This window comes from Larus michahellis, chromosome 1, assembly GCF_964199755.1.
Source record: "Larus michahellis chromosome 1, bLarMic1.1, whole genome shotgun sequence".
Classification (NCBI taxonomy): Eukaryota; Metazoa; Chordata; class Aves; order Charadriiformes; family Laridae; genus Larus; species Larus michahellis.
The window spans coordinates 214,227,488-214,369,868 of record NC_133896.1 but is presented as its reverse complement, the minus strand read 5'-3'; the positions used below and the strand labels follow the sequence as shown (position 1 = coordinate 214,369,868).

The 142,381-nt window shown below is 49.8% G+C and overlaps 2 protein-coding genes across 3 annotated transcripts; one reads left to right on the top strand and one right to left on the bottom strand.

Moving 5' to 3' along the window:
* Window positions 1-35,263: 35,263 nt before the first annotated feature.
* SLCO2B1 (solute carrier organic anion transporter family member 2B1) lies at window positions 35,264-98,010 on the bottom strand. Of its 2 annotated transcripts, none has more exons than XM_074572224.1 (15): window positions 97,680-98,010; window positions 82,976-83,079; window positions 72,801-72,938; window positions 71,886-72,048; window positions 70,251-70,478; window positions 69,037-69,135; window positions 66,076-66,206; window positions 55,015-55,123; window positions 48,123-48,287; window positions 46,346-46,538; window positions 45,404-45,560; window positions 40,303-40,472; window positions 37,676-37,740; window positions 36,840-36,960; window positions 35,264-35,839 (listed from the first exon to the last, which is right to left on the bottom strand). In XM_074572224.1, the coding sequence occupies exons 2-15, from the start codon at window positions 83,054-83,056 to the stop codon at window positions 35,665-35,667; spliced, it is 1,995 nt and encodes a 664-aa protein (XP_074428325.1). In that variant the 5' UTR covers window positions 83,057-83,079; window positions 97,680-98,010; the 3' UTR covers window positions 35,264-35,664. The 2 variants fall into 2 exon arrangements, with proteins under 2 accessions (XP_074428325.1, XP_074428324.1); XM_074572223.1 differs by having other exon boundaries at window positions 70,251-70,526; window positions 97,680-97,802.
* An 18,949-nt stretch (window positions 98,011-116,959) lies between these two features.
* Window positions 116,960-128,087, top strand: OR2AT4 (olfactory receptor family 2 subfamily AT member 4). The gene is made up of 8 exons (XM_074572587.1): window positions 116,960-117,927; window positions 120,032-120,329; window positions 122,529-122,588; window positions 123,524-123,716; window positions 123,943-123,950; window positions 124,775-124,846; window positions 127,743-127,807; window positions 128,060-128,087. Exons 1-8 carry the CDS (start codon window positions 116,960-116,962, stop codon window positions 128,085-128,087), a joined length of 1,692 nt encoding a protein of 563 aa, XP_074428688.1.
* The last annotated feature ends 14,294 nt before the right edge of the window (window positions 128,088-142,381 follow it).

The window sequence follows — 142,381 nt, the reverse complement described above, 5'->3', positions numbered from 1 at the left end:
GGGACCTTGAAAATCATCCAGTGCCACCCCCTGCCCTGGGCAGGGACACCTCCCACCAGCCCAGCTTGCTCCAAGTCCCGGCCAACCTGGCCTTGAACCCCTCCAGGGATGGGGCAGCCACAGCTTCTCTGGGCAACCTGGGCCAGGGGCTCACCACCCTCACAGCCAAGAATTTCTGCCCGAGATCTCAGCTCAATCTCCCCTCTTGCAGTGGAAACCCCTTCCCCCTCGTCCCATGGCTCCCCTCCCTCATCCAGAGTCCCTCCCCAGCTTTCCTGGAGCCCCTTGAGGGACTGGAAGGGGCTCCAAGGTCTCCGTGGAGCCTTCTCTTCTCCAGGCTGAACCCCCCCAACTCTCTCAGCCCGTCCTCCCAGCAGAGGGGCTCCAGCCCTCCCAGCATCTCCGGGGCCTCCTCTGGCCCCACTCCACCAGGCTTCTTTAGAATTGCAGGCACTGCGGGTATCTGGGATTTCTGCACAAAGCTCAGAGCTCAGGGCCGCTACAGGTTGCTCAGAGAGCTGCAGGGTGGCTGGATCGATACTGCAGTGTGGGATCAGCCCCCCCACCCCACTCCCATTTCGGGGCGGGGGAGGAGCATCACGGACACAGGCTATTCTCTGCCTGCCAGGCTCCCAGTGCTGCACCCATGCCTTCAGGTGACCTTTAAAAAAGCCCAGCTGCCAGGGATAAGGACCAGCTTGCTAACGAGGCAGACAGCTGGTTTATCAGCCCGGCCACCTCCATGGGCAAGGAGAAGTGAGAAGGACCTGAAAGCAGTGGCAGGGCTCGTACCGTCCTGCAAGCACAAATGGTCCTTGTGCTCACCACTACACGGGCTGCAAGGGACCACAGTCCTCCAGCAACTGCCAAATCACACCACAAACCCCATACAGAAGCTGAGCAAAGTCAGGACATCATTTGGGGGGGCGGGGGGAAAGTATCTACATTCAGTGATTTTTTCATGTGTCATGAGTTCCTCCCAGCTGTACCAAAATATTTATAGGAAAAAAAAATTAAAGTGTGTTTAAAGTGGGAAATTATTTTATCACTTTTTTATAACTGAAACCTTAAAACTGCTTGAATTTGAAACACCAGCATTTTAAAGAAATACTTTTTTCCACCAATCTTTTGTGTGTAAATTCTCCATCGATTTTTAATGCACTTTCTGAGATGCCCTGTTCTATTCCTCCTCATCTCCAGCCACTGATCTAGAGGGACGCAGGAGTCTTGCAGGTCCTGTGCCACGTCTACCAGCCCCATGTGGATGTCTCAGATGCCCAAGGGCATCTCCGGTGGTGCTGGGCTCCTCCGCGTGAGAAAGGAACCGTGCCAAGATCTCCACTGGCTTCAGCAGGAGGCTGGATGCACAACTTCACGGCTAGATCCTTACATTTTGGGGTCTACCCCCCACACCTATCTCACTCCAGCAGCAGCCTTGGACAATCAGCCCAGCACAGGTCACACAGGCTCTGCACACATCATCGGCCTCTCATGACTGCAGGGGCAGCCATTGTCACCTGAGTCTTCGAGCGTGACCCCAAGCAGAGGCATTTCAGAGCAGCACGATCCTGAAGCATCAGGGGCAGTTTTAACCACTGTGGAAGTTTGCAAAGTCTTGACTTTCTGTGCAACCTGCTCTAGGTGACCCTGCTCTGGCAGGGGGGTTGGACTGGATGATCTCCAGAGGTCCCTTCCAACACTACGATTCTGTGATTCTGTGGCTTGGTGCAGCTAACGCATTCCTCAAGCCACAGCTGCTGCATAGAGACCCTAATGAACCTGTCATCACCACCCCTGGGATAAACTACATCCCTGTGGCCAAGAGGAGAGGGCAGGGCTGAAGCTTTGTCCATCAGTAGACAGAGGACTTGACCAAGCTGTTGGCTGTGATGCTTTCTTAGAGGAGCACCCTGTTGGGTGTTTCACGGGTGTTTCCCTGTTGACTCTGACTACCTCAGGAGCCGCTGGCTCGTCTCCGTAAGACCTTGACTGCGACGTAGCATCCCCAGCATGCCTCGGGGCAACAGGTCGAAGGCCCTTCCTAGCACCCCGTCCCTCTAACCCTGATGTGTTATCCCACAGCTTGTCACAGGCAAGCCTAATATTATTATCCCCCTCCCCCTTCACATTGAGTTTAAAGCCCTGTCGATCAGCCCCACAATCTCTCGGGCAAAGACCGTCTTCCCCCTTTGAGAAAGGTGTTTCCTATTTGATGTCAATAAGCCTGGTGCCATGTAGGCCATCACATTGTCAAAAAACCCAAAACTGTGGCGGCGACACCAGCCACGGAGCCATGTATTCATGGACTGGATTCGTCTGTTCCTTCCAATGTCACTGCCTGCAACTGGAAGGAATGAGGAGAAAATAACCTGTGCCTCAGACTCCCTCACCAACCTTCCTGAGGCCCTGAAGTCCCCTTTGATTGCTCTTGGTCTACGAGTCGCAGCTTCGTCTCCACCTACGTGGAACATCAGTAATGGGTAATAGTCTGAGGACTGTATCAAACTAGGGAGTCTCCTGGTGATGCCCTTAACCTGGGCTCGGGGAAGACAGCAGAATTCCCTGTCCTCCTGCATCCCACCTGGCCTCCCACAGTCTAGCATGGCACATGTCTCCGTAGGTCCTGTGCCCTCTCTGTCACCCCTGTGAGGATGGTTGGCTGAGATACCCCATGGATCTCACATGGTTTCAGGTGCTCATGTACAGGCAGATGGACTGAGCCAAGGGATTTGATAGCATATATGGGTGTCTAGAGCTGCGTTGGAGATGCCCCAGGCGTGGAAGAGACCTGGAGGCAAAGCAGGATGCTAAGGGAGCTGAAGTGAGTCCAGTGGAGGACAGGGTTATTGGTAGGTAGGTGCTTACTTTAGGGTGAGCAGAATTGCTCTCCAGAGTTCACCAACAGCAATGACTATATCTGCATTCAGTATAACAGGAGGTTAGACACCAAGCACTCACCCAGGCACTTCTTTCTAGACACCTCCATTAATGTGTTTACATGCTGGACCCAAACTGTACCCATATTTTCCACCAAAATGAGATCCCCCAGACTGTTCCATGCCATAAAAACCTTTGTGTGGGGTTACAGTTGCTGCAGATCTCTCTCCCACCTCTGCACCACAGGTCTGACCTGCAATGTATGGGGCTGCCCCAGTTCCAGAGAGCCCATACCCAGATGTGTACCAGCACAAGTTTGCATGGGTAAGTAGCAATAGGACGAGGGACAATGGCTTTAAACTAGAGCAGGGCAAGATTAGATTAGACATTAGGAAGAAGTTCTTTACACTGAGGGTGGTGAGGCGCTGGCCCAAGAGAGGTGGTGGAGGCCCCATCCCTGGAGACATTCAAGGCCAGGCTTGATGAGGCTCTGAGCAACCTGGTCTAGTTGAAGATGTCCCTGCTCACTGCAGGGGGGTGGGACTACATGAGCTTCAGAGGTCCCTTCCAACCCAACACATTCTATGATTCTATGACCCTACAGCCCCTTTGGTCATGCCACTTCCAAGGTGAATGCGGTTCTCCTCTCTTCCACTTGCTCCTGAGTTTTTCCTCTCAAGACAGTTGTGGGTGCCACATCCAACACTTAAACCCAATCTTCTCTTTCCTTTGCTCTTTTCAGATTGTTTTCCAGAAGTGCAGCTCGGCACTGGAAGAGATCTGCCATCTATTAATTAACACAAGTACCTGACGGGTGTCATCACACTGAAGGGATTTTTGAGGACAGCGTTGAAAACGATTAAGGGTTAGAAGGGAGTGATTTATTGGCGGAAGATTAAAAGAGTTAAATATGCAAAGCTCAAATGAATGATGGCAAAGGAGAGTCTGATGCCTGTGCAGAGTAGTTTGAAGGGTATAAACACCCAAAAAGAAGTGGTGGTGCTGCTAAGATGAGGCATTTCAGCAAAAGCCGGGAAAAAAAAAAGGGAAGGCTCGGGGCAAGAAAAGGCAATTACTCTCTGCAAGCCTGGAGTCATCAGGGGCCACATTTCCAGATCAGCTCCTTTGATTTAAATGCAGTGACGGATCATTGGCTCAAATGCAGCAGGGACATTGTTAGAAGGCCAGAAACTCAGTTTCTCCTGCCCTTTTCCAACATGGGCTCCTCAGTGCCTCAAATTGTTCAGTGCTCAGCACTTCTGCATCTTCACAGAATCACAGAATCATAGAATCATGGAATGGTTTGGGTTGGAAGGGACCTTAAAGACCACCCATTTCCACTCCCCTGCCCTGGGCAGGGACACCTCCCTATAGACCAGGCTGCTCCAAGCCCCATTCAACCTGACCTTGAACCCCTCCAGGGATGGGGCATCCACAACTTCCCTGGGCAACCTGTTCCAGTGCCTCGCCACCCTTACAGTAACGAATTTCTGCCTGATATCCAACCTAAATCTCCCCTCTTTCAGTTTGAGGCCGTTACCCCGTCTCCTATCATTACACTCCCTGATCCACAGTCCCTCCCAATCCTTCCTGTAGGCCCCCTTTAGGCACTGGAAGGGTGCTATAAGGTCTCCTCAGAGCCTTCTCTTCTCCAGGCTGAGCACTGGGAAAGCAGGGACCCGCTCAGGACCTTACAGACTTGTCCTGAACAAGTATTGCAGATGCGGGTCGAGGCAGGGGCACAGAGAGCAATATCTGCTCTCATCTGAAGCACTAGATTTTGCTATCATAGGGTTGCTCCATCAGAAACGTCAATCCGTGTGTGTTGGTCAGGCGCTGTGTCTGCAGAGCAAGGTAAATGCGGCGCCGGGAAGCTATAAGTTATCCAGGGTGGAAAAAACCTCTCGTGCAGGGTTGTGAAAAGCAAGGTCCATCCAAAGGAGCTGTGGGTGGGCTGTGTTTCCTCCCTATTCGCCATGAGAAATCCTGGATTCCTGTCTTGCAGAATTACCTGTTTCCAGCAATACCGCTTTTCCCACCTTCCTGCTGGCCGCGTTCGCCTCTGCGTCTTGGAGGGCTGCAAAACCTTTATGCGCTGTTCAGATCACGGTTAAATGATAACCCAGCTAATGAGTTCCTTGGTGTCAACCAACGTAGCTGAGAGAGGTCACTGCCAAACTATTCCAGTGTCTGTGCAATTAGGCATCATGCTTTTCTCCCCTGTTTATCCAACCTCACTCTTGCATAGACCTGCTACAATTACCCACAGCTTCTAGAAGGTAAAAAAAAAAAAAAAATAAGCGTTGCAGTTTGCCTAGCTCTTAATCATTTTTTCTTTAAAAAGTCTGTACCTCTTAAACCAACGCTAATTATACATTTCTTATGGGCAGCATTTTATCAATATGGCCAACTGGGACTGGAACACCAATTAAAGTTGGGAAAGGAGAACTACAGAGCACCTGATTTTTTCAAAATTATGACATCAACTTAATTGCAACTTTCCAATCCATTTTCCCCCCAATTAATCTAAAGTGCTCTATTCTTAGGAGAATTTTGGAGCCGTGATAAAGCAAGTCAATGACCTGTTTTCTGACCCTCTGCTAAACTGCTAATGACTTTTTTGGCGGGTTTCATTTCTGTTTTAATTGATGATGGACACAGTCAAAACCTGGTTAGGAAGTTGTAAGCAAAGTTGTGCTCTGCCTTTTGCAGCAGGGTCGTCCAGTTTGGCTCTGGACGCGGAGGAAAAGAGTGGCTGGAATGACTCAAAACTGAGATGTCAGCTGTAAAAAAGGTAAGCAAATGGTGCAATTAATGCTGGCAAAAGAGCCCAGCTGGACAGATGGCCCCTCTCTGTCTAACTCGCATCAGGACTCTGCTGTGTGGCTCTTTAATCCACTCTGTTGGAGCAAGGCTGCTGTGTTTCCAACAGAAAGAAGAGAAAAAGCTCATGTTGGGAGCACAGGAGAGGGGAAAGCAGGAACCCTGCACATGTCCATCACCAGCTGATGCTCTCTGCTGGGTGGGAGCCCATCTGCTAATACTCTGCACCTCTCCTACCTGAACCCCCACCAAGGCTGTAGCCCACAGCTCTTACCTGTCCTGTCCCAGAGCTCAAATGCCCCACGGTTTCCCCCTTCTCTTACTTCCCACTGCTCTGCCCTGCAGCCCTGGTTCTCAGCCCGAGCTCCTTCTTCATCCCAGGACATCTCCATCTCCACCAGGTCATTCTCTCTCACCCTGCCCCATAGGCATAACTGCATGGTTGAGACCAAAGGTCTCCCCAGCCCAATGCCCCATGCTTAAAGAGATGCCAAGCGAGGCAAGCACCCAGCAGTACTGCCCCTAAACAGACGTGCTATTATCTGTCCCGTTCCTTGCCCCTTTGCCTCTTGGTTCTCCCCTGGTTTTCCCTGAAGAGGTAAATCCCACCTCCTCCTCCTCCTCCATTGGGGATTTCCATCACTTGCAGCTTCCAATGTCTGTACTTACCAAAAAACACGCTTGAGAAGGATCCTCAGGGCAGCAGGGAGGACACATGTCTGTAACTGAAACGTTGCTGAAATATCCAGTTCCTTCAGGGTTAGTGAGTGCTTACAGATTTCTCAGGAATGCAACCTGCAATTATCCATGCTGCTAAATTGCTAGCTCTCCTCCAGCTTGCGTCAGCCAGGTCTTCTCTCCAAATCACGCCCAGACATGGAGAAGAGTGGCAGAGACCAGGGATTGCTCCTGGGAGGCAAAGTGGACAAACTCTCTGGGTTTTGGGGAGGAGGGGCTTCATCAGCCATGCTGCCTGCCCTTGGGGCTGGTGAGCATCTCCCCGAGTTTAGCATGGGAGAGACAGCGAGGGAGACCCTCTTGTCCCACCTCGAGGTGATCATGGGCTCCGTCATTTTCATAAGATCGTGGGGAACCATTAGAATCATAGAATCATTTAGGTTCAAAAAGACCTTTAAGATCATCGAGTCCAACTGTAAACCTAACACTGACAAACCCACCACTAACCCATGTCCCTCAGCACCACGTCTGCCCGGCTTTTAAATCCCTCCAGGGATGGTGACTCCACCACTGCCCTGGGCAGCCTCTTCCAATGCTTGACAACCCTTTCAGGGAAGAAATTTTTCCTAACATCCATCCTAAACCTCCCCTGGCACAACTTGAGGCTGTTTCCTCTTGTCCCATGGTCTGTTCCTTGGGAGAAGAGACCGACCCCCCCTGGCTACCCCCTCCTTTCAGGGAGTTGTAGAGAGCGAGAAGGTCTCCCCTCAGCCTCCTTTTCTCCAGGCTGAACACCCCCAGCTCCCTCAGCCGCTCCTCACCAGACTTGTGCTCCAGACCCCTCACCAGCTCCATTTCGCTTCTCTGGACACGCTCCAGCACCTCAATGGCTTTCCTGGAGTGCGGGGCCCAACACTGGACACTGTACTCAAGGTGGGGCCTCACCAGTGCCCAGTACTGGGGCACTGCCCCAGTCCTGCTGGCCAGATACAAGACCATTATGATCAAAGAGGGCGACAGTGGCATTTTGAGAATAATACATAATTCTTCAAAGCAATGGAAAACTTCTGCATCCTTCCATAATCTGTTCTAGCGGTTAATCACTCTTAGTGTTAAAAATGTGCAGTTTCTTTGCAGTTTGAACATGCAGAGTTTGGTCCTTGTTATCTTCTAGCCATCAGCTGGCTACAGGTAAACTTCCCTTCCTATCAGGCATTCTCTGTCTTTGTTGGCAAGCACAGAAAGCAATTTAACAGCCTCTTAACCTTTGCTGTAATAACCTCCATAGCCAGGACTCCCTTCATCTCCTGCAGTATCACGTGCTTTTCCAGCTCCTGAATCATTCGTATAACTCTTCCCCACAGCCTCTCCCATTTATTTCCCTGCCCTTTTAGAGCCTGGATGCAGGAACAGATCCATCATTTCAAAATGACTTTCTGGAGAGTGCAGCTAGAGCTAACAGCACCTCCCGGCTTCTGCACAACTTTCTCCTCTTAGCACATCCCAGAGCTGGGTTACCCCAAAATACGTGGTGCTCAGCTCGTGGGCTGTTTGTAATGGACATAGTGCAAACCATTATGGGTGTTTAGGATCTGTGAGACCAGAGCGGACATCTGATTAGCAGAAAACAGGACTGGGAGGGCCTGGAAGAGCTCAGCTAGACACTTACAGTCCCCAAAAGAGGGTCGAAGCAATGAAACCCCTCCTGGCTAAAAACCTCCAGTGACAGAGCATCCTTCCCTCTGCAAGCACTCAGCCCTGAGCCATACTTTCCTTCTAGCTACCAAGACTATCTTAGTGTGGTTGTCCCTTGCTGTAATTTAGAATATTCTATTCTATTCTATTCTATTCTATTCTATTCTATTCTATTCTATTCTATTCTATTCTATTCCATTCCATTCCATTCCATTCCATTCCATTCCATTCCATTCCATTCTCTCCTTCTAGCTATAAGGACTATCTGAGCATGCTTGTCTCTTGCTGTAATTTCAGTCCATGACTTCTTGTCCCGTCCCTGGAAGAGCTGTTTATTCTCACCCTCTTTGCAACGACCTTTTACATAATTGAAGACTGCTATTGTGTCTCCTCGCAGCCGTCCTTCCTCCAGATTAAATGACACCAATTGCCTCCCAATAGCTCATGTTTTCCTGGCTTCTGATTATACTTATTAGTGTCACGCGAACGTTCTTTGGGTTGTCCTTGAAGTGAGATGTTGAAACCGGACCCAGCGGTTCAGACGCAGTCTGTAAGTGGAGAAGAGGCAAAGTGCCACTTCTGCTGTCACCTCCTCACTGTGTCAGTCCCACAGAGATCACCCAGAGGTCTGTGCATGCCTGAAAAGGGTAAATGAATCCTGATGGATGCCACAGGGTGGTATTGCTCCTGCACACCAGGAGCTGGCTTGCAAGAATCATAGAATCACAGAAGGGTTTGGGTTGGAAGGGACCTTTAAAGGCCATCTAGTCCAAACGCCTGCCATGGGCAGGGACATCTTCAACTAGATCAGGTTGCTCAGAGCCCCGTCCAACCTGGCCTGGAATGTTTCCAGGGATGGGGCATCTCCCACCTCTCTGGGCAACCTGGGACAGTGTCTCACCACCCTCAGCGTAAAATGTTTCTTCCTTATATCTAGTGTGAATCTCCCCTCTTTCAGTTTAAAACCATTCCCCCTCATCCTGTCACTACAGGCCTTGTTAAAAAGTCTGTCCCCATCTTTCTTATAATCCCCCTTTAAGTACTGAAAAGAGGACTCTGCTTTTGGGAATTACACCACACAGGTTTCCCAACAAGGCTTAACGCTGCAAGATCATGGAGATAAATAGGTTCGGGTTCTCCAGAACCAGTTTCACTCAGGGAGCCGTGGTGACGGTCTTGAAATTACTGAGGATGTTGCTGTCACAGAAAGGAAGACTGAGGATGTATGACAAGAGGAAGGCAATTAAGATGCTCCTGAGCTATCCGAAAGCGTGATGTGCCATTCATCTGTGCCACAAGCCCGTGCATTTGTCAAAGCTTAAAGAGAATCAGACATAACTGACCTGGAGGAGAAAACCGCCAGCGAGAAGCAATTGACAGTTGTACAAACGAAGCAGGTCAGATTCAATTCTCTGTTCACAAAGGAAACCATTAGAAATCATTGAACCTGAGTTTTGTTGGTGATGATAGGAGGAACTAATGAGTCTGGAAGTTTTCCGAGCAACTGCCTGTGCTGCTGGAGCAGGGGGATTATTGGGGAGGGTAAGCTATTTGTCATGAGAACCATACCATATATCTGAAGATTTCTAAAGGGAAAAAAAAAAAAAAAAGCTCTTTACAAACTGCACCAAATTTTGTATTCTTCAGTCTGTTTTCACGCAAGACAAAGATTTCTAAGGGTCAAAATTCATGTACAACTACGCTCTTTCAAGTGCATTCACAATATGTTAAAAGCCCCAGCACCGTTCGGTGTGAAACAGCCATCTCAAGGGTCTCTTGAAGATCGTGGTTCCAGCTGAAACTGTTTGTGCATTTATTTCTGGAAATTCCCAGTGTAATAACTGACATGGGCCAGTGCCCAGACACAAAACCCCCTACAAACCTCTTCTGCACCAAGATTTCTCCTTCTTCTCTCTTCCCACTAATCTGTAACAGAGATTTTGTTTGCATTGAGGGAATAGACTTGCTCAGAGTTGGCTGGAGACATGGCAGAGAGAAGCCAGGGAGGTAATGAAAGCAGGTGGAAACGCTGGCTGAGGAAACAGAGGGAGTATTTTTATTCTTGCAGTGTTGCAAAGCCTCTAACATCCACCTGGAAGCAACGAGGACTGTCTTAAGGATTTCATACAAAGACAAAAAAGGTCATCTGAGTTGGAAAAATCTGTACAGGATTGAGGATTTAGCTAGACTAGCCTCGACCTTACAGCCTGTAGCATCATTGCCATTCCTACACACGCCCCTGGCTATGGAGCACCATAACCAGGCTCCTACTCTGTGTGATTCACTTGGAAATAAAGAAAACAATGAACAAGAAGAAAGTAAAGTCTCAGGAAAGTGCACACATCCTGTGGCAACCTCCCTTTTCTCAAAGCTGGACACAAAAATTTTCCCATTTCATATCAGCTGAGGCCAACACCCTTCCAAGCCATCAGGAAAAAGAGCTGTACCTTCTCCTCGGTAATCCAACACAGTGGGAAGGACATCCCTGTGACCATAGCACCACAGGCATGTAGAGCTGGGGGGACTTGGGGAGACTGCCTGGCCCAAAATCTGCATCAAAGGGTGGTGGAAAATGGCTGGAAGCCGCTCCCATCATCTCTTGGGTTGGGAGAAGGGCTCTTCAACAACTCTACTCACCATAACGCCTTGTTTTGTCCTGCACACAAACACCACCAAGCAACCATGTCCTGGCAAAGAGCATCCTGCTTTGATGTGAGTGGATAACATCCCAGGAAGGAAGGACACAGATTTCTTCTATACCCTACAAAAGAGGGAAACTTTCCCCATTCGTCTTGTACTTTTTTCATCTCTACACTCATCATTGCCCTGGGGACCACTGGCTTGGATTTCCCCATGAACGCCTCTCAGATGTGAGGAATGTCCCTGGGAGACACCTTAGGACAGGAGAACCAGCTCGTCTCCCAGTAGGGTCCCGTTCAGGTCTGGCACCACCTGCGATGGCACATGGATGTGTCCTTGGCCTTGGATGGAGTCCTTCAGGCTGGAGCTGCAGGACCAGAAGACATACATGGGGCTCACAAGGGTTGCCCTGGGCTGCAGGCTTGTGGCTTTTTGGACCATTAATCTCTTGGCAGTGCAGCCACGTAAGTTCTAATGAAAGGTTTTCCTATTTCCCTGGGTTTTTTTTTTCATCAAAAAAGCAATTTCCCAGTCAGTTTTAATTCTTCTTCATATGCTTTCATCTTTGGAACTTTATGATGTTAAATAGCTGTCACATTTCACTCCAGGAGAGCACAAATCCCTGTATTTCTGCCCCAAAAGGGCAGAAGTAAACACAGATGTAGTCACAAGGGAAACCACTCATTCTTTTTCTGTCTCCCTTATCTCTGGTACTTGAACAAGATTTCTCTTGTGTCTTTCTTCTCCTTGATCTTGCATTTTTCTCTTCCCGTCGTCTTCTTATCCTCTTTTCTTCCTTCCCTGGGTTTCTGGAGTCACTAGCTTTTATGCACAAACCCAGCAGCTCTCTTTAATCAGACACAGCAATTAAGAAACTCTCAATTACAAGTGTCACGATTTATTCCTGGCTTCAAGATTTTGAGTTCACTTATTATTTCTCTGTCTGAAAAAGTCTGGGGGGAATTAAGCACAGAGAACTGGATTGCAGAGGGAAAGCACCCCAAAGAGTAGCATCCTCTGTCTCCAGCAGCCAGAAATTGTTATTTCTGGGGATTCACCAGATGAGAGTTTTATCCTGATGCTTTTGCAAGCCGACAGGCACCAGATACTTAACAGCTTGCTGGCAAGTCTTCCCTGCCCTCCCCATGGTCATGAGGAGACCCTAATAAAAAAAGAGGATGACTCTTTCCTCGGGGTTTTCATATCCCCATTTTAGTACAGAGAAAAAAGACGATTATAGAAGTCACAGAGAGAAGAGGTTGGAAACAAGCTCAGGTGAACATGACAAAGCTATCTTGGCAAAGTCAGGCTGTCTTCAGCATCACCTGTTCCCTCTGTGTGCACTCTAGCCCTCCTCCTCCTCCTTTCCAGGCTGCAATGATGGGGCACAAATAGATGTGCCAGGAAACATTCCCTTCTCTGAATTCTTGGGTGGCTGATGGCTGGGGATGTGGGAATGTTGCCCAGAGGGAGAGGGGACCACACACATTAGGACAACAGGTCAACTTCTCAGCTAGGTCCTTGTGGTCAAGAGGGAAGAGGGCTGTATGTTGTCTGAGCCATCATTTGAGACTCCTGCTTTGGGAGGATGCTAATCATAGAATCATAGAGTCATAGGGTTGGCAGGGACCTCTGGAGACCATCCACTCCAACCCACTGACAGAGCAGGGTCACCCAGAGCAGGTTGCACAGGAACGCGTCCAGGCGGGTTTGGAATGTCTCCAGAGACGGAGACTCCACCACCTCTCTGGGCAGCCTGTGCCAGGGCTCTGCCACCCTCACAGGAAAGAAGTTCCTCCTCATGTTTAGGTGCAACTTCCTATGCTCAAGTTTGTGCCCGTTACCTCTTGTCCTGTTGCTGGGCACCACTGAAAAGACCCTGGCCCCATCCTCCTGACACCCACCCTTTCAGTATTTATAAGTGTTGATAAGGTCCCCCCTCAGTCGTCTTTTTTCCAGACTGTAGAGACCCAAATCCCTCAGCCTTTCTTCATCAGAGAGGTGTTCCAGTCCCCTCAGCATCTTGGTAGCCCTTTGCTGTCCCCTCTCCAGCAGTTCCCTGTCCTTCTGCAACCAGGGAGCCCAGAACTGGACCCAGTGCTCCAGCTGTGGCCTCCCCAGGGCAGAGTAGAGGGGCAGGATGACCTCCCTCCACCTGCTGGCCACACTCCTTGATGCCCCCCAGGATGCCATTGGCCTTCTTGGCCACAAGGGCACATGGCTGGGTCATGGTCATCCTGTTGTCCACCAGGACTCCCAGGTCCCTCTCTGCAGAACTGCTCTCCAGCAGGTCCGCCCCCAACCTGTCCTGGTGTGTGGGGTTATTCCACTCCAGGTGCAGCACCCTACATTTGCCCCTATTGAATTTCATAAGGTTCCTCTCTGCCCAACTCTCCAGCCTGTCCGGGTCTCTCTGTATGGCAGCACAATCTTCTGGTGTGTCAGCCACCCCTCCCAGCTTTGTGTCATCAGCAAACTTGCTCCAGCTGTGGCCTCCCCAGGGCAGTGTGGAGGGGGAGGATAACCCTGTTTTGAGCAAAAGACCTCATTTTGCTTGTTTTGGAGGGAGACTGTAGCTTACTTTTGGGAGGAGGTGACTCCCAGAGGAACCAGTGCTGTATTCTAGAAGACTAAAAGACACACAGCAGTTTCAGGGTACAACAGAAGCATCTCTTTTCTTCTTCTTTTTTTTTTTTCCCCCTCGGAAATTAAGTATCCTTGATCCAGCTTCTTCCCTTTGTGGAAGGCAAACATGGAAGTGAAATATAATATCATAAAACTAAAACCTTGTAGCACTCTCTCTGCACTAGCAACTAGCCAGGGCTGAGCCACGAGCTCCAGGCTTTGCTCGTTATCTCCTAGATTGCTTCATTGTTACTTGATTCTTGGAATGCTGTTGTGCTCTTCCCCCCTGCCCATGCCTGATCGTGGTTTGGAGGACAGCATGGGCCAGAGGTCTTAGTCACATACGGAGGTTGGATGCAGCTGGTCAGCCAAGGAAAGGAGCAAGTTCATCTCCGCAGACGTGCAGAGGATGTGCTTCTCACCCTCCTCTTATTTACCAACAGAGACCCAGCCTTTAGCAGTGAGAAGGGCAGGGCTTTGCTGCAGATTAAACAGCTTGCTGTACGATTCAGTTCAGACAAACATTCCTGAGTGGTGAAGTGGGCTGCAGTGAAAACGAGCTGCAGAAAGCTCATAAATCTGTGGGCTGAGAGGCAGAGGGCTGCAGAGAAGTTTCTGTTGCTGCTTTTCGGGTTGTAACTGCCCAACGTGTGCTTTTATCCTTTGGGGACTCAGATTCTCCTGCATAAATGATGCTGCTCCAGTTGCCTACCAGAGATGTCCAGAGCAGTTAGAGATGCCCTTGGGATTCTGGAGCGTTTCCAGAGAAGGGAAACGGAGCTGGTGAGGGGTCTGGAGCACAAGTCTTGTGAGGAGCGGCTGAGGGAGCTGGGGGTGTTCAGCCTGGAGAAAAGGAGGCTGAGGGGAGACCTTCTCGCTCTCTGCAACTCCCTGAAAGGAGGGGGTAGCCAGGGGGGGTCGGGCTCTTCTCCCAAGGAACAGGCCACGGGACAAGAGGAAACGGCCTCAAGTTGTGCCAGGGGAGGTTTAGGATGGATATTAGGAAAAATTTCTTTCCTGAAAGGGTTGTCAGGCATTGGAAGAGGCTGCCCAGGGCAGTGGTGGAGTCACCATCCCTGGAGGGATTTAAAAGCCGGGCAGACGTGGTGCTGAGGGACATGGGTTAGTGGTGGCTTTGTCAGTGTTGGGTTGATGGTTGGACTCGGTGATCTGAAAGGTCCCTTTCAGCCTAGACCATTCTATGATTCTATGGGCATCCTGGCAGGACCGCAGCTGCTGGCCACCAAGGGGAAAGGCTTCTTTTGGTCACATATCCTGATTGCTCACCCCATTCAAGAGGATTCGCCATTGATGCAGGCTGGTCTGTGTTTACGTAAAGCTTTTCATGCACATTCATGTTCATGAAAGACTTTCCATGCACACACATGCATAAATAACACCACCAAGGAGGACTGTGCAGCCACAGCACTTCAGTGATTCCCTCCACTTAGGATGAGGGCTGGCCTCAGCTGAAGTCTGGGGAAGGGGGAAACAGGAAGGACAGGCACTGGATGGCTCTGTTATATGACGGGAAAGGCTATTGCTCCCCTTCACAGAAAGCGTGTTAATACCCTTCCTCATAAATCTGCCCTTTCTCAGGGGCTGGACCCAGCACAATGGCATTTTATTTGCATTTTGTGCCTCTGGGTAAGAAAGAATAAAATAGCCATTATGAAATGTGAGCAGAGGAGAGAAAATAATCTCATGGCAGAATGACAGCTCTTTGGGCATGAGCTTCTCCCAGCCAAGGTCAAGGATGGATGTCTGCAACCCTGTCTGCTCAGACCTATTGCACCAAGGCAGCGATGGGCTCTGTGGAGCAGGGAGACTGGGATCTGCGCTTCCTTCCTAGATGATGAGCCTTGGGGGCTGAATTGCAGCAGAGGAAAGGCTGAAAGAGCTGGGACTCTTTAGCCTGGAGAAGAGAAGGTTGAGGGGGGACCTGATTAATGTTTACAAGTACCTAAAGGGTGGGTTTAAGGAGGACGGAGCCAGGCTCTTTTCAATGGTTCCCAGCGACAGGACGAGGGGTAATGGGCACAAGCTAGAACATAGGAAGTTCCGTTCAAATACACGGAAAAACTTCTTTACAGTGAGGGTGAGAGAGCACTGGAACAGGCTGCCCAGGGAGGTTGTGGAGTCCCCTTCTCTGGAGATTTTCAAGACCCGCCTGGATGCAGCCGTGAGGGATGTGCTTTAGGCAATCCTGCTCTAGCAGGGGAGTTGGACTAGATGATCTCTAGAGGTCCCTTCCAACTCTGAAGATTCCGTGATTCCATGATTCCGTGAAATGCTGTTTGCACAGTCCCTGACAGAGCAGGGCTCCAGGTCTTCTCTTTTGGTGGTGAGTTCCCAGGTGCCCATCACCACAGCTGGAGTGATAGAGGAGGTGAGCCAAGAGCAAAGGGGGATCAAATTCCCTGTTAGTTAAGCCCAACCAGTCCCACTAAAGGTGCAGCAAGGTATTTTGGTCCCTAAAGTCTCCCGTGGAGCTTGTCACTTGCAAGGCAGTGTATGTGATACCCCTGGGAGATTAGGAAACATTGGCAGGTTCTCACCTTCACACAGACCAGGACCTGGTGGGAAACAGCCAGGCAGGTGGGCTTGGGATGCACAGACCTGAGGATGTATTCTCCTGAGGATAATGTAGTTTTCAAGGAACCTGGATTGTCTAACTCTCAGGTGCCGCAGGACAGAGGAAGAACTGTTGTCTCCATATTTACATAGGAGGCTCTGGAGCCATCAGGGATGAAGTGACTTATCCAATGACAAGGTGACAGTCATGCAGCCAGGGACAGAGTCCCAGTCCACCCCTTACCCATGAGTCCCTCCAGGCCCACAAAGCCCTTGCCCTTGACCTATATAATGCTGTGAACCACGATGCCAAGATTGCAGAGCCATTATCAACACTTCCCTGAGAGTTTAATTTCATTGCTATCTGTAAAGAAATCTGAATACAATTAATATTACCCCGACTCCTTTCTGGTCTTCTCTGCTGAGCTATTCTCCCACAAGCTGCCTGTGTGCTCTGATCTCACGGCCATCTCGGTTTATTATAGCTCATTCACTTGATGGATGCTGAGGCTTAATGATGGCTTGTATGACTGATAGATCTACTGGAAAGCAGCTAGCAATATTCACTTCTAGATGGAGCCCCAGGTCCTCTTGCAGCTGAGTGCTGGACTGGAACAGGGAAGCTATAAATAAAGCTCTGAAATTGTTTCCTCAGGGAATTTTTTGCTATTTCACACTTTGGGTCACTCAAAGATGTCCAGGCAAAATGCAGCCCATGGAGATGGTGTTCTGTGAGTATCCAGTGAGATTTGGGCCACCTCACTGCTGGCATCTAGACTCATCTGGTTCCTTCTTCTGGGCATGGGTAGGGGCAGAGAGTTATGGAGGCCACTTCATCCTGCCTCATGCATCGCTTTATTGCTTACATCTGAATGTCCTCACTCTTGAGGTCTGAAGCAATTGAGAAGAGCAAGCAACAATCCTTGTTTGGTGGCATGGGTGATGAGAGAGGATGGAACCAGCATCTGGTGGAGGCTGGGAAGGCCCGTGGCTCTCAGGATCCTACATCAGACCCATCCCACCGTCCATGCTATGAGATGAATAGAGCCAAAGGCAGCAGCCCAGATGGTCTTGGGAGCGAAGGGACATCAGAGTGGTCAGCGGAGAAGTGGCAGCATCTCGTCTCCAGGTCACAGAGCCACCAACATCAGCGATTTTACACAGAATCACAGAAAGGATTAATTTTTAAACAACTTTTCCCATATTCGCAACATAAACCCACCATTCCTTATCCTGAGAGGTGCTGGTAATTGATCAATAGAGAAATCTTTATAGACCTGCCTGGGTTTCACTTGGTTTACTCCTTCTGTCATCCATCTAAGATTTTAATTGTGGCCTTAACAGATCAAACTGCACTTCTTCCTGCTCAATCTAGTAGAAAGTGAAAAAATATTTTTTGCCCTGGCCTCAAAGCCTCTGACTGTGTCCACATAAACGTCAAGTGCAGGTGGATTCAGGCTGCCCAGGACATGCTGGTTTCAAGCTGCTGCTCTTCACAGAAAACCTGCAAGCAAAGTGCAGAGCATCCCAGCCTTCAAACAAGAGCTCACAAGGCCTTCGGCCATGATCAGCACCTTCTCTCTGGAAAGATCCAAGATTGAGTCCGTAGTCCTTTATTGAGTATTTAAACAGATGAAGCCCCACACAACACGAGAGATTCAGATTTACTTGTTTTCAAACAGTTTGGTTTCTACTGTGTCTGGTCCAGGACCTCAGCTTTTAGCTGCTGGGAGTGGTGGATACTCATTGGACTCCTGGCATCTCCCAGCAGATCCAGGCATGTTCCTTCCCTTCTCCAAAAGACCCTGGGTTCTCCAGATATGCTGAAGGTGATGCTGATTAGCTTGAAAGGAAAAACCCTTCCTCCCAAATTCCTTTGGCTTATGGGGCCAGGATTTGCTGGAAGGTGAACCATTTTGCTGAGAATGTTGGATTGTCTTGTAGACCCTGTTATGCCCCTCTGCTGATGCATAAGAGTATTTCCCTTGGTCCAGAGGGCAAGGTCACCCTGGCAAGCACTGCAGTGCTCAGCCCAACACTTGGCTTAAAGCCACTTTCCCTATGCTACTTCTCTTAGAGAGAAGTCCAAGGATTCCCACTGCGCCTTCTCTACACGTGTCCAAGGGACCCTAAATCCTTCTGTCTATGTCAGGGTGTGGGTTCAGAGGCAATACAGCAATCAAGCAGTTTGAGTGCATAGAGATAGTTCACTGAGGAGTGTGAGACAGTCCTGAAAAACTTGGCTGAAGAGCGCAGAGAAGGCACAGTAGCATCCCTCCTCCTCTTAACATCCTTCTCAGGCTCATACAGTGCCTTTCTCCAAGGGGAAGGAGAGGGGCTTCAGCATGGAGAAGGACTTTTTAGAAGGGCATGTAGTGATAGGATGAGGCGTAATGGCTTCAAACTGGAAGACGGGAGATTTAGGTTAGATATTATGAAGAAATTCTTCACTATGAGGGTGGTGAGCCCCTGGCCCAGGTTGCCCAGAGAAGCTGTGGCTGCCCCATCCCTGGAGGGGTTCAAGGCCAGGTTGGATGGGGCTTGGAGCAAGCTGGGCTGGTGGGAAGTGTCCCTGCCCAGGGCAGGGGGGTGGAACTGGATGGTCTTTAAATGTCCCTTGCAACTCTAACCATGCTACAGTTCTATGGTTCTATGGTTCTATGTGCAGGCACTTACACACAGACACACAACACAGTTTGTTCTCCTCTGAGTTCTTGTGCAAATCAGCTGCTTGCTCTCTTTTACTCCCCGGCACCTCTGCTGCTCCCTCCCATCCATCTACACCGAACCAAGGGCTCCATGATACATTTCTGCCATACTGTACTCCTTCCTCATGTCCTCTTACTCTACACCTGGGATTTTCCTGAAGGTTCCCATTTCTCCTTGGCTTGATTTATACAGCCGCATTAGATAAATGGCGCTTGCTCCATCTATCCTTGTTATGACAGCCACGCGCCATGCACTGTGCATTCATTTCTCTCCCCACTGACCTCGGCAGTCTTCGCTGGAGTGTGCTTGAACAAAAAGCAAAGGAGGAGAGCTGTAATTACTCTCTGCGGTGGTGAGGGGAACATCGCGAAACAGCATGGGATCGAAAGCAATGCAAGCACCCTGGTGATGGGTTGTCGTTCCTGCAGCTAATAAAAAACGAGTGAGGACAGACTTTTTAGCAGGGCCTGTAGCAATAGGACAAGGGGTAATGGTTTTAAACTGAAAGAGGGAAGATTTAGACTATATATAATGGAGACATTTTTTATGCTGAGGGTGGTGAGGCACTGTCCCAGGTTGCCCAGAGAGGTGGGAGATGCCCCATCCCTGGAAACATTCCAGGCCAGGTTGGACGGGGCTCTGAGCAACCTGATCTAGTTGAAGATGTCCCTGCCCATGGCAGGGGGTTGGAAGAAGATGGCCTTTAAAGGTCCCTTCCAACCCAAATCATTTGGTGATTCTATGAATCTATTCTATGATTCTAAAAGTCAGGGCTTCTGGAGTGGATGGAAAATCTCTCTTAGTTTAAAACCTCTTTTAGTTTAAAGCTGTTACCCCTTGTCCTGTCGCTATAACACCTGCTAAAAATTATCTTCCGTATAAACTCCCTTTAAGTACTGGAAAGCCACTATAAGATCTCCCTGGAGCCTTCTCTTCTCCAGGCTGACCAACCCCAACAAGGAGGAGGAAGTTGAGCAGTGTTTCCTTCCACAGCACAGACAAATAGTCATGTGGTTTCCTTTTTTGCCTTTTCTATCTTGAATTATAGTGACAGAGAATCTCCTCTTGCCCTGAAATGCAGCTTTGAGTATTTGCATGTGCTTTGCTTCCTGCTGTGACTTTGATGCTGTGCTGCAGATGTGCTCTGGGTACACGGTTGGTGGCTCTTTCGGAACCCTGGGTCCCCATCCAAGGGCATGGGGCAAGTTGGCTCGGGCAGGCACAGTCGGGACAACGGTTTCTTTTCCCAGTGTTCTCCTCTCTGACCTTTTTAAGCCAAATCCCTGCTCCTGTGTCCCCCTTCACTTTGTACAGCACTGATGCCCCGGAGGCCGGGCTTGTTTATACTCATGGATTGTCCTGCAATAGGGATTATCACTCTGCTACCCTAGTAAAACATCTTTTTTTCCTTGCCTTGCCTTGCCTTGCCTTGCCTTGCCTTGCCTTGCTTTGCCTTGCCTTGCCTTGCCTTGCCTTGCCTTGCCTTCCCTTCCCTTCCCTTCCCTTCCCTTCCCTTCCCTTCCCTTCCCTTCCCTTCCCTTCCCTTCCCTTCCCTTCCCTTCCCTTCCCTTCCCTTCCCTTCCCTTCCCTTCCCTGTGTTTGCAGTGCATATTTCAGCAGTTCGTGGCTGTTCTTGATGCTTTGCCACTGATGGAGGTGGATGGTGAGGGTGCTGTGGTCACCCTGGGGCTGGTGATGCTGCAGGCCAGCTGAGGTGCAGTGCCTGGTCCCGGGTGACACAGCCACGCTGGGACTCTGATGACTTCAGTGCCTGCCCTGCTGTGTAAGACAGAGAGCTCTGCCTTGTAGGGATGAGCACACTTTGCCAGCCAGCAGCGTATGGAGGTTATTAATGGATGGAGCTAAAACCACTTGTACGAGGTAGAAAACTTCACACTCATCCTGCAGCTGTGGAGGGACATTGGATTTAAAAAAGGCTTCCCCAGCTCTTATTCCCCAAGTTGCTCTGTGTCGTGCAAGGAGTCCCCATGCGACAACACGCGCAGTTCTCGCTGCACCTGACCCCAAATCGAGCCAGCCACTCTCCTGTTCATTACAGAGCCCCAGTAGATGAAGCCAAGGAGGACCTCGAGCCTCCTCCTCCACAGATGCCCGTGGTGTCCTGAGTCCCTTTCCACTTCACGTTTCATCTCTTCCTTTCACTCTTGCCTTTGCTTTTGTTCAAGCCTTTCTCCTTCCCTATTTATTATTAATATATACATTTGCTGTCTAATTTCTCCCTCCTTTTCTATTATTTAACCATACCCAGGCTACAGGTCCTCTGGTTCAAAAGACGCTTTTAAATTAAAGCTGCAGCTGTGTGTGGGCCAGAAGGAATTAGAGCCTCCATCACCCTCCAGGGTTCGGATCAGCCCTGGCATCTGCTGCTTTCCAGCATCCCCAACACTGATGGGATCTGAGGGTGCTCAGGATCTGCCCGTGTTTTACAGAACCGTGTCCTTTAAGACTTGGCCATTTGGTTGGTATGTGCCAAACCAAACCTCAACAATTACAGCAGGGCTGTCATCTTTGGAAGGGTTTGGTCCTGCAGCCTGCAGGGCTATTGTGCTCCTCTGAATAGTTTATATCCTGCATGATGCAGTGGAAAGGGGAGCGCAGGAGGGGAATGTGTGGGTCGGAGGGTTGGGCTGGGGACCCCGTGGCGGGATGTGCTCCTGGTCCCAAAGGGCTGCGCTGGGAAACGTCTGCTTCCCATGCATTTCCCAGCACCTGCACAGCTTTCTCCCTCCCCCGTCCAGAAACAAGCGGAAGGAGCCGTTTCCCTCTGGGAACCTGGAAAACATGTATTATTTTACATTTCTGGAGAAAAATAAACATAAAATTTCTTGGTGGAAGGAGGCAGGGCAGGCCCCATATTAACCCTGGTGTGTCCTTCTCCCATTGTCCTCTCTCAGAGAGGCTTCATAGGCAGAAACCGTCCTGGTGCTACCTGACCTGGTCCATCACAACCTCTTCTGTGGCCTCTGCTTGGTGACCCTGAAGCAGTGGCAGGTTGTGTGTGTCCCCCGTGACGTGCCAGCCTGCGGGATGCTTTTGCTGGATGGGGTGTGGAGGAGCATATTTTAAACATTTAGGACCCTAGGGTCCCAAATAATGCTACACAGCTGTGTTTGTATAGCAAAACTGAAGCTGTAATGGGAGGTGAAATGCTCGGTGCATGTGGACATCCGCATTTAGGGGATTTAATGTGAAGCCGAATTACATCCCAGCATCTGTATAAGGGGGGTGAGGAAAGATGCTTGTGGCTTGAAAATTATCATGGACCTCGTCAGTCCCCGGCTCGTTTCTCGTTGTGCACAGCTTGCACTTTCTTCCAGCCTCGGGAAAATGGGTATGTGACACCAGCACCCAAGGAACAGGTCTAGGGCGGTGGGAATGGGACGGTGGAAACCACACAGGAGACCAGGCATCACTATTACCACTTTGCAGCATGCTCCCTGCAGCTGATACCTTGCTTAAGCTGCCATGAACTCCTGGCTTCTTTCAGGTACGTCTTATTCCTGCATCCTCTGTTCCCAGAACAACTTCTGCAATTGCTCCCCTGAGGTATGTGGAATCCTGGAGACTCTACAGCCAGGATTTCGGGGAACGACGTTGGCACACCAGGCTGTTGATCACAACTTTCCTCCAGTTTCCTGGAAACAGTAAAGTTGTAATTTCCTCTGGACTTGCCTGTCATTATCACCAGGGTCCAAGAGCAACACGTTGCCGTGTGTGTCTAAACATCTTTGGTCTGGGATGAGCCCCAGCTCAGACCTGGGACACCTGGCTGTCTCACATCTCTGCTGGAGGGGACAGTCACGAGAGCTCTGCCTCTTTCTGCTCCAGATGTAGGAGGTCGATGCAACAAGAGTCAGTGCAAGACCTTCTGGAAAGGAGGTGATACTTGCTTTAATCCAGATGGATTTCAGTTGTTTGTTCCTAGATTTCACCCACTCACCCTCCGCTATCCAAATATCTGCGAACACCAAGGCATGCGTGCCTCAGTCAGCTCAGGATTATCTACTTCAATGGGGAAGATCAAGGCTCCAAAACGTCCTTTCCATCTCTCTTGGATTCCTCTTCATTGGCAGTGACAAACTTATTTTGGAAAGGTGTCTGTAGGGGGTATCTTTTGCCTCAAAACCTTGCTCATTCTGCCTTCTGTGAATCTTAGGCAACGCTGTTGCATCTCCTTGCTCTGGGGCTAAGCACAGCTCCAGCCCGTCTCCCAGTGGGACAGCAGGATGAGGGCAGCTCATGGGGCATGAGCTAGAACCCCCCTGCCACTCTCTCATTGCCAGAGCAGGTCTGCACCAAAAGGTGGTTGAGTGGGGCTGTACAGGAGTGTATCTCTCAAGCAGGGTGGGAGTAGGGATTTCTCCAGTGTTGCCACTTTTTTCACTGTCAATGGTGTCCCCGTTTGTCAGCATCCCATCCCTATCCACCTGCCTTTAGTGTTTCTACAGGTACTTTCGCACACAGGCATTTCCCATCACCCTCCACCCAGATCAACCTCAGCACCTCTGTCACAGACCCCTGGGGGGCTCCGGGTGGGATGCACCTGAGGGCATAAAGCCAGCTGGTGTCTCCTGTCCCCATGCTGGAAACACTTAGGGGATGAAGAGAGAAGATCCTTCTCCGTGACCTGCTTCTCTGGAGACTCTCCAAAGGCAGCAAGACGCAATGGCTGGTAAGCGTTGTCCTTGGCTATCATGACCCATTCCTCTCCATCACTCCTTCTCCCTCCCCTCTATCTCTGTGGGGTGTCCATAGGCTCTGACATGCTTATCTTTCTCTCTGTGCCTCTGTCTACTCCACCCCTGGAGGTGTAGACGCAGCCTCTATGCTATCAAGGTCCTTCACAGTGTGTTCTTGCCCACCGTGGCAGCCTCTCAGCCCCTAGGTCACCACTTTATCCGCGTCTCTGTGTTTTCTCCAGGGTTTTCTGATGGAAAATCTATCTGCAAATATTTGTGGATTTATATCTGCATCTCTCTAGCCTCCCGCACATCCCACCTTGAAGGTCTCCCTTGAGAGCCACCTACTCACAGAGCTGAGACTGAAGGAGTGGCTGATGTGCAAACCCACCATGTCTCAGCCTGGCCAGACCCACGTCCTCCCTATGTGGCTGCTCGTCCTCCTGCTTGCAAAGATTTCTGACTATCTCTGTATTTGTGCCCATCCTCTGCTCCAGAGCACTCCTGCGGTCACGAGAAATCAGAAACTGGGGGAAAAAAAAGGTGAGCACAGATTCCCCAAAACTTTATGAGTGCAATTTGGGTACATCCAGCCGCGAATGTGCAGTTAGGTCAGGTCACTGAGAGGAGCAGGAGATGGGGAGGATGGAAAGGGGAACCTTTTTTAACAGCAGGTATAACAGCAAGAAGGTTTCAATAGCAAATTTAGCTGGGGAACGTTGTTTTTTTTTTTTTTCACTAAAGTTTGCTCAGAAAGTTATAACGGTGTGCACAGCTTGGAACCATCTCAGGTTCTGGTCTCTTTAGCAAATGACATTTTAACTAGAAAAGTGAGGTGAGAGGGATTAAAATGTTATGGCAGCCTTTATCAGCGCCGTCTGAAAGCACTTCTGTCCTTCAGCGCCCTGAAAGCAACAGATTAGGGTGAAGCTGGGAATATGCTCAATGACGCAGTGTCAGCCCTTATCAGATCTGGAGGATAAAGGATGTTGTTCCCTCGCCACAATAATTTCAGAGCCTTCAACAACAAGCTCCCGCGTAACTTTGTTATAAGTACACTAAGCTCCAAAGATGAATTTCATATTTCATGAGTAATCATTACTCAACCTGTCTCTAAACACAGAAGAGACTTCCTGATTTATTCTGCTCTGTTTGTCTTGGACCTTCAAGTAAGCACAACTGGAAGAGAAGAGGGGAGGGCAGTCGGAAATCAGTAGGAAAACGCATTCAATTGAGCAACACGGGGAGATAATTTTGTGCCTCAGAGTGCAAGGGGTCACACCTTCTCCGCATAGGACAGCGACTGAATTCTGGTGAATGCCAATTTCATTGAGAGGGATATTATGAGCTTAAAACTCTTATAATGAAGGCACAGCATCTTGGCCAAACCCCAGCAAATTCTGCTTTTAGATATACTCTTCTGCATTCAGGCAGCTGCCATCTCCCCCATGTCCTGCCATGCTCTTGGCCAAGGGAGAGAGAGGTCACCCCAGAAAGGTTTGCATCCCATGGGTGGCATGGTCGCTCCTCAATGCACAGCTCATTAATTCTTTATTTTTCCTGAAAGTATTTTGAGATTCAGCTGCGTGAAGAAAGGTTTGTAAATGGCAGGTCCTCTGTGACCTTCGATGTCACGGTTCTGTAAGGAAATGTTGACCCAAGCAACCAGGACTGCAGTGCAAGTACCTCTTGAAAAGGACAGTCAAATGCCATGCAGCACTTCAGAGCAGGAAACGAAGAAGGGAGTCATCGGATCAATGGCTAATAGGGATGGTTTTCTTGGTCTTGATCTGATGGTGCAATTACTGCTTATAAGTAAAGCCCACTCAAGTAAGCAGCAGCATTTCATGGGATGTGAGATATTTCTTTCTTGGTTCCTGATGTCTGAAAAAGCACCATTTTGGAAAGCGCAGCTGTCTCCTACCTCTCCCTGCCCTGCACCAGGCAGACCCCAAGTGGTGGTGGGTCAGTGATCAAACCCAAGAGCAAAGCCAACCATTAGATGACAACAATGTTTCCTGCAGGACACAGTCTTTTCTTGACAGTCTTCTGTCTGAATAGTGGTGCTGCCCCTGCCCTACTCATCTTGTGGGCTCTCATATGGTTTAGTGGTGGGTTTTGTCAGTGTTGGGTTGATGGTTGGACTAGATGGTCTGAAAGGTCCCTTCCAACCTAGGCAATTGTATGAGACATTTCTGGAGACATTCAAGGTCAGGCTTGATGAGGTTCTGAGCCATCCAATCTAGTTGAAGACGTCTCTGCTCACTGCAGGGGGGTTGGACTAGATGGCCTTTAAAGGTCCCTTCCAACTCAACACTTTCTATGATTCTATGGTACTATGATTGTCCTGGAGTCAATGCATGTCTCCAGCTGTTGGCACGACTGCAGTTTGCTTGGAGAGTTGAAACTCTTTAGAGACTCTATAGAAAGTAAAAATTTAGGGTTGACACCTGTTAGGCAGTGGAGAAACATCTGTGCCACTTCCTTAACTGGCTGCAACAAGGTATGGTCATGGCACAGAGAAGCAGAGGAGCAGCACAGATCCTTCCCGAAGCCACAAATCCCTCAGCTCTCCCATTCCTCCTTTCATTCAGCATGATGGAAAAAGCAGGTTTTTGTCCCAAATCTGGGTTCTTTACCTGGTGTGCAAGCCAATAAGACACAGGGCAGAGGTTTTTCCAAGTTTATTCCATTAATGCGCAGAAATGGGGTGCACCTTATTTTCAAAAATTTCCCTTTTTATACACTGATTATTACATATTCGAACAATTAATACATATTCATTGTTATTCTCTTCAATGATCGGTCAAGATTTCTTTGTTTCCTATGTAAATTAGTGTGCAGACTCTGTCTTCTTCTTCTGTTGTTCTCTTTTGAGTAGGTGGTATCACTTGGGTAGGTGGTCAATGAGTCGGTGGTCGCGATCTCCCCCTGCTGAAATTACCTTTTACCTACTTCTCCTCTAATTTTGGTAGTTACAGGTGGTTTTCTCAGTTTGCCGACCAGGCCTGCGGTTCATCATTCTCTTGATGGAAATATCCTGCTTATTAACAAAGCTGCATTTTCTAGTAGTTTGTTCCTTAATCCAACCTTAGATAAATCATGTCTAGTTACTATTTCTCTATAATTAATGAAATAAGGTTGGGGCTGTACAGGTGACTTTTAGCAGCAGCAGCAGTTTCTCTTGGTTGCTTCAATTACATTTCATTTTTCTAGTTAGCATCAATTTTATTACAACAAGGTGATCTGTTGGGGTGCAGCTGCTTCAGTGTGAGACATTCTGGAAAGGGGCATCAGATCAGGTTACACAGGTGTGATTGAATCATCCCCTACCTGCTACAGCATTACAGGGTCTCTAAGCCTTCCTATTGCCTTGTTCATGGATAGTCTGTGCCAATCAAGACAATGTACCCTTGCTACTGGGGTGGCAGATCCCAAAATCTGCTCCCACATGTCTCCTGGTGCTGGGGTGGGAAGCCTGGCTGAAACTCTGGGGTCTACAGGCTTGTAGAGTGCCTGGGATGCTGGCTCTGTCCCTATGCCCGCATCCAGATACGTGGTCAAAACCCACAAAGGAAGGCAGCAAACCAGCCGACGACTGCGCCGGAGGCTGTTTTCATGCTTGCCTGCACAGCGCAGACATCTCTACAAGAAGCATGAATTTCTCTTACACGTTTCCATGTCAGGGTCTGCTTTCTTTCATGTCACCAGCTGGGGAACAAGCCACAACACCAAGACACGTGTTGTTGGACACGGGTGCTGCCAGATCATATCACAGCAGCGCTTTGCATTGCTTTATAACCTGCCTCACATGCTGGACCACAGCAGAAACCCCAAAAGAAAGCTCTCCTGCTCTCCACCGGCTTTGAAGTATGAGATTTTCTTCCTTTTTACGTTTGCAACCATGCCTGATGTAACTCTGGGCATTACCAAGATCTATATGAATCTTAATCATTCTAAAGTCCAAGTTAGTCTTGGCTTTAGCTCTCCCACCAGCCAGTGAGATGTGCAGGTGAAAAAAAATGTTGTTCTTTGGGAAAGTGTGTCCTGTGACCGCGTTAAACATGTTGCCTGTCAGGTTGACTCACCGTCACACAGCTGGCAGCGCCAACACGGCGGCGATTCTGGCAGTGCTGCCAGCTCCCGAGCAGTGCCAGCTTGCACAGCATCCCCACGAGGTCTCGAGACATCCTCTCCCTTTCGCTGCTCTTCAACACTTCAATAGAGCCTGGGACGGGCAGGTTGGAAGGGGCTCAACAGCATCATATATATGCTGGTTAAAGAAAAGACTTTGCCTTTATCTGCAGTCACCCTGTGACTTTGGATTAGGTACTTTCATCTCCCATTCCTAGAACGTTCCACTGATGATCCCAGGGCTTTGCATTGCAGCTGGAGCTTCTTCCTGCTCCTCCACCTTCATCTTTTCCCCAACTGAGACTTTTTTTCTCCTACAAACAACTGATCTTCCCTCCTCCTTAGAGCTACTCTGCATGAGAGACGGCTGCCACATCCCCTTTCTCACAGGGCAGGTTGTGCACCCCAGCCCTCCTCTATCCGTTTGCTCTCACTGTTGAATCCCAGCCTTATCGATTTCAGGCCAATCTGCCGTGAGTGATTTGAATTCAAATCCTGCCATCCGCAGCACTCGCGACTGCAGGCAGAAATTTTATTAGCTCCTCTTTCTCTCATCATCCAAGTCATTAATTAAAACATTGATTAGTGCCAGAGACAGGACAGACCCTAGTGAGATTCTACTGGATAAATCCTTTCAGGTAGGCAGTAAACTACCCGTAACCTCTGGAAGTGAAGCTTTCCAATTAAGCATGCTCTTTCCCCTTCTTTTTCTCCTTGCTGCAAGATAATTTCATATGGCTAATTAGTTTATGGTGGGGTAGGGTCAAAATCCTTACTTACGTCAAGGGGTAGCACAGCTTCCCCAGATGGGCCAGATGCCTCCCCAAAAGAGAAATTAAATGTTTGATGTGATCTGTCTGTGACAATCCACGACATTATTAGCCAAGTGCTTGTACATGGATTAACAAATTCTCAGCATCTCTCTGGTGCTCAGTGCTGAGTTGCGTTTGGATCTGCCCGATTTCTCCCTTTTCCCTGTCTATGACCCTCCAGGAACCCCCAACCTCTGTGAATTTTGGGGTTAATCGATGGCAGTTCAGTGATGCCTTGGATGGTCTTTTCAGTATCCTAATGGGAACTTCCCAGACCTTCCTAAAATGACTATTTCTACCTTTTGTATATACCTACATGAATTATTTGCTTTCCTTTTCCCCAGCTTGGGGACTAGGTTTTTCTCTCCCAGCTCTGCCTCAGACTATGGCCAGGCACAGGGATTCTCCACATTTTTGCTACAAACTGGGTCTCTTTGCTGAGCCTTTTCAGGGAACAGATTTCGGGTTGCCGGAGGCAGTTTGAGGGAATTTTAATAGAAGCGTTCAGTGGGGTTTGATACACATTTTTTTGTTGGCAGTCTGCAAACAGTCGCCAAATCCACGTGGGACCATCCCTACCCCCCTCTGCTGAAAAACCTGCTCCTTTAACAGCAGCAGACGACCAGGAGAAACCCTTTGGGCTTTGATTGCAGCAGAACGGTGGCCAGGAGCACCGCAGGGAGAGATCTAGCCGAGATAAATAGACCAAGGGGATGCTAGGTGATTTAAAAGCTTTAGCTTTGCTCTTTTCCAGAAGAATGAGCATTGTGCTTAGCTATAAAGTAGCTCTCAGCTCCATAAATGCCTTGGATCCTTCCCCGCTCAGACAGACAGCGATGAACCAGGTTCGCTGAATCTTTGGCAAACTCTGCTGATGTTTTTCTTCTCCAGCCTGCAGAGATTTGAACCAACAGTGAATATTCATGGGCTGAAGACAGAAGACAGGCTGTTGAGTGGCAAGGGGTTAAAATGCCATGAACCGCACCAGTGCAGTTGTCTACCAGATGCAATGTGTTAAAAAGCCTCATGGAGATGGATGTCTGGAGTCTGGGTTCCTCTGCCCCAGGCAAGGATTCTAATCATGGGGCAATTGGATGAGGAAAGAGAGATGCTATGGCTTGATCTCCCCCAGAGAGGGCAGAGATCTCCCTCACCCCTCCCTGGTATTTGTCTCTGCTGGGTTCAAGAAACACCCAGTACTGCACCTCAGCTTTTGTGAACCCTGTTTTGAGCTGCTGGTCTCCATCCCTGCCTTGTGTAGACACTGTGGGGGAGGGTAATCCCAATCATGAGCGGGTCCTCACCATGTCAAGCACTGGAAATGCATCCATGTCCCTTTTTGAACCGTCATTTATGCTTGGTGGGACTGCAAGGCACCCAGCTCCCCCTCTACTGCTGGATGGATGGAAGTCCGGGTGTTAGCCAGGGACACCCAAAGAACTGCTACGTTAAGCTGTCTCAATTTAATACAGTTGACAAGAGCAACTACAGAATTTGCTGCTCTCAGCATTTGCACCACTGTTTGTCACTCCTCAGTAGCAAGTCAGACATCGTCCCTAGCTGAGACACTTGTGTCACATCTGCCTGAGTAATGGCTGGCCTCTGGCAAGGGGCTGCTGGGAAGGGCTGGGTTACGTCTCCTCAGGGGTGGAGGAGGTGGACTCGGCCATGCTTTGAGGAAATCAGATCATCCTGGGAAACCTTTCAAATTCCTCCCTATCCTCTTTTCTTTAGTGTGCATCTCTGTTGAGTGTTGTGCTGATCCCCATGCCATCTCTCATCCCGTTCCAGCCATTTCCCAAACTCCTACACAACAAAGCAGTGCCCTTGGGTACGCAGACCTTGTCCTGGACACAGCCATGCTCCAGTGCTGTAGGGTCTCCCAGTTGATGGGGCTTTGAGGGTGAAACTGTCCTCCATGTGTTTTAGCACTGAGCATCATCATTTCCTTGTTCTGGCCAGCCCTGAGGAAGCCCCAGCTCTGCCAAGCCAAGTGCTACCCTTTCAGAGATGTATGAAGGAACCAGCGAGAGAGCGGTGGAGACAGTGATGGATTTATTAGGGGTTTAGAAAACACAAGCTAGGAGGGAGAGGTTGAAGCTGTTGGGTTTGTTTACTCCAGAAAAGGGAAGGTCAAAGGGTAATGGGTAAATGAAAAAAAAAGGTTGTTCTCAAAAGGATAATAGCCAGGTTTTCCCCTGTGTCTCCTGAGGAAAGACAAGAGGAAGAGTATTTATTTTGCAAAGGAGAAGATTTGAGCTGGCTGCTCTGAACTGTTTCCCAGTGCTCTGACCACTGGGCCGGGCAGCATGGGTGAAAGGGGAAGGGAAGCTTTGAGAGGGCTAGTCCAGCTTTAATTTTGGTGTCCCATCTCCTTCTGGTTTGAAATTGACAGACGGTCACAGGACAGACAGACTTGTTGAGGTACTTCAGGTTGGTGCCTCACCATCCTGGGTGCCACTCTTCTACCAGCAGAAAATCATAGAATCATAGAATGTGTTGGGTTGGAAGGGACCTTTAAAGGCCGTCTAGTCCCACCCCCCTGCAGTGAGCAGGGACATCTTCAACTAGACCAGGTTGCTCAGAGCCTCATCAAGCCTGGCCTTGAATGTCTCCAGGGGTGGGACCTCCACCACCTCTCTGGGCAACCTGGGCCAGTGTCTCACCACCCTCAGTGTAAAGAACTTCTTCCTAATGTCTGATCTAAACCTGCCCTGCTCTAGTTTAAACCATTGTCCCTTGTCCTATCGCTACATGTCCTCGCAAACAGCTCCTCCCCAGCTTTCCTCTGGGCCCCCTTTATGGACTGGAAGGAGCTCGAAGGTCTCCTCGGAGCCTTCTCTTCTCCCTGCGGAACCCCCCTAACTCTCTCAGCCCATCCTCCCAGCAGAGGGGCTCCAGCCCTCCCAGCATCTCCGGGGCCTCCTCTGGCCCCGCTCCAACAGCTCCATGTCCTTCTTGCGCTGAAGGCTCCAGAGCTGGATGCAGCACTGCAGGTGGGGTCTCACGAGAGCAGAGCAGAGGGGCAGAATCACCTCTCTGGATCTGCGGCCCACGCATCTTTTGATGCAACCCAGGATGTGATTGGCCTTCTGGGCTGTGAGCACACGTTGTTGGCTCATGTCCAGCTTCTCATCCACTAGGACCCCCAAGTCCTTTTCCGCAGGGCTGCTCTCTGTCACCTCATCCCTCAGCCTGTATTGATAACGAGAATTGTCTCGACCCAAGGGTAGAACCTTGCACTTGGCCTTGTTGAACTTCATGCTATCCTGGCTTCTGAGGGGCTCTGGGCAGCTGTTGGCACTGAAAGCTTGTTGGGGCCGGATGAAAAAGTTGTGGGTCTGGGTTAGATCTGACAAGAAAATGGGTTAGGGACTAGTAACAGAGGTGGAGGAACAGGATCCATCAGGGGAAGGTTCTGGGCTGGAAACCTCAGGCTGTTAGAGACCACAGGTGACTACAGCAGCAGTGCAGGTGGTCGGAGGCTCCTCTGCAGGACAGAAGCACCTACCTGCTGGCCAAACCTGCTGTTTAGGAGGGTTTTCTGCTTACCTGGAGCCCAGATCCGTTATGGTATGGAAAAACTTGCTAAGGCTCATGCAAATTCCCAGCTTCCCTTGGCTGTTATCCATGTGGTCATCAGCGACTCAGCCAGGGGACACTGTCAGCGGATAATGATGAATACAGCACTCAGGGTGTGATGGAGTGGGGAGTTATCTGTCTCTGCTAACCAGCTCACTGCCTTTGATGGAACCGGTGCCAGCCACCCATCCTCCTAGCACCCTGCAAAGCCTTCTTGTAGTTGGGGAAATACCATTCCCTCCTGTTTTAATTCATCCTCTTGACCTTGTGCAATTCTCACCAGCCCCGAAGGCACTTGTTTTATCTTCAGGTCTGTGACCCTTGGTACCGCAAAGTGCTGCATGGAAACACCCAGTGCATTCAGCTCCTGCTCTGGACATCTTTGCTATACCTGCCTTGCTGTAGGTTATCTCCTTCAACCTTTCTGGAGCACAAAGGAGTGAGACTGAAGAAAGTCAATGGACTTATGCACAGCTGGATTCACTCATGTTACCCTCCCCTCGGCAATTGATGGCTGTTGCCTAAGGTATACCTTTAAGTGCTTTGTAAAATCTATTTTAAGCTGTCTCCAGGGGTATATCTTCTCAGGGGAAAACCTGGCAAAGCATCAGAGCCCAGGGCGGATTTTGCTGATGCTACACCTTCCTTTGCTTCCATTTTTCGCAGTCCTCCTACCTGCCTGCCCCTTGCTCTCCATCAAACACTCTTCCTCTCACCTTGGTGCTGGCAACCTTTTCATATTTCCTGGGTTTTATCTCCCTCCCTGCTGACAGTGGGAGCTAGCCTTTCCAAACTGCCTCTTTTTAATCTTCTCTTGCAAGTCAGTCCCTTTCAACAGTGTTCTTAAAGAACACAGAGGAAGGGAAGGGGAAAAAGTGGCTTTATTTCTCTTTATAGAAACTCCAGCCCAAATTAATGGAAATTACCACAGCAAAAGCATAACAGGCCTATACTTGACCACAAAGCTAAGACACGCTGTTCGCAATTGCCTTGGATGCTTACCTACAGGGAACTCTCCTCTGCTGGAGGGGTAATGAGGAAAGGAAGAACTCAGGCTGCACCAGCTCATGCATTGCCTGAGAAAAATCTCTATAGGATATGATAGGAGTTTTCCAAGCGGAAAATGGATGCAGACTCCCAAGCCCAGTAGTGAGAAGAGGCCATGCTGGGACTGAGCTGGCCAGACTATCCGGTGGGTTGTTTCTTCATCCGTCATGAGCCCAGCAGACCTGGCCATCGTTCCAGATGGATGGCCAAGGGATGGTGCGGCCTGCCGGCTGCCTGAAATAGCACCATGAATCCAAGGGAGGTAATTGAACTCACTGTTTATTTTTGCATGAAGTTGTTTGTGAACAAAGTAACAAGACAAATTGCTGTGTAAGGATTTTTCCGCCCCTCTTTTTCTTCCTCATAAGCAGCACAGTGTTTTGGTAATCATGAGGATTAAGGAAGAGTGGTTGGAGGACTTTCAGAAAGGCTGCAGTCATCCCTCCGATTTCTAACAGGAGAAGTCTGGTGCTACGCCGTGTGCTTTGCAAGAGCACAGCTACCCCCTGAGCCTGTCCCCACTGCTGCCCAACAGCCCGGCGTGGCAGATCCACGCAGCAAAGCGTTGGCAGCAATTTTGCAGAAGGATTGCGCCGGCAGACCAAGACAAAGAGCCTAGGACTCCTTGGACTTGTGCAGTGGCCACCAGCCAGGCTGAGCTGCTCTGGTGCTTGAGCATGGTCTGGCCCCCAGCTGAAGTCAGCTGTCCTAATGGTAGGGAGGTGCAGCCTTTCTGACTTTATAAAGTCATTCTGCTACCCCGTCCGGGGGTGTTCCTGGCAAAGTGCACTGCAGCTCGACTTTCACACCATATGAAATGAATTGTGTTGTTATTAGCTTGTTGTGGTTTGGAAAGTACCCTGGAGCAACTTGAGGTTGTGCTGAACAACACAGGAAACCGTCTGCAAGCTGAGGACTTGTGCTTAGCCAGGAAAGAACCTTCTCCACTGGATGCAGCAAGGAGGACACAAATCCATGGGCTGCCAAGAGCTGGAGGGATAACTGTGAACATCATGGCCCACCTCTTCCCTACTCCTGACCAAAGAACCTTTTTCTTATTCCTAGTCTGGTTTATAAACAGATGCTACATAGTCATGGCTTGAAAACCAAGAATAGTGCAAAACTTCCCTGGATTTGGCTTTCTGATGCTCATGGTGAGCATGTGCTATTCATCCTTCCTTGAATGGGTCCACCTACAGTGTCCACTCTCATGTCTGTCTTCTAACACCTTCTTCTAAGCCAGAAGTCACTTCTGTGTGTAGGCACCCGTGAACAGGGCTGTAGATTCTCTTAACCATCTCTTCAATGAACAAAAGGTACTGAACAAAAACATGCAAAAAAAAACCCCAACCCTAATAAAATAAAATTAATCTTTCACTCTGAAGTATGTTCATTTGGTCTCTCAAAGTGTCTGAGCAAACAGTCTGGTGAAATATCTAAACCAGCCACTTAACCACTGGCCTTTCCACCCTCCACCACTGTACTTCTCTGCACATCATACCATAGGACTATTTGTCAGGGCGTGAGGAGTTAATGAATTTTCTCTACTGAGTATTTCTTTCCTCTTCTGCGTATTTGGGCTGAACTCAGAAGTTTTGGTTTCTCTACTGAATTCCATTCTGGAGCCAAAAATGACAAGTTACCCTATGGTCTGTGGTTGCACATTGATGGTATGAGACCAGCAACACAATCTGTGCTTGGGTGGAAAGGAGCCCCGAGATGGGAAGAATGCAGGAAACAGAGGCAGCTGCACCAAAATAACTCCAGACTTGGCTTTTACCCCGTAATTACAGCTGCATCTGACAGTAACCCCTTCAGGGAGCACAGCAAGGCTGTCTGGCTCTGTGGTCAAATGGCTTAGCCACAAGCTCTGCCCAGTCTGCTGGGTTCAACCTCCCTTTCTGGTCCTGCAACCCTGGGAAAAGTTCTGCCTTTCTCAAACTGGAAAACAGGAAGGAGCCTTAATACTCACATGCTTCAGTAAGCTCCCGTGACAAGTACTGATAATGCAAAAATAAGGATTATAATTATTATTATTTGGGCAAAATGTGGCCATGCTGCCAAAGCTCTACAGATCTGCGGGCATTGGTGTTTCTCTCCTGGGCTGGACCTGAGGTTCCTTTTGATGTCCTCCCCTCCCCAAATCCTCACCCCTGCCCCTCACTGCCAAAGCAGCATCTACACAGCACCATGGGACTTGGTCCTTGCAACGGTCCACAGCCTGGGACAAAACTCCCATCAATGTCAGCTGGAGCTGGATGAAGCCTTCAAGAAAGAGAGACCATCTAACACCACGAAAGCAAAAGGAACAAGCACAACTGACGTTTTGGGGTCAAGGACAGACCATCACTCATGGAGATGTATGGGTTCAGTACAAAACCATTTCTTAAAAATGATTTATTAAAACAAAACAAACCACAAAACCCTTCAGCTATATGGTTAATGCTCAGTGCTGGCACCACCAACATTGTCAGCAGGAACAAATGCTTTGGAGGACATAAATCCAGAAGACTGCAGTGTCCAAAGGTTAATGTGTGTGGACTAATCCACATGAAGGAGCGAGCTGCACCACTGAGGTGGAGATGACAGGTGTAGTACAGCATATGGACAGACTCCCACACTGTACAGATGTAGTACATCCCACCCAGAAGATTAGGGAGCATCCCCATCATCTCTCTCTCCAAGCATCCATCCTTCACAGTTCAAATGTTGTGTGATTCACATGGCTTCACCTCCCTGGACACGGATTGCAATTCACATTTTTGGCATCACACTTTGGATTCTGGGCTCTTTATGGAGTTTACTGCCAGTTTCTCCTTCTCTGGGTCTGCCTTTGTCTCTGCTGTGTCACTGGCTTCCTTCTCCTGCCGTCTGAGAATCACATACACCATCACGAAGCACAGGAAAGCGCCCACCTCAAAGAAGAACTGGAGACCGAGATATCTGTGGTGTGGAAACACAAGAAATCAGGGCACCAAGCACCAACGCCCTATGTCCCCAGGCCCCCAGCAGATAGTGAACATTGGGGATGGGCTCCTTGGGCACACTCAGCAGTGGGCAAGCAACAGGTGTATGCCTGGCTCCTGAGAAGGGTGGCAGAAAGAGGAGGAATAGCTAAGAAGAGCTAGGAAGAGCTACTTCTTTTGGTGTTACATTAACAGGTCTTATCTCCTGGCGAAAAGGAGGCACATAAAAACATGTCTTGGGGTTGAGGGCAAATAGGACTTGCTGTGGCTACTGGGCAGGGCGTCATTTAACGACAGATTTACAACAGGGATGGAAGACCACCTACAGCTCCCTTCCAGCCTCCCCACCGTGCACAGTCTGGATTTGGTGTCAAGCTGGGCTGTTCTGTTGGAAAATGAATCCCGTGGTAAAAGGCACCCGGCATGGACTCTGCACCACCTCACGGGCAGCTCTGAGGCTGGGGTCACCCCTGCTGCTGCCTTACCTCCAAAGAGAAGGTGTCAGGACAGGCTGTTTTTGTCTATGCTCACGAAATAAGTAATCATAGCATTATAGAACAGCCCAGGTTGGAAGGGACCTCAGAAGATCATTTTGTCCAACTTTTCATGGGAAAGGGAGCCTAGATGAGGTTACCTATCACCTTGTCCACTTGCACCTTGAAAACTTCCAGCAATGGGGACTCCACCATGTGTCTGTGGAGGTTGTTCTGGTGAAGGATTGTTCTCACTATAACGCAGGGAGTGTTTCTGGAAGTGGACCTGTGTGGTCTTCTAGCATCAAGTTAGCATGGTCCTTGGCATGGTTTTGGCTTGTGCCAATGACTTCCCTCCAAACCATTCCTGAGCACTGCTGGGAGTTAGCACTGGCCAGGGGGATGCCAGTGTCCCTGCTCGCTTACCGCGACATATACAACTTATCCAGGTTGGAGGTGGCCTGATGCCACATTCCCCCTGGGATTGCCTCTGCCCATCCCTACCTTTGCCTGAAGAGGTTATTGTCGTAGTATCTGCAGGCCGCCTTCCTGTCGCACTTCTTCTCCCAGAGGATGCAGGTTGTGTCGATGGCGCTGCCGTACAGAACGGGCCCCGGCATCCACGCTGGAAGCAGAGGGTCAGAGGGGGATTTGTTACATTATGGGAGCACCTCTGCTGGGACAGTCCCAACCCTGGTTACTTTCCCATGTCTTAGGGAGGAAAGTGGCTGGGGGTGGTTTCCTTTGCTCATGAAGCCACTGGTCCTGCACAGCACACCAAGGGCTGGTTGCATGTTTGCACCCCACCATGATGCGAGAAGGTCCTTATTTATCATTGCTCTTTGGCAAGGGACCATCACTCATCCCAGGAATGATGTTCACCTCCTTCATGCGCCGTGCATGTACCCTCCTTCCCACAACTGCAGTGGCACGTTCTGGGGGCCTCCAGGTGAACGTGAATTTTCACCATAGGAAAAATAACTACAGTGGGATCACAGGGCATGGTTTGCAGCCACCCTGATATGCTGGAGGACAACATGGGAGTATCTACACACAGCCAAGGGTTGTCCTCCTGGACCTGAACTTATTCCCTGTCCTCTTTTATTTAGCTGCATAGATGCACCCCCATGGAGATGCCTCATTGTCTCCCCACCGTGTGCAGCCCCCCCAGACCCTGCAAGGTGGCATCTTTCCCTGGCTCTGGACAGGCTTTGACCAGTCCGTAACTCTGAAAAAACAGCACTTCTGCAGCCCTGGGGCTGCTCAGGGATGAAATGCCCACGAATGCCCAAGAGCTGACATGATTTTCCAGGACGGCATTTCAACACATTTTAATTTACCTAAAACTCTCAGCAGCATGAACTGTATCCCCACCGCAAACGATTTGTCTTCAGGCTGGATGCTCCTGAAAAACAAAATGGAAAGCGTGCCCTCTGGCATTCCCGCAAAGATGGATGTTTCCCTCCCTGGCATTGCATGAGGCCTTACGGCACCTCACCCAAAAAAATGATCCTTCGACCCAACCACCAAGGACCCCAGGCAGCTCCCATTTACATCAGCAAAAATAATGAAGTTTCATTCATTAGGGCTAGATGCAAACCACAGCCTTTTCTTGGCCTGAAAAACCTACCAAACTCCGTAAGAGACGGGGTGGAGCTCAGCTGAGTATTTTTGCTTTAAATTTAAAGAATGCGGACAAGGAAAACAGAAAGAGAAACAAATATAGCCGCTGGCTCTGCCAAACAAGAGCAACACAAGGGATGCTTTTTGTAACTGAAAGAGAAAAGTGATTTACCCATTGAGGAAGTGGCTTTTTTTTGAGGTGGGATGCCCCAGTGTATATTTTGGTGGTACCCCAGTTTCTTGAAATAAATATTTCAGGCTGTGGTTCCTGCTGGGGTCAGACATGGGAGAGGACTGGGTGGCAGAGGACCTCCAGGTGAGCACACCTCAGGGAACTTGGCTTCCCTTTCCTCTCTGTCTGCCTGGTGTGTGCACTCATGGCATAGAAGGAGATTTAATAATGCCTGGGAGCCAAGGTAAAAACAGGTTTTAACCACAGCTTTTCCCTAAAAAGACACTGTTCGGAGTGCTTTGACCACAGAATCATCATAGAATCAAGCAATGGTTTAGGCTGGAAGGGACCTTTAAAGATCATCTAGTTCCACCCCCCTGCCCTGGGCAGGGACACCTCCCACCAGCCCAGCTTGCTCCAAGCCCCGGCCAACCTGGCCTTGAACCCCTCCAGGGATGGGGCAGCCACAGCTTCTCTGGGCAACCTGGGCCAGGGGCTCACCGCCCTCACAGCCAAGAATTTCTGCCCGAGATCTCAGCTCCATCTCCCCTCTTGCACTGGAAACCCCTTCCCCCTCGTCCCATGGCTCCCCTCCCTCATCCAGAGTCCCTCCCCAGCTTTCCTGGAGCCCCTTGAGGGACTGGAAGGGGCTCCAAGGTCTTCGCGGAGCCTTCTCTTCTCCAGGCTGAACCCCCCCAACTCTCTCAGCCCGTCCTCCCCACAGAGGGGCTCCAGCCCTCCCAGCATCTCCGGGGCCTCCTCTGGCCCCGCTCCAACAGCTCCGTGTCTCTCCTGTGCTGAGGCCCCAGAGCTGGAGGCAGCACTGCAGGGGGGTCTCCCCCGAGCGGAGCAGAGGGGCAGAATCCCCCCCCTCGCCCTGCTGCCCACGCTACTGGGGATGCAGCCCAGGATGCAGGGGGATTCTGGGCTATCAGAGCATGTTGCTGGCTCATGTTGAGCTTCACATCACCCATCACCCCCAAGTCCTTCTCCTCAGCATTGCTCTCAATCCAAAATTGTGCTTGGGAATATCATTTATAGACTAACATAGAGATTCCCCAATGACTTTCCCCTCCTCCCCAGCACAGTCCCAGCCTCAACCTCTCCTGCCCATCCCAGGCTCCAGCCCCATCAGCCCAGGGCTTGTGTCGAGGCTGGCTCCAGCCTGCCCCATAGGCACCTTTCCAAGGGTGTGGGAAACCAAAGTCCAGGTTGCTTGTCTGCACTGGGAAGGGAGGCTGTATTCAAGCGAGATCCTTCAAGCGAAGGAAGGTAATTAAACTTCTTAACTCAACACAGGGATGGATTAAGAAGTGCCAAAATACTGCCGTGCTAAATTAAAGCTGAGTTAATGATGCGTCTCGTTACTGAGGTATCAGCCGTGGGTGGGGAGAAGGAACAGGACGGCTGCTGGATCTGAAGGTTGTGCTGAGACCAGGAATGGGGATGCTGAGGGTAATGTAGGGATCCTGTGACCCCCACGGCCCCATCGGTGGATGGAGGTCCTGTAGGGGCCTGACATGGTGTGACACCCACCCACCCACCCACCCACCAGCTGCTCTTTGCCTGAACCTGTTGGTGAACACCACGTTGCCTGCAAGAGCAATTGGCCATGCAGCGCTGGTGGCTCCATGGTAGAGCCTTCAGGAGCCTGAAATCTCCATTTGCTGCTTAACTCTGCAGGGATCAGCAGCCGCAGCCAAGGAGACCTTGGAAGAGCCTTTGTAGTCTTAGGGCAGCAGGACCTCTGTTAGTGCAGGGTCTTCAAGAGCAAGTCCTGAAGGTCTCTCCTGCTTCAACATTTGAGACTGGAGATGCTCTGTGTTTCTGTCCTGCCCAGACATGCCAGGTCTTTGCTAGGAAAGCACAGCCTGCTCCTGAGCCAGGAATAGGCTAGAAGACGGACAACCACGTGCAGGAAGCCCCATTCTCCATTCCCTGCACCAACACATGCAAAACCCATGTAAAGGCAACTGGAACAAGCAAAAGGAACTGGGCACAAGGTGCAATATTGGGGTGGCTTAACCCTCCGATCCCTCAGCTGGAGAAAACCTTCCTCCCCAATTCAAGGACCCCTTGGTTTCCCAAACCCAGACCCTGGATGCCTTTTCTGCCACGCTTAAAGGTGTGGTTGGGTTGCACCTAGACCATGGCCAACCCACGTCTGCTCACCTGAGGATAAGCATGAAGGACGGTGTGTGGGATACACTGGCCAGGATCCCCGCCAGGCAGGACAGGACCACAAAAGGCAAGAAGAGGTGGGAGCAGCCGGTGCCGCAGGTCCCGGGCTTGGCAAACCCCGCAAAACCGTTTTCAGAGATGCAGCTGCAATTGGTGTAGTTCTGCAAAGAGGAGAGAAAACCCAGAGGCTGCTCATCTGCTCAAGGCTGTGGAGATACCGGGGATAGCTGCCAGCTGTCATAGGGTGGGAGAGTATTTAGGTTTTGTCTGTAAATAATTAGCAATAATTAGCACTCAACACTTAAGGGAGCAGGGGGAAAGAAACACATAGAATGAAGCTGGCTGGGGATAACAGACTGAGGGGATGAGGAAACTCATTTTCCCATCCCTACTTCTGGCCTCCAACATGCTACCATCTCTGAAAAGAGGTCTCAGTCCCACCAGGCCCCACAGGCGTCGCTAGGATGTCCCACGGGAGAGCATCCACAGCTGACAGAGATGCTGGGACAACCGTGGTACCTTGGTTCGTCTATAGTGGTACCTTGGCTCATCTCTCTGTGCTTCCAGGGGCCCCTGGGAGTTCTCCCAAGCCAGAAACATCCACGTCTTGTTGATGTGAGCCCCAGCCATGGCTCTGTACCCGCTGCAGCAACCCTTCTATGCTCGTGCTTCCAGTCCTGTGTTTCACGCCTGTTGTGTGTTGAAGATACTTATGCACAGGTTTATTTCAATGTCATCCTTTGCTGCTGAACGCTTTGGCATCCTGCATAAAAATCTGGACTCCTGGCATGGAAAAATCTCACCCCCAGCTGATTCAAGCCTGATGTGAGCTTAGTGGCCTGTGTTATAACTTTTGGAGGAAATCTCCAAGGGAGCAGCCTGGGCTCCACCACCTGTACCCAACTTGTCTCCTGCTGTGAGACCCTTCATCCAGGGGCTACGTCTTGAGCAGAGCTGGCAATCAAAGCCAGAGCCCAAGCTCAGGGGAACGTTAAATCAGAAAACACTTGCTAAGGGAAAATGCAAAACTTCACCTTTGAAAGAGGGTCATAAATAACCGGCTCAGCGTTAGCAATGGAAGGATGCCCTGGGGCGAGGGATATGGATTTTTTACTTTTCTCCAAATTTTAGTCACAACTCTCTTTTTTTTTTTTTTAATTTTAAAATAAACCTCTTTTTTTTTTTTTTTTGGAAGAGACCTTTAAATAAAATGAGCATGATCTTATTGTTGCCAGAGGGGATAGATTCATAGCAGGATGGCAGTTTACAGAAGGGTGATCCAGAGGCAGGGGCACCTCAGGGTCTCCCAAATTCCCATGCCCGCCTTGCTGCCTGGGGAAGTGGCATGTCTGACGCCCATAAAAGCTGCCCTGCTCCTTTCATTTGGAACCTCGGAGGATTTTAGAGCAGGGAGCATGACCCTGGCTGCAAAAACCCCTGAGCAGCAGGGACAAGCCACAAAGCGGCCGGTGGCCGGTCTCCATGAGATGAATCAACTGGGCAGCAGTGCCACGAGGCTGACGCAGCACCGGGGATGGGGAAAACCACCCAGAGTAGTGGAGAGAGAAGAATAACTGAGAGCAACCCCCAGACAGGGCTATGGTTTCTGGGCAGGATGGGCAGCTGGATGGCACATGGCCAGCCCTGGGTTTCTTAGGAGACCTTAGAGCCCCTTCCAGTCCCTCAGGGGGCTCCAAGAAAGCTGGGGAGGGACTCTGGATGAGGGATGGGAGCCATGGGACGAGGGGGAAGGGGTTTCCACTGCAAGAGGGGAGATGATTGAGCTGAGATCTCGGGCAGAAATTCTTGGCTGTGAGGGCGGTGAGCCCCTGGCCCAGGTTGCCCAGAGAAGCTGTGGCTGCCCCATCCCTGGAGGGGTTCAAGGCCAGGTTGGCCGGGGCTTGGAGCAATCTGGTCTAGTGGGAAGTATCCCTGCCCAGGGCAGGGGGTTGGAACTAGATGATCTTTAAAGGTCCCTTCCAGCCCAAACCATTCTGTGATTCTATGATTTTCCCCAGTTGGGACCTCCTGGTACCCCAGATTTTGGAGTGTGTGTTGACCATCTCAGATCTGACCCAGCTCGCAGCAGAGGGATGTTGTCCCTGCTCCCACCTGTGACCATGTATGATGAGAGCAGAGGAAGGCTCAGAAACCCAGGAGCCCCGTGGCATGGATATTCCTGCAGTCCCAGGGGAGCCCCTGAGGCCACCTCACTTCAACAGGTCACGCTGGACCCAAAGAAATAGCAAAGCACTAAAAGGTTGTTACTGCAAGGTCCTGCTCTTGGGGCAAAGCTTCCTGTTGACCATGAAATTTGGGGACATCCGGTGATGTAAAAAGCAAATGGCTTTCAGCGTACGAGAGCTTTCCAATGAAAAAAGCCAAGCTTGCACTGTGCAAGCCTCCTCTGGAAGGGCTGCAGCAAAGCTGAGCAAAAAACTGTAAGTTTTTTGGCACACTGGGAGGGTTTCTAGAAAGCCAGGTGTTTGGGACATGGAGAGCAGTAGGCAATGAATGCCACAGGTCTCTGCACTGGAAAAGAAATGCTGAAAATGGTAAGAAAAGTGTAATACGGCAGAGAAAGCAGGAGCTAGAAGAATGCCATAAAACGCAACAATCTCTTTTTTCCTTTCCTGCAAGAGGCAATACCCAAAATTGGAGAGAGACTGAGGTTGCTCTGTGGACACCAGAGCTCAGCTCCTCGTCCCGCATGACAAAGGAGCAGAGCTCAGCATCTGCAGCCACGTCACTCTGTGCCATGAGCTCCCCCGTCCTGGGGAGATGCAACCTGCTCTGGCCACTGCCTGCTGGCACATGGCTGGGCGTCTACAACACCATACCGAGACACCGTCCCCGTGCGGAAGAGCCTCTCACACAACTGAAATTGGGTCAAGATGCGTCAATAGGTGGAAAGAAGATTCAGCAAATTATCTCAGTGCTAGAGGAAGAGCTAATGCTGGTGTTACCATGTGGTGTTTGCATGGCACCATCAAGGGAGCCCTGATTTTGTTGTAGCATGTGACTACATATAAAAATACGTATAATGAATGCAGGAGTGGGTCACGTTCCAGACCCCAGGATGCCAAAGGGCTGGAGGCATCTTTGAGGAGGAAGAAGCAGTTGAAAAGCATCTGCTGCGCAAAGGACAGGCACGGGGATGCAGAAAAGCCCATTTGGGACCAAGCTCTGGCAGAAAACATAATTGTTATTAAAATGAAGTGTTGTTAATTAACAGAATGCTGCTAAAAAGTGCCCAGACAATCCCATGCTGCCATTATATCCCGTGCCAAGAACACAGCGGAAAGCTACTCACCCTCTATGGATTGCTAGCGTTTTTCAGATAGGTATTTGAATTGGCAAAGATTTCCTTACTATTTATTTGTTGAGCTGAATTGCCTGGAGACCCAACAGGCAATTTGCACTCTGAAAACTCAGCCCTGTTGGGGTTTTGGTAACAGGAAGGGAGTAGCAGAGGAGCGAGAGGCACAGGGCAGCAAAATAACCCTGCCAGGTCTGCAAATCAAGGCAAAGCCAAGAGCAAAACCCATTTCTCTACCCACCGCATTGGGACTCTCCCACTAAATTATCCTCTCAAGTAGATACTTGGCTTGACAACTGGTACTTATGGAGAGGATGCACTCTGCAACTGGATCATGACTTTTTGACCTCCAAATCTGCAGGATGAAAGGTGGAATAACACTGCTCTGATGCAGCCGTCCCAGGGCATGCAGCGAAGGTCTGCTAAATGTCAGTGCTGTGTGTACTGGGGCAATGGTCCCTCCAGGCCTGGCTTGCCCACAGCATATACTCTGGTCATAGAATCACCAAGTCCGTTTGGTCACAGAATTGTAGAATTTAAAAGGTGAGTAGGTGCTGAGGGACACAGTTTAGTGGTGGTTTTGGCAGTCTTAGACTGATGGCTGGACTCAACGATCTTGAAGGTCCCTTCCAACCTCGATGATTCTATGATTCTATCATTCTGTGACTTAAAGCGCCTCCCTGAGTCCCCAATATCACGATTTACCTTCCCTCTCTTCATCCCTCCACATGATCTATAGATGAGGCATAACTAGAGCAAAATATGTGATGGAAACACCCAGGCTGCTTCTGCAACTGTAGGTACCAGTGGAGCGTTTTCAGCTGGTATTTGCCCCGACTCTGCAGGAGGGCGGTTTGGACCAAGCGCAGTTTTGCATTTTGCTTCAGCAAAAAAATAAATAAATAAATTGTTCATTCTTGGCTTTGAGCATTTTTTTAGGTCAAGCCCCCCCAAGCAAACACTACTGGGTGAGCAGTCTGGGTTGAGACCTGCTGCAAGACATGGAGGTATGTGAAAATGTGTACCACCTGCATTAATATTTTGCCTTTACAACACTGCAAAAGTGGAAACTGTCATAGTCCATCTAGTTTCAGCTAACTTTGGGCATATGATACTTAAATTAGGACACTGATTTCCGTAGGTCCCTATTGAAGGAAAACAGATGGAGAAATTCACAGCAGGAGCCTAGAGGTGGCTTGACTCACCCCATAGAGAAAACACCCCTTGAGTACAAGAGGCATCCATGGACCTGGGGTCGTGCTAGGTGCTGTGATTAGTCCTTCCCATACTGCACTTCCTCCTGTCCCACGACAGGAAACATACCTAAGAAAGGTGACTTTGTTGGTCATCATTTAGGTGGGAAGGGAAAGCAGATCCTTGCATCATCCATGCAAGAAGTCTGCTCAATCTGCTGGGTAGCATGGGAGATATTGAAAGTACGGTTTGTGGAGCAAAATCTGACCTGAGGTGGAGCAGTGGGTGGGGAAGGACACCTTGACATCCTAAAAGGTTGGAGACCTAGAAGGTTTCCGCCTGCTGTCTTGGCCAAGGACCTGTACTGGCAAGGGCTGTGTTATACTAGAGAGTGCTGAGAGACACCATCTACAAGGGGTTTTCCTGGGACATTCTCAACCTCCTCATCCCACAGGGTCATGCAGAGCTTGCCAACACTAACGAGCTTCAGAAAACCTAATTGCCAGACTTGAGTGCTGCATTGGTCATCCCTCATTAGCCATCCCAAGCCAGGACACTGGCGCAGACAGAATGACTCACCAGGACTGAGTTGTCCGCATCGATATTTACGACTCTGCAGCCAGCGGAACAGGGTGAGATGTATTCAATGTTGTTGGAGCCGCAGATGGGGTTATAGGCTTTCTCGGGGCAGTTACACTGGAGGTTACACTCCAAGGCGTAGTGTTCAAATTCAGAGCTATGACAGGAAGAAAATATTAATACACGCTATTGAGCATCATTAATACTCATCCTACATAGAAAATATACTGCATGTATATTGAGATTAATAAAGAAACACTCGATTGCTAAACAAAACCTTCCCCGTATGTAAGAGAGGACCCACAAAAATTCAACTATAACCCCCCTGGGCAAAGCATCATGACCACAAATGGTGAAGGGAGTCACCCACTTCCTTCATATTTGGCCCCAAACGTGGGGTCTTGGGGTAACGCAATACCACGCTGTGGGAGGTGGTGAGGTTCCCGCTGAGAACTTGGGCTGGCTTCCACCGAGACCACAGGATGTTGAACATGTGAATTTACAGAAACTTGGATCAAGCCTTGAGGGAAGACAAGGTGCTGCCTGCGTTTAGCTCCGTAGGGAAGCAGCCACGGCTTCAAAGGTGTGATCCCAGGGCTGGCCCTTGCCCAAATTATTTGCCTGTGAGTAACGCACCGCACTTTCCAAGACGCAATTTTAATCTTGTGCTGTTTGTGTCAAAAACGCGTTCACCTTGGGTTTCACAACCAACGAAGTTAGAAGGAATAAGGATGCAGAAGATCCAGTGTTTATGCACAAAAGCATTATTTTCTCGTGTTATTCTACCACTGTTAACTGTTTCTTTTGAGGGAATAAACCAATTTTGGGGTATTCTGCTTAATTCCCACCCAACTCCACCCTAGGAGTGCAGCTGGGGATGAGGGGTACCCACAGCCCTGGGAATGACCCCCCTGTTCCCAGCTTAGCTGGAGCTGCTGGTACCTCTCACTGTAGGTAACACCTGCGACCTTCTGCGTGGGACAGCCGAGGAAGAGGAGGGGGAAAGCCACGAGCAGGCAGAGGAACATGCCGAGGACGCACATGGCGCTGCATTGCCGTAGGGACATCTGGAACCGCTTCAGGATGGCACCACCCACCACGATCCCCACCATCGCTCCGGGGATGTTCACAGCACCTGGGGAAAGGCAGGTCCTTGTTTTCCGTCTTCCGAGCTGCATCATTCCCTTCATTATAGTGAAGGGCCAGAGGATTTGCTGTTGGGTTCCTGTTTTTCAATGTTGGTGATCTGGAGGGGACCAAGGCTTTTGCAGAGGCTGGTGGAATAATGCTAAGAAAGAGCAGTTTTGCAAAACCAGCAGGATCCCACAGCAAACTGGCCGTTACTTATCCGCGCATGGAAGATGTAGGGACCAGTGAAAAGCTACGCTTCACCCAGCAAATGTGATTTTTCAGCGTAGATGGAGGAAAATATCAAGTAAACCTGGAGTGGATATGTAATTTCTGCACAGTCATGTGCCCACTTCTGTTGTCATCAGCATAAAAATGAAGATTTCCGTGACAGACTTAGCGTTTTGCAAAACCCAGCTTTCTAATGGGATACCAAAGAAGCGCAATCTGTTTAATTCAACAAAGAATCAACAGGGAGGTTGCTTTCAGCCCATAAACAGCCACAGAAGGAAGGGATTTCTGACTACAGAAAGCCTTTTGATCTAACAGAAAAAGGCAAAGCAAGATTCAGTAGCTGGGGACAAAAACTAGATAAATTCGAACAAGAAATACGGCGCACGTCTTTAACAGAGCGGGTAAATCAAGGGTGAGAACAGCTCAGCAGGGCGCATGGGTGGAGGACCCCACTGCTTCAGCATTTAACCTTTCCGCCTGTATTTAGCCAGGTTTGCTGGGCTTTGCCAGTCTGCTCTGCTCACTTTCTTCTGATTTATTTTTTGCAGACTTCAGAAGACTCCTTCTCTGAGGACGCGTGCTGGTTTTTTTTTTTTCAAAAATATATTTTAAATCCTTCTGTGTCTAGATCCACAAACTGATTATAAGAGTAAGGCTTTATTCTTCGTATTTTTATTACCATGAGAAGCTTGCACAGGGAGACCTCAGTGCCGGACAGGACGTTCTGGATATCACAGTGCAAGCAAAAGCAGTCTAATCTCACGAGCACATATCCTGCTTAACACTTACTCCTTTCCTTCCTAACAATACCAACAGCAAGCAATTAGCCCAACCATTACGAGCAATTAGTTTGACTATAGCAAACCTTTTGAAGGGTTTAGGCACGATCAGTACACCGGCCTGAGTGGCCTCTTGCTGCAGACTATCTTCAAAATGCATGCTTACATTTCTGCAGTTTTTAATTTTATTGACTACCTACTTTTTTAAAGACCCTTAACCCAATGATCGATGTAAAGTAATCCCTGCTACAGAAATGTGCACGATTCATATCTGATGTTTCTTTGCTCCTTTAATGCAATCAGTTGGTGTCCTCTCCTTGATTATAGTGAATAGCTTTAGATAATAAACATTTCCCCAGGTCTTAAAAGGTTTTATTCTAGCAAGCTCAGGCTGCAATGTAAAGGAAAGAAGGCAGATAATAGCTAAGAAGTTGTGTGGGCAAGGACCTGGTGCCACGTCTGTCTGTAGGTAATGGAAGGAGCCTGGCAGCTCTCAAGGAAAACTTACTTTTTAGTAATCTCTAGATTATTTTCTAAGGGACGCTCAAAAGCTGGCAAGCCTTGACAGCAACACTCACCGATGATCATGTTGGCCAAGGACGCCGTGAGGGAGAACTGCCTCTCCAGGAATTTCCCCATGAACGTTGCTAAACCAGCAACCATGGCAGAGAGGTTGACCTGAGCCAACACCACCAGCAGGAAGACGGGATGACGCAGGTTCCTCAAGAGGACCACAGGAAAATCTGAAAGGAAAAAGGGAAACCTGTTGCATACAAAGGAGGTGTACAGTATAATATTAATCCACAGAAAGTGACAAACCGTTGAATTTTCCTGTATTTTTTTGCACAGAATTAACTCTTTAGGAGCAGTGAGCTCTTCCAAACATTTCAGAATGTGTGCTTTCAGGGTTTATCATTTGAGGGTGTGATTGCATGGCCATTGGGATATTAAAAAGTCAGGATGACGCATCAGGACATTGCCAAAATTAAACACTTTATATCTCACATCAGCCTTCGGGTGATGTGCTCAAGCAACCCTGAACATTGAGATGGGATGGAGAGCAGCCCTGGGGAGAAGGACTTGGGAGCATTGGTTGGTGAGAAGCCCAACATGAGCCATCAACGTGCTCTGGCAGCACAGAAACCCCCCGCAGCCTGGGCTGCATCCCCAGCAGCGTGGGCAGCAGGGCTAGGGGGGGGATTCTGCCCCTCTGCTCCGCTCGGGGGAGACCCCTCTGCAGTGCTGCCTCCAGCTCTGGGGCCTCAGCACAGGAGAGACACGGAGCTGTTGGAGCGGGGCCAGAGGAGGCCCCGGAGATGCTGGGAGGGCTGGAGCCCCTCTGCTGGGAGGACGGGCTGAGAGAGTTGGGGTTGTTCACCCTGGAGAAGAGAAGGCTCCGGAGAGACCTTGGAGCCCCTTCCAGTCCCTCAAGGGGCTCCAGGAAAGCTGGGGAGGGACTCTGGATGAGGGAGGGGAGCCATGGGACGAGGGGGAAGGGTTTTCCACTGCAAGAGGGGAGATTGAGCTGAGATCTGAGGCAGAAATTCTTGGCTGTGAGGGCGGTGAGCCCCTGGCCCAGGTTGCCCAGAGAAGCTGTGGCTGCCCCATCCCTGGACGGGTTCAAGGCCAGGTTGGCCGGGGCTTGGAGCGACCTGGTCTGGTGGGAGGTGTCCCTGCCCAGGGCAGGGGGTTGGAATAGACGATTTTTAAAGGTCCCTTCCAACACAAACCCTTCTGTGATTCCGTGATTGTGTGATTCTATTCAATGCTAATGCACAGGACAGATCTGCCGCCTTCTGCAGAGATACCTCCTGCTGAGCTCTGAGCTGCCAGGGTCTTATGATGCCTTAGGAGAAATGCAAGTGGCTCCGTGATAGTTTTTCAGCCTCAGCTGAACCTGTCGATAAATAGTGTTGACATCTCCTGCTTTCCATGGGTGGACTGTACTGGGATGACTGAGAGCAACATGGAAACCTGCCTGTCTTTCCCCCACCATCCATGGGCTGAGGCTGCAGCGTTGAGTCATTACAGGGGCTGCTACAAACATGCATGGCCCCAGCAAACACGGCCTCAGTTCCTTTCCCTGAAGCTTTCTGGCAGGGCTTCCACTAAAGCAAATACAAGAGTAGCTGGGAAGTCATTAAAAGTTAATTTATTTGTTTGCTGCAGTTGCAATTTCAATGTCCTTTTTGTTTCCATCACAAAAATGTATTTTTTGATTACAAGCAAGAAACACTCAGGCAAATTCCCCTGTGGCTGAACCCTCGCTGCTTGAGAAGAAGACATCTTTAGCTTGTTCAGCAAAGACATCTGCCCTGCTCCCAGCGCCGTGGGAATCGGGATGCCTGATGCTGACACCCGCCAGCTGGGAGGCTACAGTTCTCCATCCCCGAGCGATTTCTCCTTCGTGCCCATCCCAAACCCGCTTTTCTGCTCAAGCCTTTGCTCCCCCTGAACCATTGCCTTCCCCCCCTGCTCTTCGTCCTGCTCTGCAGCTCGCAAGCAAAGGGCGTGCATAAAGGGCGTGCATAAAGGGCAACCTCCACACAAACAGATGATGAGTTTCCCAGATGAGGGCTCTGAAAGTCAATATGCTGAAGCAGAGATAAGGAATTAACTGGGGGGATTAACGCAAGGGCCTGCCATAAATTAATGGTGTTAATTCTTAGCAGCTCACAAACAAGTGGGACAATCTTTCTATCTGCTCCAGCACGGAGGCACTGGGAGACGGCAGCGGGGAGAACTTTCTGGTGTTTGTCTGGGAGTTGCCCCAAGCTGTGTATTTGGTTTAGCTGTCCTAAAAAGTTATGTGAAGAGCAAAGGGCCCTCCGTGGATGCGAAGGGGTGCCCCGTAGGGAAAGGCGAAGCTCTCGTTCATGAGAGTATCACCTCTCCAGTGCAGCCATCTGCTCTCAGGGGTAGGCAAGCAGCTACAGACCTTGGGGAGCAGCAAACTCAGGGGCGCTGGAGAGGGTCCAACTGTGCAAGGAATGTTCAAGGACCCTGAAATACTGACACGCTGAAGAACTGTGAGGGTAGGAATCCACCAGAGAGGGAGTGAGCCACGATGGTATCTCTAAGCTACATAGAGACCAAGGTGAACCCCAAAGAGGGCAGAGGGTTTTGCTCTTAAGTATCAATAGAGCTCTTGTTTTTTGAAGCATATTCCATATGGAATATCTCATATACTGGAATATCTCAGACATATTGCAAATACGAAACCTCAACTTGCTGAAACATCTCCTGAGTGCTAATCCAGCCCTTTGTGGGAGGTAGTGGGAATCTTCCACCAAAAAGGGTTTTTTTCCCCAGAGTGCTTCGGTCTTTTCAATCAAACTTCGCCCCCTCTGCCATCCCAAATCAGAGCCATAAAGGTAGGACAGCGAGCAGGGCTCCCACTTCATGGTGGGAGGCGGCAAGATTGCCATCCTTTGCAATCACTGTCTCATCACTAATTCGATCGCCCTTATAGCTCCAGGGAGGAAGCTGAGTAGATACTAAAAGCAAGTGGAAACTTTAAAATAATGATAAAAAAATATCTTGAAACCATCTTTAGGCACCGTAGAGAAACAAACAAGTCACAAGCCCAGTGTTTTAATTGCTTTGAAGATCACCTTTAACGGATTAATTCCCAGTATGCACAACAGAAGCTGCACATCCTCCCAGGTGTTTTCAACAGAAGCCTAGAAATTAGCAATGGAAATGACTTCAGGCTGGCTAAATCCTACTTTCTTGATTACTGGGAGCAGGTCCGATGCCTGCAAAAGGAGCATTCTGTGAGTACGAGGAGCAGGGTGCAACCCAATGTCACGCAGAACATCTGTGCAAGAGCCAAGATCCTTCCCCACAGTGCTTTGATTTTCCTACTTTTGAATAACTCCGGCGTGCGGAGCCTGATCCCTCCTTGGGTAATTGACCTCATTGTTTGGAAATGTCCCCAGTGCTTTGCCTGAGTATTTATCCTGTACACAGCTCCATCCTGTTATTGCTGATTGTGGAGGGAGAAGCTCTTCCTGTCCTTGAGGCAGAGTTCCCAGGGCTTGGCAAACTGCTCTCTGCTCATCACACCTTGCCCCAGAAAGATTTAAGGCCCGGTGGCTTCCAGAGGAATGGAGAACGCAAAGAACCTCATGGCATGGGCTCTAAGCCATCCTCTTTTTGTTCCCAATAAAGCAAACGGCAAAAATTCCCGCAAGCCTTATTTTGCGCTCAGTTATCTCCATGTGCACTGAAGCAACAGAACAAATGACAAAATGCATTTCCTTCTCCATAATCATGCTTCATTTTGCATCATTTAAGCTGAAATAAGTGACTAAACAGCATTTCTGAGCATGTTCCTCCTCCAGGTCAGCTTAGTAATTTAAGGCTTGCCTCTGCCAAGCCCTTAAGAAAATTATGAACCATTACAGGCACTCTTTTATCTTCTTCTGCTCAAGGAGCAGCCTCAAGTGCTTTGCTGAATCACAGCCTAAATAGATAGTGTCTTTCTCACCTGGAGTTTCCCCAGGCTTGGGCCAGGTGATGCATCTCCAACAGGAGATCCATTTTCCCCACTCATCAAGAAAACCCATCCCCGTTCCCTCCAGCTGACAGGCAAAGGGACACTTCTCAACGGGAGTTGCTGTCTTCCTCCCGGGCGAAGCGTTCCTGGTCTCAGGTTGAGTTTGCAGCCATCCTGCATGGGTGGCCCATGTGAAAGTGTGAGGCCAGTTTGCAAAACTTTTTAACACCAGTGATGAGCCAACTCCAAGCGTTGACTCAATGGACTCCAACTCCAAGCGCGTTGTTTGGGCAGACACAACACCAATGGTACAAAGTACTTTCTAACTGAAAGAGGACAAAGATCTGCAGATGAGCCAAATAACCAAGCACAGCCCTGACCTCTGGGGCCATTTGTAGATGTGTCAGTTAGGGACATGGTTTAGAGGTGGACTTGGCAGTGTTAGGTTTGTGGCTGGACTTGATCTTAAAGGTCTTTTCCAACATAAACGATTCTGTGATTCTACAACCTACTTGAGGTATTCAAACACCTCAGCCAGAGGGAGGACTCTGTCTTACAAGCAGTGTGGGAGGAAAAGGACTGAAATATCACAGGGAAAAATCAGAGACCTTGTGTGGTCCTTGCTTGATCCAATCCCTGCTGGCATCTTAATGCTTTCCTTCATCCCACCCTGAACAGGGGACCCAGAGTCAACAGCGACCTTCGTCCCACCCCAAACAGGGGACCCACAGCCATTAGCATTGGGCAGGGCTGGGGCTGCCTGTCCCAGGGACAGCACCGAAGTACCAGGCAGCTCTGGGGAGGGGACCTTCTGTAAAATATCTCCTCGAGATGCAGATGTACCAGTGAGCAGAGGCCCAATCCACTTCTTGCCAATAGCCATCTCCAGCATTAAACTTGGCCCCTTGCCCATAAAACTAACATATTTTTTTACAAGCAGAGAAAGCTGTGAGCATAAGACTGAATTGGCATGCAGGTTGCTATTTCTCCTGTATGATATTATAAAAATCTGCCTTGCTGTCGTTTCTGCCGGTAGATTGGCATTGCTCACCTCCTGCCTTTCTTCAGAGTGGGCTCCTTCTCCCCACACCACGTCCAGAGATGCAATTGGAAAAACCAAGGAGGTACGCCTCAAAGATCCCCCAGCTCAACCCCACCAATTCCAGCCTGCTGAGACCAGCAAAGCGGGACCCTTCTCCTTCACGAGCCGGGTCATCCTATTGCACGGGGGTGTGGTGTAAAATGGGATCACTATGAACACTATGAACCTGGTAAAAGGACCAGAATGTCCTACAGCATTTCTCCATCGCACATGTTTTGTTCTGTCTCTCTTTTTAAGCAACTGAAGGTATAAAATTCCAAGGTGATTCAGGCTGGAAAATCTCCAAACGCCGCTTTCATAAACTCTCATATAGAAAAGAATAGTAACAATAGAGAGGAAAAAAATGCTTTGTGACAGAAGAAACAAAATAAGGAGAGGAGTTACAACATAGGAGGTAAATTTCTCTTTCCAGTGACCCATAGATGAGCCACCACTAAAATCTTCAGCCTTTACTCAAATTGTCCCCATCTACACCATCACACCCTAGCTACCATCCAGATTCTGGCTCTAAAATGAGTTTCGTATTAGAAATCTCGGTGATTTCAGCAAGATCGCTCTTCTGAGAAAAAATCCAGGCACTTCATTTTTTTCAGAACTGGGCTTTAGGGGATAAACTCCCATAAATAATGAATTTATTAACACAGATCCCGCAGCCCTGACGACACCGAGCCAAACCTGCGGCTCGAGCGGAGGTAAGATCTTTCCTTCTCTTTTCACCCAGGGGCAGGGAGCTCATTTTTATTCGTTTTTCAGAAGCAAAGAGCAGAGCATCGGTGTGAAAATCCCATCTGAGCACCATAAATCTGTTCCCACGCCATCACTTCCGTCACCCGGGTTTTCTAAATGTCGGTGCAACAAGGTCAGCGGGGGAATAAAACCCCGACTTGCTCCTCTAATTTAGCGTCAGGCCAGCGAGCAAATGGTGCAAACCAGCAGAATAAAAACCTGCCCACGCTTGTCTGGCTGTGCCTGCCCTGCGCTGACCTTAATAAAGCGGAGAATTTCCAATAAATTAAAGGGATGATATTCAGGAAATATGGAGGAAGCTGACATGGATTGACTTCAGAGGGCCACTTTTCTTAAGTAATTGCCAAAGCACAGAGTATTTCCTTCACAAAAAACAACCCTGAGCGGCAGCCTCCACAGCCCAGCTGATTCCCTTCAGCACAAAGAGCCTCCTCGTCTCTAAATAAGCTAATTGCACCAGGTTAAGATCACCCTGTACAAACATGCATCTGATTTTAATTGCTCAGACCCTGGTCCCAGGCAGCGCCGGCTGTTTTCAGTGGGACAGGGAGGGGAGCCTGGCTCTGATATTGTTATCAGCCTTGAAAGAGGGGGTCTGAGGAGGGTTTTGGGGATGAAGAGCCACCAGTGCTGCTGGCGGTCTGGTTTCTGCTATGTCCTGGAAGCTGAGAAAGAGCAGTTGGATGCACCCAAACTGCAAAACCCCTCTAACTGGGGGGTTCTTTCCCTTCCCATGGCTCTGCTCCAGGCTCACAGCTTGCACCCCTTTTTCCAGCCTGGCTTTGGGCTCCGATGAGGTTTTGGCCTCCGTTTCCCCCTGCCCAGATGAGCTCTAAAGCCACGCAACGTTGAGAGCTACCAACCCCAGATGCTTTGATCAGCATGAGCTGGGTAGTCTGGACGTGATGGCATCTGCTGTGAGCAGACCAGGAAGAGATCTGCAGATAGAATTAAACCCAACAGTAGGTCTAAGTTGCATCTTGAGGGCTTACCTAGGAGGTAGCACAGGGAGGAGCATCTCTTTTTCTTACTAGCATTGCAACCCCTTGCATTGCCCGTTGCCGGGACGTATGTTTGTGCAAGCAGAGGAACCCCATCCGTGTGGGAGGCAGACACTTACGTTTGATGAACTTGGTTAGAGAGAGGTTTTGGACGTGTTCAGACCTCGACCTGAGCTGGCTCAGCATACCCTTGCTCTTCTTGCTGTCGCTCTCCTTCCCACTCGCCACCTGGGGACAGATGAGAGGCTGTCACTACAGTGACCGTGCCAAAGTTTCCACTGAATTCACTTTTTCTCTCCCAAATCAGGGCAGACAGCAGCCCGTGCTTCTTGCAGACGGAGTTTGAAGCATTTCGGCCAGCACGGTCCATGTCCAGCATGGGATGTGCAGCCACCACCGAGAGGGATCTTCCCACCCTTGGCTGCTGCTTTGTGCCCACACCGTTGGGTCTCTGATGGGGCTGAGAGCATCCACGCTGTGCTATAGGGGTAAGAGCCAGCTTCCCTGCCTTTCCCAACCGCAATGAATCACTCTTTATAAATATTGAGCCAAGCCATTACCCAGGTACAAGCACACTTTGTGCTCAGCTCACATGCATATGGAAATTCAAGATTTTGCGTCGGGAAAAAGCGATACCCTTAGGGAGATGCGTTTCTTCCCCAGAGGGTCTCCTTTGCCCCTGTGTGGGGGGGACATAGGAACAGCAACCCAAGGAGAGATGCAGCTAGACCTGCACCCAAAGCAGGTTTGGACCTTGGGTTTGGATGGAAGATGAGGAAAGACTTTCCTTTGAGGGTGGCAGAGCCCTGGCACAGGCTGCCCAAAGAGGGTGTGGAGTCTCCTGCTCTGGAGATGTTCCAAACCCATCTCCAACCTGCTCTGGGTGACCCTACTTGAGCAGGGGGGTTGGACTCGATGGTCTCCAGAGGTCCCTTCTGACCCCAACCATTCTGTGATGAGCATTTTCCCTGTGTCTCCGTGTGTGCCGTAACAAGCTGCTGTGCGGGTGCCAGCAGGGAGAGCAAGCAGCAAATGCAGGAGGAAAAGATCCAGGCAGTGAGAGGGTTTGGGATGGAGGCAAAATATTTTTCACCTCCTAAGCTGAGAGGGGTTGACCCAGAGCCACGCAGAGCAGGGGAGCAAGGGGAGCAGCCACAGACCCCTCAGCTCTCCCAGCCCCTTCCCTCTCTTCTCCTGCTCCTGGAAACCTCAGCTGAATTCTAGCAACTCCTACTCTCGTTAATGCTTTTAATTCTTTTTAGCCACATCTTTCCCACTGAACGGCAGCATTGTGGAAGGGGCATCCTTTCCCATCCTGGTCCATGCAAAGGGACAAATCCTGCAGCTCTCCTCTTTATTCCTTCTCTATTCAGGGGCAAAAACACTTTGCAGCTGGAAATCAGATGGGTCCAGGTGTCTCTGCTTAATTTAGCCTCAGCTGGTGCTTAGACTAATGAACAGCTCTGCAGGACATTAATCCGGGTGCTCTCAGGATCCGCACCCTGAATGTCATGTTGCCACTGCTCACTGTTGGCGGAAGAGGAGAGATGGAAGATGGAGGGCTCGGATCATCTCAGGTCCATCCCAACCTCATTAGATGACTGCATGTCCGAGGCAAGTGTCCAACACCCCATCAGCAAGCGGGAGGTCAAGGGAGGGGAGGATTTCTTGGATGCGCATCCCATCCCCTGTTCCGCAGGATTTAGGGGAATCACTGGAAAGGAGGGCATTAATTAAATTAGATGTGCTACTCTACGCGTGCAATAGCAGAAAGCGTTCAGTGGGAGTGCGGTTTTCACGGAAAACCACAGCGTATTTTTAGCCAGCAGGACAGAGCCAGCGGCCCCGTCTCCCACATCCCGCATCAGCTCGGCAGCAGCGCTGCTGCACCTCTCAACACAACTTTAATGTGAGTCAGACAAACGAGTTCATTCACCAGAAATTATAGATGCTCTTAATTCACAGAAAGAACCGGGCAGGCTAAAATGATCTCTTTTCCGAAACTGATTATTAAACATCGGAGAGGTCAAAATGCCCCACACTGCGCTTGCGCCACATTCCCTTTTTGAAGAGCCACTACAAGGCAAAAGCAATAAAATTCCTTTCATGGTTTTTATTGATCAAGCTTGGGGTTTAATATATTTTTTGAATGCAAAGATAAAATCCAGCTTCCTTTCACTTTTCAATTAGGTTACATGGTCTCTTCTCTCTGCTCTAAAACTGGAGCGTTTTCCAAAAGTACGTTCAAGCTGTTACTGACTGTGCCTTTCTCAGCTTCCAGCTGTTTGTACTTCAGAGAGCTGACAGTCTGCTGGGCACTCTCCGTGCGTCCAAAAAAAAAAAAAAATTTTTAAAAACTCCCAAATCTCCCCAAATTCCCCAGTCTGGGATGCCTCTGCGTGAGCATGACCCTTGCAAGCAGGACGTTTCTGTGCACATCTGCTGGCTCGGCACCCACCTGAGGAGCAGCTGGACATGGAGCAGAGCACTCAAGGAGGAGGAAAACTCCACTCTCCGTGCTGGTTTGGCCCCAGCATTTGTTTTGCTGTCTGAAAGGATCCAGAAACGCATTCCTCTGGGATGAGGTAGGCATGTTCACACGCCGGGAAAGCGAGTTGTGGAGGGACCGGCACTAATCACAGAATCACAGAATGGTTTGGGTGGGAAGGCACCTTAAAGGCCACCCAGTGCCACCCCCTGCCCTGGGCAGGGACACCTCCCACCAGACCAGCTTGCTCCAAGCCCCGGCCAACCTGGCCTTGAACCCCTCCAGGGATGGGGCAGCCACAGCTTCTCTGGGCAACCTGGGCCAGGGGCTCACCACCGTCATAGTGAAAAATTTCTTCCTGAAACGAGGAGCATCCCTAACACGACCTCGACCCGGGGAAAACCCCCTGTTTCCCTGCACGGACATGAATAAATCGGGTAATGACTGAGCAGGGCTGAGACCTGGACTTGCTTTGCAGGCTCCTGCCTTCACCCACCTGCTATTGCACCTGCAAAAAGGGCAGCCAGAGGTGCTGGCGGTCTGGTTTTATTCGAATATAGCACTGGAAAAAGGGAAAAATAACCTGCTCTGTGACAGTGAGGTTTTCCTTGCTTAATTTGAGGCTTCTGCAGAGTTTCCCTTTGGCTGTGCAGAACCTGGCACTCCCGGCTCGTTGAAAAATAAGGTCAGAGAAGCTATTTTCGTGTTAAACAAACAAAATGTAAAAACTCATAGCTTGAAAAAAAGAATTATTTTCCTCCTGACAAGGTCATGCTCCCTACACACACTTCTTTGTGCCTCTTCCAGCGAGTGTGGGTCCCACCAGGGACCCTGTTTCCTAGAGTGCTAAAATAACCAGCCAACAGGCACCTCGCTCACGCGGAGTGGGATAATTATTTTTAACTGCTGTTTTCGCCTGTCTTTGAAGCTCCCTGGGGAAAAGCTCAAAGCAGAGACCAGCCCATTCCTGTAACACACCAGTGGCACCACCACGCCCTGCCATTTGGCCCCCAGTTGCTCCCCAGATAATGCCCTGTATTTTCCGACTGCCTTTGCTGGTGCTTTAGGAGATTTAATGAGGCAGCCTCGGAGCATCGCAGCCTCAGGAGCAAAAGTTTCCAGGCAAAGACTTAGATTTCCCCGTCCCCGCTCTTTAACCTTTCCCTACTGGCTGATAACCCAAACTGGAGCAGGCGTTTAAGAGAGTTCCCCCTCGGTTATTTTCATTTCAGCTTTTTGTCTGCACTGGAAGCGCACCAGGTCACTGCTGAAGAAACGTGGGAGGAGGGTTCATATAAATGCTGGCAATCTGTCCCGAGACAGAAACCGGAGAGGTTATTTTTCACTTCCCCAGCGCCGTTGCACAATGTCTCTGCCTGCGCAGAAGGGGCCGAGTCGCTGCCCCAGCACCATCCCACCACGCTGGACCTGGGATGTCCACTTGGAGCCCTGAGGACAAGCCCAGACAGAGCTGTCAGCTCTTTGCACCCTGAAAATAACTTCCATGGGTTGGGAAGTCCCCAACGACCCTGATATAAGGCAGGAGGATCCTTGCAGGCTTGGACATGCTGGTGCAATCCCGTGATGTAGCCAAGAGCAGCTCCAGCATCCATGGAGCATCTTCAGGGCAGGGCAGGAGGGATCCCAGCTGCATTTTACCTGCAGCATCTTCTCCTTGTCTCAAACCTTTTGCTTCAAGAGCAGAGGGACAAGCATTGCCTAGACCTTGCCAAGCAATGCCACCTCCAAGCAGGGACGGTGATGACACATCTCACACCTCATTCAAGGTTTCTCTGTGCTTGCAGCCCCCTCCTGCCACCATGCACCAGGTGCTTTTCGGGATGAAAAAAGTCCACCCCGTCTGCAGGCTGTGGTCCTAAACTCTCTAGCTCTCCCCACTCCACGGCTTGAAGCACTGTCCAGACGATGGGTTTTGCCCTGGGAAACGGGGGTGACTTCTTAACCCTCTGCTCTGCCATCTACATCTTCTCCAGGACGGAGCTGCACGTCCAGCTTGGTGTTCCCCTCTCTTGCCAAGCGTCTGCTCCAACTATCCAGCAGGGCAATTGAAAATAAGCTCTGGAGGTGCTGTACAGATGTCAGGGGACACATTCCCCACCATCCCAGCAGAAAATCCCATCAGATGCATTTTGCTAGGCCACCACAGAGCTGTCGCATTGCTGCACGCCCTGAGCACTCCCGCAGTTCACATCCCTCCAGCTCCACTACGAAACACCCCTAGAAATCCACCTCCTCTCTTCTGCAAAGGATTTCATCTCCCAGCCTCTCCACCCCACAGGAGATGACCATGCCCTTTCTACCTGCCCCGTTAGCAACACCAAGGAAGGAGCATGGTTTCTTTTCCATCCCATTTCTGCACTTCTCCCAGTTGAAGTGACACGTGTGAAGCTTTGAGATGAGGAAGGATCCAACGTGAAAGAGGCATCATCCTGCTCCATCATCCTGCTCATCCCTTCTGGTTGGCACCCACGTGTCCCCCAGGTCGATGGGTACCTTGGGCTAGGGACTGAACGTTCAGCAGCAGCCTGTTGTCCCTCCTCAACAATATCGGTGGCTAGATAAATAAAAGCAATGCAGTAGGTCTAATCTCTACAGCCCTAGGCAAAGCAGAACGTGCAGCACCATATGGGAAACCGTTAGCTAAGCTGGAGAACGTGAAAATTAGGAGAGTAAACACAACATGAGTAAATAGGAGAAAGAAAACAGAGCATCCCAGACGGATGTACTGCGCTGCTGGGAGGTGCTGGTGGCTTCCTTAGTGGTTTGGTGCAGAAGCTCCAGCAAATATTTTCAGTAATCCCCTTGGCATAGGGAGAAGACAAGTACTACTTAATCTGCAGAGCAGAAGGAAGGTGGGAATTGTCCACACAGAGTGAGGTGGGGTACCATGTAGGAAAAACTAGGCAAGTAGAAGTCTGAAATAACAGTAACTGAACCAAACTTAGTAAAAAGGCATAGCTGTACACTTGGGGTTTAAAAATGATTTCTGCTGCACGTCTGGAAATGCTGGAAATGAGAGGAGGAGAATGACAAATAGATCCAGGCGTATCTCTGCATAAGCGTATGGTGCAGCTGTGGAAGGAGTAAGTGTGATGTGAGGAAGAACTGAGGACGGTGTTTCCAGGAGAGCCACGGAAGTGCAGACCCCACTGCACCACCACTGGAGACCAGATCCAGACCAGTGCAGCACCAGGAAAACCAGTTTGTGAGTGGGATGGGTGAAGAGCAGAGCTTCTGGGATGGAGAAGCTCTCTGGCAGCAGAGGACTAGCTAGCATCCCCCGCCCCGCAAAAGGAAGGCTTTTTTTAACGATGCCAATATGGCAATGAGTAGGAAAGAATTATTTATTCAGGATTAGGGGCAGAACAAACTAAGGGATAAAATATAGACAGGAGATTAGACAACATGCTTTGCAACATGCAATAAATATCTGAAACCATCTACTGGTGAGACCTGAGAGGAAAGCACTGCTGAGATGGATTGATATCCAGAGGGCATTGCGTGACGGTGAGCCGGAACCACTAGGGCTTGGAACTGGTAGACCTGCTTCCCATAAAATCTATCCGAGCTTTCTCACGGGGCATCTGTTTGCAGATGACATGTGCTGACACTACAGGGGAGGCTTTGTCAGGGTGAGGAGGAAGTGTCAGTCACCCCCTTGGGAGATGTTTGGTTCTACATGACTTCAAAGTGTCAGAGAACAAAATTTGATCTGGGAGATAATTGAGTCTACAAGACAGATCTTGCACAGGAGCAACGCTAAGCAAGGTCAATGCTCCTGCTGTTGTTTAAGGGGCTCCCCAGAGACATGGAGGTGCTGGAGCGTGTCCAGAGAAGGGAAATGGAGCTGGTGAGGGGTCTGGAGCACAAGTCTTGTGAGGAGCGGCTGAGGGAGCTGGGGGTGTTCAGCCTGGAGAAAAGGAGGCTGAGGGGAGACCTTCTCGCTCTCTGCAACTCCCTGAAAGGAGGGGTTAGCCAGGGGGGGTTGGTCTCTTCTCCCAAGGAACAGGTGATGGGACAAGAGGAAACAGCCTCAAGTTGCCCCAGGGGAGGTTTAGGATGGATATTAGGAAAAAGTTCTTCCCCGAAAGGGTTGTCAAGCATTGGAAGAGGCTGCCCAGGGCAGTGGTGGAGTTGTCATCCCTGGAGGTATTTAAAATCCAGGCAGACGTGGTGCTGAGGGACATGGGGTAGTGGTGGGTTTGTCAGTGTTGGGTTGATGGTTGGACTCGATGACCTAAAAGGTCCCTTCCAACTTAGGCAATTCTATGATTCTACCTTTCCCCTTTTCAAACCCTTTTCACGTCACCCGCGAAGCTGCAGGGACTGGGGAGGTGCTTCACCAGCTGCAATGCAACAGCTGGTGAGATGGCAAGACAGACAGACACTGTGCCCAAGCAAAAGCACAGGGAAAGCCTGTAGCAGACAGGCTACAACCGCCTGGGTTGGGATACGATAACATCGCCAGGGATAGGTGGTAAAGCATGAGCTAAACTTTGGGTACTCAGCAACCGGAAAACACTCGGGTGCTGTAGTTCCCCAGAATCCAGGACACAACCCCGAGAAATCGTTCAGGCTCTTGGGGGCAGGATTAAACCATAATTACTGAACAAAAGAACTGGTCTTGACTGGAAACAGTTTGTCCAGTAACAGCCTTATCCTCATCCCCTGCCTGAGATCATGACAGCTTTACAGCTTTGCTGTGATCGTCCCTCAGATAGGATTATTGAGGATAATTTGGTGCTAGAAATTTACTGACAAGTTTCAAAGCAGAGGAATAAAAACGTTCCGGGTCTGGAGTGATTGATTTATGAAAAAAGATCAAAAAGAGCAAACTCCTATTCTCATTAATGTTAACACTAAGTACACAAGTCATTCCAGGAACTTCAAAGAAAGAAGCTATCAAATAAAGGTAAAGCTGGAATGTGGCTGGAGAATAAATAATCTGCCTGGGTTGATGGGGAGAGGCAAATAAGTCTCCAAATAGACCGAGGACTGTGCTATATTCAGTGTTTGCTGGATGATGCCCATTGACGAGGACGGTCCTTGGTCCGGAGAAACCACCAAGAGCTCAGATGAGTTGTATAGAGTGGGGCAGGTGAAAGAAAGGCAAATGAAGGCAGGAGGAGAATCAGAGAAGAGAACTAGTGCTTTTGGCAGTGAGAAGGACCGAGCTATGGGCCAATCTTTGCTACAGGGATCTCGTTTAGTGGACTCTGCAGTGGGAAAATGTACCCACAGCTTGGTGTGGACACATTATTCCCAGGTTGTTTCATCATCTGCTGAGGAACGTGTGGTCCCAGGGGTCTGCAGACAACAAGTGACACAAGGACAGCTTGGCCTGGGGCACCTGAAATTCATTTTGGGCCTCTTGAAATGAAGCTCACAGCTGGTGGTGGTGCAGAAACATCTCTGTGGACAGAGCAGATCTGTGCTTTTTCCATGCGTTATCACAGCTGCCATGCCTGGAGGTGTTTGGTGTGGGTAAGATGTTGTGCTAGACCTTTACAAACACAACGAAAAGCCCGGCTGATGCCTTCAAGGACTTGCAGCTTGTGGTTGTTCTGCTGCTGATTGCTTTCTTCCTGCTTTGGACAGGCAGAAGCCCTGAAACTGAAGGCAGCCAAGGAAATGCCGATTGTCTTTGAAACTGCAACTGTATTTAGACAGGGTTGACCCAAAGGTTATCACAGTGTCCGTTCTTGCTGATTTGCTGGTCTGCAAAACTCTGGGCTGACCCCATCCCTCCCTTCCCCTCTGCAGTGTGTCGGGGATGGGGTTTTGTCCTGCAGAGCCTGGCTGGGAGCTACCACGGGGATCCCACCTTTCTTCACTGCAATGCCGCATCTCCATCCCAAACCAGAGCCAAGCACGAGAAGAAACAACAGCTCTGCTCTGCGCAGTGAGAAGGAACCTGGAAGCAACCCTAAAACCGCAGCATGAGCCACCGTGACTCTGGGGACCTACCAGGAAAGGGCCGGCTACTCCAGCTGGGCAGAGGAAGGCAAAAGCGGGGTCAGAACTGAGCTTTTTGGCTGGAAACACATGTTTCCTTCCTGCGTTCATGTGTCATACCAACTCTCCCCATCCCTTCTGTGGGGTGTTGCAACATGTGCCCGGCTGATGCTCTTTTCGGGGGGAACCACATCTCGAACAAGCTGCAGTAACTCAGTGGCCTTGGAGATGCTGCTGCCTCCAGCTCACCGCAGAAGAAAACGGGCTGCCCTTCGCCATGGAAAAGCGGTCATGCTTATACCCTTAGCCGAACACTGATTTACTCCAGGGGCAAGAAGGAGAAAGTGATTTATAATTATATTTTTTTCTGCTATACCTACAGAAAATCACCCTTGATAATACAGATTTTCCTACAAAGCTTTGAATGCTCCCACAGCAGACAGGTGTCTTACCCAGAATAGCATCTGTCAAAGTTTCTAAAGAGGCGCTTTTTTTTTTTTTTTTTTTTTTTTTTTTTTTTTTTTTTTTTTTAATTTAAGCAGGGCCCTTTGCTGCTGCTTGTGGCACTGACACCCCCATGGGATGGGCACAAGCCGGTTTGGCTGGCCCTGGCGTCCCCTGTCCTGCAAGGGGGTCAGAATTTTGCCATCCCTTAGATTATTTTCCCTTTTATTATTTTTTAACTGTAAACAGTTTCCAAAAGCTTTCTGGGGGAAATGGGGAGAAATTCAAGAAGATCTGGGCTGCAAAGGGATAAATGGGTGCTGAGCCATGCGCGAGCATTCCCTACAGGCATCAGCCAGCAGAGCGGGGTGAAATCTCCCTGCGGCTTTTTTAAAATCAATATCCAACCCATCCTCCCTTTAACTCTTTGAAACTCCTCAGACTGGTCAGAGGAGTGCAGCGCTTGCAAAAAAAAAAAAAAAAAAAAAAAAAAAAAAAAAAAAAGTACAGTTGTTTTAGTTTGAAGTACCTTATTTTGTCTCAAGAGCCGTTTATGAAATTAATATTCCCATCGGCCCTAATAAAGAACGTTTGCCCTAAGATGGAGTGTGCCGCTCTTGCACACCGAGCAGGTTCTGCTAACATAGATCATCCATAACGGCTTTAAAGTGAACCAAGCTTCAGGGGCATAAATCAGCCACGTTGCATTGGGTATTGCCCTCATCCTGCAAAGCGCTGGGCGGTTTCCACCCCATTACCTCGCAGGCCCACAGCACCTTTGCAAACCTCACACCACGTATAACCCATGAATAGAGCATTATATCCCCAGAAACGTAACTGGTACATCAGGTCACATTTTTCCCAGGCAGGTGAAACCCAACTCTCCCTAAGAATCACTCATTCCTGTGAAAATTCAGGCGGCACAGCAGGAGGAATGAAGAATTATTACGCACCAGACAGCGCATGCACTTGTTTAGACAAGAAATTTTCGACACTGCCCCAAGGTAAAATATAGGTGAAAGGCAATTACACAGGCTAGAGTAAGGCCAAGACATCGAGATGAGCCCAATTTCACCTACTAAGTGCGTCCCGGCAACTTCAATAACATTCCAAACCGTAGCGTGATGCCTCCTCTAAAAGAACAATTTGTTTTGTGTTATTCCTCGCGATGCGTCGGTTGCCAGAAAACCATGACCCGCAGCCAGCGAAGCGCTTGGGGAAGCTCGCAAGATATTTTGCATCTTGGCGTGAGCACTGAAGCACTCAGGAGGGCTCCAGAGATGTAAAAACCTTGGTAGTAGACACAGAGCAAAGTACAGTCCCACCAGTGGGCTGCAGCAAGAGCCCTGGACACGCATTCCCTGAGCAAACTGCAGGAAGGCAGATGTTTGCCCGCAATAACGAGTTCAGGCTGCTAAAGGCTTTTTCCCCACCAGAAAACTCTGAGGACTTTACAGAGGCAGGGTTCAGGGGCTGGAAAGTGTCTAAAATCCTTTTTGGCCAGCCAAGAGGTGGCAGTGAGAAGGTGGTGGGGGAAGTTTGAGGCTGGAGCAGCAGTTAACCCCCTTCTGGAAAGCGAGAAGGGGCTTTCGCAGTGGAAATGAGACAAACTGCCCTCCAGCCTCAGTGTTTCAAACACTCCCAGGGTACAACCAGCTTCTAAGGAAAGGCTCCTGATTCGTCTTTCCAAAGAACTGGGACTGATTTCCTCATCGGGCGCACGTGGCGTCTCTTGAAGGAAAGCAAGTGCCTTTGGCACAGCATCTCCCACCACGTCCCAAAAGAGATCATAGAATCATAGAATGGTTTAGGTTGGAAGGGACTTTAAAGACCATCTAGTTTGATCTGCAGCTGAAGGAGCAGGACCATCTCTTTCCTAGGGAAGGCAAGGAGTCCCATCTCCAGGTGAACCAGGAGGGTGGCTGTGAGAATGACCTCAGTCTACACAGGACTTGGCTGGTGCTAGATGTTCCTATGCAGAGGAACCAGCATGCAGGTGCTGCTTCAGTGCCCCACCAAGGAAATTATCACATCCATTAAGCTGCTTGCACCATGCTGGGTTTCACTAAGCATTTCCAAGAGCCTCTGACGCGGGAGATGAGAGCAAACCACAGCTCACATCTGACTTTGGGATGCAGATCTAAACTACATGACCACTTCCACAGTGGTGCTTCCCACCCACGGATGCAGCAGCGAATGCTGTTGGTGAGGGGGGAACGGCGTACTTGTGTGCAACGGCAGAAGGGCAATCTGCAGCACCTCTCTCTCCTACCTCTTTCGGCATTTCCCGCGGGAAGAAGAAATAAGGCACCGCAGATATGGCCACGAGACTAGCTGCAACCAGGAAACCAAGCCACCAGGCGCCGACCCACCGCGGGTCTTTGTTCGTGAGCTGGACGTCGTCTGGAACACAAATGGAGAAATGGGCAGTAAATCAAAGGTGAACGGAGGGACCCCAGTGCACCAAAGGGATGGGGATGAACGGCCCCTGTCATCCCAGACATCAGCGTGCTCCAAAGCGGTGGCCCCAACCTGGTGACCATCAGCTTTGGGGTCTGAGCAGCATTTGCACCCAATTCGTCCCATGGCGCTAAATCACATTTTGTTCTTTGTGTCTTAAAAACCCGCTCAGCCCTTTGGATGGAGACAACTGGGACAGGGATGTCCTAGGGCTGGAAAGGCAAACAAAAGCATCCCCATCACAGCTTTTTCAGACAAGGGACATCCCTGTTGTGAAAAAGCTTCGAAATACTCACTCGAGGGAATTAAGCCATGGTGACTGTCAAGACAGAAGGGAAAATCCTTTCATAAGAGCATAATGGAGATAACTCCAATTAACTTTTGGCATCCAAGAGCGCTGATTTAGTTTTTTACAGTCTGGCTGCCTGCACAAGGACCCCTGTTCACAGCAGGACTTGGACCCTGGAGCTCTGCCCACCAGTCTGGTCCATCAGCCAGTGCCTGGCTTGCAGCTCAACCACTGGAAGCCAATCTTAAAAAATAGTTTAATAAAAATTATATCCCTTTCTCCTGGCTGCCTTCCTTCAGTTCACAGAATCATGGAATGTTTTGGGTGGGAAGACACCTTAAAGGCCACCCAGTGCCACCCCCTGCCCTGGGCAGGGACACCTCCCACCAGCCCAGCTTGCTCCAAGCCCCGGCCAACCTGGCCTTGAACCCCTCCAGGGATGGGGCAGCCACAGCTTCTCTGGGCAACCTGGGCCAGGGGCTCACCGCCCTCACAGCAAAGAATTTCTGCCCGAGATCTCAGTTCAATCTCCCCTCTTGCAGTGGAAACCCCTTCCCCCTCGTCCCATGGCTCCCCTCCCTCATCCAGAGTCCCTCCCCAGCTTTCCTGGAGCCCCTTGAGGGACTGGAAGGGGCTCTGAGGTCTCCGTGGAGCCTTCTCTTCTCCAGGCTGAACCCCCCCAACTCTCCCAGTTCACCCAGCCTCTTCTCCTGCCATCCTCAGGGCGCTCTGACAAAAACAACATTTTCTGTGGGGAGGATACTTGGCATAAATAAAATGGGATATGCAGAAGCCAGAATGCAAATTCACAACAGGGTGAGTCTGAACCAAGAAATATTTCTACAGAAAAAGGGGAAGCCTGTGGTTAGATAGCATTCACGAGCAATCCCAGGAAACGAGTCCTCCTGGAAACCTCTTCCTCAAGTGTGAAGTTTAACACAAGTGAGCTATTCTCACTGTGAGGGGGGGGATGCAATTAAAACTGCAATCAGTTTACTAGATTTTGGTACTGCCACATCTAATCTCCCATCTCTGGAAGTAACAAGTGATAGGTCAAAGAAATTTGATAATCTCCTCCCTGCACGATGCGGTTAGCAAATTGGAATTTTAAATCCCTTCTTGAATAAACACCAAGTTTATTTTCTAGGAAAACAGGAGGTTAAATTGCACTTAGCATTAAGCAGCCACTAGCTTTTCCCAGTAGGCTGAAGACATCTTTAGGCTGAAGATGGCTCTAAAATTGGCTGTTCTCTGGTTCTGGCTACTCAGGCACATTTCTCACTCAATGCCCATCTGCAGAAGATGGCTTAGAAGAACTGAGCACCCCATTTCTTCACCTTTCAGAGGCAGGTAAGCCAAGACTCCAGACACCTGGCCAAGGTCCACCCACTGAGGAGGATGGATGGCAGCAGGACTAAGTCTGGAGGTCGCCTGATAGCAGGAGGCAGTGTCGAGACTCGAGTGTGCTCTTGTGCTGCAAATACCATAAACGTGCGGAGTGACAAAGTCCAGAGGAAAAAAACGTCTGGCGAAGTCAGTGAGCAGGAATGAGCCCGAGGCACCGAGAAGGAGCCAAAGCATCCTTAGTGTCAACACCCGCTGCTCATCCAGCCCCAGCCCTGATGCTCTCTGGTCATTACCCAAAGGAGCCTGTCCACGTCAGGATAAGCTGAGCCGTACAACGTATGTCTGCTCTGCTAATAACCAGGAAAGAACCTCTTGTTTTCCCAGCCAGTATTCAAGAGCAGACAAAAAGGAGGTGACTAAAAATGCTTTAATAGCGTGGCTCAGGAAGAGACATTTGAAAAAAAAAATCCCCTTTCATGCTCCTTTCTTGCCCTATCCAGCATTTCTCTTCTACTGATTTTCACCTTCCTCCCATCCTACCCTTCCCTCTGCTGCTTCACCTCTCAGGATCCCGGTACCCATTCTCCATTCCTTCTCTCTTACTTTTCCCCTCTGACCTTCTCTTTTGTGCTTCTCTCTGGGTTTCGTTCATCGTCCACATCCCCACTCTTTCCCAGTGCTGGCAGCAAAATGCTCCCACTGCTGTTGCTGGCATATGGCAGAAAATTCGTAGGAGAATGAAAATCAGGTCTGGTCTAACAGCACAGTGCAGATGGGAATCTCTCTCTAACCAGACCTGGCAGCAGCCCAGGGCTGAGGGTTCCCCCAGGTCTTGAAGGAGGAGAAAGCACCGATTGAAATGCAGCGGCCATGGGGCCAGGTTTAACCCTCGCAGATGTGTGTGTGACACTGATTCAGGTGGCAAGGACCCACTTATTTGGGGAACTCACCCCAGCACTGATGGGACCCAGAGCATCCCCAGGTGATGGAAGTGATAAAGGGAGCCAGCCCCTGCCAGACAAGTTGTATCCTCATCCCTTGGTGGTTGGGATGCCCAGAGAGGGGCTGGACCACTGCAGGCTCAGTCAATGGGATGCGAAGGGTGCTGGGTGGCTCTCCGAGGGCGCGTTCACTCACCTCCGGCGACTTTGTCAATGTCGACGTAAAAACGCAGCATGGCAGAGCCCAGCATGAAGGCCACCCCCGGCCCGATGACGGTCACGGAGAACAAGATCCCTGCAGAGGGGCGAGAGCAGAGAGGGGCTCAGCCCGGCACATAGGGACCACGGGGGACAGGAGGTGCCTCGAGGCAGGACCACGGTGAACTAGGGTCCGCCCCATCTGCCTCCAGTGCAGGCTTTTTCCCTGGCAGCTTTCTTATCTCCCACCTTTCAAAGGATAACAACCCTGTGTTTTCCACGCTCCCTTCACAGAAAAGGTTTTGCAAAACTCGGATCTTTCCTGCCACTTTTTTTCAGCCTCCCAGAAAGACCGAAACACACCCAGGAACACAATGTGCCCCTTGGCGTAAGAAATCCAGGAAACGCAAAGGTTTTTTACAAGGTCAAGGAGATAAAAGTTCTTAGCAAACTCTCCCACGTGAGTTACTGATAAAGAAATTAAACACATGTGAGAGTCAACTCCTATCTTACAGGGGATCCTTTTAAGTACGGTGCAGAGGTTTGGAGCATCTACCTGAGCAAAATCCGATGCGGTACTTCCAGTCTCTTGACAGTTATGAACTGGTTTTGAACCACCCTTGCTGTCCCATTCAGTTCAAAAAACCATCACAGATAACAGCTGGAAAAGGGCTAGAAGGCCCCGCAAGGGCCCATCTTGTCCACCCCACCACCCTGGGACATCCCTTTTAGGTGTGTACCCAAGCTGTTCCCCAGTACCCCCTCCACTGAAGGATACTTGCCCACCTCCCAGCTGGCTGACCCTGCTTTTTTAGCTTCCTATAACGTTCTCTATATCTAAACAAAGTCTTCCTTGCTGCATCTTGAGCCCACGGCTGTCCCCTGTGAACGCAGAGGTCAGGTTATTCCTCTTCTCCTTGTTGAAGCCTTTTTGAAGGAGGACACGGTTATTGTGCCCCTCTCCAGCTTACCACTCTCAGGCCAAAAATGCCAGCATCTCCCCTAAATCACGTTTTCCAGGACTCCTGGTCTGTCAGCTGTCTGTCCAAGCTTGAAGCAGATAAACCATTTCTGCAGAAACCTTCCTAGCACTGGGTAGAGCAGAAGGGCTACAGCAATCCCTTCTCTCATTAATGCAAATTAGTACTGTCTGGCCTTGCTACAGAGGGCTAATTCTGCTCTCCCCTCTTTCCACAGCACCCCTAGGCTTACCCAAATAGAGGGGGGAGTTCCTCTCGCTGGCGAAGTCGTCGATGTAGGAGATCCCGAAGGGCTGGATGGGGACGCCGCCGATGCCCAGCAACGCCTGGGCGATGAACATGACGAGGAGAACCTCGTGGTTCTCCCTGGCAGCATAGGGGGTGCAGCCGGCATCACTGAGGTTCCCCCGGGACCCCGGGACCCCGGGCTGGCACAGGTCGGTGGTGTTGCTGAACATGCCTGCCATGACAAGGGGAGCAGGTCTAAGGAGCTGGAGAAAGAGCTTCCCTAAGACAGCAGCAAACACGTAGGTGTGCACTCAGTAGATGTCAAGTGGGAAACAGTGGAAGAAAATGCAAAGAAACTGCAAGGATTACTGTGCAGATGTTTCACAGAGAGATGGACGCGCGTGCCCTGAAAAGCCAGCTCCATGGAAAAAGCGGAGCTGAAATCACTTCCAGGACCTTCGAGAGATCTTGCAATGAAGGTAAGTGAGTAAAACTGCAGATTTCGTGAATAGCTACTCGGGAAATGAGAACTCCTTTTACCCAGAAACGGGTTACAAAGCTGCCTAAGTGCTGACTCTAGCATCCTTACCTTCCTTAAAATACTGGGGGAAGGGATGGGGTGTGTATAGCAGGGTTTCCGTGGTTATGTCCCGAATCATATGCAACTCTGAGTGCTCGACACAGGGCCACCTGCACCAGCCACTCCTGAAAGGCACGGCTAATTGGTTCCAAACTGCTGTTAGCACCTGAACCCTGTTTGCATCTGTGAATTATTCACCTACTAAATCTTCCTTTGGTGGCTGCAGCTGAGTGAACCAGCTGCGCTCTCTCTGAGGAGCCAGGGAAAAGCTGTTTAGTGGAGGTTTCTGAAAGATTTCCTGGCGCTTCATGGCAGGATTTAGGAACCTAACAGGAGTGTGGTTTTCTCCTTTCTTTCTTTTCTCATCTCTTCACCTTCTATCAGGAAGAAAATCCCAAGTCCACCCTGACCTGCTCCTCCATGAATGATTTACACCTGCATGTTTCTTTCACAAAGGATTGATTTTTCTGGTGGGGTCTAAAACCTGAAAGCATTCCCTCAAAGACAGCTCAGCTAGGCAAGGGGAGATGAGGGAGGCGCCCCACAAAGAGGAGAAGTCAGGTGGGAAACGAATGTTCCCTCATTGCAGGCACCAGCGTTTCACCCCCAAAGCTGCCCCATTGGATTGAGTCCAGCTCCTTCCGTATCTCTTGTTTCCTTCCCATAAAGGGCTTCGGAGTTTATGAGACCTTATCTACGTTATGGAAATAAGGGAGAAGTTCATGTGCATGAGGGCAAGTTGCCTCAACTCACGGAAGGTGAGATCTCTGGTGGTTGGAGAAGACCTTCCTGCTACACGGATGTGCAGAAGGCAAGGGGAATCAGAGGCACAGCCTACGTTTTGGTGGTTTTCATGCCCTTTCCTGTGGTTCCAGCTATCCCCTGCCCCTCTGCTTCCCATCATCAGCTGCTGCCTCTCAGGACTGAGATGATTTTATCCTCAGAAAATTACAATTACTTGAGGACCAAACCTACAGCCTGCAGCTCGCAACCCCTCAAGGGAAGGTTATTTCCTTTTTCTGTCCCAAAAGGCATAAAATGAGTTCCTAGAGTACCTACTGGCAACGGACTGGTCGTACTCATAGGGTCCAGTTATGAAGTGGGGGAGAGACATGAGGAATCCAGCCAAGGAGACGAGGATGGCACCGCAGCCGATGAAACGGGGTCTGTGCACTCGGCTCCCGAAGTAACTTATGAAGACGATCAGCAACGTGTTTCCAACCTGCAGCAGGACACACAGACCAAGCATCTGACTATGAGCCAGCAGTGTGCCCAGGTGGCCAAAAAAGCCAATGGCATCCTGGCTTGTATTAGAAATAGTGTGACCAGCAGAAGCTGGGAGGTGATTGTCCCCCTGCACTCAGCACTGGTGAGGCCACACCTTGAGTATTGTGTCCAGTTCTGGGCACCTCAATACGAGAGAGACATCGAGGTGCTGGAGCGAGTGCAGAGGAGGGCAACGAAGCTGGTGAAGGGCCTGGAGAATAAATCTTATGAGGAGCGATGGAAGGAGCTGGGACTGTTTAGTTTGAGGAAGAGGAGGCTGAGGGGAGACCTCATCGCTCTCTACAACTACTTGAAAGGACAGTGTAGAGAGGTTGGTGCTGGTCTCTTCTCACAGGTCATTAGCGATAGAACAAGAGGGAATGGGTTCAAGCTGCAGCAGGGTAGGTTTAGGCTGGACATTAGGAAAAAATTCTTCCCAGAAAGAGTGGTCAGACACTGGAATAGGCTGCCCAGGGAGGTGGTGGAGTCACCATCCCTGGATGTGTTTAAGACTCGTTTAGATGTGGTGTTAGGGGATATGGTGTAAGGGAGAACTTTGTAGAGTGGGGCTGGTGGTTGGACTTGGTGATCCCAAGGGTCTTTTCCAACCTAAATGATTCTATGATTCTACGAGGTCTCACAAGCGAATGACAGGAGCATGGGAAGAGCATTGACCAGGTAAACTAAGAGAATCAAGCTGGTTTTCACCTCATTGAAGGAAGCGAGCAGCCCTGAGGTCTGGCTGGAGAGGCCATATCGTCTCTCGATGGTTGAGATGGAGCTCTTCAGATAGCCAGAGACCAGGAGCTGGGAGAGCTGCAGGAGACCGTGGCAGAAAACGAAGAACTGCCAACACAAAAAGAGAGCATCCAACATGATAACTGCGAGCTGCTACATAACAAACAGCATCTCCTACACAAAGGCACGATTATTGAACATGAACCTTTGACCCTGAGCCTTTGAAATATTACCCTCGCTCCTGCCATCAGTGGTTGTCTAAAATTAGGTCCGGGCCATTAAACAGTCCTCTGCTAAAAATGACAATAGGTTTAGTATTTCCAAGGAGAGAGTAGTTTCTTTAGCTGAAAGTGGCTTTGGACAAACAGATCATTTCATTTGGGACGCTGCTAGTTTGGGTTGGCCTGGACCCCCTGAGATCCAGCAGCAGAAGTGGGAGGTTGCACAACCTTCCCACTACCGACCGGCTCGTGGCAGGCAGCCATCCCCAGTGCTGTCAGGAGCGCTTCTGGGACAGGAACGAGCCCTTCCAAATGCAGCAACAAGCAGCTTCTTTAGAGAAAGTCAGGAGAAGGTCAGGGAGAATAATTCAGACTTTCCATTTTCCTTTCCTTCTTGCGAAGCCCTGGATGTAAAGAACATATCTCCATTGAGAAAATGTGATCGTTCTTTCCCACTTCCAGAAGGAAACCTTGTCAAAGACCATCATCTCCTGGAAAATCATCTGACCTCAACTCCTCCAGAGCTTGGGACGTACTGGTGTTTGGCTGCCTGGGGGAACACATGGCTCGAGCTGCCCCACCATTACTGAGAGCACCATCCATCTTCCTGCTCCTCACCCAGAAGAATTTCACGAGTGCTGAATGAACTGTCCCAGGAGGGATGGACACCACCACCCCTCCATCCACAGCTCTGCAAAGTACTCAGCAAAGGAAAGGAGCTGGCAAGCCACCTCCTTCCCAGCTGCCACGTGGCTCTCCACAGGCATCCTTCCAGTCCCCGCATTAGTTAAAATAAACTAACCAACCCAAACAGTTGCATGCCCTGAGGAGATGGACCACTCATCTCGCTGCAGGACAGGCTGACTATCACTAGGTCCTTGCAGAGCTGTTGCCCTCGGCCTTGGATGCTGCCCAAAGCTGTTGGCAGCTCTTTTCCCAGTTGCTGGCCAGAGCTGGGCATTGCTCCAGCTCTGCGTGTTTTGCAGCCAGCTCCCACCAGGCAGGAGTCTCGGCCAGCGGAAATGCTCAGCTTGGCCTGGGGTTCTGCTGTGTCTTGTTCTGATCCAAGGCTGAAGAGGGGTCCCTGCCAAACTGGACTGCTCTGCAAGCAGAGGGGCTATTTACAGCACAAAAAGGGAAAAAAGAGGGTGGTCAAGCCTCCTCGGCTCCCTGAGAGCTGGAGCATCAGGGTACCACCACCAAAAGTGATGCGTTGCCATCATGCAAAGCAGAAGGTAATCCAGGACCTTCCCCCTTCCAGGCTCGTGTCACCACTGAGGCGTGCAGCGTGTTTGGACTAGGAAAATGTCACCCAGCCAAAGGAAAGCTTTTCCAGAATCAGCTTTGCTAGAACTCCTACACTCCTGCACGACATGCTGGCTATGTCAGGACACCGTTTCCTGAATACAATGAGTTCAGCTGGAAAGGTTGAGGCCAGATTAATTTTTTCCAGGCATCCATAACACAGAGCCCAATGGGTATCCAAATCTTGGACATTCACAGTGTGTTGGTTTACATCAGCCCAGCAATCGCCCACCACTGCCCCACGTCCTCCTCGGCACAGGAGGTCAAAATGGGTTGGGAATCTGGTATTTTATTCTCCCCTATCTGGGCAGAAAAAAGAGATGGCCTGGCAAAGGACTTGCAGTGGCTTGGTGTCAGCACCGGGCAAGGACCCCGGTTCTTCTGGTTCCTGGGGCTGCTTGCTGTTAGCCATCGGATCACAGCTCGGCTGGTGATCTGCCAGGAAAAGAAGGAAAGGCCTCACGGACTTTAGATCTGCTGGAGAGATAAATGACCCTGTTTGTCTCTGGCTGCACACATGACGCTGCATTTCATCCTGCAGCAAAAATCGCTTGTTTACATTTCTGTATCTGATCTTCAACTTGTGCGGTCTGGAAAGATGCTCTTCGCGCCTGGAAGAGCGCGAACTTTACTGACATCAGTGTGACCCTTGTAAACAGAGGGAGAGATTTCCGTGAGGACCAACTGCTGCAGAGCAAAAACTCAGCTCTGCTTGAGAGGCAAAGGGCTTAAATGCCTATAATATCTACGCCAGAGGTCATATGGACACACACACCCCAATATGCACTTCTGCTGCCCCAGGAGATCTCAGCAGGGCTAACCCTACAGACAAAGCCTGCTTTCATCTAAATCCTTCCCTGCCAGCAGAGCCAGCTTCTTCGTACTCCCAGTAAAAGGAGGGAGAAGCAGCAGACTGCAGTGTTGTTAAGCGTGAAGGCAACACACTAAAAATCAAATTATTCCTGCTTATCAGCTCCCAGGAAACAGACGTCCCAACCTTGAGCATCCCTTTCCACCCTTTCAAAGTACAGGCTCTATTTACAAGCCTAACGTGGGCTTGAAAGAGGGGTGTGACACCAAGAACCATGATTCAGGTCTCCTCCTGCAAGCCTAGTTTTAGTTGAGTCCCAAAGGTTGAGTCCATATTGTAAATGAAACAGGCTGGGGGCCCACTTTGATGCCAATGTTAGTGGGGACAGAATAACCTGCATCCATCCTACCAAACTCACTGAGCCTTCAAAATAGGGGGGCTTCACCCAAAATGCTTGCTGGGAATGGTCCATACCCATGGTCCCATGGCTGGGAATGGTCCCATTTCCCATTTTTGGAGGGGAAAGCAGTAGTTGGCTCAGGGTCAAGCCATGGTGATAATTCAGAGGTACAGCCAGATGAGTTGTAGCACTGAAGTCTGTTCAGGGTCTCGGTACCCAAAAAGCTCCCTCCATCCCTGGCGTTAATGTGTCCAGCCATGCTCCTCCAGCCTGTGCTGGGGTGAGGGTGCAGGGCAAGCTCCATCCTGCCTTTGGGATGTGCCAAGGAATGTAGCTGCACCGCCATGCCTACCATAAAAGAGGGGTCTGGTTTTCTCCCAGCAAGCTGCTGCTTGCAGCTCCGGTCATCCAGACCAAAACCCTACACTGGGAGAAGGATCCGGTGCTTTCTGCAGCCCTCAGAGCAACCACCACATGTCTCCCCCCCAAGTCTGCTTGGGTTTGGGGGATGCCCTCCATGCCACAGCCTGGAGGGCAGGGCTTCCAGGGGATGAAGATCCAGACCTGGAGTGAAGAGAGCTCCTTCACTGAAATCCATGGTGCACTTTTATAGGCTTCTCTTTCTCTTTTCTGCAAGAGAGAAGCCATACTGCAAGTCCTGGGGAACACGGCTAAAGCTTGTCATTGGTGGCAGGACATCACAAGGGGATTGCAGCAGCTTAAGGAAACTGGAGGTGGAGGACAGGGGTCCTGGGTGATGCCGGGAGCTGGGGGGGTGGGTAAAGACAGCCCAGCAAGAGCCCTCAGGTATGCACCGTGTCCCACCGAGGCAGCAGGGGCAATGGAAGAGCCGCAAAGGCATCCGACCACAGTGCAAACAGCAGGATGAAGCGAAGGGAAGGAAATCCCCACGGGCTGCCCGGCAGAGCTTCCTAAGATCAAGCTATCGATAGCAGTTTTTAATTAAACATTTGAAGCTCTTTTCCTCAACGTGTGCCTTTTTAAAAGAAAAAGACTGCTAACAACCAAACATATTAGAGGGGCCAACATCTAATGCTTTTGCACTGCGTGTGTTGAAAGCGAAAAGACCAAGAATTTTATAAAAACCTGGGTGCCCAGATAGTAACCGTGCTAGTTACGGCAAAAAAGGTTTTAGACACAAGTCAGAATCCCAGAGCAACCAGGAAAATATTTAGAAATCAAGATGGAAATGGTTGAAAAGGAGGAAACAAACAGGGATTTGAAGACCATTGCCTGCATTGTCTCCAACTTCTGCAGCGATTCTGAGGAAATGTCACATAAAACCTCATCCTTTTGCAAGATCTGACAGATTTCCCATACTTCCCACTTCTCCATGATGGTGATTAACTTTCCTAAGGTAGCAAAGTGGGAGGTCTTGCAATTAAAGTTCTGCAAGGCCAAGCTTCCTTCTTGCCCCTCAGGGAGTCATTGCGGGCAACCACCCTAACCACGGGGCATTTTTAGGCTGGGGAATGTTTTAATGAGTGAGAAACAGAGAGCTGGTAATTGCTAGTGTGTGATTTCCAGTTTGCCCCACGGTAGCTGTGATGATAGTGGTGGGTGGTCAAGCCCCAGCAGTGTGTCTATCGCGGAGCTGCTCTGGGACCTCTCATGATATGTGGTGCAGGGCTGACCATGTGCAGACCTGGACGCCACCCTACTCCTTTCTCAGCTACATCTGGGAGATATCCCATGCCGCAGGGCAGGCAGATCCTCTGCACCATCCTTCTGTGCCATCTCGTTACTTTTCCCGAGGACTTGAGGCTGGGGTCCCTCCATACCTGGACTTGGGACTGGTGGGATCAGCCAACCTGGGTCTGCGAGGCTATTCCAGCAGTGGGAGAAGATTAGAAGGTGTCCTGGGTCTGAAGACACCAGCCTTTTCCCAAGACCAGGGCCCTGACAGCAGGTCACAGTCATAGAAAGACAGAAGCAGCCCCAGAACCGGGCGGTCACAGAAGCCACCCCAAGCCCAGCTCTCTGGCACCTCTTTCCCATTGTGGGCCAAGCCACATTCACATCCTTTCCCTTCTACATCAGTAGAGTTAAAACAACTCAAAGAATCCAAACGAGTGCTTGCGTAGGCTGAGGAGGAAGGAAGGGAGAGTTTTTTTAATGGCTTTTTTTAAATAAACATCTGTGCAGCGTTATTACAAGAGCCTGCTCAGGCTCTGTGTTGGGATCACACCAAACATTGCACTACATCAGGGTCAGACAGTGCTTGGTACTGATGTACCCCTGCCAAAAACACCCACCTTGCAATGCCAGGTGCAGAGCAACCTTCCTCCTCTGGAGCTGTGGCACGAATATTTCCCACCACCCGAGAGTGCCCAAGACATCTTCCCAGTGCCCCAGAGGTAAGAGCTGCACCCCCGCCAGGTCTTTGGTGAGGTGCCCTCACCCACAGGCAACAACATCCCAACACCTACATCTACACCCTCCACAACCAGCACCGGGATGAGCAAGTCTCCGCTCTACCACACATTGAACGAGGAGCTTCTCTGCAATCATGCACTCTCAGAGGAACTCGCTGCTTTTCTGCTTTTTTCTATATTTTGGAATATATTTTTGCAGGCTTTGCTCTACTAAGCCATGCATCGTGTCAGTGAGGTATTGCTGCTCCCACTCCGCACGTGTAAGAGAATGGAGAAATGTACTCAATCCTACGCAGCCATTAAATTGCAGAACTGGGGATTAAACACCAATATCTCCTCTTTCGGTGGTCTGGAAAAAAACTTCTTACAAAGCTTCCATTGTGTTTCTAGTGTTGGTCATGGAGTTTGGCAACAAATCCTCCACGTAAGGGCTCTGGAAGGCGCACACACAGTCTTGCCCCAGTTGCCAGAGGGAAGTCCGTATCACGCTGTTTCCATGTGTTTAGGAGACTTTTGCTGCTATTTTAAGGAAGGGTTTTGTGCCTCAGCACATGATAAAATCCCATGTGCTGGGCTGTACTTACAGAGAGGAGAAAACAAGCCGGGGAGGAATCAGCTTGTTCCAGTTTTATCACAAGCAGTTGTGTGTAATCAGGCACAAGTCCCTACCACTGTCCAGAAGCCCTTGTAATAAAGGCTTGGGGCAGGGACAGCTCTTGAACTAAAGCACAGAGCAGAAAACACCAAGGCCTGAAGCTTGTATGTAGAGTGAATGTCCTCTGCCAGCTTCTCGACAGCTTTAGGAAGTGGGCACATGCACAACATCCCTTGAGGAGGGGTGTTGGGACCACAAATGTGGTCCCAATGAACCTGGAAGCCACCTCTAGGGCATGAAGGTCATTGTGTGTGTCCTCAAGGTGCAGGAAGGCAACAGGTAGGGTCTGGCAGGGATGGGAAACATGTGGCCATGGGACCATGGCATCCTCCTGTGGCCATTCACCTTGCCATGCATGTCCCTACCAGGAGGGGTTTCACCAACCTTGCCTGATGCCTGAAAACATGTACACCTCAAACAACCCAGCAGTGACCGCATTAAGAACCCCAGTTTACAAATGTCCAACTGGCCTTTCAGATCTTCCAGGTTTCCCAGTTTTATTGGCCAAAACCTCTTTATATTGACTACAATGGATCACACTATGGACTATGCTTTACCGCCCAGCAAGTCATTGCTCTTGGTCTGCTTCCTCTTCATCTGCAGGTGATCAGTTGCCATAACACTCATTTAGTCTTTCCAAAAAAATTTCTCCTTCTGTAGCAGTCTTCATCAGAGGTTCCCAAAATACTTCTCTGTGTCTTTGCATGAGCAGCTCTTCATCAGAACTGCTCTTCCCAAACCCGTGTGTCTGGCATGGGATGCAAAATGCTCCTTGAAAGCCAAGACAAGACATTGAAATTTAATGGAAGCAGCAGCAGACCTGATTTAATCTGCTCTGATGGACTGGACAAATTCATGCCAGGTATCTTAAAGGCTCAGGGACCATCAGCCCTGGGAACATTCCTCCTAAGGACAGTTTTGAGTTATGCCTCTCAGTTGCATTTTGGCATGTGGCAATTAGTTTTTGTGACACGCTCTCTCTCCCTGGAGATATATATATAAAAATGTATAAAAATTGCAGTGCTGTGATTTTTGGTCCTTCAGCCACTTCAAACACATAAACCACATTGTGCAACCGTTTTGTGTTTCTGCAAGAACCATTCAGACCCTGGACTTGAAGTTATGTTTTCTGAGGAAGTCATTTAGAAACCGGACAGGGTGACCTAACTTCTTGAAAACAACAAAAAAAAAAACCCCAACAAAAAAAAAACTGCCCAGAAAAAGAGATCTGGGCAAAACATCCTGTACTGAGTATAATAGTGTGCTTGGAGACATTGCATGGTCAGGTCAGCTCTGCCTTAGGGGTAAAAACAAGTCCTTCAGCAGTTTAATGGGGAACAGAATTGGAAGAGAGGATTTGCCCTCTTTGCTGTCAGGATAAGGCCTGGCAATGGCTTCATCGAGGCTTTTCCCAGCCTTATGTGATTGCAATCATCCCTGAAGCCTCCCACGATGCTCCTCTGACCTGGGGGGATCAGTCAGGGCTTCCCTCCTGAGCTCCACGCAGAAACCCAGCAGTAGGGTGTCCATCATGAGAAGAACCAGTCTCCACCAAAATCCCGCTCAGGGTGAGCTCCAAAGACCCTCCAGAAAGCACTAGACCAGCATTCACGGGCAGTTTCAGAGCTGCCCATCACCCTGTCCAGGTCCGGCCTGAAATATTCTCCATGAAGAGTTCCTCCCCATCTACCTTCATGGATACCTTCACTCAGCAAAACAGACATTGATTCTGCTCGCAGACCCGAGCTGACTTTGCATCTCAGTGGTTTTAGTCTTTGAAGTTTCAAAGCCCTTTAAAATATCTCTGCATGGAAAAATCAATGGGATTTTATTTTTAAAGATAATCTTGCTGTTATGTGAAAAAAAAAAACAAAAACCCAAACAAAACCAGAGTTGAATGGACTGAAAAGAGGATGAGGGGAGAAACCTCAGGACTGTATGGCACCAAGCTCTCCCCTCTCCTGTGCCTCCAGCTGCTGTAGCTGTGGTAACCCTCTGCCTCAGTGACTTCTTCTGAGCTCAATTCCCCCCTGCCACAAGGGGTGAGGTGATTAAATTCACCAGCATTTGTGAAAAATAGCAGAAAAACCCAAAATCTTCCCCACAAAAATGACAGAGAAATCTTGAGCCTTGAAGACTGGCTGTCGTCTTTTGCTCTACAACCTAGTGAGACTCCCTAAGGACTCAGCTAATTGGCTTTCAACTACACCCAATATAGCATCGAATTGGTGACAACGCTGTCACTATCGAAAAGGTGCAGTTATTCAACGAAAGGAGAACGAACCAGCCCATGGTTCTGCAAAGAGCTCCTCAGACGCTCAGCTGGAGAGGACCTGGGGTTGCCCTGAGTCCAGCAGGACACGTACAGCATTGCATGGCTGTAAGACTTCGAAGAAGCAAGGTACATATGACTGGCTCTGGTTTGTGTTAAAATTAAATGAAGACAACAAAGAGAAGGAGGAATCTGATCTCTCAACTTACCAAGTCACTACCGACTCTCCTAAGTGAATGAAAGCATCATTTCCTGCACACGCTTGCAGCGACATGCTAAGAGAAGCTCATGTTGTGTGCGTATTGCATGTGTATGAAGAAAATCCCCAAACTTATGGCTGCATAACAAGGGAAAAAGCGTTTTCCATCTTCTTCTCCATTTATTCTCCCAGCAGTCTTTGATCTGCTCCCACATCGTACCGCCTCTGGCTCCCCCAGTGCCTCAAGCTCCCACTTCGCTGTAGCCCATTCCCACAGCAAACCACTCTATACCTGTCATCTCTGTGTGTTTAAACAAGAGCATCTTGAAAGCTGATGTTCACATGCCAAACGACATGCTCCGTTGAACATAGCAATCGCCCTCCAGCTAGACCAAGAGTCGGCTTACTTTTGGTTTCCTGCTTCCTTGCGATATGTGAGAAAAGAGCACAAAACTTCCAAAATGTCCTTTTTGTAGAAAAGAAGACGGAAATATTAACTTGTTCCTGATGCAAGCTGAGCACTCGCTTTTTCTGATATCACTGCGGTCGATGTTGATTATTATTTCCCCTTTGCAGATGCTCATCTGATATAAATGTTTACACCTTTTCTTTTTTTCTTTTGAGTGTTGCTACACTTCTCCAATAGTACCTTTCAGCAGACCACCAGTTGCTCAAGGGATGTGATCATACCATCATTGTAACATGGGATTTTTAAATATGCCACTGTCACTATACAAAGAGAAAAGGATTATCCACCACCTCCATAGCCAAGGATCATGGATCCTCCTCTGCAAACCACTGAGCAAGCAAACAAGGAGCTGAGGAGCCCCTCTGGTGGTGACACAGCCATGGGTAGGAGGCAAGAGGCCATGAACATCTGCAGGTGAGCTCAAGGTCAATGTGCTAATCTCGCACAGGCAGCACTGGTCCCTCCACCAGAAGATCTCAGCTTCTACTGCATACAGCCTCACACCCCTTCCCAGCTTTGAGAAGGGGAAAAAAAGGGACCTTCACACAGGGTTACCCATGGCTCAGCGGTTTGGGTGCTCCAGGATAAAGGGAACCTGACTTCATGCCCATGTTGGTGAGTCGAGCTGGTCCTCTGGGCAGCCCTCTGGTCATGAGACTACTGTGCAAAGTGACGACCATCTCCTGCCTCCTGTGGTTCCCACCACAACCAACTTTTGGGGCTTCTCCAAGGGGCTTAACAAAGCCCACTCCTCTGGCTGCCTGCCATGGACCTGTCAGAGGGTGGAGGAACCATCTCCCTGCATGACCCCAGACACCCAACAGCAAGACAAGGAGGAGCCGGGTGAACTTACATCAGGGTCAGGGGGCGTTACAGGATGCGTGGCCTAAATCATTGCTTAGGACATATGTTTTCAGTGAATAAATTCAATCAACGACAGGGTTTAAGCCAACTAGATGCCATTTCTTGCCTAAATGGGGACTAATACCCAAAGCTTTGCAGGCTGCTGCGTGCCAAGCTCCGAGCGTGAGCATCGAGTCCCCCTTTCCTCCATCTCTGCTGCCCCCGTTACACACATGCATTTATCATGGACATAATAAACAAATTATTTCCAGGAAGACTGAGGCTCATAGCTGCTTTAAGACCTGGGATTTGTTTCTCTTGAAGGTTTGCTCTGGGCTCTGGGAGTTTCACTGACAGAAGTTAAATACCTCAGAAGCTGAAAGTTAAACTTGCGTTGCAACATCCCCGTCCCGGCTGCACGTCCAATAGCATTTCTTCCGCGGGGAGCACCCCATCCATATGCAAATACATTTTGTAAACAGAAATGCTATCGATGCCTTCCACAGAAATAGAAACTCCTCTTTACCAGGCCAGTAATCCAAGAGGGGGATTAGAGAAAGCCGGAGGTATTTACCTTGATACTGAGAAATGGGTTCCTGCAGAGCGTTTTCCGGGACCCATCCGGGTAGCTGCTCTTTGTCGCGGTACTCGTCATTCTGTCAGGTCTCCTTTATCCGCCTGCCAAAATAATAAATTCAGCACAAAGCTAAGTTGCTCTGCCTGAATTCGCCTTGCTCAGCACAGCAAAATCCTGTCGTGCTTTGCAAACACCCACACAGCAGGCGCAGGGTCGTCGTAAGCAATTATTAATTATTCCTGTTTTTCATTTTCTTTTAGCATTTCGCTTCTGCAAAGCAAAAAAGCAGCCTGCAAAACACTAACACGCTCAACACCAGGGCACCTGAGAGGTTAAAAATTATCAATCATTTCACTCCAAAGCAACAAAGCAGCGCTGAGCCAGGATCTTGGTGTGCCTAAATCCCAGCCACACCAGAGCACAACTGGGGCTGGCGCTGTTCAACATAACCAAGGCCAATATTGTTTAAACATTATCTGAATGGGTACTGTTTAACGCCCTTATCAATGACCTGGGTGGTGATGGGGCAGCCAGTTGGCAGGAGATGCAAGACTGGGAGGCGGGACTGTCACAGCCGATGATCGTTGTGCTGCTCTCCGTAGGGACCCGAACGGGCTGGAGAACCTCATGAAGTTCAAGCAGGAGAAGTGCAAAGTCCTGCGGCTGGGGAGGAGCAACCCCAGTCACCAGCACTGGCTGGGGTCCAACCAGCTCCGCAGAGAATGACCTTGGGTTGGACACGAGCCACCAACGCTCATGGCATGGCAAGCCAGCCGGGCTGCACTAAGAGGAGTGTTGACATGATCTCCAGAGTTCCCTTCCAACCTCAGCCATTCTGTGGTCCTGTAATAATAATTTCAATACCCCTAGGAGGAAGGAGTGCAATCTTTACTGTCCCAAACTGTGGGACTCTGATTGCTCTGATTAACTCCTTCATATCCTTGAACTACACAAGACATCTTGGCTTCTTTTTGTCTGGTATCAACCACACACCTAGATGGACCATCCCAATTAGTAAACAGGTTTCCAGATCGCCTAATCCCACCCTGAACCTCAACCACAGGGAGCATCCTGGGGTCCTCACATGGTGCCTGGGGCCAGCTCTGCTCTCCACCGTGCTGGTGTGAATCTCCTTGAGCCTCATTTCCTTCCCCTTCTTTCCTTCCTTGCAGCTCCACAAACCCCAGAGCACCTTCTCTGATTTGGTTAGATACAGCTGAGGCCAGGATCCAGCCTTCACGTCATATATTGCTCTATGTCAAGTTGTCTTAGCTTTCTAGGTATGTTTTTAATTACTCAGTGACACCAGAGTTGAAGGTCAATGCTATGGAGTTAGAAAAATACCCACAGCATTGAAGAGAAGGGAAAAGCAGTTGAGAGGAAAACCCAGCTGGGCATTAGCTCAGCTCTTGGTGCTGGAGCAGCCTTGGGCCAAATGTGAGGGATCTGCTCAGACATGAAGAACCCACAAAGGCGAGGCCAAACTCACCAGCTGCAGCTGAGGTCCCATTTACTGCTAAATGTCCTTATGGGATGCAACTGGTTTCATCTCCCCATCACACAAGGCTGATGGTTGCAAGAGGGCAAGACGTACAGAAGAGTGCACATGAGATCATGCAGCTTCGGAGATGCTGGCTGGCCAAATGGCCTTCCCAAGAGCTCTGCCTAAATGAGGGTGGGTTTGGGGGACTGTGGGCTTGAAGCAGGAGGCACAGACAGCTCCTGCCTGCAGCAGAGGATCATAGAATCAGAGAATTGTCCAGGTTGGAAGACACCTTTCAGATCTTCAAGTCCAACCATCAACCTAAGACTGCCAAGACCACCCATGTCCCTCAGCACCACGTCTGCCCGGCTTTTAAATACCTTCAGGGATGGCGACTCCACCACTGCCCTGGGCAGCCTCTTCCAATGCTTGACAACCCTTTCAATGAAGAAATTTTTCCTAATATCCATCCTAAACCTACCCTAGTGAAACTTGAGGCCGTTTCCTCTTGTCCTATGGCCTGTTCCTTGGGAGAAGAGCCCGACCCCCCCAGCTACCCCCTTCTTTCAGGGAGTTGTAGAGAGTGAGAAGGTCTCCCCTCAGCCTCCTTTTCTCCAGGGTCCAGCAAATCCTTCTCCATCCCTCCATACGCTGGGTCTCTGATGGATTAAAGCCTTCCTTTCCTGCCTCTCATTTTCACCCATTGTGTTTTTTGAATCCTTCCACATGTGCTTTCTGCCTCTCAACCACCACCTAAATTTAACCGCAACAAGAAATGTAAATCTGTGGGAAGCCACCTTCCCCCTGCCTGCACCACTGACCTCCTTCCCTTTGGACCGGCTCTCCCTCCTCCCTTCTCACTGGCTACATCTGCAGAATGAATGATGTGCGGGAGGACGATGTCTTTGTTGGGTTTTTAGTGCCCAGGCATCCTGCTCAGGAAGCTGTATTGTTTGGAGGCACGTTAAACCCATTAGGCTTTAGCTTGTTGTTCAGTACACTCTAATAGATGTTTCCATCTCAGCGGCATCTGCGAGCTCTGCAGCAAATGGGGTGAAAGGCTTTCCATCATTATTTCACCTAATTCTATTTTCCCCACAACGAGAGGCAAAGGAGCAAGTACCATAGCCTCAAACAAATTAACAAATGTACAGGTTGATGTAAATTCTGGCAAGAGGATACTGTCTTAACTGCGGCGTTTATACAACCCTTAAATGCCCTGCACTGGAGAGGTAAATTCAAGGGGAGGATCTGCATGTGGCTGAGTTACAAGCTCCAGCGCGTTCTCTGCAAAAACCAATTGCTGCCCTCAGCCCCATTTCAAGACAAGGAGATATTGCTACAACAAAATACAGGATGGGATCAATAAAGTATATTTGACCATAAATTAAAGCCTCCATGAAAAGCTCCCCTGAACCTCTGGAGGGTTAAGCAGCGCCGGAGCAAAAGCACCTGCCTGTCTCCAGACCACGGCGTCCAATATCTCCTGTCTCTGGGAGCAGCCCTGTGATGAATTATTTGCAGCTACCGACTTTGCTGCTGGAGCCTCTTGAAAGCTCAGGGGCTCCACAGGGAAAAGAGGAAGGGTGCCAGGGTAGAGAGGGAGGAAAGCAAAAGGAGTCTGAGCCCAGTTTTGCAGGGATGGGCACGTTCACGGAGCTTTAATGCCCTTCTTTCCCTGGTTAACTCTATTAATGTCTTTCCTGGCCCTTCTCACCAAAGATATGCTCAAGCAGACCTGCAAACAGCAAGTCCTGTGTTCTCTAGGAGTATTTTGGTCTCCCTGCCCATCCTTTCCAGCCCCTCCTTTAAATGTGTTCATCCTTTGACCCTTCAGGGTGTCCAGGAGCCTCCTACACCTGGAATTAGTCCAACCTCTTCCCTAATGAGTTTTCATAGACTTCTTGTAGAAAAAAATAGTAGAAAGCACTGGTAGGAATGTTTTCGCTAATCCCTGCCCAAGCAGGGTGTAAAAGTCCCTCACGCTTCACCGTGCACCATAATGACCCCAAATTTCCCACACTGCCACAGAGGAACTCAGTTCCTCTTTCTCCGGGGGAGTCCCCTGCGTGAAGGAGAACCTGCATCGTCTCTCAGCAGCTGATGGCCAAGGTTGAGTCCCCAACATAAGGACATGGACCTGTTGGACCGGGGCCAGAGGAGGCCCCAGAGATGCTGGGAGGGCTGGAGCCCCTCTGCTGGGAGGACGGGCTGAGAGAGTTGGGGGGGTTCAGTCTGGAGAAGAGAAGGCTCCACGGAGACCTTGGAGCCCCTTCCAGTCCCTAAAGGGACTCCAGGAAAGCTGGGGAGGGACTCTGGATGAGGGAGGGGAGCCATGGGACGAGGGGGAAGGGGTTTCCACTGCAAGAGGGGAGATTGAGCTGAGATCTCGGGCAGAAATTCTTGGCTGTGAGGGCGGTGAGCCCCTGGCCCAGGTTGCCCAGAGAAGCTGTGGTTGCTCCATCCCTGGAGGGGTTCAAGGCCAGGTTGGCTGGGGCTTGGCGCAAGCTGGGCTGGTGGGAGGTGTCCCTGGCCAGGGCAGGGGGGTGGCACTGGGTGGCCTTTAAGGTCCCATCCAACCTATACCATTCTATGATTCTATGATTCACGGCCAAGCCTGACTCCACCCCACTATGCACACCTTCATCTCACCTTCAGCAAGGTTTCCTACTTCCATTTCACACCTAAGAGAATGCACTGCATTTGAAAGAGGGAGGGTGGGTGAGCCACGGAGAGACCCAAGGGGATACACTCAGCAGAGATCTGAAATGCTGCAAAGGTTGCCAGCAGTTAAAAATGATAGTAACCTATTGCATTCAGATACCGTTGAACCACAATGCTGCTTTAAGAAGAAAATGAAACAGAAAAGTACTTTGATCCAGCAGAAGGGGCAATGACCAGTGCAAATAGAAAGGCAGATAAGACTTAATTGATAAAAATCAAATTGCATGAAGATAGCAGCATGCCAAGGTCAGTCTGGTTCTTGTTTCCTTTAACTGGGTCAAGCCCAGCCGTGGCAGCACACTCCAGGGATGGCACTTGCTTGGGGATAGCCATGTTTTTCTCCTAGGGAATGGACATCTATAGATGGAAAGAAGGATTATTTTCAATTAATGCAATTTCTCCTAGGTAAGGCCAAGAGGTCTCACCGAATCTGCTCCTCTGGAGGAAGGAGGCAGAGCTGGTGCTGCAGGATTAGTGCTGAGGCTGGGTACGGCAGGGGAAGGAGGCAGAAGGGAGCAATGAGATAGCAAATCCCAGAAGATACACCTGCATCAGGGTAAGGATAGAAGACAGCAAAAAAGACCAAATCCCAAGGTGATTGGTGTGAGGGGGGATGTGCCCGGGTCAGGTCTGCAGCCCTGGGGTCCCTGGTGGCCCAAAGACCCTCCAGCATCCCAGGAAGAGGATGTACGGTGGGGATCACTATTGCTCCAAGCATCCCCGCGCGTCCACGGTGGCACCCACAGAGAATGCAGGGGCCACGCCAGGGCCACAGGAAAAGGGGAGAAATAGTCAACCCCGAAGTGCCACCCCTTGATTTTGGAGAGCCTGACCCACTCCCAGACCAGGACCTGCACCCGCATCCTGACCTCAACTCCGGAGCAAGCTGCTTCCCACCTTTGTGCCTCAGTTTCCCCAAGAACAAGCCAGGGAAGAGACACCACCTGCCCCTATAAAGTCTTTGGGGAGCAGCAGATAAGCTGGGACAGGCAAATGCTGGGGGTTGCATCAGCGGGGGTGGACTTAGCACAGCGGATGCCATTCCCTGAACATGCTGTGGAGGAAAGGGAGCTGCAAAGAGCCTTGTTTACTCCTTCCTGCAACTTCTGCAGGCTGCACTCAGCTGTGCCTGAGAAGGAACCTTGTCCTAGACAATAAAGCACGAGCTGAGATGCTGCTGCAAGAGCTGGGACTCCAGCTAGGGAATGCTGTCTAGACGGTTGGGGTGGTTGAAGAACCAGGCTGTGGCCATGGGCAAGTCCCTGCCCGCAGGACTGAGGGCAGAGGATGGTCCGAGCTGCCTTCAGACCCAAGGGCAGCCCAGCAGCAACCCTTCTCCTTCCTGAGTCCCCTCCAGCCATCCCAAAAACACGGGTTCTGCATGTTGGTCTATTGGCGACGGTAATCACGAACTCATAGAATGGTTTGGGTTGGAAGGGACCTTTAAAGGCCATCTAGTCCATCTTCCCCTGCCATGACATCTTCAACTAGATCAGGTTGCTCAGAGCCCCTTCCAACCTGACCGTGATGGGACATTTCTGCAAAGCTGGAGTAGATGCCACCGCCTGGCTTCAGTCCTCTGGTGAGACATTAAGCAGGACAACATGGCCGCTGGAAGCCTGCTTGGTGAGCTGGTGGCCTCTTGCTGACCAAAGGCGATGAGCTTATCCATGGATGGGAAGGGATGTCTGAGAAACACAGCGGTGGGGCAAGTAGTGGTGGCAAAGGCATGTTTCTCCCTGAACACCTGCTGATGGACATGCCTTAGGAGTGGGATCTCCTCCTCCCGGGATGATCTTCACCATGGATGTCAAGCAGGCCAGTGTCTGCTCCCCACTACACTTTCACGCCTCGCTAGCGCACAGAGCAGCCCAGTTCTGCTCTGAGAAACCCCTCCGAGAACCTCCATCCAAACGCTTCACTGTTCGTCCTCCCTTCTTCCCCTCCTCGACTGCAGGGAGCGAAGCCCCACAGCGCAGCAGCGTTTCTGCACTGCTCTGTCATGCCCAGCCGTACCCACCAGCTCCGACACAGCTGTATTCCCTTACACACTTCATCAGAGGGGAGAGGTGTTACCCCAGCGAGGTACTTATGATGCCAAATGCTGCTCTGCTGGAGCCCTCAATGATGCATTTCACCTTTTGTCCCCCAAATCACAGGAGCGTGAAACTCATTTGCTAGGGAGACACAGCCACCGAGAGGCAGGGTGACAGGCAGAGGTGACAGGAGCACCACGAGCGGAGTCACTGACCCTGGCACAAAGCCCTTTAAAGCCAGCGCTGCACCTTGATGAAGCAGAAAATTGCTTCCTTATACGCCTGCAAGTAAACTCTTGAGCAAAATTGCTTCTCCCATAAAATCCAGAGGGACTTGCCGTGCTCAATGGCGGTGCTTAGGAGCCTGGTGAGGCGCGCGGGTGGCTGGGTTTCACCGAGGGTGGCCTCTGGGAGACAGTGTTTTCGGTGCAGGGGCCCAGTGAAGCGGCTCATGCAGCGGGACCCCAACCAGCAGCTACCCAGCACCCACGGAATTGACCCATAGACTCCCGGGAAGGTGATGGATAGGTGGTCGTTCAGAGAGCAAAGTTGCCTGTTGCTGGCGATCCATCGGTTGATATTATTCCTTCAGCTACGGATGAAGGATTTGTCCTCAGAGACCTTTTTTCTCCACATTGCTGTCCTGGGGCACAGCATCCCTGGGGAAGGTAGAGCCTCGCACGACAAGCCCCGGGTGTTGTGGGGACAGGGAGCTGAGCCGGGACACACCAGCAGGTCAGTCCCGCACCAGATGATGCCATAAAATATTGCCATTAATTACAGCCTTGCTTGCCTGACCTCTCATCACCGCTCCCAGGAGACAGTGACAAAGCGACAAAATGGGGGGCAACAATCTGGGGAATAACCCCCCATCTGTACAGAGCTCGGCCAGATAATCCCATAAACCTTCGCAGCACAGATTAAGATCACAGAATCACAGAATCTTCATGGTTGGAAAGGACCCTAAAGATCATCGAGTCCAACCAAACAACCTACAATCTCTGCCACTAGAGCATGCCCTGAAGTGCCACATCTAGACGTTTCTTAAATGCCTCTAGGGGATGCTCCACACGTGCTCCCAAGATGTCCTTTCTTTGATGCCAGGGCAGCCAAAGTACCCCAAAACCTCCCAGTTTCTCTGGGACATGTGCAATGGTCCTGGCTGCGATGTCAGGGGACCAGGCTCGGTGGCACCAGGGTCCTGTCCCATTCCTGAGGACGTAAATCTATTACAAAGCCTTTATTAATAGCAGTGAAGCTCCCGTTAACTGAAGAAGGAAAAGCACGCGCTGGGCTCAGCAGAGCTTGAGTAAACAACAGCGAATGTAACACAGCAAATTAAATCCCAGCAGGGGAGACAAAATACCAGCAAATATCCTGTAATCTGTCTGCCTTCTACTGAATTTCTAGAGAATTTGCATTCACCGGTGGTAAAACTGGGAGAGTGTCGGCGTGCGTATTGATGAGCGTGCCTGTGTTAAATGGGAAGCTGGCTTGGGAAATGTGGGTGCAAAGATGTTTTGTAATCCAATGTATACACATCGTTCCCTGCCTGGAAAAAGATTGAGGGATAAAATGGATGTGTAGATGCGCCCAAAAGCTGTTTCCATCTTGCACCAACTGGCAAAAAGAAAGTGAAAATGAGATCAGCCCAGCTCAGTGACTCTTTGTAATGAGAAATGTGTCAGGGATGACACATCCCAGAAACCTCACAAGAAGCTAAACAAAAGGAAATCTGTTACTGAGAAGTTAAAAGATGAGAAGGAAGAGAAAAATTGGTGTTGAAACCCATGAAATGTAACCATGGTCGATGACGGAGAGGCACCAGCCCTGCTCCGGTGTGAAGCACGACCGGGTGCTCTCCGGAGATCCCTGCTGGCCCTGACCCCCACTGACCTGGGAAGGATGAAGTCCTCCTCCCCATTTGCGTGATGAGGTCTCACAGACCTCCTTGGTGCGCCCTGCCAGATGCCGGAGTCTTCTTGGAGGGGTCCTCACCTGCTGCAGCACTGCAAGATGCAGTGAAGGGGTTGCATGGGGACTGTCCCCATGCACTGGATAACCCTTGTGGTGGTGGTTGCCATTGTCATAGGAGCATAGAATCATAGAATCACAGAAGGGTTTGGGTGGGAAGTGACCTTTAAAGGCCATCTAGTCCAACCCCCTGCCCTGGGCAGGGACATCTCCCACTAGATCAGGTTGCTCCAAGCCCCGGCCAACCTGGCCTTGAACCCCTCCACGGATGGGGCAGCCACAGCTTCTCTGGGCAACCTGGGCCAGGGGCTCATCGCCCTCACAGCGAAAAAATCTAGGAAAAATTCTATCTGGTCTAAATCTATTATACCCAGTCTAAACCTTCCCTCTTTTAGTTTAAAGCCATTGCCCCTCGTCCTATCACTACAGGCCCTGCTAAAAAGTCTGTCCCCATCACTCATCCTTGGGAAGAAGACAACGTCCATCGCACGGGCTGGGGTGGCCTCGCCGGCAGGAGAGGAAAGCACCCAAGAGCAGAAGTGGCTCGGAGCGCAGGGGGAAAGAATCGCAGAGGTTACAGGCGAGGGAGGTTTTGCGGCCAAGATCCCCCTCTCAGCCAGCTACAGCAGCATCAAGGCTGGGAATCATAAAATGACACGAATCATTCACCCGGTTTCATTTTCAAAGGCTGCCCAGCGCTTGGGAGCCATCGGTACCCCCAGAGACCCTCCCCGTCTTGCCGTCCTGCTGCTTCCTGAGCTCTCGTGGGATACATCCCGCTCCGTGCTAAAGCAGCGTCTCGTTACATCTCGGCGCGGCTCCTGCCCTTGGTTTCTCCCCACATGAACTCCGGGTTTGTTTGTGCTGGCTGTTGTGCTCTGGGTGAAAGCGGTTCAGCTCAAGGACACGTGAGACGTTTGCCAGACAGGGAGCTGCCGGCTTTGCAAGTTTTACTCCTTCTCCCTAAGATTTCATGCAGTATTTTGAATAAAAAAGTTAGCCCTCTCCTCCGGACCATGCCAGATGCTGAGCGTACCCTTGTACGGGGGATGAACAGATGTGGTGCGTACTACAAAAAGGCCATATCTTGTGTCCTCGGTGGCAATTTTCTATTTTAGCACCACCTCCTGTGTGTTTGGCAGGGAAATATTCCCTACTTCAAGCAGCTCGAAACCTCAGGATAGGAGTTAAAGTGATGAATTACGTACGAAAAGCCCTTTCCCCAGCGGGGACCGGCCTTTCCGTAGGCTGCAGACACGTGCTCAAGTCTATGAAGAACACATCTGCCAATAGAAGTCTGAAGGAAGGCGATCCCAAACCAGAGTTTTTCCTCATTTGGGGGTTTTATACACCGCAAATACCTTCCTGATAATTTTTTTCCTCCTTACTTTACTGATGCTTGGGCAGGAGTGAAAACTGAGAAAAGGATGGGCTTTTTGCTCCGTGTTTCCAAAGAGCTGTAAGACTTTGCAGGGGCGTTTGCTGGAGGAAAGGGGTGAAAGCAAGAAAAAGGCAGGGGGCAGAGGGGCTCCAGCGACCGACGGATGCAGACACACACCGATGAGAAAAACTGACTTTTCGAAGGGGAAGCTGTTGCAAAATGAAGAGCAGGAGACGCTGCAAAAGCCTTGTAAACGCAGCCTGAGTGAAAGCCCCAATAGCTCCCAGGAGCACAGTGTTCCTGCAGCAGTCCAGATGTTGCTTGCTATATATTTTCTACAACTTCTTTTAAAAAAAACCACCCAAACCCCAATATTTTCCACCTGCACACACCGTCTGCCCAGGACCGTGGACATGATCCCCCATGCTGATGCTGAGCATTGCATGAGGAGCACCTACACACCAGTTCACTTGCTTCCTACACATTTATTTCCACGGGACATTCCAGGGCAGCTCTTTCCTCCCTCCAGATTAACCCGTAGATTAGCAATCAAGGCAACCCCAAATTTTGGGGAGAGACCAGTAAGTTTTACTTCACCGGGAGCTGGGAACGACGCCGGCCACCCGCACGCAAGAGAGATTGATGGAAGGGTAGGTGCAGAGAAACGCTGCTGCGATGGACGGGGAACTGAGAGTAGAGCTTAGGAGAAGTGAAAAACTTCCTGACCCAGCTAAAAGAGAGGCAGAGAGGAGCTGGTTACAAACACCCAGGGGGAAACACTGAGGGTAGAAGAGAGTTGGCGACATTACGGGGTGATGTTGGGACAAAGAGCAAGCGCTGGAGCAAGCCCCAGCCCAGTGCGGCCATCGAGAGCTGAAGCTGGCACGGGAAAGGGAAGAAACATGGATATTTTGGGCAGCGGAGGGGATTAATTCACAGAATCATAGAATCATAGATTCATTTGGGTTGGAAGGAACCTTAAAGGTCGTCTTTTTCCACCCCCCTGCCATGGGCAGGGACATCTCCCACTAGACGGACTAGACGTCATTCTTCCATTATTTAATGTTAATGGACTGCAGAAAAGTCGTCTTTATTACAGAGGCATCTTGCTTCTCTTCTTTTTACTGCCAGGTGGTTTTTACACCATTTAGAAGCAGCATCTCCTGCTCACCCCGAGAGCAGGTATGGACTGGCACACTCCAACGGATGAAGGAAGCCCGGTGAAAAAGGAGATTATTTTCTGGAAGTCCCCAGACCAGCGGCTGGAGCCACGTCTGGCCCCGGCTGAGCTGCTCGTCTGCAGCCCGGCACCCGGCCGGCGACGAGCCTGCTCCTGCATCCCTGGGAACAAACTTGTCCCGAGGTTTCTCCAGCCAGACGCCCACTATCGATCCCTCCCGGAGGAGATTTCAGAGCCTCGCAGTCTTTGAATCACGTTTCAAGCCAGAAATTCCCCGCGTCGCTCCCTGCGTCTTAGACCACTCTCTCCATTTCTTGTGAAAATTAACATTTTCAAAGCTTGGGGGCTAACGACAGGTCCCGAGATGGGGAATGAGGCTCCCAAACCATACCTTTGAGTCTACATTTAGCAAGGCAATGGCTGGAGACACCGAGCATTTAATCCCCACGATGGCTGGAGCCAGGGCATGTGCCGGAGGTTCAGGATAAAGACGGGATGTGCTGCCGAGCTGCAGCGAGAACACAGTGCACACCGGCACCCCCAGAGAAGCACTGGGACCAAACTGGGAGACAGGAACCACAGAGAGGGTGGGTTGGGATTTATTTTTGACGAGACCAAGGTCCCCAGAGACCCCCGGGCTGCTGCAGGGGGAAGGGCAGCAAACCAAGCAGCCCAGCAAGGCTGATGGCTGGGTGAGGAGTGCTCGGGTGAGCCAGGACGAAGCATTTCAGAGCCTGGAAATGCCAGCAAAGGCAAGAACACTCAAAGAACAGGGGGGAAAATGAAGAGAAACTGGTGTATATCGCAAAATATACAGCTGCTGCCTGTGGGCGGTGATGCAGGTGGATGCCACGATGGATGCCACAGCAGGGAAGTGACGCTCCTTTCTAACGTTTTTCACCTTTTCGCCGTCTTCTGCCTGAACACAAGACACCAGAGACCAGTGCAGGGCAGAAAAAAAATAAAAAATGCAGTCATGAAATTTCTGCACACAACTGATAAAAGGCCTTTTGGAGCAGATCGATACGGCTTGGACCACGGATGAGAAATCGGATCCTGATGGGAGCTTGGATAAAGGATGCTCCATTGCCCACTGGAGCTGTACCAGCAAACGACGGGCGAGCTGCACTGCGCTGCCTCAAACGGATGCTTTATCAGGTTATCAAACAGCTGGTAGGGTGAAATACAGACATGAATTTTGATAAGCTCCTGAAGCAGCTCAGCTCTGGCCTGTTTGTGTGGCTGGGTATCCTTCGTGCTGCTCATAACCAGCCCTAAATGTTTCTCTTTTTTGCCTCATTTGCCGTTGTTCTTTGATTTGCTCCAACATCCTTCAAAAGCAGCGTGGGCAGCAGGGCGAGGGGGGGGATTCTGCCCCTCTGCTCCGCTCGGGGGAGACCCCCCTGCAGTGCTGCCTCCAGCTCTGGGGCCTCAGCACAGGAGAGACACGGAGCTGTTGGAGCGGGGCCAGAGGAGGCCCCGGAGATGCTGGGAAGGCTGGAGCCGCTCTGCTGTGAGGACGGGCTGAGAGAGTTGGGGGGGTTCAGCCTGGAGAAGAGAAGGCTCCACTGAGACCTTGGAGCCCCTTCCAGTCCCTCAAGGGGCTCCAGGAAAGCTGGGGAGGGACTCTGGATGAGGGAGGGGAGCCATGGGACGAGGGGGAAGGGGTTTCCACTGCAAGAGGGGAGATGGAGCTGAGATCTGAGGCAGAAATTCTTGGCTGTGAGGGCGGTGAGCCCCTGGCCCAGGTTGCCCAGAGAAGCTGTGGCTGCCCCATCCCTGGAGGGGTTCAAGGCCAGGTTGGCCGGGGCTTGGAGCAAGCTGGGCTGGTGGGAGGTGTCCCTGCCCAGGGCAGGGGGTGGCACTGGGTGGCCTTTAAGGACCCTTCCCACCCAAACCATACTATGATCCTTGACTGGCATTTTCCTTTTTGCACTGGACCTGGAACACTAAGCACAGCAGTGAAGAGCTCAGAGCCTGCCCGGTTTGGACACGAAGCAGCAGGACCTGACAGCATCAAGGTCCAGAGATCCCACCCATTTCCCAGTGCACTGCAGGGATTCCAGCTGGAGAAAGCCCATGGCACGGCTGCAAACCCATGCACATGGTGAAAAGGTGCCTCAGACACGTATCCAGGCGAGAAAGGAGTGAGGGAGGGATGTGCCCTTCTGACACGATCATTGCTCAAAAAGCACCAGAGGTAGAAGAGATCTAAGGTACATCCATACACAGACCTTGCAGAGAGCCTTGGGCATAACGCGACTCTTTAACGATGAGAAACCTGCAAACCTGCTCAGTAACGGGACCAGTAAGAAGTTTTACAGCCTCTGCAGGCGGACATAAAGCATCCTTGAGCAACCCTGAGCCAGTGCCCCGAGGCGTCCCCAAATAAATCACGGAATCATAGAATGGGTTGGGTTGGAAGGGACCTTAAAGATCATCTAGTTCCAAGCCCCCTGCCATGGGCAGGGACGTGCTGATGGATTTCATCAGGTCGCATGGGCTTATGTACCTTCAGGTTCCTTAGATGGTCTCTGCTCCCTCTTCCTACAGCCTGGATGTACTGCCACGGACGGGGCAGCCTTGCCCCTGTCTAACCTTGCCCCTGTCTAACCAGATCCGCAGGGGCTGGAAGCAGAGGGGTGCAACCGCCCCCGCCCAGGGTGGGAGGTCTCCCCCACCCCATCCCGGCACAGCCAGCCCCATTGTCCCCATGCCCTCCAGGGAAACTATAGCTGAAACCCAACAGAAGCAGCAAGCGTGGTCAAGGTGTGATCAGCTGGGCTGTGGGAAGCACAGAGCCTTCTCCCAGCTTTTAACCTCACCTCTATCTGCTAAAAATCAAGGTTTTCAGGAAGGACAGGCTTGGCCCATGGCTGTCTCCCAGGAGGCTATGCCCACCTCCAAGGCTTAGAGCATTGGCTGATTTAACAAACATACTATTTGCAAGACCCATGAGAAACCAAGAATCCTAATCATAGAATGTTTTTGGTTGGAAGGGACCTTAAACACCATCTAGTTCCAACCCCCTGCCCTGGGCTCCAGGGCCAGCCCTCCACAGGGCTTGTCCCCAGACTAAGCCCTCACCTCCAGAACAGCAAATGTACATAACAAATAAGAGGGATGCAGCCCATCACCTTGGTCACTGGGCTATTTGCACCTTCCCCCTCAGCTTGCAGAGCTGCACAAAAGCTTTCCCCCTGCTGTTAACCCTTTCCTGCTCCCCGCCATCAATTTTCTCAGAGCCAGGAGGGTCACATCGGCTTTTTCTAACCAGCACGGGGCTCCTGCCTTGAACTGGTTCCTCTCCCAAGCAATGCACTGCTGGAGAAGCTTGGGTTTGGCCAGGGTTCCCCGGGTGGCACCGACACTGTCCCAGCCCAGGTACAGGTCAGGTCCATGCTTGCATGGCATCCTCCCTGACAGCCCGCCAAGACCTGGGGTGAGAAGAGGAGTTGAGGTAAAAGAAGCAGCAAAACTGTAAGAGAAATGAACGGCGGCAGCCTCGGGGCTTGGGAAAAACTCCCTGCAAAGGGAGAAATAAGTGGAGCTGCTGTATTGGAAAAAAACGACTCACATAAATAAGGGCAAGCAAAGAGGAAGCAACAAAATACATGTGCAGAAAGCCAGCGTGGAACAGGCGTGGGTAACATTTGTAATCGCTCCTTGTTGGGTTTTTTGTTTGGGTTTTTTTTTTTTTTTCCTTTAGCTCTTAAGCCATTGGAAAAAATCCAGCTCCTGAGCCAAAACAGGTTCAAGGAGTTTTGCGAAACACCGCGGGAAGAAGCAGCTTGTGGAAACTTCACATCTCCCGAACCCCATCCCCGCCCGGCGGCTCGCAGGCGGACCCCGCGCCCGCCCGGTACCCGGCTCATCCTCGGCATCTCCCGGCCGCGGCGAGGAGCCAGCGCTGCCGTACTCACGGTTTCAAGGACTCTCCCGATCCCAATCCCACCGCGTTGGGAGCAAAAAGTTTTCCTCGGGGCCGGCGGCTGCTGGGGCCATTCACTACTTTTACTTCCCAGCCTGGAGGTGGGGATGGGTGTGTGGAGGTGGGGCTTAGGCTGCAATTTCAAAAGCCGGACTGCATTTTAATCAAAACTTTTGCAATCTCTTTCGATAGGATTTTTTTTATTTGGGGGGTTTTTGTGTGGGTTTGTTGTTTTTTTTTTTCTCTTCTCCTGAAGTTGCAATCCAAAAAATGACAGAGCTGCCTATGCGGTTTGCTGAGACAGGGCTTTGCAAACTGCTTACACAGTCCCAGTCCAAACTGGGCTTGGCTTTGACTCCGTCTCCTGGCTCCCGTCCCCTCTCCCCTCCGACCAAGAGTCCCATCCCTCCGGGGCTTCATTTTCTTATTCCAATTGCTTTATCTGCATTTATTTCTTTAACTTTTGAAGCTGTGGTGTTAGCCTGGGATTTGTGACCGGGAGTGTGTGTTTGTATAACCCCGGGATATTCATTTTTCAATAGCTCTCCCTATTGCTTTTTCCCACTGACCACTAAGATATTTCCAGATAAAAAAACAGAGGCACTAACTAACAGGCAGCCCCAGTTAAAGCTGTCAAAGGGAAGCTGGGATTTCTCCCGTTGGGGTTCTTTTGGTGCCTTTGTGTGTGTTTGGGTTGCGTGCAGGGGACGGCTGTGGGTGAGCACTGGGGATGTCCTCTCCTTGCTTGGGTCCATCTGGATGCTCTGCCTGGCTCCTGGCACGGCTCCTTCCCAACAGCCTTCGCTGTGTGTTCCTCCTCCCCTGGATGTTGGGTTTGCTCCATCTGCTGATGGCTTGTCTGGGGACGGTGACCTGTGTGTGCCCGCAGTGCCATGGATGGAGCTGGCCTTGGACATCTCTGTGCCACAGATCTCTCATAAGGGAGATGAGGTGCTGCCTGCACTCGGACACCATGAGAGGAGACAGAGCTACCAACTTGTTCTGGAAATGCAGCAATGAAGAAAAACTCGGTGGTCCGTTTTGCATAAACAGGGGTGTAGAAGTTCTTGTAGAACCTGGTAGTCACCATTGAGCTTCACTGGCTCGTCACAGCCAGGGAGACACCCACAATCTTCGGGTGAAGGCAACGGGAGAGGATGCAGTCCCCAACAGGAGCTGGCTGGAGGGGCTGTGTTTAATCTGTGGGCTTGGAAATACATCTGAGCACCCAGGTGAGGACGCTTGCCTTAACCACCCCATGAGCTTGATCCACCCCAGGAGGCTCCTCTCGGTCACCTCTCCAGAAGGAGGTGATGGAAACATCACCAAATCCCCCTGGAGATATTGCAGGTGCTCCAGAGAAAGGCATAAACTGATCCTTTCAAATCAGGTCCCTGCACATCCATCCCCAAGACCTCTGGTCCTGCCGGCCTTTCGCAGCTTCAAAAATCAGCATTCCCACAGTTTACAGGGCTCTCCTCACCAGCCCTAACCCTGCTCATACATTTCCCTGCTCAGAAAATCCAGGAACCTCACCGCAGCCACCTGCAGATGGACTAGCTGTGATGCAGAGCCCGATTTATAAAGCTTTTAGGTGGGACTGGGAAGATGGTCCCTCTCCAGCTCCCTCCTCCTGCCACTGTACCATGGTGGTGCGAAGCTCAGGGGCTGCTCAGTGATCTGGTAGCATGGAAAGGAGGTCAAGGAGGGAAAGATTTTAGTAGGGCAACCTCAGTTATGGATTCTCCGAGGCTCAGCCATGCTGTCCATCCAGGGGAACCCAGGTTTGGTAGCTCTCAAGAACTGCTGCAGCCATCGCTGCCTTCTTTGAGCTTTCAATGGGATGAAGAGGGCAGCGCAAGGCTGACATGAGATATTGGGTCCGGGCAATTAATGCTGAAGGTTTTTTACTGCTTTGCTTCATAAACCCAAGTCCCTGGAGGTTACATTTTCAGGACCAAATGCCGTGAGACTCCATGAGCTGCTGCTCTCTCAGTGGATCACACACTCTTATCCTGCACACACTTTTGCAAGTTCACTCTATAGTCTCCATAAAAGCCATTTGTGTGTATCTTTTTCAAAAAAAAAAAAAAACAAAACACCCAACCAAACAGTTTGCTTTGAACCTCTTCAAACACCTGGATTTCAAATGATTTCAGAGCTCTGGAGGACTGAGTCCATCCCTTCACCTGCTGCTACCCCTTGGCCAAAACACTGCACACTGCCCAGGCACTGCTGCCGGTTCCTCCCACTGCCTTCCTCGAGGCTGCCGGGGTGTACACGGCCTCAGCGGCCCCAAACGTCAGTGTCTGGGGCTGGAAAGGTGTGCACGAACCCAGGTGAGGCTTTGCCAGGGCAAATTCACACTTGGATTTCATGACGTTGCGGCCTGGGGACCAGGGCAGCTGCAAAGTCGCATCCAAGGAGAACACAGAATCATAGAATCATAGAACTGTCCAGGTTGGAAGGGACCTTTCAGATCACCGAGTCCAACCATCAACCCAACACTGACAAACCCACCACTACCCCATGTCCCTCAGCACCACGTCTGCCCGGCTTTTAAATCCCTCCAGGGATGGTGACTCCACCACTGCCCTGGGCAGCCTCTTCCAATGCTTGACAACCCTTTCGGGGAAGAAATTTTTCCTGATATCCATCCTAAACCTCCCCTGGGGCAACTTGAGGCCGTTTCCTCTTGTCCTATCGCCTGTTCCTTGGGAGAAGAGACCGAACCCCCCTGGCTACCCCCTCCTTTCAGGGAGCTGCAGAGAGCGAGAAGGTCTCCCCTCAGCCTCCTTTTCTCCAGGCTGAACACCCCCAGCTCCCTCAGCCGCTCCTCACAAGACTTGTTCCAAGGCACCAGGGGAGATGGAGAGACCTTTGGTGGGTTCTCCATTCTCTTTTCATCCCCAAAGCCATGGGAAGCTCCCAGGTAGAAACTCTGAATGGGATATTTTCCAACTCAGGGTTGTGGTGCAGCACAAGAAAGGCACGGCCCCATTTTTCCTCCCGGCATTTCTCATTGGGGTCTGACGGGTGGGACAGACCAGCCAGGGGAAACGGGGCACATCAGAGGGACTTGATGTTTCCAAAGGGAAGATTATCTGCTTTCCCTGTGCAAGCTCGTTAAATAATAATTAAACAATTGCTTTATTAGCTCTAGCAGCAGAGATACATTTGCTAAGTAGGAGACAGCCAAATCAGTGCGTTCAAAAATGCTCTTCGCCCAAGTGACCCTGAGCTGTCCTCCCAAGCAGGGCTGCATCAGGCAGATAATGCACTGCAGAGAAAATAAACTTTATCAGCTCTCGTCGGCTCTACAGTATCTCAGGAAGGCATTATTAGATCTAAAAAACCATATTATTAATATTTCACAGCTGCATAACTCCTTTCTTTCCAGAGAGGCTGTGCGGTGTGCACAGACAGCCCCTCAGGACCCACAAAACGTGGTTTATTTTGGGGTGGGAGGTCAGAGCTCCTCGACAGGGGGAATAACCCAGTGGGAAGAGGAGACTCTGCAAAGCGGCAAGAAGCAGACACCCAAAAAGGCCCGGACGAGTGGACCCTTACCCCCCTCATGCCTAGAGAGCGGCAGGGAAACGTGGACACCCCTTTCAGCAGCAATATCACGAAAGAAGAGCACCATCTATTGACTCCTCTTCCTCAGCACCTCATTTCTAGCTGCTGGGAGCCTGCACGAATTTTGCCAGCGCATCCAGCCGTCCCAGGTCCACGGCATTTGCCAGAGCATCCTCGTTTACAGAAGTGCATCATCTCATCAGAGCAAAACTCTTTCATCCCACTGGTCCAAGCTGGCCACTCGATGGCCCAGCACCAAGTTACATCTCCATGGTCAGACAGGCTCCTCCTGCAGCCCCAAAGGCTGCTCGCCCGTCTTTTCCCTTGGAGGATGCAAAGAGCTTTCTGCAAAGCGTTAGACCTGGAGGGGAATTTGGCTCTAAGCTAATGAATCCATGGGTCGGTGGGTGCATCCAGCCCGGCTGTGGTCACCAGGCAACCCCCCCTGTGCAAGGGGTGTACAACAGCCACCGTCCCCTTGGGCTGCAGGAATTCAATTAGCTATATATTCATTAGCTATATATGAATGAGCAATACGTATTAGTATTGCATCATGTGGGAAAGGGATGCAGGTGAGCCCCTGGCCCAGGTTGCCCAGAGAAGCTGTGGCTGCCCAGCCCTGGGGGGGCTCAAGGCCAGGTTGGACGGGGCTTGGAGCAACCTGGTCTAGTTGAAGAAGTCCCTGCTCATGGCGGAGGGTTGGACTAGATCACCTTTAAAGGTCCCTTCTAACCCAAACCATTCTGTGAATCTGTGATTCTAAAAAGCCAATGAACTCATCGGAAGGAAAGCGTTTCTCCTGGCATCCAAGCCGCGTGGCTCCCAGCTCGGAGTTGTCTCCTGCCTGCTGCTGCCACTCTCTGACCAAGAGCTTTCCTGCAGTTATTTCAGCTTTTCGGTAGCTGCAAGCCTTTGACCTTCAAATATTTGGATGTGCGGACCCCGAGTGCATCCCGTGGGAATGAGGAGGATAATTCCTGTTGAAAAGTGAGCATTAAGAAAGTCCCAGTGACTAAAACCGAAATGGGCTACATGAAGCGCTTTAATAAAAATAAATTATACCAACCTCATTACAGCCAGTTCCATGCTGTTAAATCCTCCAGAGGATGTGGTGGAAGGACTATTTCTTGGAACAATTAAAACCAGTTTGCAGCAAATGATAGCAGCACTTATCTTGTGCAAAGAGATTATAAAATTTCAACTGTGTGAGATTTTAAGTGTCCACGGATGAATAAACTGGGGCTTCCAGCATGGAAGAGCACACTTTAGCCAGCCCGTATCTGCCCAGGCTTTGCTGGTTACCCCAACTGTGCTCTAGATCCAGGAGCTAAACTGGGTTGGCAAGGGAGCAGCTCAGTGTCCTGCACTGGAAATGGGACACATCCCCACGTGTGGGGCTGAGGCTGATGCTTTTCTGCACGTGGGGTTGGGAAAAACCGGGATTAGGTCCGGGGTTTTACATCGGAGCTCTGCTGACGTCTTAGAGATCCCAAATCCCAGAAACAAATGTTTTGAATTCTGCCAAAATTGTTTGCAGAGCTGGGATCTAAACTGGGTGGGCTGGAGTCCACCGGTGGCCATTGGCCGCCCCGCTTCTAGATATTTTTGGGGCTGCTTTCTGAATCCCTGCCTCCCCTTTTGCTGCAGGCAGGAGTCGCAGGGAGAGCTGTCGGGAGCCGCAGCACCAGCATCGGTGCTGAGTTCAGAAGAGGAAAGACAAAGACAAAAACAGGGGCTGAACTCGTGGTTCCCTTTCCTGTCCCTCGACCACGGGACCTTCCTTCCTGCCCTGAAGAAAGAGGAATCTTGTGGGCTGTGCAAATGCAGTGAGGAGTATCCTCGTTATTCCACCGCTGAACTTCATCCTGAAATTCCTCTCCATATATTCATCCCGAAATACTTCTATATATATTCTTCCATAGGGAAATTTCAAGGCATACATTCAACCAAAATTTCAGTTCTTATGAATGGGCAGAGCCACCGGGACACACAGGAGAGTGAATTGCGACACAGCTGGGTTTCAACATCTGCAGCAATAGCTGGGAAGGGGCAGAGAGAAATCCTGCCCTGGGTAAGGAGAAGGAAAGCAAAAGAAAGGGAAAAAAATACAACTTTCCCCCGTTCTGTTCTTGCGAAACCGCCAGTCCGCACCCTTGGGCGTAACTATTTTGGGACAGCATTGCCCACAATGTGTGAGATGCCTTCAGTCTCGGAAAATCTTTCAAAAAATATGAGAATGGGGTTTTTTATGAATAACACAGAAGCAATGATGTTTCTTGAAGGATGTGCTTTGACTTGAAAACTTTCCAGCAGGGGATTAACGCCGCGCTCAGAGGCTGCCGGAGCTCAGAGCATTTATGTTGCTGCGTAATTGCACAAGATGCACTTCTTGGAGAGTTTCGAGTCTATTATGCACTTCACTCCTGGGGGAGGTGGTGTCAGAGGCTGCGAGTTATGGACAGAGGCCATCATCCTGTTTGTAATTCAGTTTGTTTTTTTTTAAAAAAAAAAAAAGAAAAAGAAAGCAGCTTGCAAGTCATGATGCTTCGCAGCCTGGGCCAGGTTCCCACCCCTCACTAGCATCTGAGTGCTAGGTGTTAGTTAGGGGAACTAATGGCATTATATAAAGGCGAGTGGCTAAAACGTGAGTGTGCTGCACATAGCAAGAATGCACCGAGAGAAACATCCGGTTTCCTATTTTCTTTCTTTTTTTTTTTCTTTTTTTTTTTTTTATGAAGGATGTCACACAAGTGGGAGCATCGCAGAAAACAAGATCTTTCCTTGGTGGAGGACATCAACTGGGAGAGCACCTGCACCCACCGCCCTTTCAGCACGACTTTAAAATGCAGAAGGTGCTTTTTGACGCCTTCGTCGACCACGCCGTCCTTCTGCTGAGCCTGCAAATGGGTTCTAATTAATGTCATTCGTGATGGCAGTAGTTTTTTGGAAGCTTCATGTATGGGAAACTGCCCCCTGCCCATGTCCAGCATTGGCAGCTCCATCCACATCTAATGGGGAGATGGAAGGTCCCGCCACCCCCTGCCAAAGCCTTTCTGTCCGTGTAGGCTTACAATTAGTCTTAATTGCTTCTAACGACCTGAGTGCCGATAGCAATGCTATGAGGAGGGGCAGAGTTTCTCCGAAGAAGGATCTTACTGAAAAGTAATTAGTCACCAAGCCAGACTGCGCAGCGGTTCGAGCCGGGTGCTTAATAATTGAACGAGTTCCTGTTTCTTGGAAGCGTTTGTAATTTGCAGTTGTTATTGAAGTGAAACTTTACAGGAATCTATACGCAGAAATCCTTAGAACGGTGCCTTTATCATCCCTCAAAGTTATCTAAATTCTAGTACATTTTGTCTTTACTAAAGTAGCTTAAAGAAATTACTACGTAAGTAAATGTTATTACAGCCCTGATAAAGCACTGCATTCTTCCCATTTTCACCAGTATCCTTTGTCTCTTTTTTTTTTTTTAAAGATGTTTGCTATCGCCTATCAATTGGAATATGATCCCACCAAGCCTAGACGCAGTCAGACCTAAAGGGATGAGAAATTAGTTGGCTTTTAGGATGGAAAAGTCCTTGGGAAGGAAAGCCGGGCTGCGTGGCCCAGCAAGGAGAGATGTACTGCTTGGGCTAAAATAATTTAAAAAATCATTTTGGCATTGCAAAAGCCCATCTGGGAGAATTTCAGTTAAAAATGTGCAGGGACAAGAGATACCGTCCTTCATGAAACGCAGCCCATGGAATGAATGAGACATGAAAACCTTCGGGGCAAGAAAAGGGCTCATGGATTTTGCTCTCTGCGATGCCACCGGTTGGATATCGCTGAAACCGGGGAGTGATGCTGCAAGGATGCAGGGGATGGGGAAGGGCAGATCATCTCCAGCAGTTTCCAAATTGGGTTTCCCCCCTCAAAAAAAGCTAATATTGAATGCTAAAGATTATTTTTTTTTTACCATGTCCTCACCAGGACAACCCAGTAATAACAAAAATCATCCTGAAATTGCTCTGCCCCAGCACAGACTTTGCTGGGGAGAAGGAGGCTGGTGGAGATGCAAGAGGGTTGCACGGCGAGCAGGTCTCGCACAGAGACTCGCTGGCTTTCATCCGTAAATCCTGAATGAGGAGCAGAGGCAGCAAATGAGGAGAGCAGGGAAGGAGAAGGATTCGGATCAGGACCTAGACCCATGCAGAAATAGGGTTAGTCCTGACAGGGGTAGAAAAGAGGGATGAAGACGATGATGGGTCAGTCCACCCAACATCCCAGATGTCTGTATCTTAACGCAAGGTGTGTGGAGGGGAATAGGAAAAGCTGGAAGCCTGAAGTTGGGTCAATGGCTCATTCTGCCCCACCAGAGACTCAGCAAAACCATCTCCATAACTAGAATATTAATAGAAAAAGAACTAGAGTTTTCAGGAAGGGCAGACAGGAGCAAAAGAGGAGTATGATGGTTTCCATACCATCACAGAGGTACAGATTTATTCTGAAGTTCAGACCACGCCAAGAGTTAGACCAGCTGAAAGTCTGTAGGAAATGGGACAAGAAAAAGAACACTGTTGTGTGGGTCTGCTACACATGAAGATCAGGTGGAGGAAGCTTTGCAGGCAGCTAACAAGGTCAAAAAACCCTGGAGTTTACACAAATGAGGGATTTTCAGTTCAAGGAATGGATGGAGAGTGTTGTAAGAGCATCATCTGGCGCTCTGGTCTCAAGCCAAGAAGGAAACTCAGAGAAGGTGGGAACTGGGTGAGATCGCTGGGACAATACTGAAGAGCAGCAGGAACACATAGAGGGGATGCCTCCCGCAAGGATGGCTACCAGAGCCGCAAGGATGGCCACCAGCACATGGAAAGGGGGTGATATTCTGCTCCATGGTGGCGTTGCCAGCTGACGCTGCTTAATTGCTTTTTCCACGTCAATGTTCATCAAAAGGTCAACTGCAGCTGTGAGCAAAATAGACACCTACAGTGGAGGGGAATGGACAGAGCCAAAAATGGTGAAAGAGGAGTTTGGGGAGTGCTTGGATAATCTCAGTATTTTAAAATTGCTTGGGCTTTATTTTGGAGGACTAAAGGACAGGGTGATTTCCAGCACTGGCTTTGGAAAGTCATGGTGAGAGGCTGTAAAACCTGGTCAAACGCAGAGAAAAGCAGCTGAGAAAACAGGCAGGAGCCCTGCTAAGCCCCGTCATGCCGGCTGCGTGCGGAGATAAGCCAAGCTTAGAGCCAGCTATTGCTGAGAGCCAAGGAGGGACGGTGTGAGCAGAGCCATGGTGACATTCAGCAAGCTCCAATGTCCTCTCCGTCAGAGCCTCTGCCTGGGCAGGATGACACAGAATATCCTCAAAGTATTAAAACTTAATTATTTTCTTTCTTCATTTCCAAGTGACCAGCAAGTCTCAGAGCAAAGCTGACATGTTCCATCACTGATCTGTGTTTTACACGAAGAGAGCCTCCCATGAGCAGGACACTTGGCCACCTCTCGAAGGGCTGAGCTCAGCTGTGGCAACATCAGAAAAATACCTCCCAGGCACAATGACACCTTCTTAATTAGGCAGACTAATTGGATTTTCTAAATGGGAGAGGAAAATGTCCACATACAAGCAATTATCCTGCTTGTGAGGAACTCTCAAAGGTTGCAGGAGCAATTAAGAAGAGGACACCCATGTCTAGGTGACCAGTAGCCCACCTCATCCATGGGATGGTCCAACAGTGGCCCCAAGAGTATAGCGGTCCATGTCTAGGTGGCCAGTAGCCCACCTCATCCATGGGATGGTCCAACAGTGGCCCCAAAATTAACAGCTGTCCCTGGATTTCTCTTCCATGGATATCCCAAGTCCTTCCTTGAACTCCTGTTGGCTTTATCTCACAGTATCCTGTGGGAGGGCGTTTCAAGGCAGGATGGGACCCTGAGTGAAGAGCCACCTCCTCTTGTTTGCTTTGATGCACCCACTGGTGGCTTCATTGGGTGTCCCTGAAGTCACTGTGCAAATTTGGGCATTTAGGTTGCCCAGAGAAGTGGGAGATGCCCCATCCCTGGAAACATTCCAGGCCAGGTTGGACGGGGCTCTGAGCAACCTGGTCTAGTTGAAGATGTCCCTGCCCATGGCAAGGGGTTGGACTAGATGGCCTTTAAAGGTCCCTTCCCACCCAAACCATGCCATGATTCCGTGATTCTAACATGAGGTTTGCAGGGCTGTGACCAGCCCATGTCTCATGGTAGGTTTTCACCTCACCAAGTGGAGATTTCCACCTCCAGGTACCTCCTTTGGGCTCAACAGGAAAAAAAAAAGGATGCTCTGAGGATGTGGTGCCCTGACCCATGCAGGTGACAGTCCCGTTTGGAGGGGGAGGCTGGACTAGTGACCACAAAGGTTTTTCCAGCCAACCCTTCCAGAGTCTGCACCGAGCGTCCAGGGCAGACATTGCAAACCCCGCTGGTCCTTGCTCCACCAGCACATTTGTCCCAAGTCCCTGGGCTAGGCATGGCTGTGCTGATATAGTCCCGAATCCTTTCTTGTCTCATAGAACTGTGCAAGGGAGGATCAAAAGGGCAACCATCGTTCATAAATCCACTTGTAGGTGAAAACCTGAATGCTGGAGAGTTTGCATGTGACTGATGGACACTGCAAGGAAGTAAGACATGAGGGACTCACACCCAAGAGGCAGTCACCTGGGACATGTATCCCCCCAGAATAACTAGGTGGGGGCTATTTACCTGTGGAAAAGCTGGTGGGAACATGCAGAGCCATGAGCTGGTAGTTACTACTGCTGCTCGGGATGGAGGATAGAGATGATGGATGGATGGATGGATGGATGGATGGATGGATGGATGGATGAATAGATGGATGGATGGAAGGAGGGAGGGAGGGATAATGTTTTTAAACTGAAAGAGGGGAGATTTAGATGAGATATTAAGAACAAAATTTTCACCATGAGGGTGGTGAGCCCCTGGCCCAGGTTGCCCAGAGAAGCTGTGGCTGCCCCATCCCTGGAGGGGTTCAAGGCCAGGTTGGACGGGGCTTGGAGCAACCTGGTCTGGTGGGAGGTGTCCCTGCCCAGGGCAGGGGGTGGCACTGGGTGGTCTTTAAGGTCCCTTCCAACCCAAACCATTCTGTCATTCTATGGATGGAAGGATGGATGGAAGCAGGGAGGGGGGATGGATGGATAGATGGACAGAAGAAAGAATGGATGACCTCTTCTGCCACTGGCAGAGAAGAGGAGGGGTCCGGCGGGTGCTGGGGGCGCTGGTGCCCCCATGCCGGGGAGCTGTGTTCCGGTGTGCCGGGGGGTGGCAGTGTGAGTGCAGAGAAGGAGGACGCTCCCTCCATGCAAGCAGGGAGCCTGTGGACTCCCGGAGTCGGGATGCCCTGAGCCCCCACATCGTTCACCCCACAGCCCAGCAGCTCTCCAGAGAGCCCTGGGGCCGGGGATGAATTTTATTTCTGTGCACGTCCCTGGACAAAGGCAGGAAACAAAAAAAAAATAATGAATGTAACTAACAATTTTCAGCTAGACAAAGGGAAAAACCAAACTGCAGTTCTGGTTTCTCGCTGCTCATGGTTTCGTGTGAGCAACCATTGCACCCACCTGTGTCTTGAGTGGATTATTGGGGACACCCCAGCTTCCCGCCAGCCTCAGTTTCCCCATCGGCAAAGTCAGGGCTCTTCAGATGAATTTCCCAGTGACTTAAGTCACCGCCACCCACCTCTCACCTCGCTGCACAGAAAACCCCCAGCCCTGCCTATAAATTTGGGGCCGCTCACCCCAAGAACACCCCGCAGTCTGTGGGGTACGAGCTGCGTGAGACCGGCTGTTCTTTGGGGTATCACTGAGTCCTTCATCCCTTTTTAACAGGATGGCACATGCCTCTGGAATGGAAAAAACAACAGAGGAAGGAAGGTGTCATCCTCACCCTGCCCCAATACTCCTTGTTTTTGCAGCTTGAGCTGTGGGGGCAATTTATATGGAATTCACGCGCTGTAGGGAAACGCATTTTTATGGCATCCAAATACTGATTAGATCCAACCGTCTCACTCACCTTGTTCATAGCATATCCACTTATTAATCTTCCCTTATTCGGCTATTTTATTAAGAACTGATTGAGCACGCTTGGCAAAACCAGGTAGCTGAAGAGTGACATCCAGCGTTTTATGCACGCAAGACGAAATGAGCATTTTTCTACCGAGAACTTCTGAAATTCGAAATCAATGGTGTGGTCAAGAATCTTTTAAATCGGGGCGAGCTGGGTTCATTATTCCAAAAGCATTGGTTTGCTCCTATACAGGACGACTCCCAGCAAGGGGCAGGGTGGAGGGGATGAAGATAAATTGAATCTGATATTTGCATCACCCCCAGCAATAGGACCAGGGGATGCTCCCTGAAACCACTAGAAGACTGGTTTAAAACAGGAAAGCTCTGGTTTTACGCAGTGGGCAAATCCTCAAGGATTTACAGCCCACAAGGTTGTCGAGATGCAGAGGACCAGCAGGTCAAGCGGATGGACAACAGGTCCATGAGCAGATGGCGAAGGGACGTTGTGACAGTGTGGGCTGCTGGGGCAATATGAAGGCAATGGAGCCCGGGAAGGGGCTCTCTCCATTAGCATCTCCTTTGCTAGTTTATTTTTATGCAGACATGTTATTTTTATTTTCTTTAAAAAAAAATAAATAGTGAAATAAAGAGAGAGAAAGTTATTTCAGATGGCATCAATGTAAGAAATTTTGACATAAGCGAATTCTTCGCTGGATCATTTCTCTTTAAATCAAAGATATCTGTGAAAATGAAAGTATTTTCCAGCAAGTCATAATTAGGAGAATGAAAGCACTTGTGCTACGCTGGGACACCCACAGGGTACACCAGTGTCCACGGCTTTACTCATAGGAAAACAAAAAGTGGCTCCAGGATGATGCTCCACACCTGCAGAGCAGCCCAAAGTGTAACCTCTCTCCACAGACCGAGTCACCCAGAGCTTCTTAACTTGATAGGGCTCAAAAAAAAAAAATAGTTTAAAGGGTTTAAGAACTTTAAAACTCCTACTGTGTGCTCACCGGGACCTGTGCAACTGGAGACTCAGGCTCCCCGAGGCTTTGGCACACTCCAGCACCCGCCGCACAAGCCCTGATTACGATGTCCCTGGGTATTAATTATTCTGAAAAACATTTCTCAAACTCCAAAGACCTGCAAGCCACCAAGAGACCAATTTGCGCTGTTTTCACTGGCATTGCCACCCGAGTGTAAGAATTAGTGTTTCGAAACAAACATGTTTGGAAACGCAACTTCTCCTGAATGTTTACGGGGAGTATTTTTAAAACGAGGACCCAGGAGCTCCGTCGTCAGGGGCACCATGTCACTTGGATGCAATGAGAAATTCAGGGGGGGAATTACTCCAGGAGGTGTACATTAGAAAATGCACGGAAATGAGTAGAGTCATCACCTGTCCTGTTCACGCTGAGCGTGATTGTGGCTTAGCGTTGGCGTTACTTGCTCTTGTGTCCATGGAGCAGGGCCAGATCCTGCCTCCTGCACAGGGAAAGGGGGACACACGCCCTTCTGGCACCAAGAGGTGCTCCAAGAAGTGACCACAGAAACCAGATGACCGGGGATGAGCATGCGAGGGGGGACAGGGTAGGAAAATTTTGCAGATCAAGGGAAGGTGAGGGTGGGACATGGAGAGTTAGGGGTCCAGGGAGAGGAAACCATAGGGAGCACCACGGACACTCAGGCCATGGCAGACAGTGGAGGAGAAGTGATTCATAAGCTGGAGGAGCAGAGTGTGGCAGTGAGGGAAGGTAGCTCAGATAAGTCTGAGGGCAAAGGGAAGGAGGAAGAAGACAAGGAGATGAAAAGAAATACCTTATGGGGTTTTAAGTAATGAACTGAGCTGAACCAGCACGGGGCTTGGCTCTCCTGCCATTCCAATGGGTGGTCCCAGCCAGGAAGAGTGGGAGCTCCCAGGGGAAAGGACTTGACCTTCAAGAGGCACCAGGGTCTCATTTGCTGCCCTGTCCCACAACTGGCCAGAGTGCTCGGGAGGGGGATGGCGTGGGGAGGCTGCTGCTCAGAGCAACCATAGTACAGGGAAGGGATTTGTCCCCCACCCAAACACTGTCAGAGATTGCTGCGAGAGGTCATGGTGTCTCCATCTGTGGAGATGTTCAAAACCTGAGTGGACACAGTCTTGGGCAACCTGCTGCAGATGATCCAGATGATCTCTAGAGGTGACTTCCAACCTCAACAATTCTGTGATTTGGTCTTACAGAATTTATTAGCCTCCTTTGCCAACATCTACTAGTCACACTTGAGCAAGTCCCCGCAGCTTCATGGGTAGCATTTTCATGGTGCAATTTCTCCAGCTGTAATAGATGTCTGCTTCTGAATGAGATGAGTTCCCCCAGAGGAGCATCTCTCCCACCATGACCTGGAGCAGGAAGAGGGACCTCAGATCTGCTGAGGGTATAACCATTTGTGCTGACCTCTCCATCCTCCCCTGACCATGGCCACCCCACCTGGGACAGATGCAGACACCACGGTGGGGATGGCACCAGGGTCCTACAGAACCTGGGAGGAGATATCTCAGATGCCACCAGCCATTGTTGTGCTCAAGACCATACAACATTCAAGTCTAGCGGACTGCTGTGAACCAGTTGGCACCTTGAGCATCTCCGTCCTGTCCCCAGGGAAGCCAGTGATGACATTTTAAGCCGGAGCAGCTCTTAGTCCTAATTATGTGGATGTTTCACAGAATCGGGTAGTTTAATAAAATTGCCATCCTGAAGGAGGGATTGGTGTCCTGTAACACATTTTTCCACCAATTTGTTGAGACTGAGCAGAGGCTAGATAATCCCAGGATCATTTATAGTGGGTGTATCCAAAGCTACCCGTAACTAAAAATTAAATGAGAACTGACAAGACAAGATCCCAGCTCAAACAGTTTATAATCAGCAATCAGATCCTCCTTTGTGCTATGCAAGAAACATTTTGTTACCTGTTATCCTAGAAGAATATTAGAACTAAATGTTAGGGAAATTTTTCTCATCCGTAGTCTAAGCTCAGGAAACCACAGTTACGTGGGTTTTCCTGCTTGGAAACGTAGCTGGTGTCCTCCTGTTAGTCCCTGGAGCAAGATGTGGACTGCAGGATAACATCAACGGCACAAATATGATGGAGAAGGTGTGAACCTTGCACCAAAACCTCAACAAGTGTCGTGAGCACTCGGAGGCTCTCAAGGACATGAAGTCCAATCAGGAGGAACTTTGAACAGCTCCACCATATTACTCGTTTCTGGCTGTGATGGCTTTCAGTCAGGACGTGACTGGAGACTGGCAGGGGGTGAGATAATAATGAAAATATGCGGAGGATTCAGAGATGCATGTAAACCACCCACTGAATCTTATTTCAAAGATTCTGTTTAAAAACTGACCCAATCTGGCATGAATCCCACCTTTACAAATGAAACCAAACTACGGTCCATCTTTGTATCCTCACGTTCCCCAAAAGGTCTCAACCTCTTGCCAAGCCCTCAGTGATGCTCTCCTGATCCCAGCTCCCCTAGTCTTGAGGATTCAGACTCAGGATGTTGGACCCAAAGAATTGGTGTCCCCCCACCCTATATTCTGGCTTGAGTGAGCAGAATTGAAGGGAGCTTCCTGGGCAAAATGACTTTGAGGACACACTCCAGGAGCACCACCAGATCCCACCACCTGGCAGAACTTTCCATCTCTTTCATTTACCAGAGACATGACTGCAATTCAGAGGAATAATTGGGTCGGAGCAATGTAAATGAGACTGGTTTAAGGTTTTGTATCTAGATGTTCCTGAGCTGCAGGTCCTTGCATTATTCACAAATTTCTAAAATAGTAATTAAATCTGTATTTTTCTGTATGGTGTCTAAAGATGCATCCTGCACCACAGAAGACTGAGCATGTCAGACCCTATCTACACAAGACAGGATTTAGCCCTTTCTAACTGTCATCCCACAACTTTCACATAAGGATGGTTAGGGGAAAATGGAGATATTTATGGAGGAATCTGGAGCAAGAGGATGTTGGTCTGGGAGGACTTTTGGAGAAGGTGTTTACTTTAGTAACTATGAATTGCCCCTCAAAGGGCAACATCCCCCTCCACTGACTGTAGAGCCAGGCAGCAATGTCTTCTCATGCCACGTGCCTGGATTTACCAGTCCACACAGTTCCCAGGGGCTGTCATTTTTCCCCTTGGCCTCAGCCATACTTGACAAAGCCTCCAAAAGAAGAAGCTGTGAGGTGTAGAGGTGATGGTCTCAGGGCAAGGAGATGGGCTGCTCACAGAAGCAGCCCAGGGATGGCTGAAGTTGTCACCTGGTTGTCCATGTAAAGTGGTTGTATGTTGGCCAACATACCTAGACATACCTAAGCATGGTGCATGGAGCAGGCCTGGGCTCCTGTTCGAGGTGAAATTAAGAACCAGAGGCCAACATACAGGGATGGCACGCAAGGAAACTCCCGAGCAGCCAGAGAAGATGCCCAGCCCAGTCCCATGCACGTTGTATTTCCGATTGCCCGCTCCTCCTGCACCAGCTTGACCTGAAAATCCTGGAGAAAGGAGACAGAGTTGGAAAAGATACAGATTGGGATCCTCTGTGTGGTTGTGTTTGCATTCAGGCATGCTCATGCGTTTGAGCGAGCTGCTGTTGGCCCCACCTAAGAGCTGCTCCTCTGCCTTGGCCATATACTACTTCTTCAGTGTTCACCTCAGGTGGTGTAGAGGGGGAGATGAGACTTTCACACCCTCCGGAGTGCAACACAGGCATTGGAAGGGTCAGTATTGAGCCATTGGAAGCTCCTCCAAATTTGAGAAGAAAAGACCTGTCTTCCTCCAGTGTTTCTCCACCAGCCATTGCCCGGGCCTTGACACAATGACACACTTCCATCACACAACAAACTTCATGTGGTGAAAACTCTTGTCTATGCAAATCTGTTGCACGATCTCCACCTGCTGTGACCTGTGGCATGCAATGAGGGGATTCAAAACTGCTCTGTCGGGAAAATAACATGTTGGTCTCCCAGCTGAAGGCGAGAAAACATCATGGAGAGCATCTCTGGGGAGCATCTTTGGGTGGGGAGCAGGGCAGCACGTTCATGTGTGTTCAATATCAGTAGTGGCTTTGCCCGTTGATATATTGCAGGAGCTTTGCACTTATCGCTATGGATAACATTAAGGAAGGAGAAGACCTTGTTACAACTTCAAAGTGTGAGTGAGTTATTGTTGCTACTATTCTGTTAATATGATAATATTTTTCAGACTAATTAAGTGTTTCACTTTGATTTACTTTTTTCTCATGGGGTCCAGAATGGAAAAATATGATCGTAATACATGTCAGCAGGCTCCAAAGAATGAGAATTTGATCTACTATGTCTGAAAACAACTTCAAATCAATGTTGATTTTAAGGCCATTACACGCTGGCAATTTTAATTCAATACAATACATTATCTTGGGGTTTTTTAATAGCGCGACATTGGTTTATACAAATTACATCCTTGAAGCTTACTAGTTTGGAAAAAATAATAACAAGAAAAAGAAATGGAGAAGGTTAGATTAGATGAGAGGTAGAGAGTAAACAAAATATCAATTATATTTAAATCTCAGTGGGGCAGAAAATCTATTTATTTGTAATATTAAATGGATCTCTCCTATATGGTTATGGAGATGACTTTCTGGGTGAAAGGTAAAACTATCTGAAAATCACCAGAGATTTAATAATGTTAGGAAATTGCATAGACCAACCATCATTCTCAACTACTTGTGGCCAAGCCCAAAACATTTCCAAGAGAGCTTTATTTCCCCTCTCTTAAATTGGAAAAAGGGAATGAAAACGCATGAAAACTTAATTAAGCTTCATTTCTCCTTTTTTTTTTTTTTTTTGTTAACATAAGCCTAATGAAAGCAAGGGTGGTTTTTCTTCTGAACATTATCTTAGTTTTGATTTACCCAATGTTAGAGAAAATGGATAAATTCCAAAGGAATCTGTGCCTATGAAAGTGCAGCGGAAGTTTCGTGGCTTGAAGAGAAGATGCTGGAAGTTTCCAAAATACTGCTTTATTCCATAGGGTTTGGGCAGAATGCTTCTTTCTAACATGCATTAAATCTTTATGAGCAACAAAGGAAGGATTTCCATTGAGAGGAAAGAAAATCTTTGTAACTCAGGAATCTTAAAAGCTCATAATGTAAAATAAATGGAAAAGGACGACATGCTCTTTCTTACCCTTCCTGGAGAAATCCGAAAAAGTATCACAAGTTTATATGAATAATGCAATTGTAGAGCTACTTTATGTAAAATAAAGATATGTAAGGGCTGTGAGCTGTCACACATCGTGTCCTCCTCCATCTGAGCTGAAGTCACTGACGGGTACTTATTCCTAGTTTTTTTTATTACAGTGTCTTTAAACTTCATGAATCTCTAAAACATTGCTTACTATGGTAAAAGACATGCTGCTGACCTACGTCAGCCAAAAAAAATTACGGCGAAAATTCCTTTGCTTTTATGTACCAGGAAATGACCTGGAAGTCAAAAGGAATTCTACAGTTTCATCTGAATTTCAGCAACAGCAGCAGAAATCTACTGTGAGCTGCAATGACAGTGGGAAACGCAGTGAGCTGGAAGTAGCCAACCAGAGGTAACACAGGCGTGAAAAAAGGGTGATGAGAATGACTTTGGGTAGCAAAGATTGCAGTAATCAAGCAGAAGAGAGACAGCTGATTGACTGCTTCTCAGCTAATTCCCTGAATTCCCTTAGAGAAGAGAAATGGCCATTTCCGTAACGTTGTTCATCTCCTCCTTGGTGCAGAATGGGGCAGAGGAGCTGCATCCCCAGAAATGCTCCTTTTTCCCACGGCCAAGAAAAGGGACCCAGGAGGACCACTGCAGATAGAGGGGCTTTGCACAGAGAGCACCCAAAGCTAAGTGAGACGAATCATAACAAAGAATCATAGAATGGTTTGGGTAGGAAGGGGCCTCAAAGACCATCCAGTTCCAACCCCCTGCCATGGGCAGGGACACCTCCCACCAGCCCAGCTTGCTCCAAGCCCCGGCCAACCTGGCCTTGAACCCCTCCAGGGATGGGGCAGCCACAGCTTCTCTGGGCAACCTGGGCCAGGGGCTCACCGCCCTCACAGCCAAGAATTTCTGCCCGAGATCTCAGCTCAATCTCCCCTCTTGCAGCGGAAAACCCTTCCCCCTCGTCCCATGGCTCCCCTCCCTCATCCAGAGTCCCTCCCCAGCTTTCCTGGAGCCCCTTGAGGGACTGGAAGGGCCTCCAAGGTCTCCGTGGAGCCTTCTCTTCTCCAGGCTGAACCCCCCCAACCCCCTCAGCCTGTCCTCCCAGCAGAGGGCCTCCAGCCCTCCCAGTATCTCTGGGGCCTCCTCTGGACCCCTTCCAACAGGGAATCCTTGCCCTTCATGCCCAAAGCTGAAGAGCGTGCCACCTATAGACATAATCCAGACCATCAACAGAGAATCCAAATCATCTTAATTGTGGGTTAGAGACATGAGGGGACAAGCTGTGTCTTGCAATGTGCTTGGCTCTGTGAGATTCCACCCAATGCGTGTTTTCCTTGCAGAACCTCTGCAATGTTCCTTAGAGAAATGTCTTCCTGCACATCAGCTGGTTCCCTTACTCCTTCTTCATCCTTGCAGGTGTTTTGACCAGCCCCGCCATGGAGACTTGCAGCGGCAATGCTTCCACTAAAGTCTTTTTCTTGGTGGGGTTTCCAGCTCTCCAGGATTTCCAGACCCCACTCTTCGTTGTGTTCTTGCTATTCTACCTGCTGATCCTGATCGGTAATGCCGTTATCATCACCGTGGTTGTGGTTGACCACACGCTCCATAAACCCATGTACTTTTTCCTGATTAACCTCTCCGTGTTGGACGTGCTATTCACAACCACCACCATCCCCAAAATGCTGGTGATGTTCCTGGTCAACGCTAAAACCATCTCGTTTTGGGGCTGTTTTCTGCAGATGTACAGTTTTCACGGGTTGACAGTAACTGAAGCACTTCTCCTGGTGGTCATGGCTTATGACCGCTACGAAGCTATCTGCAACCCCCTCTGTTACCCGGCCAAGATGACAAGAAGAGTGAACATCCAGCTGGCAGCGAGCGCCTGGATCACTGCGTTGCTAATACCCGTGCCCGTCATCATGCAGACCTCTCAGCTGGCTTACAGGGACACAACCAAGGTTCACCACTGCTTTTGTGACCACCTGTCAGTGGTACAGGCTGCATGCTCGGACTTCAGTGCTGATTTCCAGACCTTCTTGGGGTTCTCCATTGCTATGACAGTGTCGGTGGTCCCTCTATTGCTCGTCACCCTCTCATACGTCCACATCATCCTCTCCGTACTGAAGATCAACTCCAAAGAAGGACGCACGAAAGCTTTTTCAACATGTACTTCCCATCTGCTTGTGGTGGGCACTTACTACTTCTCCATCACTGTGGCGTACATGTCCTACAGAGCGGACATCCCCGTTGATGTCCATGTCTTGAGCAATGTTGTCTTCTCTATTTTAACTCCCTTGTTAAACCCCATCATTTACACTTTACGGAACAAGGAAGTAAAATCTGCGGTTAAAAAGTTTATTTTTCTGAAAATCTTTCCCCTTTTGAAAAAAATTTATTTATTTGAGTAAAATTTACAGCCGTGTGGACGCCTCATGCCTTTTATTATTTCAGTCCTCTGTTTAATTAAGACATCATTGCCTTTGGAGTTTTGTTTGGTTCCCCTGAACTGTGGTATGACCTCTGTTAATGTATTTCAGCCTATTTCTGCGAAGTTTTTAGTAAACTTGCTGCAATATTTATAATTTTCTAGTTTGGTTTCTATCATTCAGTGACTAAATCCCTGAGGCACTAAGGAAAGCTGTGAATGCACTAAATAAAGCTGAAAATGAACTAAATAAAGCTGAACAGGGGCGGTACCGCATTTCTTTACACTTTCCCCTCCACGTTGCACTGTGGAAAATGCATTAATTCCTTCATTTAAGAGTTTCAGGGGACATAGGAGTTATTTTCCCTACAAATGACCCTGGACTGTTACTCCTGGGTGAGGAAACTACAAAATCACTTTACAGGACTGCAGAACTGCGGGAAACATTAAAGATAAATAAAAAATGCAGCACGTACAGCTGGATGAAACGGTGTCTGTGTGCAATACGGTACCATCAACCACCTCTTATATCCAACAGCCCGATGTGAAGCAACAGTCAATAAAACACCCTGAACCTCAAATTTAAGGCAGAGGTGCTACCAAGCATCAGAAAGTGTGATTGTTTATCTGGAGTTTATTTATTTCATTTTTTCCCTCCTGAGCAGGCAGAACGTTGGGTGCAAATGAGCACCTCTGATCTTTTGAGACAGGCTTGATTTTTTCCTAAGATTAACATACTGAAATATATGTCCTTCCTTCAGCATCTGCTTAACAGAACTTTTCAAAGATCGTTAAAGGTGGTGTAGTCTGCAACAGAGATTTGGGAGAAGGCTCAAGCTACCTCCTCACTCATTCTTCCTCTAACATTTTTAACTCGAGATGCTGACCCAACCCAGGTTCAACCCATTGGTTTGATAGCCCATGTAGACTAGAAGGGTCTCCATTTCCAGTGTAGAAACAACTTTACGCTCCTGTGACCAACCTTTGATGCTCTTGGCTGCCTCTGAGCAGAGGACCTCCAGCCAAGGGGGCTGGAGAGGAGAAAACTCTGCCAGGTGGGCAAGGAGGTGACACGTTCACTCTCCTGCACTGACCGCCACCAAAAATGTACACAGAGATTGGGAATGAATTGAAAGAGAGTTAAGGAAGAGTTCGTCTAAACATAGCAGTTGATTTTGGTGGAAGATGTTCGTTTTAAAATGTGTTTTTTTAAATATTTAATGCTTCCCCCTACGTTGAGTCTCTAACATGCAGAGCATCTTCTCTATCATAAGTGTGTGAGCAGGACCTGTGAGCTTGTAAGAGTCACTGAAAGAATTGTCATGGCATCGTCTTGGTTGCCTAAAAATGTCCACCATGCTTGGGCACAGCCTCTTCCTCCAAAAGAGGAGGCACCATGGGATCCAGAGAGGGAACAAAAGACACCCGTGTGTTTGTTAGCACGTGAAAACTCAGCGCTGATCCCCTGTTCACAAGAGAAGAGATCTGCATGTGTGTTGAGAGAGAGGTTTCCAGCAGAGATCTTGCAGACACACTAACAAGGACATCAAGTTCAGGTGCCTGAAGAGCTTTTGTGGGACCTGGATTCTCTAATGAGCTTTGGGGACTTCCAGGATCAGACCGTGTTAGTGAGTGGGTGCCACAGATCATTTATTCTCCCTTGGTCACAACTTTTGCAGACTGTAGCCTTTGGGTCTGACACCTCCTTGAAGAAAACGCTCCATCACTTCTAGTTGGACTAGAGGAGAGTTTTGAGCTGAAATCCCCTCCTGACAAAATGTTTAGCAGCAAAGAACTGTTCATAATGACCAGTAAAATGTTCTTTTTTTTATTACTTGCACAGTTAAAAACCTAAGCAATTTACACTTTGATGTTACTCATTTCCAGCCATAAGATCTCATTTCATTTTCTGTCTGACACCAGATCCCTGCTGTCCGTGTAAATTCACATACGGAGATGATCAAACTCTTCTTTATGAAATGGGTGCCCAGAGGCTTTCGCTGTAATACGCATTTTCCAAACTTCTGACCATTCTCGTGATTTTTCTCCCAACCCTCTTTATGTTTCAACATTCTTCTTGCAGGGTAGTCATAAAACCTCAATACAATAAGCCTGTATTGGCTGCGCCATCATCAAACAGAGATTACCACTACCCAATCCTTCTGGCATTCCCCCCTGATGTATATGGGATTGCTTTACTCTCAACAAGTCATTTTGCAGAGACAAGCGCTCCCAAGAAAAAAAGCCATAAATACATGAATTTTAGCTACTATTTTGATGGCAAGGATTTTTCCGAGCATCCTGAGGATCGGAAGCAGCCAGCAGGGAGCTGTGCAGAGCATCGTGGAGGTGCTGAGCCCGGAGGGGTATCCCCCAACCCCGTAGGGCTCGCATGCCTTTTTCATCCACAGCTTGGAAACTCCTTCTAAAACCCTGGGATGAGGCACTGGAAAGGGATTCAAAATTCATCGCCATCTGGAGGAAAAGGGAGCACGGTCTACGAGGAAATGGGGAGTGCTGTGCTCTCCCCTCGGCTAGTCATCAGGAAAAGAAAAATTAAGCCGTGGAGAAAGGATGCATTCGGGTTTCCCCCAGCTGCAGTGGGGAGGATGTTACCAGCTGCCATAAAAATCCCAGGGTGGTCTCGGGTGATGGCTCATGAACACGAACCGTGGTGGGAAATCAGCCACCGCAGCCACAGGGGTGAGATGCTGAGAACCACCAGCAGCATCTTTCCTCCTCTTCCAACGCCCATGGGCAAACTGGGGTGAAAAAAGCCAAAAACGAACAAAAAAATGAACGGCACCTGTCACTTCTTAGAAGTTCGTTCCATTATAAGGGAATGAACCTCCTCCAAACGGCAGGTGTCCCCTCTGTCCTTCACAGGAGGTGTCTACAGGAGCTGCACCCAGGAGGCACCGCTCCAGCACAAGTGCCTTTATCTCAGGAAGTGATTAATAGAAAGCCATTAATTGGACTTCTGTCCCCCCCTTGCACATATTGCTGGGACTTAGCCTCGAGGAGGAGGGGACCTTTCTAGGACCTCCCGAGAAGGAGCAGAGCCTGCAACAAAGGGAAGAGCCCTAGCACGGCACCTCGTTGCTGGCAAGACTATATAAAAGAACCAAACCCACCCAAAGGATTTTACATAGTTTTTAGAGTTTTCCCCTTGTACAATGTGAGCTGTTCATTTACGTTGAGGAACTGGACTTTTTTACCTGGGTAAAGCCTGATGTTGTTCATTGCTCAAGAGGGAAGCAAAGACCTCGGTTGGCTTCTAATATCTGCATTCAAGGGCAAGATTAGAGCAGGCAGGGTAAAGAGGCTTGCAACCAGCATTCAGAACAACATTACAGAACAGAACTACCGAAATAGGATGCTAAAGCCTCCTCCGCTTCCCTCATTCATCACATTTGACAATATAATAATTTTGCCTAACAGCTAGAAACCATTTCCAGCTAATATTATTTGTTATCTGCAGCAATAGCATTATACCGATATCCAGAGGGTCATGCAGCTGCCTTTTACAAGACGTTGCATTCTCATAATGCGTTTTCTGCTCCAAACCTTCATCTCGGTTTTATAGGAAACAAAAAATAAATAAGAATTACATCCAGCAGAAGAACCTGCAGACCCTGAGCGCCAGTTTTCCAGATGCAGCTGGGTGTTTCTGAGCCATGAGATGCAGTCTGGTTATGAATGTGAAACCCTGAACCCTTCCCATAGCCAATTTTTATGTCAGCCAGAACAACACTGGGTAATACTCTCCATCCAGCCAGCAAATTTTCTCACCTGATATTCATTATTGTCCTTAAATTACTTTAAGTCCCCTTCGGGGATGTCAGCCCCCCTTCTCCAACCCCTCCACATCCCAGCAGCTCAGACCACACTCCTTTCTCAATGGAAATCTTACAGGAAAAACATGATTTTTATTTTTTTTTTTCTGATTTCAGAAGGAAAGAAAATCAGAAAATCAAAAGATGTCGGGTTTGGCATCCATATAAACCAAAAAAAAGCCCCCCAAGGAGCTTATCAGTGCGCACACTCTTCTGCTGGTCTCCCCCTTGACTCGCTGCTGCTCCTTCATGCCTGAGATGTCCTTCCCAAGTGGGTCATGAGCTTGTACGTTGTGCAAATTACGTGCACATGGATGCGAAGCAAAGGCCAGATTGTTTCAAGTGCCATTATAATAACAGCTTAAAAGGACAAGAGAGTTTATGTAATCTCTTTTGCAACCAGAATTCGTCTACAGAAAGTTCTTGCACAAGCCGATGTTATTTTTCCGTGGTTCCTCTGTGCTCACCATCAAACACAAGAACGTCAAAATACTTTTGCTTTCCTTGGGTTTTTTTCTGGTTTGTTTTTTTTTCCTGTTTTGACCTGGTGTGAAGTGAAAGCCTCATCCACCGCAGTGCTCCATGGAGAAGGCACCCGAGGGTACCCTCATGCACCTCCTTACCCCCCCCCCCAAAAAGCACAGTGCTCACTGGGATCACTCAAAAGCCTCCAAAGAAACCCCTGAGCACCACAAGCAACACCCTGTCCCCCTCAAATGATGTCTGCCCCTTCTCATCCACCAGGGCCAAGTTCTCCAGCTGGGCTCCTCCATAGCCAACAAGGAAAAAAAGAAATATTCAGGGGTAAGCCATCTTGACTCTTGTGTTTCTCCATGCGGGACGGTCTGCACCTGGAAATGTTTGCAATCACCAGGGTGATTGGGATGGACACTTCTCTGCATAAAGCAGATCAGTTCTGGTCAGCTCACGAGGGATTTTGCTGCAGCATCACGGCAGGGAAATACAAAGCTGTGAGGTTTCCAGGGCTGTTTATAGATGTAAAAGCCAGGGAAATCACGGCTGGAAATGTCACAACATCTGCAGTAAAGCGATACACATTTTGATCATTTTGTTTTAATAGAATAAAAGTAAAACTGCAGGTTGAGGAGCGAGTGTCCCTGCAGGCAAATCCCCAGTCACGCAGCGTCTCCGCTGGGACACGTCATGGCAGAAGTCCCAGACGCTGGAGAATGAACTCATCATTTTCTTGGTGGTTTAACACCATTTTTCATCGTTTGCACCAACAGTGCAGCACTTGGTGACACGGATATCTGGTTTTTTCCCCTCTGCTTTTTGCGTAGATTTTTCTGCTTTCGACCGCATCCCTTCGCTCCCGGAGAGCTACATGACATTTGCCGTGTATTTGTCATGCTGGGAGAGTATGAAAATAGTTGAGGGGGTTGGAAAAAAGACCTTTTTTTTTGTACACAGAAGAAGAAAAGCCTTATGACCTGAGCCCCAGGGAGCCCAGGGAACAGCTGGGAAGCCACTCCCAATTCACGCTCTACTGCAGTTTCCCCGCTTAATGGCTTTCTTCACCATTTCTTCCTCGGAAATCTGCACAGCTGCAAACCCCACCAGGAGCTGGGTGTCTTTCAAGGTCTTCCGGTGGTCATGAAACCCTTGGTCTTCCCTGCACACCTCCGCTTTGGTGTCTCTCAAGGTCTTCTAGTGGTCATGAAAGCCTTGGTCTTCCCTGCACGCCTCTGCTTTGAGATGTCTCCTTTCCCATGTCCTAGGTTGATGACCTGCCCTTTCAGAGCAGGGACGTTGCTGTGTTTGAGATGAGACGGCTCCTTTCACCCGACCAGGCAAAGAGGGATCAAGAGGGATCTTCCTCCCTGCTCCTGCTGCTGAGAGCCTTCTCCTTGGTCGCTCTCCAGGCTAGTGGAAACAGGGGCGCCACCATGCCCTGGAAGATGCTTTTCCCATGTGAGTCTTGCTTCTTGCCCTGGGAATGGGCTGAGCCCTGCACACTGCCACGACAGGGAGAAGGAGAGGCAGATGTGCAGTGTCTCACCATGAACGAAATCCTTCAGTCTTGCTCTTAGAAAGGACGGGGCTTGGGGAGGTCACTGCAGGGATCCTGTTTGGCCCCACACACCTTTCTATGAGTCTTCAAGACAAGAAAATGTGCACCATCCTTCTGCCCTTGCAGCAATGAAGGTGAATGGTGTCCTGGGCTACAAAAGGGTTGCCAGCAGATCAAGGGAGGAGATCCTTCCCCTCTGCTCGGCACTGGTGAGGCCACAGCTGGAGTGCTGAGCCCAGGGCTGGGCTCCCCAGCACAAGAGAGGCAGGGACATAACTGGGGAGAGCCCAGAGAAGGGCCGTGAAGATGCTGAAGGGACTGGAGCATCTCTGTTACGAGGAAAGGCTGTGAGAGCTGGGGCTGTTCGGCATGGAGAAGAGAAAGCTCAAGGGGGTTCTTAGCAATGTCTGTAAAAACCTGATGGGAGGGTTCCAAGAGGATGGAGCCAGGCTCTTCCCAGTGATGCTCACTGCCAGGACCAGAGGCCATGGACACAAACCGAAACACAGGAGGGTCCATCTGAACATCAGGAAACACTTTTCACTGTGAGGGTGACCAAGAACTAGCACAGATAGTCCAGGGAGGTTGTGGAGTCACCATCCTTGGAGATATTCAAAAGCCATCTTGAAGTGGTCGTGGGCATGTGGCTCTAGGTGGCCCTGCTTGAGCAGGGGGTTGGACCAGATGGCCTCCAGAGAGCCCTTCCCACTTCAGCCACCCTGTGATTCTGTGATTCTGTAGCTGCTGGGGGAGATACTTGATGTGGTTGCAATCCCACTGCACGTCACCATCCAGGCCAGGGAATTACTGCTCTGCAAAACTATGTGACTCCTAATTCCTTGGGGGGTTCGAGCTTTGTGAGTAAGATATGGGCTTATACTGCCTTTGTGCCACTTTGCGCGCTTCTCAGCCCTTGGATTTCCTGTCCATAACAGTCATTTTATTCATTTGCCTCCAGGAAGCTTCTGGTCTTCCCAACATGTGTGCACAGATACGTCGAAATAGGGTTTTCTGGTCAAACCTGAATCTGGTAAGTCTCCATGGTACTTTGTGCTTGGGTGTATTTAAAGGGTGTCATCGTTGGCTTTCCTCGGCTTGATAGATGCATCTGTGCTGGTTTGACTTTGCAATCTGCTTTACGGATTAAAATGCAATATTCCCTTCGGTCACAGGCTGGAGAGGTGGAAATGCAAGGACACTTTCTTTGGTGAAATACGTTTCTTATTCATAGTATCATTTACGGTTTTAGGAGTAGCTGCCCAACTTCTATGTAAATTATACTCGCTAACGTTTATCAACTTCATTGCTAAGGAAGGAGGATGAAGGTGAATTTAAAACAACACCTTGGGAAAGCGATGAAGCCCTTGGCATGCAAACTATTGGATTTGCTGACTGTGGGTCATTCAAACAAAGATGTTATGAATCACTCAAAGACGAGCAGCTCCTTGAGCAAGGTTTTATTTTGTAGGGAAGTTGGGGGCTTCTGCCCCAACCTGGGATCCTCAGCGTGAGCTCAGTGCCTTGGGGCAATGATGCTTTCTTACTTCATCTCATGCACAAAGCCACAATGTTCTTGTACCAAATTTATCACCCTTTCTTTGTTGGATGAGATCTAACTTCAACCCTATTTCGTACCTCCTGGCTACCCTCACCAGAGTGTTCTAATCCCGGGAAGAGTCACTGCTGCTACAGCTTCTCACAGCAGCCATTTCCTTTGATTCTTCCTCTGACAGCTCTGTTTTGCTTAATTTAAGCTTAGCTATGTTTGGTTGTTATGTTTTGCAAATTATCTAGCATTTCTGTTTTGAAGATCTACAGAAGCCTGACAACATTACTCCATCCCCTCCAGCAGTCTCTGTACATGGTTCCTCCTCCTTTATGCTTGAATAGTCCTTACTTTCTGTCTTTTAATCTCCAAAAAAAAATCCAAAACCAGAACAAAGTTACCATGGGTTAAAAGAAAACGTCTCCTGTAAATAAATACCTTGTTAATAGAGAAGACATTCACAAGAGTAGAAATTAAAGGGGAGACAGCTGGGAACTGTTTTGAGTTCCCTGTCGTTTGTCATGCTTCTGCAAGAGAGAGAAAAGAAGAATGGGATGGGATGGGATGGGATGGGATGGGATGGGATGGGATGGGATGGGATGGGGATGTGGATGGGACAGGATGGGATGGGGACGGCATGGCATGGCATGGGGATGGGATGGGATGGGGATGGGGATGGGATGGGATGGGATGGGGACGGCATGGCATGGCATGGGGATGGGATGGGATTAGATGGGTGGGAAAGGATGGGTGGCAATTGGTGAAGGGGTGGGGTGGCATGACATGGCATGGAATGAAATGGCATGGCATGGCATGACGTGGTTGGCAGTTGGAGAAGTGAGGGAAAGGGAGAGAAGAGGAGGAGAGGGATAGCACATAGATTGGGTTGGGTTGGTGTGAGGTGGCAGATGGAGCCCAGGTGGCAGGTGGAGGATGGCATATCAGGGCTGGGTGGTAGCGGGATGAGGGGTTGGGGCGGGAGAAGGATGGATCCAGGTCAGGACAGGACATGGAGGGGCACCAGTGCTAGCTGGTTGTGCAGGAGTGGAGCTGGATGAGGGCAAGAGCAGGGGCTTGGGTGCTGCTCAAGGCTGGAGGGTCTGGTGGCAGTTGGGGGCCACCAAGGGAGATGGGGCCAAGGGAGATGAGGAGTGGGGCTGGGCAGCTGCCAGGATGGTGGGATGGAGCCACGGGCGAACAAGGTGGTGGGGATGGAGACAGGGTGACATCAAGGAGGTGGGGCTGTGCTAATGGAATGTCCCCAGAGTGCTCTCCTGGCCTGGAGGGACACAGGGCTGGGGCTGGGGTTCTGCCCACCCCTAAGGGGCATGTGGGTCATGGCCTCCAGGTGAAGGGCAGGGAGACAGGAGGATGGAGCAGGGCTGGGGTACCCCAAAGGGCAGGGTGGAGGGGCATGGGGGGATGTGGGTGGAGGGAGGTGGGATGGGAAGCGGGCAGGGGGATGTGGGGGGTGATGTGGGATGGGGGACTTGCATGGGGGGATGTGGGTGGGGGGCATTTGGGCCAATAGGTGGAGGGATACGGGATGGGGGATGCAAGCTGGGGACATGGGCCAGGGAACGTGCGCTGGGGGGCGTGGGCTTGGGGACCTTGGTTAGGGGAAGGCAGGGTGGAGGACGTGGGCTGGGGGATGCAGCCTGGGGCACATGGGTGGAGGATGATGATGGTGGATGTAAGGGCAAGGGTAAGGCGGGGGGATGTAGGCTACAAGACACAGGCAGGATGGGGACAAGCATGGAGGGACATGGGCTGGGGACCATGGGCTGGGGACGCAAGCAAGGGGATGCATGCTGGGCTCAGCATCTTGCAATTACTGACGTCAGCTCATTTTTCCCCTTTTTAAAAAAATCTTCTCTGCAGTTTCTTGTACGCTAACCTTCATTAGAAACCAGCATTGACAGCAGAGAGCTGCTCAACCACCTCCTTTATACCTCTCTCTTGAAGACAGATGGACTCTCAAAATTTAAACACACGAAATTTTTCAAGCCTTCGCTTTAAATCCTCCTTTTGCACTGCAGGGGTGGGAAATCCTTCACTGCCCGGTGTGATTAATGGCCTTTTTCCCTACATGCAGAGCCTCTTTCAGATTGCACCGAAGCATCAAGAATCGTCTCCTCCGAGGTAACAATGCCCAGGTGGCTGGTGGCAAAGGACAGGACCTTCACAGAGGTCATTTGCTTTTTAGGAAATGCTTTTTTGACCACGAGTTGACCATGACCACATCAGGGTTCCTGGGTGGGTGCCGCAGGGAGAGTGGGGTGAAGAGACAGCGCTGGCTTCCCAGCCAAAATTAGCCCGTAAATCATGTTTCCACTGTCGGATTAATTTCTGAAATTAATCAGTGCCTGGGCCATTCCAGGGGGACATGTCCCATTTCATAACGGCAGAAGGGAACCACCACATCGTCCATCTGACACAGGCAAAGTAAGACTCTTCCCCAGTTTTCCTTCCTCTGCTGTTTTTTTTTTTGCACGGGGTGATTATGGGGAATTAATTAATCCACACCGAGGATTTCTGCTTTGCTTTTCAGAAATTTGATAGCCAAGGACATCCCGGTTTTCACATACGGTCCGGAGAGAGACCTGGTAACTGAGTTTCTGTATATTCAGGTAAATTTAGATGTCTGTCAAGGATGCACAAACGGGCAGAACTAAATGACCCTCCTCCTCCTCGCAGGCTCATCCAAACATACCAGTGGATGTAAGCAAGGGATGGCTTTCTGTTTCTAAAAAAATAATTATTTTTACAGCATTTGTTTAAAAAAAAAGGAGGGAAACCGTACAGAGACTGATAAAAACTGGAAAAACCATTTCAGATCCAGCAGCACACTTGATTTCCCTCTCAAACTTGTATAGTTTTTAAAATAATTTTACTTCATCAAAAGAAAAATCGAGAAATCGAAAATTACCCACTCTGAAAATTCATCGTTATCCAACGATGAGCTCTCAGGCTCCTGCTTTTTTCACTGCTTACCTTCTCTGCCTTCCCTTCCGAAGTGGTGAAGGGTGGATCTGGGGAGGTTTTGTGTCTCCCTTTACTGATGCAGGGGTTTTTTGGGGAGCTTTTCCCACAGCCTGTAGCCACGTTTGCACCTCGCAGGACGAGGGGTTTGTGGAAGGCTCCCCAGGATCTGTCGTCTCCCTCCGCACACGCTTCAGGATCAGGCAGGGTTCTTCCCAGGGGAAAACTGGGACTTCAGTCCCAAATTAACTGGGCTGGGCATTTCTCTCCCTTTTTAAAGCAGGTACCATCACTCCCGCGTGCGCTGCTTCCTGCTGCATCCCGCTACTAAAATCCAAATCTTCAAACACAACTGAGATTATTGGCAGGGGGGGCATTACAGTTTTTACAGCATCTCCACTATAGATTTTAAAGGCAAAGAACATGAAAAAATTAATTTTTTTGGCCAAATAATGAGCTTTATATTCTTCTGGCAGCAGGTAGCAGGTTGGACACGCCGAGACAGATCAAAGACTTACTTTAAAGACAATAAACTAGACAAGCACTGCTCAAGAAACTTTCTGGTTCAGACACGCTCCATGTCTGGGTTGTGTTTATTTCTGGTAGTGCAAGCTCTGAACACGAGACAGAGAACATATCCGTGCGACCATAACAGTCTCCGGCACATCAGATTTCCCAAAACACGGCATTAAAGTGGTGGTCACCCATGGCCATCACCAACATCCTTCTTGAAGTTCCTCCTGTAGAACTTACTCACTTTATAATATTAGTCAAATGGAAAGGAATAGCAGCGTAATCTCTCCTCTGAAGATTAAGGGCATGTAGCGATAGGACTAGGGACAATGGTTTAAACTAGAGCAGGGCAGGTTTGGATCAGACATTAGGAAGAAGTTCTTTACACTGAGGGTGGTGAGACACTGGCCCAGGTTGCCCAGAGAGGTGGTGGAGGCCCCATCCCCGGAGACATTCAAGGCCAGGCTTGATGAGGCTCTGAGCAACCTGATCTAGTTGAAGATGTCCCTGCTCACTGCAGGGGGGTGGGACTAGATGGCCTTTAAAGGTCCCTTCCAACCCAACGCGTTCTATGATTCTGTGATTCTATATTTAAATGCACTGTGCGCTGCTCAGCAGTTCCTCTTCTTGCGTTATCACTCTGCAACGCTATCAAACCCAAACCTTCAATCTTCTCCAGAAATAGAGATGGGTGGTGTGTACTGAGAGAGCAGCTTGAGAGCAGCCCTGAGGAGAAGGACTTGGGGGTGCTGGTGGACGAGAAGCTCAACATGAGCAGGCAATGTGCACTTGCAGCCCAGAAACCCCCCCGCAGCCTGGGCTGCATCGGGAGAACTGTGGCCAGCAGGTTGAGGGAGGTGATTCTGCCCCTCTGCTCTGCTCTGCTCTGATGAGACCCCCACCTGGAGTACTGTGTCCAGCTCTGGAGCCCTCAGCCTAAGAAGGACGTGGAGCTGTTGGAGCGGGTCCAGACGAGGGCCATGAAGATGATCAGAGGGCTGGAGCACCTCTCCTATGAGGAGACGCTGAGAGATCTGGAGTTGTTCAGCCTGGAGAAGAGAAGGCTCCGCGGAGACCTTATAGCAGCCTTCCAGTCCCTAAAGGGGGCCTACAGGAAGGATGGGGAGGGACTCTGGATGAGGGAGGGGAGCCATGGGACGAGGGGGAAGGGGTTTCCACTGCAAGAGGGGAGATTGGGCTGAGATCTGAGGCAGAAATTCTTGGCTGTGAGGGCGGTGAGCCCCTGGCCCAGGTTGCCCAGAGAAGCTGTGGCTGCCCCATCCCTGGAGGGGTTCAAGGCCAGGTTGGCCAGGGCTTGGAGCAAGCTGGGCTGGTGGGAGGTGTCCCTGCCCAGGGCAGGGGGCTTGGAACTGGATGATCTTTAAGGTCCCTTCCAACCCAAACCATTCTGTGATTCTGTGATTCTGTACTGAAGAGGCCGTGCCATATAGTCAATTATCAGAAAATGAGAGGTGGTATTTCTGGAGATGGGGAGCAAGAACCGCTTTTTTTTAAAGAGATGTAGGAGGAAGTGTAGACTTGTGGACCAGGGATCTGCATCCAGGGCACTTCCCTCCAGACTCTCCTCCTCTAGGACTGTCCAACTGAAGAGCCTGGGGAGGACACAGCCTGGTGGGTGGGGTATGCTCAGGGATGTGGGTGCTCTCAGCCCCTCTGAGCAGTCTTGAGCTCCATCTCGTAGGATCATAGGGTGATCCAGGTTGGAAGGGACTTCAGGAGGTCTCAGGTCCAGCCTCCTCCACGCAGGGTCATCTCTGAGGGCAAACCAGGTTGCTCAGGGCTTAACCCAGTTGGGTCTTGAAGACATCCGAGGATGGAGACCACACAACCCCTGTGGGCAACCTCCTGCGATGTCTGAATCTTCCTTATTAATGTGTCAGAAATAGATGCCCTGAGGATGTAATTCCTCTTTTCTAGAGAAACCTCTGAAAACCTTCTGGTGGCTCTGTCTGTGCTGCCTTTCACAGAGGAACATGGAGGCGCGAGTATTCGCGGACATTAGTGGGTGCCTATAGACCTGTCAGTCTGACCTCTGTAGCAGGGAAGGTCATGGAGCAGATCATCTTGAGTGCCATCACAAGTCATATAACGAACAAGCAGGGGATCAGGCCTAGTCAGCATGGGTTTATGAAAGGCAGGTCCTTTCATAAGTTCCATCCTTTCAAAAGGAACCTGATTTCCTTCTATGACAAGATGATCCGATTATTGGATAAGGGACAGACTGTGGACATTGTCTACCTAGACTTTCAAAAAGCATTTGACACTGTTCCGCATAGAATTCTCATGGGAAAACTGGCGGCTCATGGCCTGGATGAGCATACGATCTGCTGGATCAAGCACTGGCTGGGTGGGTGGTCCCAAAGAGTGGTGGTCAATGGAGCTAAATCCAGCTGGCGGCCGGTCACAAGTGGTGTCCCTCAGGGCTCAGTGTTGGGACCATTTCTGTTTAACGTCTTTATTGATGACCTTGATAAGGACACAGAGTGTATCATCAGCAAGTTTGCAGATGACACGAAGCTAAGCAGGAGTGTTGATCTGCATGAGGATAGGGAGGCTCTACAGAGAGACTTGGATAGATTGGACCGATGGGCCAATGCTAACGGTATGAGCTTCAACAAGGCCAAGTGCCGGGTCCTGCACTTGGGCCACAACAACCCCATGCATCGCTACAGGCTTGGGGCAGTGCGGCTGGAGAGCTGCCTGGCAGAAAAGGACCTGGGGGTTCTAACTGACAAGCGGCTGAACATGAGCCAGCAGTGTGCCCAGGTGGCCAAGAGGGCCAATGCCATCCTGGCTTGTATTAGAAATAGTGTGACCAGCAGAAGGAGGGAGGTGATTGTCCCCCTGCACTCAGCACTGCTGAGGCCACACCTTGAGTATTGTGTCCAGTTCTGGGCACCTCAATACGAGAGAGACATCGAGGTGCTGGAGCGAGTGCAGAGGAGGGCAACGAAGCTGGTGAAGGACCTGGAGAATAAATCTTATGAGGAGCGATGGAAGGAGCTGGGACTGTTTAGTTTGAGGAAGAGGAGGCTGAGGGGAGACCTCATCGCTCTCTACAACTACTTGAAAGGACATTGTAGAGAGGTTGGTGCTGGTCTCTTCTCACAGGTCATTAGCGATAGAACAAGAGGGAATGGGTTCAAGCTGCAGCAGGGTAGGTTTAGGCTGGACATTAGGAAAAAATTCTTCCCAGAAAGAGTGGTCAGACACTGGAATAGGCTGCCCAGGGAGGTGGTGGAGTCACCATCCCTGGATGTGTTTAAGACTCGTTTAGATGTGGTGTTAGGGGATATGGTGTAAGGGAGAACTTTGTAGAGTGGAGATGATGGTTGGACTCGATGATCCCAAGGGTCTTTTCCAACCTAAATGATTCTGTGATTCTATGGTTCTCTCCCAGCAGTCCTTTTTGCCAACGTGTTGTGAGCAGAGTAAGGGGGAAGGTTATGTCACCTGCCTTTACTGATGCTACCCCTGCTCCTGCATCCTATTTGTTCGCTTTTCTTTTTCTTCACTGAGCAGCAGCATAATTTCGAGTCACATCACAGTTCACCGTACTTCTCTGATGGAGTTGTTCGCAAATCTGCCAGCACGCTGTGATAACCGCGGGTTGCTGGGATAGATCTTGAACAGTTTCTGTGCCGGGTCTGACTCCCTTGGGACTTCATTTCATGCATCTTTACATCTTGGCAATAAAGATCAGCAACCACGCTCTCTGTGCCTCTAGTTAGTATTCACCTCATAGTAAGCAAATTTGAACTCTACTGCCCTGATTTCCTTAAATTACATGAAAAAAAAACCCTTAGCAATGTCAAAATGCACACATCTGCTGGTTCTCTTCTGTTCAGAAGCACAGTTTCTATGTTATCAAAGGAAATTAGTTTGTTCTGACATCACTCGATATTGGACATTACTGATGCAGTTGTTTTCAGAAACACCTTGGTTAGAAAAATACTCTATTTGCTTTGATTTGTGAATGCTTTTCGAGCTTGTGAGGACTTTTGTCGTTGCTGTTCCTGCTTTCAAAAGAGATGAGATAGTGTGTTATTTTTGTACCTAGGAGTGTGGATTATTTATAGCGAGAGTCTGGCCTATGCCAGCGTACTGCGATTGCATTCGGTGAAAGAAATAAAGAGTGACATTCAGAGATGCTGCCTCCTGTAATAATATGAAGCATTTAGATGACAGAATTACTTATCAGCTCCCACGGCGGAAATACAGTTTTATAAACTGCTACGGTTTCGCTGAATTTACTGAGAACCTGCCAGGCAAAGAGGATAATTCATAATAATAATAAAGTGGTATTTGTTCAACAGTGAAAAGAGATGAGTCCCCGTGCTTAACATGACTCGAGCAACAGCATTTTTTTCAGCCATGCATACTTCTGCAACAGCCAAACCATTTAGATAGCTGTCTCTCTGAGAGATAGAAACTCCTCCTCTTCTCTTCTACCACCAAAACACCTGGGAACTACTCAAGAGAAAAGCTAACGTGTCTTCCTTACCCCATCCTCAGCCAACGCCAGAGCTTCCAGCCAGGTTTTTGTAGGGTCAGCTGCTTTTTCTCCTCGTTACTTGAGCAAATCTGCTGATCTTGAATGTTCTCACAGTCTCACTGCGTGCTCACCCCGTCGGAGACGGGACGTTGCTGCCAATGAGCGATACCTGCTCAGAGGAGAAGAATAACCCCCCCAGATTTCCCATCAACCAGTTGCTACCAGCAATTAATGTGCTGGATGTACAAAATTGCAGAAGTCAATGAGCTCTACTCAAGCCCAAAACTGAGCGCATCACACCTACAGCAGATTTTAACTATGGAGCTGCCCATGCAGAGGTAAATGTGCAAAGGGCACAGGCAAGAAATGAAAAACCTTCTTTCCAGAGGCTGCTGGATCCTAGTACGTGGTGCCTCTCGCTGGCTGGGTCTACCATTGGGCACTCTCCCATTTGCTGTATTGCACAGGTGTGCTGGGTAAAATGAAGCAAAACTAAGTAAGAATTCATAGAATCAGAGAATCAGAGAATGGTTTGATTTGGAAGGGTCCTTAAAGATCATCCAGTTCCACCCCCCTGCCCTGGGCAGGGACACCTCCCACCAGCCCAGCTTGCTCCAAGCCCCAGCCAACCTGGCCTTGAACCCCTCCAGGGATGGGGCAGCCACAGCTTCTCTGGGCAACCTGGGCCAGGGGCTCACCACCCTCACAGCCAAGAATTTCTGCCCGAGATCTCAGCCCAATCTCCCCTCTTGCAGTGGAAAACCCTTCCCCCTCGTCCCATGGCTCCCCTCCCTCATCCAGAGTCCCTCCCCAGCTTTCCTGGAGCCCCTTGAGGGACTGGAAGGGGCTCCAAGGTCTCCCTGGAGCCTTCTCTTCTCCAGGCTGAACCCCCCAACTCTCTCAGCCCGTCCTCCCAGCAGAGGGGCTCCAGCCCTCCCAGCATCTCCAGGGCATCCTCTGGTCCCGCTCCAACAGGTCCATGTCCTTCTTGTGCTGAGGACTCCAGAGCTGGACGCAGTACTCCAGGGGGGGTCTCGCCAGAGCAGAGTAGTGGGGCAGAATCACCTCCCTCGACCTGCTGGCCACTTATCTTAGCAGCTTTCACGTGGCTTGAACAACTTCAGTTCGGGACCAGTTTCTAACTGCAATTATCTGTTCACCCTCCTGGTTTCGAGCACTGAGCTGCTTGATGCAGGCAGCTGGCGTTGACCCCACTCAAGTCTCCCTTTGACGCAGTTTTTGTGGTGCCAAATTACCGACGAAAAAGTGGCCTGAGCACATGCAAAAGTCCGCAGCTCATAATGAGCTGGTTTAACATGAGCAATGCCAGGTAATCCCCCTGCTACCAAGAAAACCGCACTTACAGCTGTTTTCTCTCTTTCAATTGCTCTGTTCTCCCCGTGATTACTCGTCACGCTCATTAATCCTTCTCTGATGCATAATTGCTCTGTGTTCTCGTACTTAAGGGAAATTCTGGATTAGTTTGAGTAACGCCACCTTGGATTTTGTAATTCGGCGTAAGCTTTTAAGCTCCGGAACGTACCTCAATAACTGCAGCGTGATTTGTTCGCTTCCAGGAGGTCCCTGGTCTTCAGAGCCTGCCTGTGTCCACCAAACGCTTGGAGCTGGCTCTGATAATGAGCAAAAAAGAGCTGGTTAAGCATCAGAAATTATCACCACACTCCGGCCATTGTGTCATATCGGAGGTAGTCCAACCGGTGTTGTAATTTAGCCCTTCTCCCCTTTCAGTTGAAAGTTAACAACTACAACGAAACCCTGATGCTACATCTGCTCATTTTCATAAGCAGCCTCCTGAACACGGTGAGTTTTAATGAGACGGTAATTATGATTGCCGTTCTGCTCCGCTGGTTTTCTCTTTAACCCGCTACTCTGGGAAAGAGAGGAATGATCCCTGCCTGACTGCAGCTACTCTGCCATGAACCGATGTCTTCCTCAATGCCATAAAACCCACTTCAACCGTTAAAAAATGGCTTCAAACATGAGTTTAGGAATAATTTTGAAATCATCCCTATAAAACGGTTGATTTGGAATATGCATTATTGCTACAAAATGCTTTCTGGCAGCTCATTACAACCTCCCTTTCTCTTTATCCTCTCCTTGTTCCGAGTCCTCCAAAACAGGACATGAGTTTTCATCTGCTGCTGCTTCTGTGTGAATACACCAACAAGGCACCGGTGCACAAGCCATGAGGCACTCGAAAATGAGCAACCCAGAATGCTCCATTAAATTAATACAATGCATGAAAATAAATGCTTGGCTCTTTCAGCTTTAGCAAGAAAGCGTTTCTTGCACAAATAACGCACGGTGCCCAAGGTCATTGCACGCCCCATGAGCGGCAAGGGATGGAAGCTCTAGCCATCTTCCGGGTCTACAAGTGCATGAAGCTGCAGATTGTCATCAGCGTGGTGGAAATATAGAATCATAGAATTGCCCAGGTTGGAAGAGACCTTCCACATCATCGAGTCCAAACATCAACCCAACACTGACAAACCCACCACTAACCCATGTCCCTCAGCACCACGTCTGCCTGGATTTTAAATCCATCCAGGGATGGTGACTCCACCACTGCCCTGGGCAGCTTCTTCCAATGCTTGACAACCCTTTCGGTGTAAATTTTTTCCTAATATCCATCCTAAACCTGCCCTGGTGCAACTTGAGGCCATTTCCTCTTGTCCTATCACCTGTTCCCTGGGAGAAGAGACCGAACCCCCCTGGCTACCCCCTCCTTTCAGGGAGTTGCAGAGAGCGAGAAGGTCTCCCCTCAGCCTCCTTTTCTCCAGGCTGAACACCCCCAGCTCCCTCAGCCGCTCTTCACAAGACTTGTGCTCCAGACCCCTCACCAGCTCCATTGCCCTTCTCTGGACATGTTCTAGCACCTCAATGGCTTTTTTGACATACAAGAAACATCACTTCTCCCACAAAAGTTGGCTTCCTTGGCTCCACTGGTCACAGTATAACTCTTCATTTATTTTCCTCTGCTTTCTCCAAGTGATGCTTGCTTTTGGCTTCTTCATAGCTGTGTTCTGACGCTTCCCACAGATGTACAGGTTACTGCATCCCCTCCTCTTGCTCTGGTTGTTTACAATTACCACACATGAAAACGTATCTCTCAGAAAAGGTGCCTTGTGTACAAGGAGTACAAGTACTGCCTCCAAGGACTGCTGATAATACAATGTCTTTAAAAATGACTGGTTTCCACTTCTTCTATTTATCCTGAAGTCAACGACCTGGGTGAGGGGACAGAGGGCACCCTCAGCACATTTGCTGGTGACACAAAGCTGGGAGGGGTGGGTGACACCCCAGAAGGCCGTGCCACCATCCAGCCAGACCTGGGCAGGTGGAGAGTTGAGTGGAGAGGAACCCGATGGAGTTCAACACGGGCAAGTGTAGGGTCCTGCCCCTGGGGAGGAACAACCCCCTGCACCAGGACAGGTTGGGGCTGACCTGCTGGAGAGCAGCTCAATGGAGTCTGGAGACATTCCAACCCCGCCTGGACATGTTCCTGTGCAACCTGCTCTGGGTGACCCTGCTCTGGCAGGGGGTTGGATTGGATGGTCTCCAGAGGTCCCTTCCAACCCTTTCCAGTCTGGGATTCTGTGATTCTGAAGCACTTGCGTGTTGGTATCTTTGCAGCTCTAATTCCAGGATCCATGAACTTTGGAAAGTTTGTTTTTTCCAATGGAAATTCTTGTTTGCGTTTTGTGTAATCGTTATTTGTACAAAGCTTCTGTCACTTTGTCAAAACTTAGCCTTTGCACTGACATTTCCCGTGTAGAGCCATTGGCATGTATGTTTTACCCAGATTTGGGCTGAACATCCTGCACCTTGCTGGAAAGAATAACTCAAATCCTACTACCTACAGCCCCCAGACCTCTGGTGTCTCCAACCACTCTTCTCAATCAGGCATGGGGCTCAACCATCAGGAGACCCTTTTCATTGTTGTCCCCCCTCTTCTCCATTTCCCCCTACTTGTTCCTCCCCGATCCACGTTAATCTCTCCCCGCCTTTGGTCCCACCCCCCACCATCCCACACAAAGCTTTGCACGTCCCCACATTTGCCTTAAAACGTCCCACAATAACTTTTACACAATCCTACATTCCCTCTCAAATATCACATTGGAAGTTTGGTTCCTTCTTCAGGAGACCCAAAAAAACCTTATTTTCCATCAGCGACCTGAGAGCTCTGGTCTTTGCTAATGTCCCCATTACTTTCGTGTGGTCAATTCATTACTGTTCCTGTGTCTTTTTCTTGTTTTTTATGCTAAAAAGCCATTAACCAGGTCTCCTTACAAAGCAGACACCCTTACATCCTAGGTATCCTTAAAATTTGAGTAATTAATTTTATGGGACAAAGTTCAGAGTCCTAGCACCTTGAATGATTGGGGACTGGGAATTTGAACTTTTAAGGAAGTAGTGGGTCATTGCTGAAAGAGCTGAAAAAGGGGAGGAAGGAAAGTATAAAAGAAGAAAAAAAAAAGGCGAGAAAGGGAGCCTAATCTCTCCCATTGTGCTCAGAAGGGTTTCCAAGTATTCTGGAAACATTAATGAACCTATTCTTGGGGCACCCCTGTGAAGCAGGTAGGTTAGCTGATTAACAGAGGAGACGAGATGGAAGCATTAATGTTGAGAGAAAACTGCGAATTGTTTTAAAAGTGTCTACAAGAGGCGTATTTCCCCTCGATGCAGAGCTCCACAATGTCCAGAGGTTGAGGAGTAGCGGAAAACAGCGTCCTTTTCCCCCCTAATTTCCTTTAATTCTGTGTCTCTTAAGCTAGAGAAAATGACCGGAATAAGAAACTCTCGTACCAAGATGGTATGGCGTTATTTACTTACAGACATGCCTCCAAGGAGGTTGGGGCTTCTCCTCCAGCTGCTTGCTCAAACCAGGAGCTTCTTATTACAGAAGTGAATGCTGTGACAAACGTCAGGTAAATTAGAACAGCAAAAACTGCTACTGGCTTTGCAACGCAGGGTAAACTAATGATTTTATTCTTTTCAAAGCTGTTAGGTGCTTTAAGGTCTATTTCCCACGTTTCTCAGTATATCTGGTCAGAAAACACGCATAAATTTGACCGGGAACTGCTCAAGCTTAGGTAGAAAACAACTAGCTTAGAAACATCAAAATTATGTCAGACAAAACCCGTCAGCAGGAGCAGCAAAGCGAGGGTGTAAGGATGGAACCGACCAACCCAACACAAGCACCGGTGTCACGGACCAAACCTCCACCAGTCGCAAGTTTCTGGAAGGAAAGAGATTTTAAAACCTCATTTACTTTCCTGCCAATTTGGAGCTTTTAGGGAAAATCCAGCAACACTGTATTTGTAGAGGCATTTCAGACTCAACCTGAAATGCGCAAATAAAACCACGTGTTTCTCTGCTGGAATATCAGCAATCACTGTTTGTAATGTCTCAGTTTCCCCAGGACAGCAAGGACTTTAATCCCTTATGCCCACCTCCAGTCCTTATTCTGCCTGGCGTTTTGCAAATTCAAGCTGTGGTTCTTCATCTTACACTTTTTTGGGGTCTTCCCTAAGATTTTGCCACATGGGTTTCGGTAATTTGGGCCAGCCACTCTAGGGGAAAAAAAAAATCCATTTAAAACTTATTTTGTGGGCTTTTCTTCATAGTTTCAGCCAGCAAGAAAAATCTGCAGAGAAGGTAGGAGCATACGGGATCTTCACTGTCCTGCCCCATGGATGTATTTAAGCAAGACAGAACCCCATGTGGTGATGGGCACTGACACAGCCACAAGGCACAACGCAAGGCTTAATTTGGCAAGGAAAGATCAGAGAATCATGGAATTACGGAATGGTTTGGGTGGGAAGGGACCTGAAAGATCATCTTGTTCCCACCCCCTGCCCTGGGCAGGGACACCTCCCACCAGCCCAGCTTGCTCCAAGCCCCGGCCAACCTGGCCTTGAACCCCTCCAGGGATGGGGCAGCCACAGCTTCTCTGGGCAACCTGGGCCAGGGGCTCACTGCCCTCACAGCCAAGAATTTCTGCCCGAGATCTCAGCTCAATCTCCCCTCTTGCAGTGGAAACCCCTTCCCCCTCGTCCCATGGCTCCCCTCCCTCATCCAGAGTCCTCCCCAGCTTTCCTGGAGCCCCTTGAGGGACTGGAAGGGGCTCCAAGGTCTCCACGGAGATTTCTCTTCTCCAGGCTGAACCCCCCAACTCTCTCAGCCCGTCCTCCCAGCAGAGGGGCTCCAGCCCTCCCAGCATCTCCGGGGCCTCCTCTGGCCCCGCTCCAACAGCTCCGTGTCTCTCCTGTGCTGAGGCCCCAGAGCTGGAGGCAGCACTGCAGGGGGGTCTCCCCCGAGCGGAGCAGAGGGGCAGAATCCCCCCCCTCGCCCTGCTGCCCACGCTGCTGGGGATGCAGCCCAGGCTGCGGGGGGGTTTCTGGGCTGCCAGCGCACGGTGCTGGCTCATGTTGAGCTTCTCATCCACCAACACCCCCAAGTCCTTCTCCTCAGGGCTGCTCTCCAGCCATTCTCCGCCCAGCCTGGATTTGTGCTTTTAGTATATATTGTAATACAATTACAATATATATTACATCACAAATGCAATATTATAATAATATATATGTTGTAAATATATAGAATCATAGACTCATTTAGGTTGGAAAAGACACTTAAAATCATAGAGTCCAATACTATGTTTTATATACACATTGTTGGATATCATAGAATCATAGTATCACAGAATTGTTAGGGTTGGAAGGGACCTTAAAGATCACCTAGTTCCAACCCCCCCTGCCATGGGCAGTGACATATATATATATAGCTATATAGGTATTGTTATAAAATCATGGGTCATTTTAAAAGTATTCTTTAGTATTTTTTATACAAGTACTTAGATTCTTAAGTAACTGATTCTTAAGCAACTTAAGTAACTTAAGTAACTGCCAGCCTTATAACGAGTAAACAGGGAATCTTCAGTGATTGTGGAGAAAACAGACTTCTTCAAAGCTGGGGGCAGGGAGCAGGGAGGAGGCACAAGATGAGGCGTTATCCGAAGGCAAGAGCTAATTCCGTATCAGATATCAGATATCTGTCAATTCCTCAGCTGAGATATCTTCTTCCTATCTTCTTCTTCTATCCTTCCAGTCCCTCAAGGGGCTCCAGGAAAGCTGGGGAGGGACTCTGGATGAGGGAGGGGAGCCACGGGACGAGGGGGAAGGGGTTTCCACTGCAAGAGGGGAGATGGAGCTGAGATCTCGGGCAGAAATTCTTGGCTGTGAGGGCGGTGAGCCCCTGGCCCAGGTTGCCCAGAGAAGCTGTGGCTGCCCCATCCCTGGAGGGGTTCAAGGCCAGGTTGGCCGGGGCTTGGAGCAAGCTGGGCTGGTGGGAGGTGTCCCTGCCCAGGGCAGGGGGTGGCACTAGATGATCTTTAAGGTCCCTTCCCACCCAAACCATTCTGTGATTCCATGAATAGTCAGGGTAACAGAAGAGGGGTTTTCTCGGGCAGTAGTTGTTGCAGTGCTGTTTAGGAACATCCCATGCCCAGTGTGAACAGCAGACATGGCCACCCTCATCCATTCACCAGTAGAGGGTCCCAGAAACAAAGATGTGCTGGAGATGGTCATTGAGAGCACTTTTATGCCTCTGAAATCAACCGCACCCTACAGCTGGTGAATCTACATTTCCCCCAGCGCAAACTTGAAGCAGGCCTGTGACTTTTTTTTTTAATATCTGCCCACATCTTCTTTCAGATTATGTCAGTTCTGTAGGAAGTAACCAAACTTCCCCAGTGCAAGTGTCCTGAAGCTGCGGCGGAGCAGATCTATTCTGCACTCCCTCATTGGTGATAGCAGTGATATACGCACCACGATCTGAGCCCTAGGCTTCTTCATGGACATTACGAAAGTCTTCTCTAAGCAAAGCCATAGTTCCCCTGTGATCTACCACATTTGAGAGAAGTCTGGAGTCTCTAGAAACCCCTGCACACGAAGACGATAGCATTTCTCACAAAAGGCGTTGCTGGGAAAGGCAAGGACATTGATAAGGCATAATATTTTGATAAGGCAGAATATTTTTGTCATCATTTCGACACAGGACATCGAAGGAACTGTCCCGTGAACATTTATGTGGTGCTAATGTGGCCAATGGTGATCTCGGCCACCTCTGCAGGAAAGCTGGGAAGCCTGGCAGTTGGTTTTACTTTGAGAACCTTTTGGATGCTTGACATTGTTCCCCATAGAATTCCCATGGGAAAACTGGCGGCTCATGGCCTGGATGAGCATACGATCTGCTGGATCAAGCACTGGCTGGTTGGGCGGTCCCAAAGAGTGGTGGTCAATGGAGCTAAATCCAGCTGGCGGCCGGTCACAAGTGGTGTCCCTCAGGGCTCAGTGTTGGGACCATTTCTGTTTAACGTCTTTATTGATGACCTTGATAAGGACACAGAGTGTATCATCAGCAAGTTTGCAGATGACACGAAGCTAAGCGGGAGTGTTGATCTGCATGAGGATAGGGAGGCTCTACAGAGAGACTGGGATAGATTGGATTGATGGGCCAACGCTAATGGAATGTGCTTCAACAAGGCCAAGTGCTGGGTCCTGCACTTGGGCCACAACAACCCCCTGCATCACTACAGGCTTGGGGCAGTGTGGCTGGAGAGCTGCCTGGCAGAAAAGGACCTGGGGGTTCTAACTGACAAGCGGCTGAACATGAGCCAGCAGTGTGCCCAGGTGGCCAAGAGGGCCAATGCCATCCTGGCTTGTATTAGAAATAGTGTGACCAGCAGAAGCTGGGAGGTGATTGTCCCCCTGCACTCAGCACTGCTGAGGCCACACCTTGAGTATTGTGTCCAGTTCTGGGCACCTCAATACGAGAGAGATATCGAGGTGCTGGAGCGAGTGCAGAGGAGGGCAACGAAGCTGGTGGAGGGCCTGGAGAATAAATCTTATGAGGAGCGATGGAAGGAGCTGGGACTGTTTAGTTTGAGGAAGAGGAGGCTGAGGGGAGACCTCATCGCTCTCTACAAC

What these genes read in the sequence shown, in the direction of transcription:
- SLCO2B1 (XM_074572223.1), bottom strand. Translation starts at nt 83,056, where the DNA reads ATGACGAGTACCGCGACAAAGAGCAGCTACCCGGATGGGTCCCGGAAA. An exon ending in ACCCATTTCTCAGTATCAAG is followed by an intron (nt 72,939 to 82,975) that starts GTAAATACCTCC and finishes TTGTGTTGGCAG; the next exon opens with TTCTTCGTTTTCTGCCACGG. An exon ending in CGCGGGAAATGCCGAAAGAG is followed by an intron (nt 55,124 to 66,075) that starts GTAGGAGAGAGA and finishes ATCTGTCCCCAG; the next exon opens with GTGGCGAGTGGGAAGGAGAG.
- OR2AT4 (XM_074572587.1), top strand. Translation starts at nt 116,960, where the DNA reads ATGGAGACTTGCAGCGGCAATGCTTCCACTAAAGTCTTTTTCTTGGTG. An exon ending in AAAAAAATTTATTTATTTGA is followed by an intron (nt 117,928 to 120,031) that starts GTAAAATTTACA and finishes TTCTTCTTGCAG; the next exon opens with GGTAGTCATAAAACCTCAAT. An exon ending in TCTGGTCAAACCTGAATCTG is followed by an intron (nt 124,847 to 127,742) that starts GTAAGTCTCCAT and finishes GGGCCATTCCAG; the next exon opens with GGGGACATGTCCCATTTCAT.